The 144,179-nt window shown below is 40.8% G+C and overlaps 4 protein-coding genes and 1 non-coding gene across 10 annotated transcripts in view; 1 reads left to right on the forward strand and 4 right to left on the reverse strand.

Moving 5' to 3' along the window:
* Nucleotides 1-8,083: 8,083 nt before the first annotated feature.
* Nucleotides 8,084-65,993, reverse strand: LOC138959467 (innexin unc-9-like). Of its 4 annotated transcripts, none has more exons than XM_070330973.1 (5): nt 65,725-65,993; nt 19,825-20,005; nt 18,982-19,137; nt 15,425-15,715; nt 8,084-14,537 (listed from the first exon to the last, which is right to left on the reverse strand). In XM_070330973.1, coding segments are annotated over exons 1-5 (1,245 nt in total). In that variant the 5' UTR covers nt 65,727-65,993; the 3' UTR covers nt 8,084-13,922. The 4 variants fall into 4 exon arrangements, with proteins under 4 accessions (XP_070187074.1, XP_070187073.1, XP_070187076.1 ...); XM_070330972.1 differs by lacking the exon at nt 65,725-65,993 and adding an exon at nt 49,111-49,203; XM_070330975.1 differs by lacking the exon at nt 65,725-65,993 and adding an exon at nt 24,087-24,346.
* Nucleotides 65,994-84,534: 18,541 nt separating this feature from the next.
* Nucleotides 84,535-84,607, reverse strand: Trnaa-agc (transfer RNA alanine (anticodon AGC)). The gene has a single exon. It is a non-coding gene; the product is annotated as a tRNA-Ala (tRNA).
* A 4,606-nt stretch (nt 84,608-89,213) lies between these two features.
* LOC138959508 (peroxisomal membrane protein PMP34-like) lies at nt 89,214-108,257 on the reverse strand. 2 transcript variants are annotated; one of them, XM_070331029.1, is made up of 9 exons: nt 107,870-108,257; nt 101,778-101,838; nt 99,964-100,030; nt 98,426-98,577; nt 94,527-94,652; nt 94,078-94,226; nt 93,024-93,122; nt 92,551-92,612; nt 89,214-92,303 (listed from the first exon to the last, which is right to left on the reverse strand). In XM_070331029.1, exons 1-9 carry the CDS (start codon nt 108,002-108,004, stop codon nt 92,153-92,155), a joined length of 1,002 nt encoding a protein of 333 aa, XP_070187130.1. In that variant the 5' UTR covers nt 108,005-108,257; the 3' UTR covers nt 89,214-92,152. The 2 variants fall into 2 exon arrangements, with proteins under 2 accessions (XP_070187130.1, XP_070187129.1); XM_070331028.1 differs by lacking the exon at nt 98,426-98,577 and adding an exon at nt 97,247-97,401 and having other exon boundaries at nt 107,870-108,256.
* An 80-nt stretch (nt 108,258-108,337) lies between these two features.
* LOC138959513 (modulator of smoothened protein-like) lies at nt 108,338-127,716 on the forward strand. Its single transcript, XM_070331037.1, has 3 exons — nt 108,338-108,858; nt 114,667-114,879; nt 115,340-127,716. The coding sequence occupies exons 1-3, from the start codon at nt 108,753-108,755 to the stop codon at nt 115,525-115,527; spliced, it is 507 nt and encodes a 168-aa protein (XP_070187138.1). The 5' UTR covers nt 108,338-108,752; the 3' UTR covers nt 115,528-127,716.
* Nucleotides 127,717-130,900: 3,184 nt separating this feature from the next.
* The window catches only part of LOC138959499 (tRNA-uridine aminocarboxypropyltransferase 1-like), a 17,557-nt gene continuing 4,278 nt past the window's right edge, over nt 130,901-144,179 (reverse strand). For both annotated transcript variants that reach the window (XM_070331017.1, XM_070331016.1), the window contains exons 3-7: nt 139,309-139,473; nt 138,164-138,301; nt 136,907-137,279; nt 134,470-134,610; nt 130,901-133,057 (exon numbers count right to left, since the gene is read on the reverse strand). In XM_070331017.1, coding sequence (XP_070187118.1) covers nt 132,780-133,057; nt 134,470-134,610; nt 136,907-137,279; nt 138,164-138,301; nt 139,309-139,473 — 1,095 coding nt within the window. In that variant the 3' untranslated portion in view covers nt 130,901-132,779. The remainder of the gene's footprint in view (nt 133,058-134,469; nt 134,611-136,906; nt 137,280-138,163; nt 138,302-139,308; nt 139,474-144,179) is intronic.

The following is a 144,179-nucleotide window of genomic DNA, read 5'->3' on the forward strand; positions in this document are numbered from 1 at the left end:
AGGGTTTGTGGAACTGCCAAGCCAGCAAACAGCTAGGATAGGCCTTGCCTTCAAAGTTTATAGCCACTAGATCCAGTGAAACCTGCCTTTCCCTTGCATTGCTGCATCTAGGTGTCACGCAGTTGGTGACATTTCCCCGTCCCGCTGAAGTGCATTGCATGTCACGGGAAAACGTAAGGCCAATTTCAATCGGCATTTATTCTTTGCGGGGTGTCTGGGGGTGGTAGAAATGGTGAAACTTTGGCTGCAGCTGTGTCCCTGTTGTAGGTTGTTTTTATCGTGTTTTTGTGTTTTATTTTGTTAAATATAAAACATAATTTCCAAGCTCATCTTTTGAGGTATTTAAATTCACTTCTGGTACTGGTCACATTAATACATGATTGAACATAAATGTATAAACAAGTATAAACAAGAAATGCATACAAAGACATACACAGCTAGAAAGGGAGACAATGCAGGGATCAGTAAAGAGAAAGGTTGCATTGTTGGTGGTACTGGTGCTCATTACTATGATGCTGGCCATGAAAAAAGACGATGTTCGGGGGAGGGGGGCCGAGGGGGAGGGGGCGAGGGGGGGGGGGGAGTGCTCAGGGTTTTACATTGGCTACGGACACTACTTTAAAAACGCCACTGATCAGTCGAGATAAGCAATGACGGCGTCACAGCGAAGAAGGGGCTCCGGTAGAATGTTATGCAGTGTCCGCTCGAAGCTTGTACTCACTGCCATCATGACCCCTTTCCTCCTGTGATAAGTGGTCACCAATGTTTGCCTCATTGTTTCAAAGAGACGCAACTCCTCTACGTCAATGACAAGCCCGACAGATGTTTTCCTAGTTGTTGTTTTTTTTGTTATTTATTGTTGTTGTTGTTTTGTTGTTGTTGTTGTTGTTGTTGTTGTTTTGGGGGGAATTCGCCTATCAGATGAACAGATATTTTCAAAAGTCTTGTGCTATTTTTCATTATCTTCCTCGGGTCATATAATTATGTGCTAGAATGGTATTCGATATGAACAGCTGTGCCTAGAGCCTGAATTCAAATACATTTTATGTTCAGACACTGCACAGGCACTTCTTTTTTCGAATTTTAATCTTAACTTTGGCCTTATTCTCGTCGCCCAGAAACGAAAAACTTCACGCAGAGGTTTCACATTCTACACGCACCTATCTTATCAGTTCATAGTATGTACTATCTGTCTGAAAGAAGAAGCGTGAGTGTGAATGTGAATACGTACGTGTGAATAGCCACAAAACATGATTATTTAAATGACGATTACTTACTTTTATTTTCTGTTCCGCATGACAAGGACATAATGTTTCTGCTTCTAATTGTGTGCACAGATAGACAGTGACCGAGAAACTTGTTTGGTTAAATGATGAGATAGAGATAAGCACAAATGAAGTCACAGTTATCTAACTATGTAGGTATCTTAGCGCAGGTGTTCAGGAAGGGGTCCGGGTATCCCAAGGATAACTCATTAGATTTAACTGATAAAAGTGAGGCATGCTGCAAGTGGGATGCTGGGCCTGTTTCGTTCGGCGAATCTGAACATTTGGTTATTTTGTTGCTACATGTATTTTGGTTGGCTGCAGTTCCTTTCTTTCTTTCTTTCTCTTTTGTTTTCTTTATTTGATAACCTCAACTTGTCGTTGTGGGATTAAATTTGAGAGTGTGTCTGTCTGCGTGGCTGCGTGTCTGTCTGTCTGTCTCAGTGTCTGACTGTTTGTTTGTCTGCGTGCCTGTCTGTCTGTCTGCCACTTCGACGTCCTGCCTTTTCCTAGGGGAGGGGAGGGGGAGGGAAGTAAACTTTAAAAAAAAAGTATTTTTCTTTCTCACTCTCTTTTTATTTATTTATTTATTTATTTATTACTTTCCTTAAAAATGACAGTTTATAACATTTTAAAAAAAAAGACTTAAGTCCGTCCGTCTGTCTGTCTGTCTGTCTGTCTGTCTGTGTGCCCGTCTGTCTGCTTTTCCCCCCTTGGCTTTTAGGGGTGATTGTGTTTGTTTCATTGTTTTTTTTTATTTAGTTGCTTGCTTGTTTAGTTGTTGTTTTTACTTTCTTTCATATTTGTTGTCTTTCTTTGGCAGCTTATATGGAAATGTCTCAAACTTCTATGCTCTTCACAATATGACTCTTTGTTTACCATATCCTTGCTATATTGTCCACTCACCTGTGAGAGTCTGAGTGGAGAGGGACGGGAAAGCCAAGAAACAGGGAGAGACGCGATCAAAGTCCAGCTTGGTAAATAAAGAAAGGTGGTTTATATACACACCCCTCTCTCTTTCCCCAGACCTTCGCACCTGCACTCAGGTCATCTGCATGACAACACACACGTACACTCAACTTTACCTATACCTGGCTGCTGACCCCACGCTGCCCTCTGTCTGTCTCTCTTTTCCCCAAGCTAGCTGGTGACACCACACTGCCCTCTCTCTCTCTCTGCCTCTCTCTCTCTCTCTCTGAACTCACACACACACACACACACACACACACTCCACTTTACCTACCTGGCGCGCGCGCGCGCAGACATACCTACTTACACAAGGACACGCGCGTGCAGACACACAGACAAACTGTGACATACAGGCACAGAGACACAGAAACACACGCACGCAGAAACACAGATACAGACATAGACACACTGGCGCACACAGACACGCACACAGACACACACACAGACGCCCTGTGTCTCCGTGCATCGGTCTCTCTTTCTTGATTTTCATTTGTTTTTGCAGTCGCTCACCCCTTCGGCAGACATACCTACTTACACAGGGACACATGCATGCATACATACACACAATAACACACGCACAGACAAACATACAGGCACAGAGACAAAGAAACACAGATACAGACACAGACACACAGGCATACGGCACAGACGGACACACACACATACGCGCACGCACATACTCACACACACACACACACACACACACACATACACACACACACGGCATTAACACACACACACACACAGAATCTTATGTGTGATTACTGTGTCTGTTGCGCCCACCCCCCCCCCCCCCCCACCACTCCACCCCGACCCATATCCCCCCGGCTCACCAGGCATCTACTACCACCACTTGGCTCTGTCCCAGTCAATTCGCCATAGTCAGGTGGTGACCCTTTTGTGTCGATGACAAAAACGGTGCTAAAACACTCAGGACTGTTCAACCAATCAAGACTGTACAGATTGAAAAGAATAATAATTTGGCAAGCACATGAGGTAAACACATGACAATCTCACAAAGTATTCTGTGTGTGTGAGTGTGTGTATGTGTGTGTGAGCGTGCGTGCCGTGTGCGCCGCGTGCGTGCGTTTGTGCGTTCATGTGTGTGCGCGCACGTGTCACGTAGTGTGTGTGTGTGTGTGTGTGTGTGTGTGTGTGCGCGTGCGTGCGTGCGTTCATGTGTGTGTGTGTGTGTATGTGTGTGCCTGTGACTGTGTCGGTTTATGTCTGTGTCTGTGTTTAGGCCTGTGTACGTTCTGACCAAAGCTAGTCAAGTTCACATGTTCTCTGATTGTTAAGCTTCTATCAGAGATAACTTTAAATTTGACCACGCGTTATCTCCTCAGACACAGTTACACATCAAATCGTCAATTTTTTGTTTTAAACAAAAGGGAAAAAAATATAGAAAGACACTAATTAGCCTGGAGGGGGAGAAATAGAGAGAGAGAGAGAGAGAGAGAGAGAGAGAGAGCGAGAGAGAGAGAGAGAGAGCGAGAGAGAGAGAGAGAGAGCGCGAGAGAGAGAGAGAGAGAGAGAGAGGGGAGGAGGGGGGGGGGGGGCGAAGGTACACTGACAAAGTAAAAGAAAAAGAAAAGTATTTCGGAGATAAAATCTTTCAAAGATAACACCTGATACTCTGCGTTGCACTACATTTCTTGACACTCCAACCCACGCTTGTCTCCACATGCACTCCACGTACTATTAGTACGAACTGAGATGAGAGGGTAAACGTTGTCGATGTACAATATATAGCAGTATGTAACCTCGTAGTAATGGAATATAGTCTGTCAAAATCAGGTCTTACAGGAAGCGAGTCTTAAAAAGGAGGTATAAATACAACCGTTATTTACACAAACATTTGGAAAACTAGGGTCCTCAACAGGGGGGGGGGGGAGGTTTAAACAAGGGGTCTCAAACGAAGGATGTTGTTTAAACAGGTGCAATGGTCTTAAAATGAAGGTCCTAAGTGGGGCCCGGGTTGCACTGTACCCTTATATGGGCTGTGTATGCAGATCAGTTCGGTGTTAAAGCAAGGCCGAACATGTATTTGCTTATAAACACAGGCTGAACAAAACCGGCGTGTGGAAACACGATGTCTATGTGTGACTAACTTGATTAATCTTTCCTTCCCTGTGCAAACAGCGGCAGTACAGAGTTCTGTTTGTTCTAGGAAAACTTGAACGAGGTTTAACTGTCGGCCAGAAAGCGACATCAACGCATTTTGATAAATGCTCACATGCAGCCTCCTGGCAGAACAGAGAAATGTTGAATTTCATAGCCTTCGAGCTGTACATAAAGATCTCCTTCAAAACAATTCGGCTTGAAAACGATCTTGCACTGAGCCCCATACTTTGTGTGTGTGTACATATACCCTTCAAAAAATAGTTAAGGACCACTTTTTCAAACGCATGCCATAAAGGAATGACAAGGTTAAATGATTTAAATTTTGCTGTATTGTTTTATTGAAGAACTGAGGACTGTCTCCAGAAAATGTCACGTCAAACATACCAGCAAAAACAACGCTAGAGCTTGTTACTCTAGACAACCCTCTGATTTCAAATTCACAACAGTAGTATTTCTTGCGAAGAAAAACGTCAAAATCTTATTTAGGCAGCGATCATTTGTTAATCTCCCGCTAATCAGTAGTGAGATTTCCTACAACGTAAGATGATCTCTCCCCAGACCATCACAGAGCCCCCATCAAACGATGATTTTGTTCTAGAACAGCGCCATCTGCAAAGCGCTCTCTACGACGCCTCCAGACAATAACAATAACAATAACAATAACAGCCCTTTATTGTCCATTAAAATATTACATAAAAATGGAAAATTTCTTCGGCACACCCTGCCTGCCTGTAAACGATTATAACAACAATTGTATAGGACAACACACATAAAACATAAAACATAGGCTCTGATGTTTCCACCAGCAGGATCCAAAAAGAGGCGGGACCCATCTGTAAACAAGAACTGAGCCTTACGATAACGTAACCTGGCAGTCAATGTTGTTTCAGTTGCGGACTGGGCGTATTTCACTGAAGTTAAAAGCGTGTAAGCAGTTTGTAACAATTTGATTCCTGACAACAGTGTGTGGTGGCAGCTCAAGGTCGATGCCTGCTGCCTTTTCAGTAACATTTTTTTTGCTGCATGACATTCATTTGGATGAGGCGATCTTTCATTGTTGTGGTGACTTTAGGCCGACCCATAGACCAAATAGCCTGGACCGCCAACTCGTCACGTGACCCTTCGAGGTTACGACTCTCGACTTTCAGGGGCGCGTGACGTCCGGTTTGAAAGGCCAGCGATTCGAAGACAGTGAAAAGAAAGCACGCTCCAGTTATTTGTGGGGGAGGTGACAATGAACTGGATTTTCCAAAACTCCAAACTAAACTTAACAAAACTCATCGAAAAACATGTTCCATATGCACTTTTGCTGAGTTTATGTTAGCATTTTCAGAACTTACCTCGGCAACTTCGTCCATGTTTACAATCGACACCGGATATGACATCCCCCTGATTTCTGAAAGGCCATGTAAGCGTAGGTTCCTAAATGCGAGTGGCGCTACCTCGTAATAGAGAGAAAGAGCGGAGAGAGAGCTAGTTGGCGGTCCAGGATAAATGGTCTATGGCCGACCATAACATTGTCGTAACTGTACTCTGCCATTCCTTCAGTCCGATGATGTTGAAGTGAGACACGGCAACACTCTGAACCACTTGCCTGGCAGAAACAACATCTTGTAGCCATCAAACTGCCCTTGCCTTATCTAAGTCTCTCCGTGTTCGTGATAGGGGCATGATGTTTCATTGCATTATTTTGTCAGTGTGTCATTTTACAAACATAAATTTGTTAGCACATTTCGTGGGTGGGTTCCTGTTGTAGCACGTGCATTACTGGTTTTTGTCCGGGCATGTCTTGCACCGATTTCATATGACTTTGAAAACTGCCCACTTTGTAAAGAAAACCTCACTTTTTCCGCCTGTTTAGCATGACACAGTGACACTGCCTACCAAAAATGTTCCTAGAACAAGATTCACTGCCCTTTCGTTAATTTAATAAAGTGCCGTTTCATATAAATTGTCAAACCCTTGATTTTTGGCGAATATTTTAAAGATTGTGAACATTTCATGACCGGTCCTTAACTTTTTTTGAAGAGTATATGTACATGTAGATAGGTCTCATACAATTCAGTATTTTTCTTCTTTCACTTTTTGTCAATCTCCTGCATTGTTTTGTGCACACACACATGTAGAAAGGTTTCATGCGACAGAATTTCTTTCTTTCACTATTGTCAGCCCAATGCATTCTTATGTGCAGATTTACATGTGAAAAGGTCGCGTGGCATAAAATTAAAAAAAATTCACTTTTCAATTTTTCAAACCACGTTTATATAGACAGCTTCCTTTGTGCCCAAAACCAGAAAAATCCGCACCAGAACATGGTAAATCTGTCAATAGAAAATGGGAAACGGTTTAGGAGACTTTCCGTAACAGAGGAGTAAAATTATAGCAAAATACTTCTGGGCTTACACTCTCACACACTCACACACACACACACACACACACACACACACACGTACGCACACGCGCACGCACACACACACACACACACACACAGCTTTCGTTGTGCCCACAGCCAGTAAATTGCACCAGAACATGGTAAATCTGTCAATGGAAATGGAATACGGTTTAGGTGCAGGTATTTTTTCCGTTTTTGCTTGTGGTCGTCAGTGCTTTTGCATTTGCTTCAGTTTGCAATTCTCAGTTTTATTGTATGCGCTGGCTTGCTTATTTGATAGATCTTTCTTTATTTGATAGATAAGATGCGTTGCAGACAGACAGGCTTACATACATAAACAGACAGAAAGGGACAAACACAAACACAGCCAGACAGCCAGAAACAAAGACAGTGGTAGATGGCAGAGAAAGAGACCATAGGTCAACCCAGTCAGTACATCTGGTGACAATAAATCAGTCTAGGTTGTGTCTGGATTTCAACGCTCGTGTACAGTGGGGTGTAGTACTGGATCACTGTCTTTTCAAATATACTGTGCGCTGCGTCAAGCTTGTCCTAGCCTCTGCTACTATGTTCAAAACATTAAATCTTCAATCACGCACACACTTAGACTCGGACGCATGCACACACACACGTACGCATGCACACACACACACGCACACACACACACGCGCGCACACATTCATGCAAGCAAAAAGGTACACATGGACACACACATGGTTGTTGTTATACCAGGCTTTGAATGGAATCAAATTAGATCAGACTGAAAGAAAAGATTTACCTGTACAACTTCAAAGGATATGCTTTCGTGACTCAAATTGAATACAAAGATTCTTTATTTCACACGTTTGTTCAAAGTTTCTTCTAGCGATTTGTGTCTGGCAAATTAAGTCTTTTTAAGTACATGGAATGGCACCATGGCGAAACTGGGAACACTTTTTTTAAATGTTGCACACACACAAACACACAAATCTCCAAGAGCTGAACAAACACCACGCTAAAGTGAAATTGTTAAAACCAAACTGGTTGTTGTTATACCAGGCTTTGAATGGAATAAAATTAGATCAGACTGAAAGAAAAGATTTACCTGTACAACTTCAAAGGATATGCTTTCGTGACTCAAATTGAAAAAAAAAGATTCTTTATTTCACATGTTAAATTGCCATTTTTTCACTGTTCAAAGTTTCTTCTAGCGATTTGTGTCTGGCAAATTAAGTCTTTTTAAGTACATGGAATGGCACCATGGCTAAACTGGGAACACTTTCAGTTTTTAAGTGTTGCACACACACAAACACACACACACACATACATAAAACACCTTACATATGTTTAGGTCTATAATTTGATTTTCATTTATTTCAAAATTGGCAAGGCATAAACAACATTCAGATTAGGAAAACAATGCAGCCACAGTGCAACGATATGCACTTCAAAACAGTCAGATCACTCCTGTTACACACTTTTATGACACAAAATTAATATTAATCATTGAAGAAAAAGACTTATTTCACAGGAACAACATGAACAGAATGCATAAATACACACGTTTTGTTTTTAGCACTGTTAACGTATCCCAACAGAAAATGAAACCTAAAAGAGGGTACTTGTTTTTACATCTGCATACTGCATTCATTCCACTTTATAATCGAATAAAATAAATGAAAGAACAAGTTTACTGGCTTTACAGTATATATACTATTTTGTGTCCACAAAAAACTCTAGCGGATCTCAAGTGGATAAAATCATAAGCTTTTGGTGGACGAATCTTCAATGTGCCCTCAAAGCTGCAATGAATCAGTTGGAAATCTCAGTTGTTATGGTGTCCGTCAAGAACAAGAAAATTACCTGGTTTCAACATAGACACATTGAAAAGAAAGGTTAAATGTACAGAAAAAACATTATCTACAATTACACTAGTTTCATGACACACAAAAAAGAAAAGAAATGTACATATATTCGTTGTTTGACCTGCATTTCTATAACCATCCACTCTCAGTCGAGTTTCATGGACATTTTAAAAAGTACAATATTATTTGCATACAAAAATAGGCTTATAGAGCAGAAATATATTTGCAGAAATATTTTGCTCATCACATCTTGCACAACACAAAGTAAGTACATTGTTTATCATTGTGTCCGAGACAATGAGGAAGAAGTCTGTTTAAAAATTGCATAGGATCTTGTAAAAACTTCTTTTTTTGGAAGGCACATGTATCATGCATAAGACACATTTGCAACTGACACTAAAGGCACTACTGAAAAATCACTGTCTTCAATCAAAGTACATGTATGCCACTGGCAAAATTGCAAACAACAGCATCTGACTTCTAATACAAATGGAAAGTTCAATTTCTTGTGGGAAGTTCTGCTTAAGAGAGAACTGCATCATGCAGGAATGCTCAAACAAAGCCAAGGAATGAGAAGTTCAATTGGTCCACGCAGAAAAAATATGAGCTCATAGAAAGCAAGTCAACTTTTCAAAAGAAATCTGGGAATGTCACAGAGTTAACATTGTATTTGTTATTAATTTGTAAAATTAATATTGTGCGTTTTTATGTTGTGGAATACAAGAGCTTATTCAACAGGTTGTTCATGCTGATTCTGATTTTTCAATCAGCACTGAATGAAATTTCAGGAATGAAAACGCATCTTAAGAAGCAAACAAAGCACCTTTTACCAATACATCATTCTCACTGATATAGGATAAAACACAACAATGAAGAAAAGAATCCTGCAAATAAGCTGTTTATCCTCAGCTTGCTTTGGAAGCCAAGAACAATTTGAGGGAAAATACAAAGCAAATCAAATCCTGATAGAAGAAAAAAAAGCAAAAAATCCTCACTGCATACTTTTAGTCACAAAAATGACTGGTTTCTAGATCACCATAATTTTTGACTGTTCTTGTTTTTTTCTAATCTCGTTCATGAACTTTACAAATACTAGCCTTGTATCCATGAAGCTATGACTACTGGTATCATCTCTATACACAATCACAGAACAGGGGCGGGGATATAGCTCAGTTGGTAGCGCGCTGGATTTGTATTCAGTTGGCCGCTGTCAGCGTGAGTTCGATCCCAGGTTCGGCGGAAATTTATTTCACAGAGTCAACTTTGTGTGCAGACTCTCTTCGGTGTCCGAACCTCCCCCCGTGTACACTACATTGGGTGTGCACGTTAAAGATCCCACGATTGACAAAAGGGTCTTTCCTGGCAAAATTGCTTAGGCACAGTTAATAATTGTCTACCTATACCCGTGTGACTTGGAATAATAGGCCGTGAAAGGTAAATATGCGCCGCAATGGCTGCAATCTACTGGCCGTATAAAATTTCATCTCACACGGCATCACTGCAGAGCGCCTAGAACTGTACCCACGGAATATGCGCGATATAAGACTCATTGATTGATTGAAAAAGTGTTCAAGTCCAAACTTAACTACAACTCTAATACACTCTCTGCACACAATAATGACTAGCAATACAGAGCTGTTTGCATGTTTCAGATCCCATCTGTAGGAACGTACTCAGCTAATCATGAAAACTGAAGCAAAGCACTATGAAGTATGATTCAAGTATGAGGACAGATGTGTGATCCCTGTTCATCCATAAAACAGAAAAGCTTCTATGTTCTTTCTTTATTTGGTGTTTAACGTCGTTTTCAACCACGAAGGTTATATCGCGACGGGGAAAGGGGGGGAGATGGGATAGAGCCACTTGTTAATTGTTTCTTGTTCACAAAAGCACTAATCAAAAAATTGCTCCAGGGGCTTGCAACGTAGTACAATATATTACCTTACTGGGAGAATGCAAGTTTCCAGTACAAAGGACTTAACATTTCTTACATACTGCTTGACTAAAATCTTTACAAACATTGACTATATTCTATACAAGAAACACTTAACAAGGGTAAAAGGAGAAACAGAATCCGTTAGTCGCCTCTTACGACATGCTGGGGAGCATCGGGTAAATTCTTCCCCCTTAACCGCGGGGGGTAAAGCTTCTATGTGAGATAAAAGAATGAGCTGACTTTTTATCTTCCAAACGTACCTCTTCCAAAAACACAACCAGTGTGTTTTTGCTTAATCATATGGTCCTTGAATGTTGAATTGTTTTGTACATCTGCAAAGATTAGCTATTTACACCAAGCAAAACAAAGTACAGTACAACCATGAAAGCCCTCGTGACGAACAGAAGTTAACGGAATAACATTCATGATTCAGTATTATAAGCTATACAGCTAATGCCTATGTTATTACTGTTTGAAATGGAAAAAAATGCGCAGCTGAGATAGCAATCGTACTTGCACAAAAAACAAAAAAACGAATAAAAAAACAGAGATCTTCTTTGAAAATCAAGATAGTTTGGAGTTTTGCGAGGTTTTCTTTTCAACAATCAAACACTATTTCACTTTCAATAATGTTACACTTTCATTAAGACATGTTTACTAACATAGTTCAAGGCACTCAACATGAAATGCGTAGACTTGCATAAAGCTTTACGAAATATAGATTTTATCAAAACTGAATGTAAATGATACATCATACATATATATGAGTGATAAACTTTGTGAGCATGGAAAGTGACATTCGATGTGGTTGAAACCCTTGCACATATAATTAAACTGTTCAAAACTGTGGTAAAAAAGACATGAGAAACAAACTTCACTATCATTTTGTTGTGCGTATCAGAGGTCAGCGACCACGGTGGGGGGGAATATATCTGAATCAAGTCTACAGAATCTTGAAACAGCAGCATATGTTATACAAGAAACAGTGCAGCAAATATTCAGTTTGCCATTTTCTGTCAATCAATTAGAACAGCCGGTATGAACAAACCATGTTAGTGATGACATGACAGAGAATCTGATTCTTACTTGACTCTACAACACTTTTAAATGGAAGTTGCTAATAAGGTCACTCTTTTAAGTACAAACAACAAGCGCAGTAAGACGCACTTTCAAAGGACCGAACGGTGGAACAAGATTTCTGGCCTGAGGAAACAAAAGCCTGTGAATGACAAAAAGCATCACAGATGTAACAAACACCACTCTAGCATCACATACTCTGCAGATCCCCACCAACACCAACACCACTGCTTGACTCGCATGTTATTTTGAGAAACACATCTCTCTTCACTCAATGTCTGACTCTGAGCCATGACATCCCCAACCATAATGACAACCTGTACAGGTTTACAACAAAACACATGAATATCCATGACTGACAATGAGAACATATGTAAAGCATGGCATGAGTGAAACATTCTACAAAATGGTAAAGAAATATACACAAAATTTGATCATCAATGTTATGACTCCCACTGATAACATTTTTTTTAACATTCATCCAAAAAGCCTAATAATGGTAAATTAAAAACAGTCAAATTACTTCTGGCAAACATAATCATTCCAATCACGAACAAACTAAAACAGCAGACATACTAGGTCAATCTGTTTCTCACACAACAAAAGAAATAAGATGAAAAATGTTATACAGTCGGAAGCCCAAATGTGCTGTTGTTTGTGGTTTTACCCACAAATAAAATAAGTAAACAAGACAACTTACTTCCTTTCACAAGCATAACCAGCAGTTGATACTTTTGATATTCACTCACACACATAAAGGAAGAATAGGCGACGGCATACATAGCTCTTTTTTTTTTTAGAGTTGTTTGATTGGAAAATCATAATATTTATCAGGACTGGTAGATAAACACACAAATATTCCTTATTCACCTGCCTTTGATTTTTTTCTCAGACTTTCTTCCCTTTTGTTGGGGTGGGAGTGGGGAGGGAGGGGAGGTATGATGACCTTTCCTCTCTGCAATTAACATCCACAAAAATTACAGCACATGCCAGGAAAAGTATCAGCAAGTGTTAGCAAGAGAACACAGGCACAAGTGAATGCATCACTACTAAAATTGTTTTTAAAAAATGAGTTAAACAGTAGGATGGCTTTCTTTATCCTCACTACGTTTATAATTTAGATTAAAGTTGTGTCACCACTGTCTTCTTGTTACGTATTTTTTCATTTAGACTGGTGTTCTAATACTCTGTTGTCCTTTTCCCTCATCTGTACTGCAAGCATGGAATTATTCATTGAGGTCTTCATCCAGAATTCAGTTAGCATTCAAAAGCACTGGTTTCCTAATTCTTGCAACAGAACTTCAAAAGTCCAGATACAGCAATATTCAGCAATCTCCAGATTTGTAGCCCCATGTGAAGTTCCTCATCGCACCAATTGAATCTCATGTTTCAATTTTCTTTCAGTATGTGAAGTTGCTTCCACAGGCCTAATTCTGGCGATTTTCCCCTATATGCACTTACTTGCTTTAGCAGCATGTCTTGAACACAAAAAGCATCCATTCACAACAGAAAAAAAGGATGACTGTAATTAATAATTCCACAAAGGAATGACCATCAAAAGGGAACATCAAATAACACATATTCTACACTCATACGTACGCACGCACACAACTTTTGGTCCCATTACGGCAGAACATTAACAACGGATAAACATACAAAAACATGTTCAATCTGAGCTGGACAAACCCACGCCACAGACACCACTTGTCAGTACAAGGCTTGCTGTTGATGATCATTCCACATATGTACAGTAGTTCTTATTACCATGGAAATCGCATCGATGTGCACAAACATTTTAAGACACACAACCATTCATTGATGTGTGTCTGCAGGTTCTATCTGAAGCTGGCTTACGGGATCACATTCATCTGGCTTGTTGCTTTTTCTTCAAAATCCAGGTATTCCTTTTCTTTATTAAGATTTTCCTTTTTCCCCCCTTTCAAAAATATTTGATGATTTTTTTGTATCTTTTTCTACTTTTTTTTTTTTTTAACTTTTCAAAATCTTTTGTAACCAGGAAAGAAAGATATGAACTCTTTTGAAAAATATGTCAGAATCCTGCTTTTTTTCCACACTTCTTTATATATTTTTTTACAATCTTGTTGTTGCTTTTCCCCTCACTCTTTTTTTTCTGTACAGACAAATTCACTCACAAAAAGGGGCCTTTTCAGAATTGAGGAACATTTCTGAACTTTAAGAAAAATCGTCTCTCACAGAAGACCTTTTCTTCCACACCAAATCTCATGTGTTTTCTTTCATCTCTTTCAAACCTAACTTCCCAGTACGGTCTTCAGCCTTGTACTCCTAGAATGTTTCTAGGTCCCTCCAGTGAGTGCTTCCTTCTCCTTGTCGATGGGTTGGTCTGTTGTGGGTGGAATCTCTTCGTCCGGCTGGGGCTGAGACTTGTTCTTGTACGCCTTCCACATCTCGTTGATCAGGTCGGTGACCACCAGGTCCGTCGAGTTCTTGGAGATGACGCGCATGACGAACACCCCGTCGTCCCTCAGGTACTGCTCGGCGAAGTTCCGGCACAGCTTCTTGTCGAAGCCCGTGTGCAGCTCGTTGTTGATCTTGAGATACTTCTTGATGTAGATGACGCGGTTGCGTTTGACGATGACGCGGTAAAGCCAGGCCACCAGGTTGAGGCAGGTGAGGAAGGCCACCAACACCAGCCAGAACCAGACGAAGATGAAGATCTTCTCGTTGAACAGGTTGATGGGCAGCACACACTGCACGGTCCACGTCTGGATGTTCTGCAGCTGGCGGATGCGGAAGTCGCAGAGCGTGACGCGGGGGAAGCGGGGGGACTCTTTCCAGGCGTCCTCCTGCCCCATCTTGGCCAGCACCTCGAAGCCGTACAGGTTGTAGTCGGTGGACAGGAAGGCGTTGAGGATGAAGAACTGGGCGATCACGTTTGCTGCGTACAGCACCTGCATGACAAAACCACAGAGTTAATACACACACACCTCATTGTCACACTCTACTCACACACTTAAGCTACTGCAGAGTATAATATATTATCCAGTACAGAAAAACCACAGAGTGAATACACACCTCATTTTCACACTCTACTCACTCACTTAAGCTACTGCAGAGTAAAATATATGATTCTTTTTTGTTCTTCTCAGTAACTTCTTCTGATGAATTCAATGCATGCAAGTTTTTGTGTATATAATCATTGATTCCATTTCCATAAAAAAAGAGTGAAGGAGAAGGGGATGAAGGGGGGGGGGGGGGGTCAAAAGAGAGCCCAATGACTCATTTTCAAAGTGATTTTTTTGTGGTTTACCTCATAAGGCCAAAAAGAAAAATATGTCTGTTTCCGGTAACATCGCCAAAAAAAATAGGGTCGGTCGGTCGTTTTTTTTAATTTTTTTAATATTTTTTTTTACCCTTTTCTTGTTTTGTTAACGTCTTTTTACGGTTTTTTAATTTTTTTATAAACGCTTCCTTAGTTTACTTACAATTATTTAGCACATGTTTTTGACCTAGATATATTGAAACTAAATAAAGTATACTTGACTTCATTCATTTTTTTTTGTGTGTGTGTGCGAAAAGCGAAAAAAACCTTTAGGGTCGGCGCTTAAAAATAGGGTCGGTCGGGTTACCGGAAACAGACATATTTTTCTTTTTGGCCTAAGATGTGCAGTTAATTTCTCCTAGTCATTCTTTAAAATGCACGGTTCATGCATACACATGACGGAGAATGTTAGTTTTCAAGTGAGGATAGAATCAAGAAAAGTTAACAAAATATTACCTTTTAGTTCTACAATCATTCACTGCCACTCTATAACAAACAACAAGCACACATATTCACCTTGGTGCTGAGGTAGAAAGCGGTCAGGTAGGTTCCAGCACGCTTGTTGCAGAAGAAGCAGCAGAACCGCGCCATCTTCTGCTTGGCTCTGACCATCATGTTCCAGTGGTACTCGCGGTGCGTCTCCAGCCAGCGGTCAAGGTAGAGGGCGATGTGTTTGATGGTCTTGGATCGGTCTTCCGGGGACCCCATCTGTGTCTTCTCAGCCATGTTCACGACCTTGGCCAGGTTGATGCCAGACCCACCGTTGAACAGCCGCCATACTATGTTGGGGAATTTGAACATAAAAGCCTGAAAAATGCAAACAGGCATTACAGAAACATATCACAAAGGAGGAGAGAAATGGCTAAAAACTAGGATGTATTTACTGTGGCTAACATGCTGCTCTTAAATGATTCACACACAATGTTCAAGAAAAGCGTAAGAAAAAAGGGACACACAGTTTAACTCAAACACTGTAAAAGAAAAAGGCATACAAACAAAACAAAACAAAAAGTGTTTGAGTAGTTCAGAGCTAACAAGATTCACATTTTAAATGCTTAATGCTCAAAAGCTACTTTTACAATGAACAACAATAAACATTTCTTGTTATACTGTCCAAAATTTAAAGAACATAGAACCATTTTATTCAATAGTCTGCCAACTCACGTTCTAGACTGCAAAACACTCTTGTTTGGAAATACTGATTTAACTATATCTTTGAACACGAAAATATTCTCTGTTGTACAAGACTATGTTATGTTAACTAATCGCTTCGGCCGATATTATATTAACTGTGCAATTGATGCAGCCAGGCATTCTCTCTCTCCCTCTCTCTCTCTCTCTCTCTCTCTCTCTCTCTCTCTCTCTCTCTCTCTCTCTCTCTCTCTCTCTCTCTCTCTCTCTCTCTCTCTCTCTCTCTCTCTCTCTCTCTCTCTCTCTCTCTCTCTCTCTCTCTCTCTCTCTCTCTCTCTCTCTCTCTCTCTCTCTCTCTCTCTCTCTCTCTCTCTCTCTCTCTGTCTCTTATTTGTATAAAATATAATGAAAGATCATCAAGATAAGTGTTGAAGCTATCACTTGTTCGCCATGTTTTGCTATCGGAATGTGTATTGATTATCATTTCAAGAACGTGTCCATAAGCAATCTGCTTGTTAACGTTCTTAATGTTGTTATTGTTTGAAACGTGTGTATGAGAAATTGAATAAAACACGCTTAAACCAACAACAATAAACTGATATAACACATCATCAAAAATTTTAGTAATAAATTTTCATTTGATTAATACAACCGAAACTCGGAAAGTGCGAAAATCACCGTGGCCAAAGCCTGGTGTGACTGGTGCCGCATGAACAAAATGGCAATGAGAGAGGATTCAGTATAGGGGACAGGCCTGTCCTTACTATAACCGTCCTCCCTGAGAGTGGCCAGTTCCAGTGTGACCGGAAGAGCAGACCGCGGCAGCGCAAAAGCGTCAACAAGGTTGATAGGCTGTGCGTGCAAGTTGAACCTCCGGTTGAGAGCCGTAAACGAAGATGCTTGCTGATCAGCCTGAGCCAGCCAAGGCTTAGCTGAATCAGGAGCCGGACTGTGTTGGGCCAGCCAAGGCTTAGCGGAATCAGGAGCCGGACTGTGTTGAGCCAACAAGGGCACTGTAACTACCGGAACTCCCGCCTGAGTGCGTGATCTGCCCAAGACCTTCGCCATCTCAAAAGCCACCAACGGAGATTCCCGAAAACGGAAAGGGCATTTAAGCTCCTTGGATCCGTGGAAATCGTTCAGTGCGGAAGGTGGTGGAGCGTACTGACTCTTCGACTCGACCACACCCTCCTTAAAATATCTGGAAGCCGTTGCAGCTGCCAACGCAACAGCGCTTGACAGCTTATACGGCAACCGGAACTCAGTGTCTTCCTCCACGGAGGAAGCACCATCGTCAGCAGCCCCGTCATGCACATCCGTGCAATCCGGAAGCTGACTCCCTTGTGATTGTAGTGTTACGGCACTCGGTTACACCCGTATTGACTGTCATAGTCAAAAGGAGAATCAGCCAGAAGGGATGGCGAACGTGGTATCTCAACCGTACGTAAAGCCTCCTTACTGACTACTTCCTGCCCCCCGGGCAGAAGCGGAAACAGCCACTATTATTCTCTGATATGGTGGGCAGAAACATGTCATCCGTTCGCGTAACAGGGCTCCTACCCTGACCTGACCGACCGTCTAAACGGACCGGACCAGCCCTGGGATCGGAACTTTCACCCCCTAACCGCAAAGCGGGGGGAGCTGCTTTCTCCTGAAACCGCGCTCCACGTTGGCCAGAAAACCCGGCTACTTGTGGAGCAGACATACCTTGAGACAAGACCGGCACACCGGAAGTACGGACACTCGACAATGGGGAGTGAACGTCACCAGCATCCTGCACCGCGTGCACATCAGCATAAGTGACCGTGGCGGAAGGGGAAGGACGCACCCTGGCCAGCGAAGAATCAGACACGCCAGAGGGAAGAGCCCGTAACTCAGCTCTTGTCGACGAAAGTTCAGACGCTAGTGGGCTAACTTGAGAGCTAAGTGAAAGAAGCAAGGAAGCAACATCCGAAGCAACAAAACCCGAACCAGCAGACGAGCTAGTCTCTTTAACAACCTTGTCATCCTTAACGACCTTGTCAGAGGACTTAACCGACGAAGACGCGGTCACCGGCAAATCAATCACAACATCAATACATTTTTAGAAGATGGCTCCAAAACACTAACTACCGCCTGGCCGGAATGTTTCGCTTTCCTAGACGTTTTCCTAGAGGGGGAAGCCTCAGCAGGTACCTGCTTGGGAGGATGCCTCTTCTTGCCGCTGTCGGCCATGACAAAATAAACTCACGAAAAAAATTTCAAGAACATTTTACAAGTACAAATTGAGGCCAAAATGAAGCCAAAACGTGGGAAAAAAAGGAAAGATCTCACCCACAACAGGCTGTAGAGTAGAAGAACATGAAGAACAGACCAAGGGGAAAATGACTAAGTCAAAGACGAAGTCACAAAGGCTGCAAACAGCCGGAGCATAGATAAATGCGACCACCGCGTGTGAACGCTGAGGTTGGAATGAATACAAATGGCGGCGTGTGCGCACGCATACGGAAGGCAGCCTTCATCTCGGTCTGGCCTTGACCTCTTGACGGGTCATGGTCACTCTTTTTTAGAGGCGTCTTCCTTGTTACCAAGGGGACGCGTACAGCGTTACCAGCACTGAACTAGGGTTAATTGCTATATGTGAGTTGGGATAAGATATGTAATTTAATCAAACTCATGTCACTGTCATTTTTCTTACCACCAGAAAAGACCTACGCCGCTTTCCACACACACCTTGTCCACATGTTTCAGACACACCCCTTGCTACTGTCTGGCCTATAATGTCACTAGGTAAAATTTGCCACAATAGAAGCAAGAGTATTCACTTTTTCAAACCCATACAAACCGAACAGAGTTATTTCTAAACATCTTCAATTATCCCCCTCACAGACACAAAAACGTGCGCCCTTTTAACAAGCTAATTAAAGTCACCACTCTGCTGCCTTCTAACCATTATCACTCACCTGGAACAGCAAAATGAGTGGCACCCATTGATAGTATGTCAACTCTTCATTCTCCCTCTTGATGGTTTCAAGAGGGATCTGCTCATCCATGGCTATGTAATATGTGTTCTTGATCCAGCAGTAGCTCTTCGCATAGTCAACATATGCACCCGTAAACTGCACACCAAGCACAAATAAAAGTAGTTAAAATCAAAAGTACTCTAGTCTTTAAAGTCTACGATCTTTGGAGAAAAGAGGGTCAAAATAAGCGCATAAAAAACCCACTTCTATGGCAAAGTATGAACATGTACTGATCTTCTGATAAACCGAAATAGGAGGACTCTAAAAGCATCCCAAAAAAGGGTTAATTCAACCATGTCTATCTCAATGATGACTGCAGATAATAGGAAAGAAGTATGTCTCCAAATCAGGCGTGGGGGGGGGGGGGGGGGGGGGGGGGGGGGTGGGGGGAGTAGAAAGTGATTCTAGAATGTGTGGTTGGTGGGGGAGATTCCTGTGGAGTGAGAAGAATGGACTCAAACTAGGGGCTTTGTTGTTTAATGTATCATGTGTAACATCAGTCCCTTAGTTACAGCCAAACTGCAGCAATACAACCCTTTTGTTGTCAAATTTGTAAAATCATACATTACATGTACTTAGTTAATTGCAGTTATAAATCTACACCTTCAATACCGAGTTTTATTCTGAAACAAAAAGAAAAAAAAATGTACTTTGATGCTCCATCCATCGCTTCAGCATAATGTTACCAAGCATTGGAGTTATTTGGGTAATTTTTTGGGTAATGCTGTTACAATACCGAACAATATTGCATTTAGCTTGCAGACTGTTTGATATGACACCCACCTCTGCTGGACACCAACAGTGTATAGGATCTCCGACAAACTGCCCTGTGGACACGATGATGGCAAACATGGCGAAAATAAACACTGTCCACACATGGTTGAGCCGATCGATCCAGTCATCGTTACTGGCTCCCTGAAGTTTCTTCAGCGACGGAACGCCACTAATCACTGCCCCTAAAGACCTGCACAGCACACAAGTGGTTTTGACATTTAATATCAGTAGAAAAGCTGATACTTGTAGACCGCTGAAAGAGACACCAAAAAAGTGGTACACAAGAATGACGCAAAAGAGTCTTGTGTCTCTGTTAAAAATCCAAAAAAAGGTAGACTGCTAACGTTCCAAAATTCTGAATCAAAACACAAGAATGGTAGGTAATTGGAATGCTTATTATTGACAAAACAATGATCCTAACGTTTTGTTTTGTCAATAATAAACGTTCCAATTACCTACCATTTTTGGGTTTTTTATTCTGTGTCTCTGTTTGTCTGATACTATAATATATAGATAACTAAGATTGGGTGAACATAACTCAACATAACTTTTACCACATGTATTATTCATATCATTATTATCATTATTCCCGTTATTCTAAATAGTTACAAGCACTTGGAATGTGCAACACCAATACAAAACACAACCATATATGACTATGAGTTACACACACACACACACACACACACACACACACACACACACACACACACACACACACACACACACACACCAAATAAAAATATGTCACAAACCACAATCCCGACCCTTTCCCCACACCTTCAGACGCCAGGCAAATTCTCCCCCCACCCCGGTAAGAATCTGGTACGCCTGTGTGGTTTAATCATCCTTTTAACACCCACCCACGCACCCACAGACAGACACAAGCACAGACACAGACACACACACGTATGCGCGGGAAAGAGAAGATAAGCATGTGTCTAGCTTCACACTGAGAACGAAAATAAAAACACATAAGTCTGTTCAACCTCAGCTGGATTTAACTACTTAAAATGAACAGCTACACCTAAACACCTGGTAGCAAATCCATACACTTCAGAACAACAAAGTTAGTAACACACAAACACACACACTCGCACTACGAAACAATGTCAGAACAGTCCAAAACTACTTACATTCAAGATATCCGATACAGGTTTTATCCACAAAACGAACACTCACGTCAACAAGTAAACCACTCTACATCAAACAAAATATACACGAATCAGCCGTTCGTCTGACGAAACAAGTTTCCTGCGGCACACAAGACACATGTATACAACACTGCCCCTCCCTGAATCAAGACTGTAGACTGTCACAACCACTTTCCTTTCAGCAGTACACGTATCTCACTACACTATAAGGGAATCTGTGCAATTAGGGTGCGGATAATAACAGTGGAAAGAGGGGAGTGTAGAAAAATGAGTCTGTCGTGTGTCAACAACCTAACCAGCAAATCCGTGGGACAGGAAGAAACCATCAACCGTCAACAACCTTCGGAAGGTCCTGTTAGCCTACTTACGCGTCCTGATACACGCACTATAAAAATATTATGCATTATTATTATTATTATTATTATTATTATTATTATTATTATTATTATTATTATTATTATTATTACTTGCTTGAGTTCAGTCACAGGTTTTAGATTCATAAGAGAAAATGCTATGCTATCTTGGTTTTTCTGGCCCCAGAATTTAGCGTCTATTTGGGACATGACGTAATTATGTGCAAGGAATAAGCAAACAACTGCTCGAGTCTTTCTTTATTCCACTTAAAAATGTTGCTAGGAGTTAACTTGATCTTTAAAAAGGAAAATTAAGAAGGAAGGACGAGAAGAAAAAGAAAAGAAAAAGAAAAGAAAGAAAAAAGAACAAGAAAAAAGAACAAGAACAAAGAAGGAAAAGAAAGGTATAACAAAAAAATCTAAAGAATGAAGAATCAACAACAAGTTTCTGGGTCCTTTTCATCATGGACAAAACGAAGTATTCACGATACATGTATTAGTTCCTGGAACATTTATTTATAGACAAAACGAAACATTCACAAGCAGGTCGACCTTATGGTGTGTTTAGTGGACGGACATACAAATAATAACGAGACAGTGAAAGGAACTTAGCTTAGTAGGCCTTGACTTCTCAACACCAAGATGGCGAGATTCGAAAGGTATAAGTAATTAATAATACGAACTACAAGAGAAGAAAGGTCTGAAGATCTCTCCCCAAGAAGTTTTAAAAGAGAGGTCGGAAAAGTGTTACTGACTAAGGCAATTAATAATGTGGTTGTGGCATGTACAGCTGGTTGTTTACCTAAACTTATTGCATGTAATGTACCAGATAACTAGCACAGCATGGAGTTTAGCTATTTTCAAAACTGGTTTTCTGACAGACGCGATATTGTTGGGCACTAAATGAGACTCCCTCCTTTCCCCCCCCCCCCCCCCCCCCTCTCGTTAAGTCCAAATAACTCTTACTTTTCGTCATTGAAAAATAAGGTAAAGCAATTTAACGGACTTAAGCGCTTGTGATATAAATAATAATAATAATGGTGATTTCTATAGCGCTTTCGAACACACAAAGCGCTTTACAAAAGCAATAACAACATCATTACCAGAATGACGCCATTGACGGAATAGAACACAATCATAAACACTTTACAACAAAACCAAAAACAAAACATAAATGTTACAAAAATCCAGAGGCTCTTACAGGAACGAACTCTCAGTATACACAACAATTATAATGCACACACACACACACCCACCCACACATGCCCACACACACGCACACACACACACACACACACACACACACACACACACACACACACACACACACACACACACACACACACACACACACAGTAAACATTGTTCATCCGAAAGTGCACATTCACAGGGTCGCGACAACTACATCATCAACATTAACCTTCTAGAATGCTTCTCTGAAGAGGTGAGTCTTGAGATTTGCTTTGAAAGAAGGCAGAGATGGACTGAGACGTAACTGAACGGCGTTGGTTGTTTACAAAGCCTATTACTAGACTACCAGCATAATATATCATGTAGTTTGAGCCTTTTCCAAAATATGCTCTGAATGGCGATGTACTGGAATCCGATTCTGCGTCTGAACAAAAAGTCAGGGGTGAATCTGTACTAAACGGTGTAACTCTACTTCATCATAATAAGTAGCGAAGCATACTGCGACATATTATCTAAATTGTCACATTATTTGCTAGTCGTGCACATTTCCATTGTGGAGCAATGCCCCGCCCCCCCTGTGTGTCTGTCTGTCTGAGTGTCTGTCTGTCTGTCTCTGTCTCTGTCTCTCTCTCTCTCTCTCCCTCCCTTCCCCCATTCTCTATATCAATGATGCCTTCTTTAGTATTTCTGTTGTAGTATTATTTCAGTTTTTTTTCCTTCTTCCTTGTTTGTTTATTGTAAGAAAAGGCACCTTTGTCCTTGTTACATCCTCCAATCATCCCATCCCAATGTTCCCTCCCACTCCCACACCCACACAATACTTGTATCTCTTGTAAGATCTTTGACAAACGGTGCCGCAAGGCATACCATACACGATTCTAGGGGCAATGACACAACTGTTGAGCACAAACATTCTCCTTTTAAACTTCGAGTCCTTGTTGAGAATATCGTATCACTATGTACCAAATCTCGTCTTACTTTCTTGGTATTGATCACATGAAACCGTTCCAGACCTTTCAAAGAAATAGAATACAATGTACTCTAGAGTTCCATACCTAAAAGGAACGTCAATCTTCTTTCTAGTTTCGTCGCACTTAAAAAAAAAACTAAAAAAAAACAGGACTTCGCTTCTTTGACTATTGAGGGCTAACCCTTTACCTGCCATGTCACACTGTGCAAGTGTGCACAATTCACATGTGTATCTATTGCATTTGGACTATACTCGGCAATGTAGAATCAATAGAAGTGAGAAGACATTTACCGTCATACAGTGGAACCCCCCTTTTAAGACCTCTACAAATCGAACAAATCATGTCTTTCAAAAAAAAGGAGGCAGTCTTAAAATTAAGGTACATTTAGTAGAGCTTATGATCAGAAAGTCTGAGAAAGCTAGGTCTTATGGGGGGAGGGGGGGTGGGGAGGGTCTAAAAAAGGAGGAGGCGTTTTCACTGCATAGGATGTTGAATGAACAGGAGGGAGGATTAGAAACTTTTGACTTGCGTGCAATGCCGAAAGAATACACGAGAACAATTGCATTCTCAAATTATGTACGACAGCTCATAGATGTGCTTACATTCTTGAATATTCGCTGTTATACCGGCCCCGTTCTAGAACTTCCGAGAAAAACACTTGAGTAATCCACACTTTTGTACTCCACACTTTCGTACACCACACTTCTGTACTCCAAATAATTTCACACGTTTCGGTGCATAGCTGCAGTCTTCATTTTCTTTTTTCTTTCAAGAATATCAAATTGTATTGTATCAAATGTATCTTCGCAGTCTTAATCTTTTTTCTGGATGTTTATCTGGTCCTTCTTTTTTATATTTAGTCAAGTTTTGACTAAATATTTTAACATCGAGGGGGAATCGAAACGAGGTGTATGTGCGTGTGTGTGTGTCTGTGTGTCTGTGTGTGTGTGTGTGTGTGTGTGTGTGTGTGTGTGTGTGTAGAGCGATTCAGACTAAACTACTGGACCGATCTTTATGAAATTTGACATGAGAGTTCCTGGGTATGAAATCCCCGAACGTTTTTTTCATTTTTTTGATAAATGTCTTTGATGACGTCATATCCGGCTTTTCGTGAAAGTTGAGGCGCCACTGTCACGCCCTCATTTTTCAACCAAATTGGTTGAAATTTTGGTCAAGTAATCTTCGACGAAGCCCGGACTTCGGTATTGCATTTCAGCTTGGTGGCTTAAAAATTAATTAATGACTTTGGTCATTAAAAATCTGAAAATTGTAAAAAAAAAAATTTTTTATAAAACGATCCAAATTTACGTTTATCTTATTCTCCATCATTTGCTGATTCCAAAAACATATAAATATGTTATATTCGGATTACAAACAAGCTCTGAAAATTAAATATATAAAAATTATTATCAAAATTAAATTGTCCAAATCAATTTAAAAACACTTTCATCTTATTCCTTGTCGGTTCCTGATTCCAAAAACATATAGATATATGTTTGGATTAAAAACACGCTCAGAAAGTTAAAACGAAGAGAGGTACAGAAAAGCGTGCTATCCTTCTTAGCGCAACTACTACCCCGCTCTTCTTCTCAATTTCACTGCCTTTGCCATGAGCGGTGGACTGACGATGCTACGAGTATACGGTCTTGCTGAAAAATGGCATTGCGTTCAGTTTCATTCTGTGAGTTCGACAGCTACTTGACTAAAATTAATATTGTATTTTCGCTTTACGCGACTTGTCTTTTCTGTCCTCTCTTTTGGTGACAACATTACTGACACAAACCGAAACACAACAGTTTTCGGTAAACAGCGAACGTCACTACGAAAACAGCTTGGTCCCAAAACTACTACAGCGCAGACTTAAACGAAATGAGTCGACACAACTCAAGCGATAAGAAGCATTGACACTGTCTACATGTACCCACATAATCTAGCAAACAATTCCCGCCCACAAGTTTTCTTGTAGTTCCTTATTCGAACACTCCTACAATCTAGTCCCGCACAGCAGTTTCCTCATGTTATATTATATATGAAGTCTTATATCGCGCGCGTATCTCCAGACTCGGACTCAAGGCGCAGGGATCTATTTATGCCGTGTGAGATGGATTTTTTTTTTTACACAATACATCACGCATTCACATCGACCAGCAGATCGCAGCCATTTCGGCGCATATCCTACTTTTCACGGCCTATTATTCCAAGTCACACGGGTATTTTGGTGGACATTTTTTTAGGGACCTCGGTTTTTCGTCTCATTCGAAAGACTAGCACTTGAACCCACCACCTAGGTTAGGAAAGGGGGGAGAAAATTGCTAACGCCCTGACCCAGGGTCGAACTCGCAACCTCTCGCTTCCGAGCGCAAGTGCGTTACCACTCGGCCACCCAGTTCAGTTTGACGTCATGTCACCATCGCTTGCCCAATCCGACAATATCACACTGTTTACTAACTCTGAGGAGAGAGTGAACTGATGTAAAAATTTGTGTCACCATTTTATCAAATTATATACTGTACAAAAGTAACCATTCAAATTACAAGAGTGGATAAGACTTTAAGAGATGTGGTTGAACAAAATGAGGTCACACTCAATGACTCATTGCAATAATATAATATGTGTCAAAGAGAAACAACATGTTCATTGTTTTGGGGTTCTTTCCACTACTTTCCATATCCAATGCAATGCTGCTCCTCAGGAAAAAATACATATTTTTAAAATCGCCTTGACAACACCCCTTGTAATATAAAGAGTATGGTTAAAAACAAGACGGATTAACATTCAGAGAACTCTAGTTGAAGGATTGTTGAGCCCCCGAGCAATACACCAAAACAATCAGGATGGGGGAGGGAGAGGGAAGATGGGAGGTGGAGGAAGGTACAATCACGCGGAAACAGAGCGTCTCGCCCAAGGCTACTGTGACCCGCATCTGAAACATTATTTTCTTTTTTTTCTTTTGTTACCCTTGCGTTTTTACCTAAGTACATCCACTTGACGGTCTCCAGGTCCCAATACAGCGGCTCACAAAGTAAGAATGTCACACATTCAGTGCATGCCCTTCACACTCAGTGACTGGCAAAACAAACACTATACGCTCGCGTTGGTTCTCTGGAGCATAAAAACATCTCTGAGAGCAGGGACTCAACACACACTTAAATTTAAGCGAATTGAAGAATATTCTTAGCCACTTCATAATGTTGTCTCAATGAGCACATTTATGTAAATTGTGCTCCTTCGTTTTAATTACGATTTCATGGCCATGTACAAAACATCTGGTCTTGAACAGGTCTAAAGGAGATAGTCTTAACATGGTGGCGAATTTACAGATGTTATGAACAGAAAATCCGAGAAAGAAAGTGTGTGGGCAAATGGGCAAGGTCTTGGCATCCACCACACTTAAAGTCTTTCAACAGAAATGATCATGAAGTCTCCTGCATCCGACTCTGAACCTACCCCTTTCTAACCCTCACAGAGAACGCAAGAGAGAACCTGGTAAGATGGAAGTGAGGGGAGTGTGAGGAGACAGACAGGGAAAGACAAGTTTTAGAAAGAGATTAAGAGATGGAAGAAAGGAGAGATAGAAGGGAAGGCAGAGAAAACCCGGGAGGGGAGAGAATAAGATGGACTATAATGGAGAGAGAGAGAGAGAGAGAGAGAGAGAGAGAGAGAGAGAGCGAGAGAGAGACAGAGACAGACAGACAGCGACAGACAGACACACAGACAGACAGATCCAGACACGCAGATAGACAGGCAGACAGACCGAGACAGAGACAGAGAGACTTTGGGATGTTTGGAGTGCGTGTGAGAGACTCGAGAGTGAAAGGCTAAACAAAGTCTTCATAAAAATGCGAGGGTCAGCGTGTCCCCTCCACACACAATGCAGTAGAATGTTGAAAGCCTGCCATGGCGACGTGAAGGAATGGGATGTGACAGTGCAGTGTGCAGTTGACAGTGTCGTTGCCTGCCCCTTCCCCAGCTAGGGTGCAGCCCTAGTTCACTGTTTGCCCAACGCTGCACTGCCTTTCCGGTTGTCTACTGTCAACAACTGGGCCCCTGGACACTAAGCGCTCTGACAGGTCTACATCTAGTCTGGTGTCTGTTTGATCTGGTCTTTTTAGTCCGCCAACTGTCTGGTCTGTCTAGAAGTTTCTTTCTGGCCTTTCTGCTGTTTTTTATTTTAATCTGTCTCTGTCGCCTGCTCGGTCATATGCACTGTGAATAATGCACTATTAAGTGTTACTCAGCAATTATTAGAACATCCGTAATGTCAGTAAACACATCCGCAACACATGCTGTCAACTGATGCCAACTCGTAGGGGGCGGTGATTTGACCCGGATATTTGTCTACAAACGGGAAAGTATCCGCCCACTCTTGGTACAACTCGATACCAGAGGGTTATCTGTTTTATTTACAGTAGCATTGCGTCATTTAAATCCTCTTGTAAAACTAAAGTTCTAAAAACTACCACAGGAGATTTTTTGCAAAAGATCAAGTTTCTGTAAGGATCACCAGCCAAGTATCAAACAAAGAAACGACGTCTACACAACCGGTGCAATGTCAATACAATGGTTCGGGTTTTCCAAACTAAGCTGAATAAGCTGTATTTCAAATGTAAAGGGTAATTTTACTTCTTTTTTTTCAATTACATCACAACCAACATCTACCTCCATTCGCTTTGATTCGATTTGTTGCAACCGAGGAAAGTTCTTTTTGTTATCTCCCTTGCTAGATCAAGTGCTTGATTTTGGGGTCCTGGTATCATGTTCAAACCGTCAACAATGTATCAAACAACGGTAATTTTGATTTTCGTACAATAAATTAATTGTAATACTCGAAGGTTTGAAGCTACCACTTTTCCGCCATAAGTCAAACGATGAGTCATAACTTGCACTGTCATTCTCAATAGGTTGCTGTCCTGTTTACGCTGTATACATACAATTCCTTGAAAAGATCAATCCTGGAATATTTATTTTACATTATACATATGTGTGCATTCATGGCCTGTCAATCAGTGAAAGTCTCTGTCGGTTTGAACCGGAGAGTCTAGTCATTGGCTAGTTATTCTGTCGCATTTTTCTTCACGGAAAAAGAGCCATTGCTAACACATAATTATTATACGAAAACACTACAGCACGCGTACATTCTCCAGAAGACACGCAGGACAATTGCCCCTGTCTGGCATTGTCAACAAACCGACGGAGGTAAAACTGGACAAGGAATGCAACTGTTCCCCCCACCCTGACCAGCGGACTATGACAATATTTTGCATTTGCATTATGTATTATACGGGTGAGGAATTATTACTGTGTCCTACATATGCCAGGTGGTCCGTGTGTCGTGTTTTATATTCAGGAGATCTACATACCCACAACAGAAAGTTGCGTGTGTTATTTATCAACTACACGCATTTATAGCTTTTGTGTCTGCACAAAAAGATACTTCAACTGCAAATAGTTTAAAATACAGAAGATCAGTTTTTATTTACTACACTCACAGGCATATCCGTGTATCTAATAATGTGCAAAACAACGTGGACTAACCAAAACACCAACCCTACCACCCACCGTATGACTGAGTCTTCAGTTGTAAGACTTCTTCCTTCTCAAGAGTTTGCTTTTATTTGAAATGTGTCCTTAAAGGCATAGAAAGCTGATGAATATACACGCTAATTGCTTTACCCAGAGCTGGAGACAGACTAAATTAAGTTCCCTGCAAAATATTGTGGTCTAGGAGCCCTTAAATGTTGAGATATTTGAATTTTTATTTTGATCTAGATGGTCCTATTTATAGATTTGGCAACACATGTAACGTTGATGCAAGGGAGCTAACACCGCGGCTTTGTTGACATCCTCACTTTTTCAGAGGCTAGAACAAGCTGTAATGCATGTATTATGGTCCGCGCATGGTGACATATCGTCATTATATGGTCTTATGGTGCGTTTGACATCGATTGTGGGCAAACTACACTTTGTAAACACGGGAGTGCGTTAGTATGCCTTTAATCAATGTCTGCAATTTACTTCCATTTAAAAATCCTACAATTTTTCGACATAATTCCTCTGTTTTACGACCTAATATGTTTCAAGTTTTTTGTTTATATTACTGTAATTCCACGCTCGCAGAAGCCACACTTTGAGTTGATTTGCCTTTGCCCACAATCTAAATGATTCAATTACCATGCTGATTACAACTACGCGTTTGATTATTTGTTTGTTCAGCTCCTTTCATGTCCCTCGGTCTGTAGCGCAAATGGTGCGTAACCGTATAAGTGACCAACTATAGCTATAGCACCAGCCAGCATTCCAGGTAAGTAAAGGAACAACAATAGTCGCTTGCCTTCAGTCGAAAGTTTGCGGGTCAACTGTAGTGGACCAACCTACGGGAGAAAAAGCCGTGTGTTTTCCTTTCTTGTAGTTAATAATAATAATAATAATGCAAACTTTTATAGCGCTATTCTAGAAAAATGTCTACTCTTAGCGCTTTACAATACATACATCGACCAAGCATACTATACACGCACAGGCAAAGAAACCGACCAAACATAACCAACAAACTATACATGCACAGGCAAAGAAAACGACCAAACATACAATACACGCACAGGCAAAGATAACGACCAAACATAAACAAACATACTATGACCAATCATAACCAACATACTATACGCGCGCAGGCAAAGAGAACAATCAGCACATGTAATAATTACTGACAACTAATGATGCAGGCATACAATGACAATCCAATACACAGCCTAGGCACAAGAACCACATAAGGCTACTGTATAAAAACGTGTCAACAATACTATTTACACACACACAAACAGTGCTGACACAAAGCGCAGAAAATATATATACACGTTATTTTAGGCACTAGGTAGGGGGTGAGGTGGGGCGGGATGGGGTGGGTGGGGAGATGCTGGAGGGAAAATCACTTGCGCTGAAAGAGGTGTGTTTTGAGATTTGTTTTGAATGTAGTGAGAGAATCTGTGTGTCTGAGAGGCAGAGGTAATCTATTCCAGGTCACAGGGGCTTGATAGGCGAAGGACCTCTCGCCACATGTCTTTGTTTGCACTGTGGGGAGTCGGAAGAGTCGAGTGTCGGCGGCGGAGCGAAGCTGACGAGAGGGGGTGTAGAGATTAAGGAGTTCTGAGAAGTATTCTGGGGCAGAACCAGAAACGACGGCAAAAGAAAGAGAGGAGAGTTTGTATTCGATCCTTTTAGTGATAGGCAGCCAGTGTAGAGAGTGAAGAAGGGGTGTGGCGTGTTCATACTTGGAAGATTTGAAGACCAGGCGGGCAGCGTTATTTTGGATCCTTTGAAGTCTATCTAAAAGGTACTTAGGGAGACCGGCCAGAAGAGAATTGCAATAATCTATCTTTGAGAGGACTAGAGAACACACTAACGTTTTGGTTGCATCAGTGGTGAGGTAGTGACGGACTGAACTGATCTTGCGCAGCTCTAGATAGGCGGACTTGCAGATGTTAGAGATGTGTTTTTGGAAAGAGAGAGTTGGATCGAGAGTGACGCCAAGGCTGCGGACAGACGGAGAGAAAGAGATAGGTAGTTCGTTGACAGTGAGAGAGGCAGGAAGAGAAGGGTGATTGAGAAATTTCTTGGGACAGGCCAGCATAACTTCGGTTTTGTCACTATTTAACTGGAGTTTGTTTAAAGACATCCAATCACTGAGGTCCGCAATGCAATCCTGTGTCCGAGATACCAGAACGTCAACTTCAGCAAGAGGGGCAGACTGATGAAGCTGTGTATCATCAGCGAAACTCTCGTGCGACAACGCATGGCGACTGATAACATCGGACACAGGGGAGGCATATAGAACGAAAAGTATGGGGCCAAGCACGGACCCTTGCGGGACACCGTACTGGAGAGCTGAAGGTTGAGATTTGATGCCGTTGACACAAACGGTCTGCGTCCGGTTAGTAAGGTACGAACGAACCCAGGAAAGGGCCAGATCATGAACACCAAAGGAGTGCTGAAGCCTGTGGAGCAGAATTTCGTGGTCTATCGTATCAAATGCGCTAGACAAGTCCAGTAGTGTTAGAATGGAGACCTGATTTTCGTCAAAGCCAAGAAGGATGTCGTTTACAATCTTCAGAAGTGCTGTCTCAGTACTATGGTTTTTCCTGTATGCAGACTGATGGGTGTTGAGAAGGTGGTTTTGCTCTAGATGAGTGAGAAGTTGTGAAAGGACAATTTTTTCAGTGATTTTTGAAAGGAATGACAAGTTCGAAACGGGCCTAAAGTTTTTCAAGGAATTCTTGTCAAGTGAAGGTTTTTTGATGAGGGGCCTAACTATTGCAGGTTTGAATTCATCTGGGAATGAGCCGGAAGTCAGAGAGTCGTTGATGACGTGAGTGAGATATGGAAGAAGGTCATCAATACAATCACACAGCAGAGAGGACGGAATGGGGTCAAGCTCGCACGTTTTCGGACTAGCGCCTAAACACACCTTTTTTACAAACTCGCTGGTGACAGGCTCAAAACGCTGCAGAGCTGGACCACAATACATCCTATCGGCAACCGGTGAAGGCGGGACAACAGCAGAATCAAGCTTCTCGCGAATAAGCGCGATCTTCGCAGTGAAAAAGTTATCGAAAGTGACAATCTGACGGGTCACGTTGTGTTCAAAGAGCGAGAAGTAATAATTATAGATAATCCTCTGTGTTGTGGGACTGGCTCTACGAATGTTCCGGCTTTGTACAACGTTTGATTGGCTTCTATGTGTGACATCTACTACTACTACAACTGCTATGTACATATAGCGCTTGGCCGTTTCAAGGTGTCCGACGTTCTGGCACAAGGAAAAGGGGCAACAGCATCGACAATAGCGCTCACCCATCTCTCTGTCACTGTCTCTCTCTCCCCCCCCCCCCCCCCATCCCGGCCCTCCTACCTTCGGTAGGTTTTTCCCGCTTAAACGTGACGTTCTTCCATTTCACAATGCATACAAAGTAGAAACAGGAAGAGGATATGCGGCCTGCAGGCCTGATACACTATTAACTTCATCAAGCTCAAAGCACACTAGCAGGAAAGACAGACACTGACACTGAAATACTAAACTTCTTTTTTAATTACAAGAAAAGTTGTACGACAAGCAATAAAACTAACGACACTGAAGACGCGACATGAGTGTTAAATACTTTAAGCCCCACAACCTCTCGCCCCAACCCATCTCAAATCGAAGATCAACCATCAAACCTTATAATCTTTCAAATTAGGAAAACAAAATTGGCCTGAAATTCAGATGTCCCAAAAGTATTCCATTCTCGTTAGTATTTGGTTTTGGTTTTGTCTTTTTTTCTATTTCTGATCCACTTCTGGGATATGAAAAACTCCGGAAATTCAATAGGAAATAAGTATTTAAATCAGAATAGTTGGATTTCCGGATGCGAAGTATCATGGACGAAAGTTTAAAGCCTGCCGGCAATCTCGTGCGTTCATTTCACATTTGTTTTCGCACGAAACCCGTCCGTAACTTCCCTTGCAGCGGTTTGGTCCGTAACATAACAGATTTTCATGTGGCCAATTTTTCACATTCAAAATTACTTTTAAAAATCAGTTCGTCTGGGACTCTTTTCCTTATTATTTAATTTCCTGAAGTGGCTAGAAATGGGAATGCCCCCCCCCCCCCCTTTTTTCTCTTCTTTCTCTCTCCTATTAGAAGAAAAATATGTAGATTAAGGTAGAAGGGTTTTTTACAAGTGTATTTCTTTTAGCTTCTAACCTAAGGGGATTTTAAAACGATCAGAGAAAGATACAGATAGACAGAGACAAAGAGAGAGAGAGAGGGTGTGTGTACGTGAATGTGGGACACACATGCCTCCAGACTGACTCAACATTTCACCACTTTATCATTACCTTCAAAACCTCAACTTGCTGCACTACACGAAGTACAGAGTTTCTGTTTAAAGTATCCTGACCTCTAAGCAACACATATAAACCAAACGACAGTTCATTATGTACACAGCAGGTCATACACGCCATAACTTCAACCAAGTGTCATTTCTCAAGTATTTTGTCAGTGATGTCTATCTCGGGACAGTGAAGTTTTAACCCTATACCTAGCTCACGACAACTCAGTGAGTTTGAGGTCATGACCGCAGTTTTCCTCCAAATTAATTAATTTTACCCTCCGCCATGTTGACATAAACTGCCTCCTGACACCTGTGTTGAACGAAGGTGACCGTGTGTAATTACAGGTGGAGGCAATGGTATATAGGCGTACCTGCGAACACAGTCATGTCACTTGGGTACGCCGAACTGAGACATCGAGTGAAAGCTGAACATTCCTAGACCTTATTGCTAAAAACAAACCTATACGTGTGGAATGGATATTTATAACTAATATACAATGTCAAGTTTTGGGGGTTTGTTTGTTTGTTTGCTTGATGCTTTCCTTCGTTCTTTCTTTTTTTTGCAAGGTTTATTCGGGAAAGCGGGGAAACAAACAGAATGCATGGAGTGAAAAAGGAGCATAGATGGCAATGGGATTGGTCTATTCTATTCTACTACTGTACTTGTTAGTCTATTTTGCTTTCTACTCCCTTTAATATAAGCCTTGCATCATCTCCCAATAACCGCCTCTTTTCTCTCTCTTTCTCCAAGAAACCTTTAAATACTTCCCCTCTAACCGCCTCTTGTCATCTTTACTGGCAGTTAAATCCCATCAACGCGAAGACGACAATACATCAAACGTCGTGAGACGTGCAATCACCTTCCTCAATACTGTGCCATATATTAAAACAACAAAAATCTTAAAAATCTACCTCTGCCCCCAAACCAGAGAAATGAATATATAGAAGGATAGCAGGTTTTCCACAACATTTTAATAGTCACATCAGAAAGTCAAGCCCATTGGAATTTTTTTTTCCTTCACAAAAATCCCCACACCACGTCTGTAACAGACAATGGAAAGCAAGACGCCTTCAGAACAGCACAGACACCACCAAATGCAATTGGACCCATAAACACAGATCAAGGTTAGATGTGGCCATCAAATTCAGTAGCTAGAGAAGTCGTGCCTGTCTGTGGAAAGGAAGGTGGTCGGGGTGTCAAGTAAAGGGGGCAGAAACCCCTCACCCACCCCTCTCCCGGTGGGAAACAAAATACCTGCTGCTGACGTCATGACAGGAAATAACAAAACTCAGCGAATTATTTGTTTCTCATTACCTCCAGACAGTGGTCACATAAAACGTATCAAAGCGCCGTCACATAAAACATTTATTGCAGGCTGGGGCTGTGCATTATTTAAAGCCTTTGGAGAAGCCAAGGACGAGTCGAGCTGGTAACATTATCGTGCAGAAAAAGATGCAAGCTTCCATCTTATGCAGTCACACACAGAAGGTACCTCCTCGGGATTAGAACTCTAGCTTAAAAATCGTACTTCTACCTGCAACCCAAGTGAATGTACCTCCCCTTGCCCTCTCCGTATGTCTGTCTGTCTCTCTCTCATTCCTTTGCTACACCCACGCACACACGCTCACACACACTACAACCATCCTCCCGCCCTCCAAGCGCACACACACAACCAGTACCTCCCCCCCCCCCCCCCACCCACACACACATAGAGCTCAACCAAACAAAATGAAGACAACTGTTTTTCCCTGGTCTTTGTCACGGGCTTTGCTACTTTGGTGTCCGCCAGAGGACGCTACACGGTCAGTCATCCATTCCCCACGACACGAACATCACGACGTAGTACAACTACTAAAGAAACTTAGCAGGCAAAGCAACTTCAGGATGTGAGACAGAATGTAATTGGGGGAATTACTCAAAACAACTTTGACATTACTGAGACGAGGACTGGCATACTTCGCTTTTTGAACTTTCCCTTCTTTGTAGGACAATGACCTGAATGCGATGTACTGACGATGTACATGTTTTTACGTATATTAAGCAGTAAAGATCTCTCTTTCCCGCTCTCTCTCTGCATGTGTGCGTGCGTGCGTGTGTGTATGTCTACGTGTACGTACGTACGTACGTGTATGGGTGCAGAAGTGAAATTTCGCCACAGCGTGTCAACTTTATGTAATAAGCCGTATATGTGCAGGGAGAAATAATTACACAACCACACAGAGAAAACTGCGTAACGTATGTTAGCAATGTAAACTGGAACGACAAATTAGGACCGTGTCAACTTGAACTCCACATAATGGCATTGGCAATCACATTCATATCAACAACCCGAACTTGAAGCATGACAATAATTAGCTAAACGGACCCAATTATCGGAGTAATTTGCTGTTGTTCGCGATGTTAGGTCACACCAAAAGCAATGAATCAAACCCCATGTTGGACAACTGACTTGCTCCACACCCCCTCAACCTGGTTAAAACGTGTGTAAACGCAGATGTTTGCCAACCTGACACTAACCACAGTGTTTGTCAACCTACAGTGGAAACAAAACGGTGCGGAGCGTGTCAGGTATGTGGGAAATTAGCTTCGAGAATCAAAGGAATTAAATTCTATACACAAGGTGTCTCAGTGGACTACAACAGACAGCTTGGGGAAATTCGCAAAAGAAGAATAACACCATGCCAATTCCATCCCGAAAATCACTCAACACTTACAAATAGCTCTTATACCGAAAGCAAATGAAGAATTCGTATCTCACTGCAAGGAAATTCAAAGTACTTCTCGCACAGAATTCTGACGTGACCACAAAATTTCAATATTTATGTTTCGAAAACGGGCGGGACAACAGGTGCGAACAAACGTCTGAGCCAGGGCCCGGGAGGAGGGGCGCAGCTTAATATTAGTCCCGCTAGCTAGGTAACGGGACCTGTGGTCTCGACAAACCGTTGCCTCCCCCCCTCCCCCCCTCGCTCCCTCCCCCCTCCCCCTCCCTTGTCACCCGCCCAGGTAAACTGTGGGTCCCAAATGTGACGTTACATCCAACGGGGCAACCCATCACAGTGAGAGAACCAGACAAACACTAAAACGGTGCAAGGTGGTGCAACACTGCCACCTTCTTTCACCTCTATCAGCATAATGTTTTCTGTGTTACTCAGTGCATGGTTCAGACGGCTTTTCACTGTGCGTCTCTCTGACCCAGTGTACTGTACACACGTATGTAATTTGGTTAATTAAGGCTGCTTGAATGAGCAAACAAAGTTAGCTGTAAAATTAGACTGTGTAAGGTTTTGAATGAAGGGGTAGGTACGTAAAAGGTTTCTCCGTCACCCACGCCTTTTTCATCAGTCCGCACACAGCGACACAGGCAAGTACAGAGGTGTGGGGGTGGGAGGGGGTGTTTAGAGTCAGAATCATCAGAGATATCTACGAGGTCAAATGGATTACAAATATGTCAAGTCGTCCAAGAAAATGGCACGTAACCTTCAAACCTCATTTCGTAAGGTTTAAGACAGAGTCCTTCCCGTGAAAACAGTCCAGCTCACGATCTCAAATCTGCCCCGGCTATACCATGGGAGGAGGTCATCCATCCACTTAGTTGGATAACACACCTGAGCATTCTCATTTGTTGTGTCCTGTGCAGCGTTGGAATTTCAGATTAATTAATTTCTCAACCTCGTAGCTGTTAAAGAAATTAATTGATTTAAAAAATCCGAACCTGCCCATAAAGCAATCATGCTGTTAAATGTTGGTATGGGTTCAAGTGGTGGGATTGCCTAATCCAATGTAAACATACGCGAGATGGTGAGCCACTCCGTTTACAGTTACACGAAAAGAAACGTGCCTTTACACTGCGCAACAACAGAAAACAGAAAACAGAAAGAGCTAGATGACTAACATTGCGTGTCGTAAAAGTTTATCAACGTAGCCACCAGAGTAGCGTTAATCTGGTGCACCTACGCAAAAAAAGTTCAACGATTACGAAGGGACCACTTGAGGTTTTGACCTGGAAATCTGGTGGCCCCTTTACCTAGGGGTTCGCCCATGCGTGACAATCTCGACACTCTTGGTTGCACACTGTAACCTTGATTGCAACAATAATAGAGCTATTTAAAGAACAAAATGTTGCTTGTTTGACGGCTTAGCATGCCCACTTCTACTAGGACCATATTTTGCCCGAGGAAAATGCAATGCAGAAAAGGGGTGGAGTAGAGGAAAATGCAATGCAGAAAAGGGGGAGGAGTTGAGGAAAATGCAATGCAGAAAAGGGGTGGAGTTGAGGAAAATGCAATGCAGAAAAGGGGTGGAGTTGAGGAAAATGCAATGCAGAAAAGGGGGAGGAGTTGAGGAAAATGCAATGCAGAAAAGGGATGGAGTTGAGGAAAATGCAATGCAGACAAGGGGTGGAGTTGAGGAAAATGCAATGCAGACAAGGGGTGGAGTTGAGGAAAATGCAATGCAGAAAAGGGGTGGAGTTGAGGAAAATGCAATGCAGACAAGGGGTGGAGTAGAGGAAAATGCAATGCAGAAAAGGGGTGGAGTTGAGGAAAATGCAATGCAGAAAAGGGATGGAGTTGAGGAAAATGCAATGCAGAAAAGGGGGAGGAGTTGAGGAAAATGCAATGCAGAACAAGAAGGGCAAAGCCCATACGACTCACATGCTTTACACATTTTCCTACCAAAATACATGTGACCTTGACCCAAGGTCAAGGTCATCCAAGGTCATGCAACACAAAGCTGTTAATTCAAGACATAGGAAGTACAATGGTGCTTATTGGCTCTTTCTACCATGAGATATGGTCACTTTTAGTGGTTCACTACCTTATTTTGGTCACATTTCATAAGGGTCAAAGTGACCTTGACCTTGATCATATGTGACCAAATGTGTCTCATGATGAAAGCATAACATGTGCCCCACATAATTTTTAAGTTTGAAACAGTTATCTTCCATAGTTCAGGGTCAAAGTCACTTCAAAATATGTATACAATCCAACTTTGAAGAGCTCCTGTGACCTTGACCTTGAAGCAAGGTAAACCAAACTGGTATCAAAAGATGGGGCTTACTTTGCCCTATATATCATATATAGGTGAGGTATTCAATCTCAAAAACTTCAGAGAAAATGGGAAAAATTTAAAAAATAGCTGTTTTTTAGGCAACATTTATGGCCCCTGCGACCTTGACCTTGAAGCAAGGTCAAGATGCTATGTATGTTTTTTGGGGCCTTGTCATCATACACCATCTTGCCAAATTTGGTACTGATAGACTGAATAGTGTCCAAGAAATATCCAACGTTAAAGTTTTCCGGACGGACGTCCGGACGGACGGACGGACGGACGACTCGGGTGAGTACATAGACTCACTTTTGCTTCGCATGTGAGTCAAAAAGGGGAGGAGTTGAGGAAAATGCAATGCAGACAAGGGGTGGAGTTGAGGAAAATGCAATGCAGACAAGGGGTGGAGTTGAGGAAAATGCAATGCAGAAAAGGGGTGGAGTTGAGGAAAATGCAATGCAGAAAAGGGATGGAGTTGAGAAAAATGCAATGCAGAAAAGGGGTGGAGTTGAGGAAAATGCAATGCAGACAAGGGGTGGAGTTGAGGAAAATGCAATGCAGAAAAGGGGTGGAGTTGAGAAAAATGCAATGCAGAAAAGGGATGGAGTTGAGGAAAATGCAATGCAGAAAAGGGATGGAGTTGAGTAAAATGCAATGCAGACAAGGGGTGGAGTTGAGGAAAATGCAATGCAGAAAAGGGATGGAGTTGAGGAAAATGCAATGCAGAAAAGGGGTTGAGTTGAAGAAAATGCAATGCAGAAAAGGGGTGGAGTTGAGGAAAATGCAATGCAGAAAAGGGGTGGAGTTGAGGAAAAAAAAGGTAGTAGAGGGCAAAATATCGTATGTTGGAAAAAACAAAACAACTCGGATGACGACTCAACCACCCACTCTCCTACAGGTCTGTATTTCAAACAAACACCCAGCTAAACAGAGACGTGAGCTGCTGCCAACTTTAGAGCAGAGTAATACACCTGTATGACGTGTAATACTTATCGTGTTCACATGACTAGTTCCAACTTATAGTATACCCATAGAATAATACTGGGGTCAAACCCGGGCAGCTAAGACCGACATACATGTAATAGTTACAGAATTCTACCTATAAATTATGAATGCAATCTGTCCTGCGCACTTGGAAGCTCTTTACAATAATCCGCAATGGTGACACTTTCCTGTACAGATTGTGTCACAACGTGCATGTGGAAAAATGTCGGTTACACATTTTGGCAATGGCATACATGTTTCCCAGTTCTGTACCCTCTTGGTAGCCTGTTTCATATTCTATTAGCATCCCCAACTTGTAACTTCTTAAGATTTAATACCTGAATAGATCTTGCTCACATGTAATCCTTTAACTCTTAGAAACAAAAAATGTCTGTTATCAACGTGTTTGATATGATCTTTAACCTAACAGTGAATTTAAGACCTACATGCACAGCTTCTTTTTGAGAGGGACTAACTCCTCTATGCTGCCACAGAAGTCTACAACGACGCTGCATACCACTGCATAGCTTCCCTAACTTGTTTTTCCATTGTGTCTGTAATATTTCGTCATATGAGTCGATCACGGTTTTCATTTAATGGCTGGTGACTATGACACTTGTTAATGAGTGGGAGTGTGTATGCGCGTGGTGTGCACGAGGATGTATGCACGTGAGTGATATTTGTAAATGTGTATTATTATAATATCATCTTTGTATTTATATTATTGAAATTGTTATATCTCGATGTACAGCGCTAAGAGCATAGTTAAATTTGTGAAGCGGCGCTATATAAGCTATCTTTATTATTATTATTATTATTACGTGCTTGTGTGACAGATAAGTTTTGCCTCGGAAATGATTGACACTAAACTTCCAAAGGGCAAAAGTCGCATGTAGCCATTGCCCTTAGATTCTCTCTGTCTCTGTCTCTGTCTCTGTCTCTGTCTCTGTCTCTCTCTCTCTCTCCGTGTCTCTGTCTATATCTTTCTCTCTCTGTCCGTCTGTCTGTCTGTCTCTCTCCCTCCCTTTCTCTCTCTTTCTCGCTCTCTCTTTCTCGCTCTCTCTCTCTCTCTCTCTCTCTCTCTCTCTAAAAAGTTGACCCGCAACCCATATGTTTGTAGTCATTGTTAAACAATGGTTAATTCACTTGATATCCTAAGCTGGTATCAAATTCGAATGTTCTCAGGCGATAAAACGATATTGCACTGTCAATGTACACATTAAAAACGTTGATCTGTTATTGAAGCTACACTTATTGCATAAGAGAGAGAGAGAGAGAGAGAGAGAGAGAGAGAGAGAGAGAGAGAGAGAGAGAGAGAGAGAGAGAGAGAAATTATGACATTATCATGTTACAGTACAATTAATGCAAAAGTCTGCCTATCTAGTGTCACGATCGTGCCTGTCACTCAAAGCCTCTGCATTCATACACATATTTCAACCGTGTAAGGCAAAGAAAACATTTCGAATAATCCAGTGCATTTCCCGCTGAACAAGAACGCCTTCGTTGTGAGAAATAGTGTACGGAATGCTAAACATCTGGGGTCCATTTCCTTTTTAATTGCTAACTCAGTAACTGCAGTTCATAGAACATACCACGAAACGTTGTTTGCGGCAAACTGAAGATATGCGATTTCCGTTCATTTAACATGTTCTCTCCCATACAACATAAACATTGCATGCAACAAATTGATATGAGATTTCTATTCACATGTATACCCGCTTCTCCTCCATTAAGCTTTGGCTCTTCACACAAAGTGTGACACAAATCGACCATGAAATGCTGAAAGTTACCTCCTAGCAGCAACAACAATCATTTGCCTGAAAAGATTAGGCGTGAGCTTGTATTGAGCTCAAATCAAATGTTACAATTGCGAATATAAAGAAGGTGTTGGTTAATTGATATTGAGCTTATACTAAATCTAATACATCCGAATAATAAAGTATACTGGGCGTTACCTTAAGTTGAGCGTAGCACAAGGTGCGTAGTCCTCAACATAAGAACCAGAATTAGAAGAAGAGGCCGAGGAAGAGCTTGTTTGTTTCTTTATTCTTGTTGTGTCAAGTGAAAGTATGTTCTTATTCCACGTGCAAGCCTGGACAGGTGTGTGGCAGTTAACTTGATAGTGAACACGGGAAGGCCGGATACTTTTGATAGTAAACACGGGAAAGCCGGATACTTTAACTTTTCATAATTCAAGCAAATACGCCCGGCTAACGGGTCTGTATAAAGCCTGGACAGGTTTGTAGCAGTTAACGTGATAGTGAACACGGAAAGGGCGGATACTTTTAACTTTTCATAATTCAAGCAAATACGCCCGGCTAAATGGTCTGTATAAAGCCTGGACAGGTTTGTAGCAGTTAACTTGATAGTGAACACGGGAAGGGCGGATACTTTTAACTTTTCATAATTCAAGCAAATACGCCCGGCTAAAGTGTCTGTATGAAGCCTGGACAGGTTTGTGGCAGTTAACTTGATAGTGAACACGGGAAGGGCGGATACTTTTAACTTTTCATAATTCAAGCAAATACGCCCGGCTAACGGGTCTGTATAAAGCCTGGACAGGTTTGTAGCAGTTAACGTGATAGTGAACACGGAAAGGGCGGATACTTTTAACTTTTCATAATTCAAGCAAATACGCCCGGCTAACGGGTCTGTATAAAGCCTGGACAGGTTTGTAGCAGTTAACTTGATAGTGAACACGGGAAGGGCGGATACTTTTAACTTTTCATAATTCAAGCAAATACGCCCGGCTAAAGTGTCTGTATGAAGCCTGGACAGGTTTGTGGCAGTTAACTTGATAGTGAACACGGGAAGGGCGGATACTTTTAACTTTTCATAATTCAAGCAAATACGCCCGGCTAAAGGGTCTGTATGAAGCTTCGACAGGTTTGTGGCAGTTAACTTGATAGTGAATACGGGAAGGTCGGATACTTTTAAATTTTCATAATTCAAGCAAATACGCCCGGCTAAAGGGTCTGTATGAAGCTTCGACAGGTTTGTGGCAGTTAACTTGATAGTGAATACGGGAAGGGCGGATACTTTTAACTTTTCATAATTCAAGCAAATAAGCCCGGCAAAAGGGTCTGTATAAAGCCTGGACAGGTGTGTGGCAGTTAACTTGATAGTGAACACGGGAAGGCCGGATACTTTTAACTTTTCATAATTCAAGCAAATAAGCCCGGCTAAAGGGTCTGTGTAAAGCCTGGACAGGTGTGTGGCAGTTAACTTGATAGTGAACACGGGAAGGCCGGATACTTTTGATAGTGAACACGGGAAGGGCGGATACTTTTAACTTTTCTTAATTCAAGCAAATAAGCCCGGCAAAAGGGTCTGTATAAAGCCTGGACAGGTGTGTGGCAGTTAACTTGATAGTGAACACGGGAAGGGCGGATACTTTTAACTTTTCATAATTCAAGCAAATACGCCCGGCTAAAGGGTCTGTATGAAGCTTCGACAGGTTTGTGGCAGTTAACTTGATAGTGAATACGGGAAGGTCGGATACTTTTAAATTTTCATAATTCAAGCAAATACGCCCGGCTAAAGGGTCTGTATAAAGCCTGGACAGGTGTGTGGCAGTTAACTTGATAGTGAACACGGGAAGGCCGGATACTTTTGATAGTGAACACGGGAAGGGCGGATACTTTTAACTTTTCATAATTCAAGCAAATACGCCCGGCTAAAGGGTCTGTATAAAGCCTGGACAGGTGTGTGGCAGTTAACTTGATAGTGAACACGGGAAGGCCGGATACTTTTAACTTTTCATAATTCAAGCAAGTAAGCCCGGCTAAAGGGTCTGTATAAAGCCTGGACAGGTGTGTGGCAGTTAACTTGATAGTGAACACAGGAAGGCCGGATACTTTTAACTTTTCATAATTCAAGCAAATAAGCCCGGCTAAAGGGTCTGTATAAAGCTTCGACAGGTTTGTGGCAGTTAACTTGATAGTGAATACGGGAAGTGCAGATACTTTTAACTTTTCTTAATTCAAGCAAATAAGCCCGGCTAAAGGGTCTGTATAAAGCCTGGACAGGTGTGTGGCAGTTAACTTGATAGTGAACACGGGAAGGCCGGATACTTTTAACTTTTCATAATTCAAGCAAATAAGCCCGGCTAAAGGGTCTGTATAAAGCCTGGACAGGTGTGTTGGACAGGTGTGTGGCAGTTAACTTGATAGTGCACACGGGAAGGGCGGATACTTTTAACTTTTCTTAATTCAAGCAAATAAGCCCGGCTAAAGGGTCTGTACAAAGCCTGGACAGGTGTGTGGCAGTTAACTTGATAGTGAACACGGGAAGGGCGGATACTTTTAACTTTTCATAATTCAAGCAAATAAGCCCGGCTAAAGGGTCTGTATAATTACTCAAGTCTATTAGAATGTAAACACTTGACACGTTCGAACCATTACGGTCACACACTGCTCATTATATAATAACGGACACTTATACCGAGATCTCGGTCAAGTTAAACACACGCTCTTTCACGTGACTGTCAAAACTACAATTAAAGGAAACGATCGCCTGATGTCGCCGCAAGGCTGTACAACGAGGACTATGAACTGTCTCACTCCACTGAATGGTTTCACAACAGTTACTTTTAACTTCAGTTTTACAGGACTTAATGTCTCCAAATAGTTATTTCTTATATTTCCTGGATAGATTGCTAGTGCCATATGTGCGCGTGCATGCCTACGCGTGAGAGCGAGAGAGAGAGAGACGTAAGACATTTTATTGATTAAACACACAAGGTTCATTTCAACGGGGTGTGGGGATGGGGGGGGGGGTCAGTAATACATGCCGTGTGTTTGTATTTATGGACAATCACCCGGTTTTATCTCTTTCTCTCTAACATATACTCACACGAACGCACGCACGCTCTCACTCTCTCTCTCTTAAACCCAGACATATCCAGCGCATGAATTAACATGGGTAGGTTCTCTCTCTCTCTCTCTCTCTCTCTCTCTCTCTCTCTCTCTCTCTCTCTCTCTCTCTCTCTCTCTCTCTCTCTCTCTCTCTCTCTCTCTCTCTCTCTCTCTCTCTCTCTCTCTCTCTCTCTCTCTCTCTCTCTCTCTCTCTCTCTCTCTCTCTCTCTCTCTCTCTCTCTCTCTCTCTCTCTCTCTCTCTCTCTCTCTCTCTCTCTCTCTCTCTCTCTCTCTCTCTCTCTCTCTCTCTCTCTCTCTCTCTCTCTCTCTCTCTCTCTCTCTCTCTCTCTCTCTCTCTCTCTCTCTCTCTCTCTCTCTCTCTCTCTCTCTCTCTCTCTCTCTCTCTCTCTCTCTCTCTCTCTCTCTCTCTCTCTCTCTCACTCTCTCTCTCTCTCTCTCTCTCTCTCTCTCTCTCTCTGAAGAGGCCATGTCGTACTCCAAGAGGATAACGGGCACTTTTCCGTGACCAGTTCAGAAGGGAAAATCTGCGTGACGCCAATATCCTGTGATTGTACTTTAATACCACAAACGCGGCCATCGATTTCTTTCTTTCTTTCTTTATTTGGTGTTTAACGTCGTTTTCAACCGTTCAAGGTTATATCGCGACGGGGAAAGGGGGTGGATGGGATAGAGCCACTTGTTAATTGTTTCTTGTTCACAAAAGCACTAATCAAAAAATTGCTCCAGGGGCTTGCAACGTAGTACAATATATGACCTTACTGGGAGAATGCAAGTTTCCAGTACAAAGGACTTAACATTTCTTACATACTGCTTGACTAAAATCTTTACAAAAATTGACTATGTTCTATACAAGAAACACTTAACAAGGGTAAAAGGAGAAACAGAATCCGTTAGTCGCCTCTTACGACATGCTGGGGAGCATCGGGTAAATTCTTCCCCCTAACCCGCGGGGGGTCGGCCATCGATTCTTTCAGCCACTTTCTGACATTGTTGAAGAACGACTACTTGTGACAGTCGAAACGACGCCTCGTCCACGCATTGTCACAGCAAACGACCGATACCGGCGAGCCCTCCACCTCGGACAACAATTGGCTTCTTTAGCTGCAGAAAACAACTTTGATTTCCAAGAGAAATTGAGCGTGTTAGATTCTGTTGTAAAAATGTGGGGATCTGGAAAACATGTAGCGGTTGTGGAACTAATGTATGATATGACAGTCGCCCCAAACCCACCACCACCACCAACAACACCACAGTCTGACGAGGATGGTTCATCCGCACCAAGGCCTACGACGTCTCACGAGGATGGTTCATTCGCACCAAGGCCCACGACGTCTCACGAGGATGGTTCATTTGCACCAAGGCCTACGACGTCTCAAGAGGATGGTTCAGTCGCACCAAGGCCTACGACGTCTCATGTAGCGGTTGTGGAACTAGTGTAAGATATGACAGCCGCCCCAAACCCACTACCACCAACAACAACACCACAGTCTGACGAGGAGGGTTCATTCGCACCAAGGCCTACGACGTCTGACGAGGAGGGTTCATCCGCAACAAGGCCTACGTCGACGTCTCTTGATAATGTGACGTTACCACCAAAATCCCGGAAGAGAGGCAAACCAAAAGGAAAAGTAGTAAATGCTATTGGACTGCCTAGCCGGAAAAAATGCAAGGTTGACAAACCGGTTCCCTTTTTAAAGAAGTCCTCGGTGGATCGAGACTGACAAATTCTGAGCTACTTTGTCGGTGAGGCAGACACAATCCGTGTCCTGAAAGGCGAACTTCTTTCAGAGGAATCCGTTGAGCAGGTACCTTCGGCAGTACCCACAGCAGTACTGGACGTGAACATATCCATCATGAAAGTTCGGCGATATTTCGACACGGACGGTTGGACAGCCGTCCAACACGTCTACTCGGCTGTACGGTCTTCTCTCCGTACTGTGTGTGCACTATGTGACGATGACTTGTTGAATATTCAATCTATTTCATGTGATTCATGTCTCAGATCCCTCTATCTGCAATGCGCTGGAAAACGCTCAAGACCAAAAACCAAGTTCTGGTTCTGCAGGAAATGAATGACACACACACACACACACACACACACACACACACACACACACACACACACACACACACACACACACACACACACACACACACACACACACACACACACACACAAAGAGTCAGCGACAATGATCATAGAGAGAGAGATGTGACGATGACTTGTATATTCAACGTCCGTATATTCAATCTAGTTCATGTGATTCATGACACACACATAGACAGAGAGTCAGCGAGAATGATCATAGAGAGTCAATAACCAGTATTTAATTCCTTGCATAGAGATCATCGGATATTTGCCAGTTAAATTAGTGTATTTGGTGTTTTAAGAGAGAGTGAGAGAGAGAGAGAGAGAGAGAGAGAGAGAGAGAGAGAGAGAGAGAGAGAGAGAGAGAGAGAGAGAAAATATGGCTTTTATTCGTGTATTAGACAAGGTTGTAATTGCATTTGAAGTTTGCACATCAGAAATACAAATATTGAAGATTACTTGTGTATTGCCTTTGTGAGATGGAGAATCTGACTAGACGTTTCACTTTACTAGCTTCAGCAGCGTCCAACCGGCAAAATAGCCACTACCGTAACATATCGTTATTTTGCCGGTACCGGCAAAATAGCCTTTGCGTAAAAAGAAAGAGAAAGACATAGGGGGGGGGGGGGGGGGGGGGGGGGGGGGGTTAGGGGGAAGAATTTACCCGATGCTCCCCAGCATGTCGTAATAGGCGACGAACGGATTCTGTTTCTCCTTTTACCCTTGTTAAGTGTTTCTTGTATAGAATATAGTCAATGTTTGTAAAGATTTTAGGCAAGCAGTATGTAAGAAATGTTAAGTCCTTTGTACTGGAAACTTGCATTCTCCCAGTAAGGTCATATATTGTACTACGTTGCAAGCCCCTGGAGCAATTTTTTGATTAGTGCTTTTGTGAACAAGAAACAATTAACAAGTGGCTCTATCCCATCTCCCCCCTTTCCCCGTCGCGATATAACCTTGAACGGTTGAAAACGACGTTGAACACCAAATAAAGAAAAAGACCCCAGACAATGGTACTCGTACCGAGCGCTTGCTAACGTTCGCGAGCGATACGACAAAACTATGCGTTGCCTAGAAAACGTTTGCAAACGTTCTGTTACGGTCTGCCTAAGCAACGCACCTCAGGTCTGGCGATTCGTACACACGCTGACCGCTGACCTGAGACCCCCTGCCCTCAGACAATTGTGAAACTAGATCCGCTGGCCTCGACACACCTCAATGAGTTCTTGCATCACTGGTTTCACTTCAATGTCCTGCAAAGCTGGCCAGACATCTGGGACCAACTACACTATTTCGTCTGACCACTGACCTATTTACCAACAGACGCGAGACTGAATATTATTACTAGTAAGCTTACGGGTTGTTTATTTTTTTAGCCTGAATTTGGGGGGAATGACCGGAAGCGGAGATATTATTTTATTTAACACTAACATGTTTCTACGCGAATAGGAGTAACATTACGCGTGCGCGTGGCATAATCGTACCTGTGGTGATAGAAGTGAATAGGACACACTTGGAACCGACCAAAAAGTGTCCTTATAAAACTGTTGTCGCCTCTCCACGGATAGGTTTTAGTCCAGCCAAGAGAACAATGGGCAATAGAAGACATCGTTTGAAAAGTGCCGTTTCACTACAGGTATACTCCAGTTTAAAGACCAATGGACAACAAAAATGGCCTTTATTTATAAAGGCATCATATTAAACATATTGCTTTTATTCGCCTTTTGAAAACTGCTGTTATAATTCTAAAGGAAACAAACAAGCCTGTCATAAAAAACTGGACTCGTCTTAAACCCGTCCCAGAAATCCCCTGTTATGCGTTTGGGGTGATACACCATGAGTCGAGCAGACGGTGTGATCCGATGACACTATGACACTTTCTCTGTGAAATGTGTAATCAATTGCTTCGTTTGAGGTAAAAAAAAAAAATATTAAAAAATAAGTGTTAGCGATAAAAAGGAGAACAAGAAGAGCAAACGCTCGATCGAGTCACTTTCGCAGTTCTGAATATTATATGAGGCATCAGATGGACAGGAAGAAATTGCTATTCACAACACAATGAGTCACGTTCACATAAAATTTGAGCCCGGTCACTTTTATAGTTTCCGAGAAAAGCCCAACGTTAAGTTGTGTGTTGCCGAACAGAAAAGGCTAGTTATCTCCCTTGTTTTTCTGATAACGTTCGTAAAAGGCTACAGATGTAAATACTTTGATGTAAAGAATAATCCTACAAAGTTTCAATCACATCCGATGAACTTTGTCAAAGATATAAAATGTCTAATTTTTCCTTTGACGCTGACCTGTGACCTTGAAAAAGGTCAAAGGTCAACGAAACCATCGTTAAAGTGTAGAGGTCATTGGAGGTCACGACTAAACAAAATATGAGCCCGATCGCTTTGATAGTTTCCGAGAAAAGTCCAACGTTAAGGTGGTGTCTACGGACGGCCGGCCGGACGGCCGGCCGGACAGACTAACACTGACCGATTACATAGAGTCACTTTTTCTCAAGTGACTCAAAAACTGTTCCTGAACTTGACATTTGTGTATAAACGCTAGCTAAAGCTGTGTAAAATCCCAGCGAACTGTGCACGTACCACTGTTGCTTTTCGTGTTCGTGTACACCTTTCAAGCTAATCTCTTGTTCACAAAACGGTCCATAGTTTGCATTTCACATGTAAATTAGACACATCATCTTTTACAAAAATATTTAAATTATAACAAATGTATCCAATTCTCTCTCAGCAAAATGGGTAAGAAACTTACTTCTTCTTTTCGTCTTCTCCCATTCTGATATCCCACGACCCGCTCCCTCACCGAGTCTGGATAATTCTACTACGCAACTAGTCAACCTTGTGACCAAAAACTAACCAATGAAAAATATCGTCTTTTTTCTTTCCTAAATTTCCGATAAGACTTCATTTGTCTGTAAATGATAGGGGTATTGCAAAAGGCAAGAATGGCAGTAATCTGTTAAACAGTTCGCACACATAGGAGTGCTCAGAATGACACTTGATATCACGGAAAAACCCAACCCTCAAGCGAGAACAACCATTTTTCTCAGAACACACGTCAACGTGCCCTAAATTTCAGTTCAGACTATATTAACGTTCAAAAGAAAATCACCATTTGCCTCTTTGCTCTGAAAAATGTCTAAATAGGTAGGATCTCATCTCAGTATAACCCCCCCCCCCCCCCCCCCCCCTAAACAGCATCAAAACCTGTTTTTTCCGCCACCTGACATGAACGACAACTACAATGTATCGCATGACATTACACCATCGTTATGCAAGATATCTAACAAACTAAGTTGTCTTTGGATGGGAAAAAATCCTTTCTAACAAATGTAATAATTTTTTTTTTTAAAGTGCATGTTCTTTGTCAAATTCTTAAATGGAACTCGGGATGCCAATTTGATTTTAAGGGTGCCTGCGGACTTCGGCCCCATGAATTCACATAACCTCATGAAACATCTGGACATAAATGCATACGCGAGAGCAATAAATTAATGACCTTTCTGGCGATTTAATTGATTTTTACAGTACACTGCATCACAGCAATTTCGACGTACAACACAAACGTTGAGTTTCTTTTGATGAGAAGTATTACTCAACACAGGCTGTTTTGCCTTGTTGGGCGTCTTTTCTTCACGTGATGTTCTCTGTCACATACGATGTACACGTTGGGGGGTAGCCATGATGCAAAGGAAAACGGTTTTTGTCACAGAATCTGGCTTCTCCTCACGAATCCGAAGAACTGTTTCAACAAAACAGGGACGGGCCTGTCGCGACTGTAGGGCCATGAAAACTGCAAGTATTACGTTAAACGTCTCTTGTTCGACTGCATATCAATATTCCGGATTGTCATGGTCGAAACTGACTGAAGCTTTTGACTCTCCGGCGAAATAAGACTTACATTTGTTGTTGTTGTTGTTGTTGTTGTTTGAAGGTGTGTGCTGTTATTTATTTTTGGCTCACGTAAGAGTAGCCTATGCGATGCTAACTTTTGTCTGTGCGTGCGTGCGTGCGTGCGTGCGTGCGTGCGCGTGTGCGTGTATGTATGTATGTATGTATGTATGTATGTATGTATGTATGTATGTATGTATGTATGTATGTATGTATGTATGTATGTATGTATGTATGTATGTATGTATGTATGTATGTATGTATGTATGTATGTATGTATGTATGTATGTATGTTCCCGCAGTGGGGCACTGCGGTTATGAAATTAAAGGCCCCTTCTGTTTTTGGAACCGCAGGAGCTTTCTAGTTTGCTGTTAGGTAGATTTTTGGTTCCTCTTTCCTGTCATGCTCTCTTTTTCTTCATGAATTCTTTTCTTTTTTCTGCCTTCTTGCTCATTCACCTGTATTTTTTCCAAAAATCTCTTCTCTTGCCGCTTGTCTCGCGATTCATGTATAGTTTAATCTGTTAGTGTTCTGATGTAAGTCCAGCAGTAGATAGGTTAAGCCTATTTTAACATACTGGAAACTGGTAATCTTCCAGTAGGTATTAATTTAGTTTTACTAAAGCCTGCTGGGACACAAGTAATGGGTTAGTGCATTTGTAAACAGGAATCGCTTGACAAGTGGCCCCCTTCATCCCCCCCTTCCTCGTCCTGATATGGCTCTGCGTAGTCGGCTGGACGTTAAGCAACAAATAAACAAACAAACAAACATGTATGTATGTATGTATGTATGTATGTATGTATGTATGTATGTATGTATGTATGTATGTATGTATGTATGTATGTATGTATGTATGTATGTATGTATGTATGTATGTATGTATGTATGTATGTATGTATGTATGTATGTATGTATGTATGTATGTATGTATGTATGTATGTATGTATGTATGTATGTATGTATGTATGTATGTATGTATGTATGTATGTATGTATGTATGTATGTATGTCTGTGGTAGAAACTTTAACATTTGAAGACGTCACATTATGGCGTAAGAGGGTTAGACGTCAAGCGAAGGAATTCCTGAAAGTCTCGGTCATTGTTATTTTGAGCGGGCCGAGACTAGTTGGCAGTCGTGTCCCTGTAAGTAGGCTTGCAGACAAACAGATCTAGATCTAGTGTCTCGCTTTCTTGCACAGTGTCACCTATGCTTACTGTGTGTGTGTGTGTATGTGTGACGGAGTGATTGAGTTTGTGTTACTGTTTGTCGATTTCTTACGTGAGCCTTGAAGGCTTCGCCTCTTGTTTTATTATTCTTTTTTGTTTGGGGGGGGGGGGGGGAGAGGGCGGCTGGTGTTGGCATGACAATCCTCAAGAGCAATAATGCAAACATTAAAGCCCATAGACGCTGTGACAAAAATGTTGTTATTCCATTTCTGTCAATGCTGACATTATTGTGTTGTATAGGCGAACAAAATTAGCTCAGGATCTTGCATTTAAACATGAAACAAACCATAATTATGCAAAGCTAAGACGTCACAGCATTGATTCTAGGAAATAAAAACAAGTAAAGAGAAATGCCGATCAAAGTAAATGTCTACACAGCACGAATTCTTTCCATGACTTCTACCGAGTAAACTTGGTTGCTTCTACCACAAAATGTACCGAACACGATCTACACGGTCAATTCAGTACCGTGTAGACAAAGCAAAGTCGAGTCTGTTCTACCGATCAGGTCAGCCATATGCACAGCGTGCATACTGAGGTGTCAAATAGTCTTGCTTGCTCTCATTACAACCATGGCATATTAGGTTATAATGTTTCTGGACACCAGACCAAAAAGTTAAACTGACGATGAACACACTCAAAAACGGACTGAAAATGATTTAAAATCTTCTTTGGTGAAACTGGTGTTGCAGCAAACTTAGAGAAATTCATGAACAACCACATCAAGGACATAACGCAACGTCATCGTTTTCCGCTAAAATGACCCCTGTCCAACTCATACTGCACGGACACCGGCAAACCTGACATGTATGATTAAGTTTTCTACTTTGAGGTGAAGAAAAACAAGTCGCGTAAGGCGAAAATACAATATTTAGTCAAGTAGCTGTCGAACTCACAGAATGAAACTGAACGCAGCAAGACCGTATACTCGTAGCATCGTCACTCCACCGCCCGTGGCAAAGGCAGTGCCCGTGGAATTGACAAGAAGAGCGGGGTATTCGTTGCGCTAAGAAGGATAGCACGCTTTTCTGTACCTCTCTTCGTTTTAACTTTCTGAGCGTGTTTTTAATCCAAACATATCATATCTATATATTTTTGGAATCAGGAACCGACAAGGAATACGATGAAAGTGTTTTTAAATTGATTTCGAAAAAAAAAATTTGATAATAATTTTTATATATTTAATTTTCAGAGCTTGTTTTTAATCCAAATATAACATATTGATATGTTTTTGGAATCAGCAAATGATGGAGAATAAGATAAACGTAAATTTGGATCGTTTTATAAATTTTTAATTTTTTTTACAATTTTCAGATTTTTAATGACCAAAGTCATTAATTAATTTTTAAGCCACCAAGCTGAAATGCAATACCGAACCCCGGGCTTCGTCGAAGAGTACTTGACCAAAATTTCAACCAATTTGGTTGAAAAATGAGGGCGTGACAGTGCCGCCTCAACTTTCACGAAAAGCCGGATATGACGTCATCAAAGACATTTATCAAAAAAATGAAAAAAACGTTCGGGGATTTCATACCCAGGAACTCTCATGTCAAATTTCATAAAGATCGGTCCAGTAGTTTAGTCTGAATCGCTCTACACACACACACACACAGACACACACACAGACACACACACGCACACACGCACATACACCACGACCCTCGTTTCGATTCCCCCTCGATGTTAAAATATTTAGTCAAAACTTGACTAAATATAAAAAGTAAGCAAATCCGGTTAAATAGATTGTGCGGGCTTGTGGACTTGAAACGCTTAACTCATTAAGAAAGCAAAACACGTTCACGGTTTGTGCGAGGTCAATTTTCCTTCAAATCTTTTTTCATTATATCATAAATATCTAAGCTACATTGACAGTAACAAAAAATATACACTGCCATACTTTCTTTCTTTCTTTATTTGGTGTTTAACGTCGTTTTCAACCACGAAGGGTTATATCGCGACGGGGAAAGGGGGAAGATGGGATAGAGCCACTTGTTTCTTGTTCACAAAAGGCTAAAAGCACTAATCAAAAATTTGCTCCAGGGGCTTGCAACGTAGAACAATATATTACCTTACTGGGAGAATGCAAGTTTCCAGTACAAAGGACTTAACATTTCTTACATACTGCTTGACTAAAATCTTTACAAAAATGGACTATATTCTATACAAGAAACACTAAAACAAGGATAAAAGGAGAAACAGAATCCGTTAGTCGCCTCTTACGACATGCTGGGGAGCATCGGGTAAATTCTTCCCCCTAACCCAACTTTTTTCATATTTCGCAGCAATCGTGCTTTCTTCGTCGCCATCACCAAGTGATTTGCCTCGTTGTGAGCCCGTTGCATAGACCAATCCAGAGCGACTTTTCTCTGAGCGAGCTACAGGGGCGGACGAGGGGGGGTGCACAGGGTGCACGTGCACAGGGTGCACGTGCACCCCCCCCCCTCCAGCAAAAAAAAAAAAAATTTGGAAAGCTGATTCTATGACCATTTATAAGTTCATATGGCACCAGATGGCACCATTTTGCTTCTTTGAGCCAAACATTTTTTTCCGGGGGAGCATGCCCCCGGACCCCCCTAGCAAATTCGGGCGCTTCGCGCCCATCACATTCACTTTCGATTCAAATTGCACCCCCCCTTACAAAGCAACTGATCCGCCCCTGAGCTATTGTGATTCTGAGCAACGCATGGCAGCACCACACCGCATAGACAGGATACGCGAGCGAAATAGTACACAATTTCGACCCCGGATGTCGGTAATTTTAATGACGTCACATCCGGTTTGAGAAATAACGATGTGGTTTAACCGTTTTGCACTGTGGCCTCTTCAAACCTTTGTGTTTTAATTACAGCCCCAGCAGTTGTTGCACAGTTCTTAACAGAACATACCAAACGTTCTCGCGGATGGTTCCAGCAACAACAAGTCGCGTAAGGCGAAAATACAATATTTAGTCAAGTAGCTGTCGAACTCACAGAATGAAACTGAACGCAATGCCATTTTTCAGCAAGACCGTATACTCGTAGCATCGTCAGTCCACCGCTCATGGCAAAGGCAGTGAAATTGACAAGAAGAGCGGGGTAGTAGTTGCGCTAAGAAGGATAGCACGCTTTTCTGTACCTCTCTTCGTTTTAACTTTCTGAGCGTGTTTTTAATCCAAACATATCATATCTATATGTTTTTGGAATCAGGAACCGACAAGGAATAAGATGAAAGTGTTTTTAAATTGATTTGGACAATTTAATTTTGATAATAATTTTTATATTTATTTATTTATTTATTTATTTGTTGCTTAACGTCCAGCCGACTACGCAGAGCCATATCAGGACGAGGAAGGGGGGGATGAAGGGGGCCACTTGTCAAGCGATTCCTGTTTACAAATGCACTAACCCATTACTTGTGTCCCAGCAGGCTTTAGTAAAACTAAATTAATACCTACTGGAAGATTACCAGTTTCCAGTATGTTAAAATAGGCTTAACCTATCTACTGCTGGACTTACATCAGAACACTAACAGATTAAACTATACATGAATCGCGAGACAAGCGGCAAGAGAAGAGATTTTTGGAAAAAATACAGGTGAATGAGCAAGAAGGCAGAAAAAAGAAAAGAATTCATGAAGAAAAAGAGAGCATGACAGGAAAGAGGAACCAAAAATCTACCTAACAGCAAACTAGAAAGCTCCAGCGGTTCCAAAAACAGGAGGGGCCTTTAATTTCATAACCGCAGTGCCCCACTGCGAAATTTTTTTATATATTTAATTTTCAGAGCTTGTTTTTAATCCGAATATAACATATTTATGTTTTTGGAATCAGCAAATGATGGAAAATAAGATAAACGTAAATTTGGATCGTTTTATAAAAGAAATATTTTTTTTACAATTTTCAGATTTTTAATGACAAAAGTCATTAATTAATTTTTAAGCCACCAAGCTGAAATGCAATACCGAAGTCCGGGCTTCGTCGAAGATTACTTGACCAAAATTTCAACCAATTTGGTTGAAAAATGAGGGCGTGACAGTGCCGCCTCAACTTTCACGAAAAGCCGGATATGACGTCATCAAAGACATTTATCAAAAAAATGAAAAAAAACGTATGGGGATATCAATCCCAGGAACTCTCATGTCAAATTTCATAAAGATCGGTCCAGTAGTTTGGTCTGAATCGCTCTACACGCACGCACGCACACACACACACACACACACACACACACACACACATACACCACGACCCTCGTTTCGATTCCCCCTCGATGTTAAAATATTTAGTCAAAACTTGACTAAATATAAAAACTAAACGTAGAAGGGCAAGTTTCTTTCAGTGATGAGAAGTGACTGATGTGATCGAATCCGTGGCTATCAGTTGACACAGAACTCGTTGCATTGTGAGAATTCGAGGCGGTAGTTTTCAAGGTTTGATAGTAAGATTCTTGTGCAGAAATCGATCTAGGCCCTGGAAGGATCGGTCGCAAGTCGCAACAAAGAAGAGGGCGTGATGTGGAGTTGAGAAAGATTAAGACAAAGAGTGTAAAAGAATCCGTCAGGCAACTGGTCGTAACTTGGAGGTTGCCGTTAAAGGCATATGTACTCGATGACTATACACGCTAATTGCTTTACCAACAGCTGGAGACATGCTAAATTAAGTTCCCTGCAAAATATTGTGGTCTAGGACCCCTTCAATGTTGAGATATGTTAATTTTCATTTTGATCTGGATCGTCTTATTTATAGATTTGGCAACACATGTAACGTTGATGCAAGGGAGCTAACACCGCGGCTTTGTTGACATCCTCACTTTTTCAGAGGCTAGAACAAGCTGTAATGCATGTATTATGGTCCGCGCATGGTGACATATCGTCATTATATGGTCTTATGGTGCGTTTGACTTCGATTATGGGCAAACTACACTTTGTAAACACGGGAGCGCGTACATATGCCTTTAAGGCGATGTGTGGCACTAAAATTAAACTTGGAGAATACATGGAATAACCTAGTTTTCTTGGTAGTTATTGAAGTGACTTATAACAATGAATGAATTTTTTTTAAATAATAATGGACACAGATCGCCGTTGCTATGGAAACAGCCGCCATATTGGATTTCTAGGAAACGGTTTTACAGCGACATCATACATCAGAAATGCATGATAGTTCGCACAAAGATACACATGACTTTTATCTACAATCACATAGAACGATATTTTTACTTAAGACTACAGTTGAATTTATATCAATTTGTGTAATAAGGATCAATGAATTTCTAACCGCATATTCATTAATCGTTATTTCAAAAATTAATATAAATTCAACTGTAGACTTTTCTCAAACAATCATTCTATACGATTGTAGATAAAAGGCATGTGTATCTTTGTGCCAAATATTTAGCATTTCTGATGTATGATGTTGCTGTAAAACCGTTTCCTAGAAATCCGATATGGCGATGTTTAAGCCAGTTTCCATAGCAACGGCAGTCTATGTCCTGTAGTATTCACATATTTTTCATTTCTTTTCATAAGTCACTTTAAAAAGTTTAATAACTACCCAGAAAACCAAGTTATTCCATGTATTCTCCAAGTTTAATTTTGTTGATTTTAGTGCCTCACATCGAGGTTTCACTGTACTGCAAAAGGGACCTAATGTGGTATCTCTGTTTGTGCACTTATTTAGAATACTTTGCAAGCAAAACAAGCACTTATCCATTTCCATTTGTTTTACTTCGCAACAGCTGTCCCCCTACCCCCCCCCCCCCCCCCAACATTTTTTTTAAATAATAATTTACCACTCACAGAAAATAATCCAAAATACAGTATTTATTTGTTTTCTCCCTCCAACAATAAGAATCTCTGATGGCAAGTCCCTGTATAGAAACAAAAGCATATACCTTCTTCTTGTCGTTCGCTGAAAGCATACCTTTAAGAAAGCTTAGCCAAACATATTGTGTTTATCACTTTATGGTAGTTAGCCTAAAGCAATAAAGATTGGTGAGTCAGAAAAAAAAGCCATTGGCTTACATACATGTGTTTTCTTTCTTAATTCCAATGTCACTTTCATTTTATTTTGACACCCCCCCCCCCCCCCCCCCCACGTAGAAAAAGGTTTATCTTCAAGGCCAGTGAGAAAAACCAAGGTCCACTATGTTTTCTTTTGATAAACACAAACATTTTTTCACTCCAATGAAAGTGTGTCTTTTTGTTTTATTGCAATACAAATATTAATCAGTTAAATCTGTAATTTTATCAGTCTAGTCAGCAGTGGTGTCTTTCCATGTAAGAGTGCATGAATGGGAAACAGCTAGTACTACTAGTACATGTACTGTTGCAGTAGCACTACTAACAAGAAGGGCAAAGCCCATACGACTCACATGCTTTACACATTTTTCCTACCAAAATACATGTGACCTTGACCCAAGGTCAAGTTCATCCAAGGTCTTGCAACACAAAGCTGTTAATTCAAGACCTAGGAAGTACAATGGTGCTTATTGGCTCTTTCTACCATGAGATATGGTCACTTTTAGTGGTTCACTACCTTATTTTGGTCACATTTCATAAGGGTCAAAGTGACCTTGACCTTGATCATATGTGACCAAATGTGTCTCATGATGAAAGCATAACATGTGCCCCACATAATTTTTAAGTTTGAAACAGTTATCTTCCATAGTTCAGGGTCAAGGTCACTTCAAAATATGTATACAATCCAACTTTGAAGAGCTCCTGTGACCTTGACCTTGAAGCAAGGTAAACCAAACTGGTATCAAAAGATGGGGCTTACTTTGCCCTATATATCATATATAGGTGAGGTATTGAATCTCAAAAACTTCAGAGAAAATGTGAAAAATGTGAAAAATAGCTGTTTTTTAGGCAACATTTATGGCCCCTGCGACCTTGACCTTGAAGCAAGGTCAAGATGCTATGTATGTTTTTTGGGGCCTTGTCATCATACACCATCTTGCCAAATTTGGTACTGATAGACTGAATAGTGTCCAAGAAATATCCAACGTTAAAGTTTTCCGGACGGACGGACGACTCGGGTGAGTACATAGACTCACTTTTGCTTCGCATGTGAGTCAAAAATGAGAGGATTTCAAAATTTAAGAATTTAACCATCCCATAAGAAGAAGTCTGAAAATTGCACTTGAAATGACTTTGTCCCAGCGTCAGTCACACACACACATTCATACAGCACACATTTACACCACAAAGTCTTAATAATTAACAAAGGCAACCACTGGTACCTTCAACAGCTTATATTTAGAATGTGAATATTTACGGTAATATTAAATAATATTTCTGTCCATTTTCATTGTTTTTGTTCTATCTTTCATTCAGACGGATTGATCATGGAATACTTTTTGATTTGTAAAAATTAAAACACACAGGCCAGGTAATGCTGTTAGAACAATCATTAATTCTGTTAGTGTTGTAAAGATAATCCCTCTACACGTTACAGACAATGTTGTTTTCTAATTTAACCACTTTTGTTGGTAAAACCACAAGACAGTCTTTCATAAACAGACAATGTCACATGAACTAGCAAACACCTTATTCTCTAGTCTATCTCTTTCTTACTCACACAAACTGTACACATTTTTTTTTATCATAGTCTTCATGACAGTTGTAATCATTGATGCATACAAATTGATATATTATGGTGTGGATTGAAGGACTAAGTATTTGACTTGAGCATGATTCTAATTTCTTGTCTAGTTTCATTCTTAGTGTTTTATCACACAGATGTAAGACAGGTGAAGCCACTGAATGATCAGGCGACAGGAGAGATTATTTTGGGAACTACAACATTGGTTATAAAAAAAACCGTCAAGTCTTTCATGAACATACATAGTGTCTCATTCATGCACTATAGTGTAGTAATCTCTCAAATCGTATTCTCTCTCTTGCACACATATAATCTAATTCTGTACACATTCTTATCACGAACAGTCTTCATAAAATCATTAACCATTGATGTGGTTTCTTGTATGACTGTGGACATTTAAACATCATTCTCATAGTCTATTTTATTTCTTTGTGTTTTAAATTTAAATTTAAACTTTTATATTTTGAACAGGTGGTCCACTGGCTGAAGGATCGCACAATGAGAAAGACCAATGGAATACTTTTGGAGTTGTGAAGATGAAACACACAGACCAGGGAATGCTAATACTATTACTATTCTATAGCAAAGGTCAATCCTCAATCCTATCATTAGTGCCGACATTGTTAAGATGTTGCTCTTCCCTTACACCCCATCCCTTACAGTTACAGTGATCAGTCTTTTCACCACTGTTGTTACATTTAGTCAAATTTTGAATAAAAATGTTTTAACTTAGATGGGGAATCAATCAAGGCGAGGATGGTGGTGTGTGTGTTTGTGTAGAGCTATTCAGAGAAAACTACTGGATCATAAAATTTTACATGAAAGTTCCTGAGAATGATGTCCCCCAGATGCTTTTTTTTCTTCCTTTTTTGGGATAAAAATGTCTTTGATGACGTCATATCCGTCTTTTTGTGAAAGTTGATGCGGCACTATCGCACCCTCATTTTTCAATCAAATTGATTGAAATTTTGGTCATAAAATCTTTGACGAAGCCCAGATTACGGCATTGTATTTCAGCTTGGAAGCTTTAAAATTAGTTAATATGTTTGGTCATTAAAAATCTGACAATTGTAATTAAATTTAAATTTTGAATAAATGACCCAAAAATGATTTGGTCTTGTTTTTTATCAATTGCTAATTTCAAAAACATATAGATATAATAATGTTACATTTCGATCCTTTCTTTCTTTCTTTATTTGGTGTTTAACGTCGTTTTCAACCGTTCAAGGTTATATCGTGACGGGGAAAGGGAGGAGATGGGATAGAACCACTTGTTAATTGTTTCTTTTTCACAAAAGCACTAATCAAAAAATTGCTCCAGGGGCTTGCAACGTAGTACAATATATATATATGACCTTACTGGGAGAATGCAAGTTTCCAGTACAAAGAACTTAACATTTCTTACATACTGCTTGACTAAAATCTTTACAAACATTGACTATATTCTATACAAGAAACACTTAACAAGGGTAAAAGGAGAAACAGAATCCGTTAGTCGCCTCTTACGACATGCTGGGGAGCATCGGGTAAATTCTTCCCCCTAACCCGCGGGGGGCTACGTTTGGATTAAAAACATGCTCAGAAAGTTGAAAAGAATAGAAAAAAGCGTGCTATACTGTGAAGCGCTATGTGTTATACTGGCTTGTAACTTTCTGCACGTTTATTTCGTGCATCATTGCATGTGTTCAAAGCTTTCTTGGCGCATGCTCGCTGTGGACAAAGCTATCATTTTGGGGTGAGAAAAAATGCAGTCTGTTAATTTTAATCTGTTCTGTAAGTGTGAGTTCAACAAATTTACTATATATGGCCTTAAGTCTGAAATGGTGTCCACAGCTGAAATAGCTGAGCAACCTTGGCTCTAACCTGATTTGTACATCAAAGAAAAATAAAATCCTTGTAAAGATTAATGAGACTTATAAAAAAAAAGTATGAAGTACACACCTAGAGAAACATTGTGTGCTCAGTTGTTGTTTTTAATGAAAATGTCGCCATTATCTGAAGTCAGCAGCACTACATTTTGGCCATTTTTTGTGACATGACCTTACAGCATATTGAAACATGGTCTACTCTGTCATATTTATGGGACAGAATGTCATGAATGACTTTTCACTGAGCCAGTAAAACTCAAATGTACCTTTGACAAAGCAAAGTTTTTGAATTTTGTCAGTGAGCCTGCAGAAAATGGGGAGACAAAATTTCACAGAAAGTTCATAACTATTTCCGTAAGACTTCATTTTTGTTCACTGATCAGCTCTAAATAATAATTAAAGATTGAAACCTGATATATTTTTGTAAAAAAGTATTTTACAGTATGTTTTGCAGAGGTATAAAACATAAAAAGGGTTGTTTGACTTGTTTTTGCATGTTGAAAAGTAGTTTGAAGTTTACGTGCAGATTTTCTTGTGAAAAAAGAGTTATGAACTTTCCAACCTTTTGCCTTATAAAAAGAGTAAATTGACTGGTTGGGGAACACCTAGCTTTGTAATGCATTTGGATCCACTAGCAGCAGTCACACTGAAAGTTTGCATCAAGTTCATTCATTGGTGTTTGAGTAATTGAGAAATAAAAAAATTCTTGTGAGAAAGTTATGAACTTTCCTACCATCTTCACTGAGAGTGTTTTTTGTCCTTAAATGCTAGCCATGAAAGTTAAGGTTGTAGTGGAACAGCAATTTTGCATATAAAAGTACATTAGATTTAGATACTAAGCAATTTTTGTCACTAAAGTCGAGCAGTATGCTTTAGTTAGCCATTTTCTCTGTGTCTTGCGCACTATTTTTATGTGAGAGTTACTAACTCATGTCAAAACCCAAAATATATGTTACATATATTTTGGGTTTTGACATGAGTTAGTAACTCTCACATAAAAATAGTGCGCAAGACACAGAGAAAATGGCTAACTAAAGCATACTGCTCGACTTTAGTGACAAAAATTGCTTAGTATCTAAATCTAATGTACTTTTATATGCAAAATTGCTGTTCCACTACAACCTTAACTTTCATGGCTAGCATTTAAGGACAAAAAACACTCTCAGTGGAGATGGTAGGAAAGTTCATAACTTTCTCACAAGAATTTTTTATTTCTCAATTACTCAAACACCAATGAATGAACTTGATGCAAACTTTCAGTGTGACTGCTGCTAGTGGATCCAAATGCATTACAAAGTTAGGTGTTCCCCAACCAGTCAATTTACTCTTTTTATAAGGCAAAAGGTTGGAAAGTTCATAACTCTTTTTTCACAAGAAAATCTGCACGTAAACTTCAAACTACTTTTCAACATGCAAAAACAAGTCAAACAACCCTTTTTATGTTTTATACCTCTGCAAAACATACTGTAAAATACTTTTTTACAAAAATATATCAGGTTTCAATCTTTAATTATTATTTAGAGCTGATCAGTGAACAAAAATGAAGTCTTACGGAAATAGTTATGAACTTTCTGTGAAATTTTGTCTCCCCATTTTCTGCAGGCTCACTGACAAAATTCAAAAACTTTGCTTTGTCAAAGGTACATTTGAGTTTTACTGGCTCAGTGAAAAGTCATTCATGACATTCTGTCCCATAAATATGACAGAGTAGACCATGTTTCAATATGCTGTAAGGTCATGTCACAAAAAATGGCCAAAATGTAGTGCTGCTGACTTCAGATAATGGCGACATTTTCATTAAAAACAACAACTGAGCACACAATGTTTCTCTAGGTGTGTACTTCATACTTTTTTTTATAAGTCTCATTAATCTTTACAAGGATTTTATTTTTCTTTGATGTACAAATCAGGTTAGAGCCAAGGTTGCACAGCTATTTCAGCTGTGGACACCATTTCAGACTTAAGGCCATATATAGTAAATTTGTTGAACTCACACTTACAGAACAGATTAAAATTAACAGACTGCATTTTTTCTCACCCCAAAATGATAGCTTTGTCCACAGCGAGTAATGTAAAATGACTATTTTCAGTTTCCAAATTACACTGTACCATGATTTTCATCACAAAAAGAATCTACTGGCTGCTGACTGTTTCTTTCTGAAGTACTTAGCCGTTTTGTCATGAAGTTCATAACTTCACATAACTCAAGCTCATTTTTCAAGGGCGTGTTTAAAATAATGCCTTGTTAATAGCAAAAGAGTACATTTGACTTTATCTGGACATTTTGTAAGAAGTTTTCTGAATATCAACCCTCAAAATTACATTTTGATAATTCCAGCATGAATCTGGGTTGACTGCACGGTGTACATAACTTCACATCAACTGACCCTCAGCCCCACGGTGTGAAGTTATGAACACATGCCATGAGTATGATTTATACAAAATTAATTTACTACACTAAATCACTACCTCAAATGATGTGCTGCTCTTCTCCAGAGTAGGCTGTTACAGTTTGATGTCATTTTTATTTTAATTTACCAGCAGATTTTAGTACGTAGCTTTTCAGTTAAATAAATGATGTGAAGTTATGAACACACAGTCAGCTGACATAAACACTAACTTAAATAATGATTTCGGTAACAGTTTTCATGACTGAGTTTGGTTAAGTAAATCATTAAGTAACAAAACCTTGTTTAGAATTATTTGCAAGAGACTTTAGTTAGTTATTTTAGTATAAATGTGTGATTGATGTGAAGTTATGAACTTTCACAAGTTTCAAACAATTTGTTTTATTTTGGCAATTAAAATCTGATTTTGTAATATAAGTGCAGCTTTAGCCTATACTATAACTCTGTGTTCTCAGTTTGTCATTGTTTTGCAAATATATTATACAGTAACTGTACTAGAGACCAACATAACAAAAATTCTTGTGAAGTTATGCGCACGCTCACATTTTATGATTTTTGTTATCGTTTGCTTTCACAAATGTTTTACCTTTATTACTTAGTTGTATGTTGATTACAAAGAGTAGCTGGAGAGAAAATAAGATGACATATGCACTTTCTTACTTTGGTTTGAATTAGCCATAGTTTGTGATGTCACGGTGTGAAGTTATGAACTCCTAGGACATTCTAAAAATACTTTCAGTTTCTGCCAACTCTTTGAGTCAGACAAACATTTTGGTGTATTGAAATCCTTTTGATGGTACTTTTCAAGCACATTTTGCACAAAAACAGCAAAATTGTAGATTTAATGATAACTTATGCCAATATTTGCTGTGAAAAAATTGTGACAATATTAATTTCTATAAATAATACAGATAACCAAAAAATCTTCTCCACACTTCATCTTCAAATATTACCTTCATGTTCCAGCTCACTTTTTTCAGATTAAAAAACAAAACAAATTGTTTCCTGCCTGTATAAATTAAATTTATTTTACCAATAAAAGTAAATTATGTGAAGTTATGAACTTCCCATTAATGGAGTTCACATCTGCATCATGCGTGGCCAAAACAAGTTTAACTTGCTTGAAATGCAAAGTAATTTGCTGTGGCAATTTGCTCAGATGTCTAAAACAGACCCAATACATAGCAACAATGATTTAACAAGTCTAAATTTTGTGACGGTGTGAAGTTATGAACTCCTGCAAACTTTTAAACCTGAATCTGTGAAGTGATCAAACATGAGTTTTCTTAAATCATAGCTGTTCCTTGCATATTTATGCTCTAAAATACATCTCTATTTTCAAAACAAAGAAAATGTTCATTTTTAAAATTGATTTTGTATGTCACAAAAATGGACACCTATTCTGACTTTGGGCCATATAGTAAATTTGCTTCATGCAACTTGTTAATAACTAAAATCACAAGAAAGTCTTGGTTTTGGGTGTCTTAATTACTCTTAGTGGGTACCGCTCTCACTTAGTACATTTTTTTACAACTAAAATGCATACACCTCATTCTCTTTCAGTGTTACTCTCTGTCACCCACACAATTAATGAATGCATTGTAAGCATGTAAATTACAAAACAAAGACTAATTTCACATCAAAAAGAAGCCACTTTTCCTAAATGTGGTCAGTCAGTGAACATAACTCAAACAAAAGACAGCAGCTATGTATACCTTAATGTGCAAGTTTTAACAAACACAAGATACAGAGACACAGACAAGACTTTTTCATTTAACTAGGTTAATAGAATGAGCAGTGACATGTTTTGTTGTTCTTCTTTACAGCTGGCCATCGCCCTCAAGAGGGACTAATCTACATAATAGCTGCAGTGAGACAAAGAGAGATGGCGATACTGACAGAACAGAAAAATTCGACTGAAAAGCTTCATCACAAAAGGACTATCGAGTTTTTGAATACCTTTCAGTTTTATACAGCTGATTCCCATAATTCATATGTCAGATTGTTACGAACATAAACATGCATACATATATATATATATATCGATGAAATACCAGACCATAATGAAAATTACGTCTATTGTTCCCGAGGAATAGCACACTGACACACACACACACACGCATGTATACACAATGACACCAACACAACCACAAACAAATTTAAGCACAACGTACAAAACTCATGAATATAAATAAATCCAAACAACACTGTCTAGTCTAACCGAGACTACGCTATGTACTCCTAACTGTGAGAACGGAAAGCATAGCCATAGACCGCCATTTAGGCTAGCCCTCTTTCTACCACTACCTGCTCCTCGAGCGACGTCGAGTTCGGTTTAAATGTCACACACAAAGACAAGAAATAAACAGCACACATATAAAACATGACTTACATTCCGGGTCGTCCGCCTTTTCCTCCTCTTAACTCCTCAAAAACGTTTGGTGGAAAACTGTCGAAAGTTGGTAAAACTTTTACTTTCTTGTGACCCACTTGCTCGACCAGCCCAGTCACATATTATTTCCCTTCGTACGCGGACTGTCGTCCTCGCCGATATAGCCGAAAACGAGGCACACTTGAATAGAGTAGAGCCCACGCAGCAAGATTCGTTCACTCCGGCTGTGTTATTCCTTCGTTTTCTGTCGAATCTGCACAAGAAAATACGACAGTCTGTTAAACACACTGAGCGAAAAAATATGTTCGTGTCAAACTTTATTTCATAATAAAAGTAAATTGCGGGTACACAGAAAAATGAAACGAAATGCTGTCCCCATTGCGTCACATGTTTTTTAGAAGGGAAGGGGAGGAGTGCAGGGAATCCCGGTGCCTTTTTAAGGCAGTCTCTGTCGTCTGTCAAATCTTATTAAATCCATCAAATTGATCTCGGAAAAATGTTCTAAATGGAAATTAAGCTGTTAAATAACAGAGATAAGCGCTGCTGTTAGTCTACCATTCAAGCATCGTTTGGGAAAAAAAAACTATGATTGAGCTAGCTTGTAAAGTTAAATTCCCCCAAGCCCCCTGCTGAATAAGTGTTACGTCCCACGCACTATACGCATGGGCGTGGTTTAACAATAGGCATTTTGCAATCCGTACAATTATTTCACCTGCGCTCTGGTCTATCTATGTCCCCTGAGTTAATCTTGTTTTCTACTCCAGTCCTTATTTAGTTTTTTTCTTCTTTCTTTCTTTTTATATTTAGTCAAGTTTTGACTAAATATTTTAACATCGAGGGGGAATCGAAACGAGGGTCGTGGTGTATGTGTGTGTGTGTGTGTGTGTGTGTGCGTGCGTGCGTGCGTGCGTGCGTGTAGAGCGATTCAGACCAAACTACTAGGCCGATCTTTATGAAATTTTACATGAGAGTTCCTGGGATTGATATCCCCGAACGTTTTTCTCCTTTTTTCGATAAATGTCTTTGATGACGTCATATCCGGCTTTTCGTGAAAGTTGAGGCGGCACTGTCACGCCCTCATTTTTCAACCAAATTGGTTCAAATTTTGGTCAAGTAATCTTCGACGAAGGCCGGACTTCGGTATTGCATTTCAGCTTGGTGGCTTAAAAATTAATTAATGACTTTGGTCATTAAAAATCTGAAAATTGTAAAAAAAAATAAAAATTTATAAAACGATCCAAATTTACGTTTATCTTATTTTCCATCATTTGCTGATTCCAAAAACATATAAATATGTTATATTTGAATTAAAAACAAGCTCTGAAAATTAAATATATAAAAATTATTATCAAAATTAAATTTTCCAAATCAATTTAAAAACACTTTCATCTTATTCCTTGTCGGTTCCTGATTCCAAAAACATATAGATATGATATGTTTGGATTAAAAACACGCTCAGAAAGTTAAAACGAAGAGAGGTATAGAAAAGCGTGCTATCCTTCTCAGCGCAACTACTAAACCGCTCTTCTTGTCAATTTCACTGCCTGAACGGTGGACTGACGATGCTATGAGTATACGGTCTTGCTGAAAAATTGCATTGCGTTCAGTTTCATTCTGTGAGTTCGACAGCTACTTGACTAAATATTGTATTTTCGCCTTACGCGACTTGTTTATTTATTAGATTGTTTGTTTACTTTCAGTACAGAATGACCGACTGATTGACTGTCTGACTCCCAGTGTCTCAATTCATGTCCTCACGAAACGCATGGAATATCGTTTATAAAACTTACGATGTATGTGTAAACCCCCCCCCCCCCCCTCTTTCTCTCTCTCTCTCTCTCTCTCTCTCTCTCTCTCTCTCTCTCTCTCTCTCTCTCTCTCGCTCTCTCTCTCTCTCTCTCTCTCTCTCTCGTCGCTCTCTCTCTCTGTCTCTGTCTCTCTCTCTCTGTCTCTCTCTCTCTCTCTCTCTCTCTCTCTCTCTCTCTCTCTCTCTCTCTTTTCGTGTATAAGCTCAAGTTATCTATGCGCGTATGTGTGTCTTCCCGACGATCTGTGTTAGTGTCAACGTGTACGGTACTTATGGGTCAGTTCTCTCTCTCTCTCTCTCTCTCTCTCTCTCTCTCTCTCTCTCTCTCTCTCTCTCTCTCTCTCTCTCTCTCTCTCTCTCTCTCTCTTTTCGTGTATAAGCTCAAGTTATCTATGCGCGTATGTGTGTCTTCCCGACGATCTGTGTTAGTGTCAACGTGTACGGTACTTATGGGTCAGTTCTCTCTCTCTCTCTCTCTCTCTCTCTCTCTCTCTCTCTCTCTCTCTCTCTCTCTCTCTCTCTCTCTCTCTCTCTCTCTCGCTCTCTCTCTCGCTCTCTCTCTCTCTCTCTCTCTCTCTCTCTCTCTCTCTCTCTCTCTCTCTCTCTCTCTCTCTCTCTCCCCCTCTCTCTCTCTCTCTCTCTCTCTCCCTCTCTCTCTCTCTCACTCTCTCTCTCTGTCTAGTCTCACACCGGTTCTTCACGTTATCTGCGTGTCTTTTCCTCCCTTCGAATGTTTCGCTGCCGAATGATTAGCATTGCTCCACCTTCCCACTTAGATATCACCAGACCTTCCATCGTTCCCAACCCGGCTCTATCAATCCCACCTACCTCCCGCTCACCCTTCAGGTGAACGACATAATCAAGTGAAATTTGTTTGGACATCATACCTTGACCTGTGTCAAGGTCAATACCCCTCCAAGGTCCGCACATCGATCACCTCAGCCAGCTGTCAAGTAATGAGTAATGACATGCTGGAAAGATTTTCCCGATGAGTTAGCTTGACGCGTCTTATAACCATGCTGAGAAGATGGATTTTACACATGAATAGCTGTAAATTTTTTGCCTGCGGGTAATATAACTCAATATTGCTATTTCATATGTTACGTGGAGTTCCATTGGTCAATTGGGCAAAACTGAGCTCAGTGCAAAAGTGATATCGACGACATTTCCGTCGATATCAGTTTTGATATCGACGACCTCTTTATTGCTTCCCCACTTCAAAAACAAAAACACCTAAATTTAAAAACAAACAAATATATATGAAAATGTAATTATCCCAGAATTTTGTTGAGCAAGTGACTAAAGACTTTTTGAAAGGAAAGACATAAAATACTGAAAAGTACAAGAAAAGAGTGAACAAAAAGAAATAATAATCAGAGGGAGGGATATGGAAGAGCCAAAACTGAGCTGAGACAAATACTTTTGTAATTTCTTCACAGTAAATACAAAATGTCCAGAGAATTAGCAATATATCTAACATTGACTGACTGTGTGATGATATCTTCTGCTATTGGTCTGTTTTGACAGTGATATCAAAATCTCGACCTCCGGTCTCGATTTTGATATCACTGTCTCAACAGACCATAGCAGAAGATATCATCATACAGTCCGTCAATATTGGGTAGTAGAGATCAGAATGAGAGTAGTTTTTAGAAAGCAGCTACATAAACAGTGCGGGGATGTAGCTCAGTGGGTAGCGCGCTGGATTTGTATCCAGTTGGCCGCTGTCCCCACGTTCGGCGAGAGATTTATTTCTCAGAGTCAACTTTGTGTGCAGACTCTCCTCGGTGTCCGAACACCCCCGTGTGTACACGCAAGCACAAGACCAAGTGCGCACGAAAAAGATCCTGTAATCCATGTCAGAGTTCGGTGGGTTATAGAAACACGAAAATACCCAGCATGCTTCCTCCGAAAGCGGCGTATGGCTGCCTAAATGGCGGGGTAAAAACGGTCATACACGTAAAAGCCGTGGGAGTTTCAGCCCATGAACGAACAAACAAAGCTACATAAACGAATAAGACCTTGAATTCTTCAGCAGTAACCCGATTGCAAGTGTGTCCGAATTTGAATCACACTTACAAGTTACAGTACCTAACATCGATTGTAAGCAGCCTTCTAATAAAGTGAAGAGGCTGCATGCACTGTGCACGGGCGTGTGTTTATGCGTGCTCGGTGTAGACCTACACATATTTAAATCCGATTTGTTATCTGCATGTTTTGTTGGTGCTCGATTATCTACAAGAAGCCTCAGTACAAAAAATTAAACAAATAAAAATGCAAAGCAAAAACGAACAAACAATGAATAATCAATCTAGGGGTAAAAGGCAGGACGACTCTTCATCTCACTAAACACGATGATCATGTCTTTTTATTAACCTTTTTTTTTTTAACTCATGGTAAGATAACAAAATCACGTGTTTACCTCTTATCTTAGAAAGTACATATATACGCCTACACACTATACTAAACGAATCCATTTTCTCTTTACAAACAACAGGAATATTACAACACGAAAAACGGCAACACGAACTGATCAGTGTTTGACCAACTTCACTTCAAAATAAAGCGTACTGATTTCAAAGCATTTCGAGTCAAAGACAGTGTCCGATACGCTCAGTAAATCCTGTCAACCAGAGATACTGTAGCAAGCTACAGATTTCTGTGTCAACCAATGTTCCACATTGCATGCCAATTTCAAACAAACGCATTCCCAGGGCCATTATTTAGTGTTTAAATATTCCAAAACTAATGCTAAACCTTCTAAAGTGCAATAATATCCGCACACAAATATATAAAGCACGCCCTCAAAACAAATGGTTTCAAATAGCAGTAGGCTACTTGCATGCGAACAAACTGAAGACTCTGAATGCTCTGAATCTATGCTTGGAGTGGATTTAAAACCATAGCCGCACAATACTCATTATAGTATGCAAACAGTTTCAGTCTCTATATTGCTGGACAAGATGTCCCATGCCTCCTGTGCTTTGAGTCCTTCAATTTTGTTCGCTAAGTTGAGAGATGCAAACTTAGTTTTCATCGAGTCATAGTCCCCCCTGGCATAGGCGAACTTCCCCTCAGACCCATGGTCTATCTTACTGGCATAACATATGTACTCAAACATTAAACAATGGTGATGGCTTTTACCTAAAGGCGCATGATGTTTTAGATTCGCAACCATGCCTTCCTCATTCGTTAACACCAAGTCAATAAGAGTAGGTTGCTGATCACCTCGACAATGAGTAGGGTCCACAACATGCTGATATAAGAAAGTGTCTCTGATCGTGTCCAAGAACACAGTGGTTTTATGTAGAACTGCGTTAGACGGTGACGTGCCTTCGCTCCAGTTCACTTCAGGATAATTAAAGTCTCCAGTCACTAGCACATGAGTTCTATTCGTTTTCTGCGGTGTTTTTATGGTCATTTAAAAAGGATGTTCACAAACAAACATATTTTTTCGTTCAGTTACTTTTTGCAGCAGTCAGCCGGACAGAACAGACAGTATGTTAATACAAACGTGATATAAACACAGCCGACAGCAGCCACTATTACGCGAACTTCCTTGTGACACTCCCTAGTGGCTCTTTTCCCGCGCGCTGGCGGCCGGTGTAACACGAAATATTTACTCCACGAAAAATTTACTCCGGAGTAAATATTTCGTACGAAATTCTTACTCCGAGTACACTTTTCGTACGAGAAAAGAACTCCCCAAGGCACGAAAAAATTACTCCCTCCACGAAATTTTTACTCCACATTTTTTTTACTTCCAGTAAAAATCTTGTACGCAAAAATGGGATGAGGGCGAAGAGATAATGCCAATAAGTGATCTCGCGCACACGAATGTCGCACTACCCTCCTTCCACCACCAAGACTAACAGGGGACAAGGGAGTAAAAATTTCGTACACCTGGCATGGCCGGGAAGTTAAATTGCTCGTGTTGGGGTGAAGTAATTTATTCGTTATTTATTCGTCAGGGGAGTAACATTTTTGTACGAAATGTTTACTCGGAACTCACCTGTCTTGGGGAGTAATTTTCTCGTGCAATGGGGGAGTGCTTTTTTCGTAAAGGGAGTAACTTTTTCGTACGAAATGTCACTTACTCCGGAGTAAAAATCTCGTGGGAGTAATTTTCTCGTGTTACACCGGTCTCACTTTCGCACCGCAGCGCAAAGAAGGATGAAGCGTCTCTGTGTACTCTGCAGTCTCTGATTCAACACAAGTTGTTGTCATCAACCTTCAACGCATTTCCGGCAGCAACACAAAACTTCTTAACATTCTGTGAGAAAACAAAATGGTACGGAAATCAACCTTACTTTTAACCCCCATGTCTAACAGTTACGAACAGTACGTGCCAAAACTTAACATTTCAACGACAAAATTCACTCTACATACCAAAAACCAGGGCCAGGTCACATGCTGCAAATTGTTTTACACGATCTACATTTGAAAGAGGCCCTCAGACTTTTCCAAGAGACTACACTGTGGAGATAACGCTGTGTGTTGACAGTTGAAAGTGGACAGCAGGGCCGGACCCAGGGGGGGGGGGGGGGGTTTCCAGGGGTTCCGGAACCCCACCCCTGGAAAAAGCATGTACCTTGCTTTGAGTGGTTTTTTACTTTTTTTTTTTTTAAATAAATTTTGTGTGTGTCTCTAACAAATTTTATTCAATGTGAAATCCGATGAGAAAAAGGTACCCCCCCCCCCCCCACCACTTCGCTGATTTGCCCCCCCCCCCCAAAAAAAAAAAAGGAGGAACCCCCCCCCCCTAACAACTCATTTGGTCCGGCCCTGGACAGTTGAGACATTGAAAGCGTACTGTCTGTTGACTATCCGCAGGGCTTGTATGTTCAAAATAAATATATGTAGCCTACGAGCGTAAACGTACATGAACGCATGGACCGTGTAAACTGTCCAACAACACATACTCGACTTTGTTCTTCCCGAAAGTAGGAGATTACTTAAGAACTTCTCAGGAATTACTTAATATTTCCTGTTCCTGTATAAAACTAAACGACAACGAACATTTTATGACTGGTTTATAGGTTGTTTTTTCTTCTGAGTTGAACAGTTTTTGAAAAATCTTTATTTTATATTCATGCATGTATATTTGTCCTTTCAAACTCTCAGTGTTGCTTCAGGACAATGCATAAATGTTTTTATTTCCCAGCCTGATTCTCTGACTTCCACAATTCAAACAACACTGGTGGAGCTCTCATTACAGTTGTCTTATATTGTTTTGTTTTTCTTTTTTTTCTTTTTTTCTGTGTTTTTATTTGTTTTGATTCCTATCAAAAAGTTTGCTATCAGAAAGTTTGTTTGTTTGTTTGTTTGTTTGCTTAACGCCCAGCCGACCACGAAGGGCCATACTCAGGGCGGTGCTGCTTTGACATATAACGTGCGCCACACACAAGACAGAAGTCGCAGCACAGACTTCATGTCTCACCCAGTCACATTATTCTGACACTGGACCAACCAGTCCTAGCACTAACCCCATAATGCCAGACGCCAGGCGGAGCAGCCACTAGACTGCCAATTTTAAAGTCTTAGGTATGACCCGGCCGGGGTTCGAACCCACGACCTCCCGATCACAGGGCGGACGCCTTACCACTAGGCCACCGTGCCGGTCTATCAGAAAGTATGGTGACTTGAATCTCATTATGTCTGAAAACTGCACCTATATCCTCGTATTCTCTGTGACATAAATCTGAAACTGATAGTGTTATCTGTACCAGGAATTCCTCAAGCTCATCGCATTGTCCGGTCTACTCCTCTTCACATGCTGAGTGATAAGCCTGTAAGTTTGACAGGGTGTTCGCTTTCCTTCCATTCGCTCTTCGGGGTTTCGCACTGCTTTGTCTGGGTACATAGACACGGTAAACATGTCTACGTGGCGTTGCTAGGAAAAGTTGTTGGAAAGTAATAATGTCATTTATCAGTTTGGTTAGCATGAGTACAGGCGCGTGCATCATGTGTATTTGTGTTAAATTTCGAGTGAATTAAAATTCCTAACGAAACATCCTCATTCTGCACAGAGGTGGGGTTTTGGGGTGTTTTTGGGTGGTTCGTTTTTTTTGTTTTTTTGTTGTTGTTTTTTTGTGTGTTTTTTTGTTTGTTGGGGGGGTGGGGTGTTGCGTCCCTAAATGGAAAGGTGCACTTAGCGTACCCGAAAGCCTGAACGGATCCTGAATAGTCTTAGTCTTAATTAAAAGAAATATCTATTTAACTTGGTAAAGTAGTATAGGGGCCTAATTGTGGCATGAAAGACCACAAACATTTGAAACCAGCCGTTCACTAGTAAAAGACTGTCAAGATGTAGAGAACTAAAACGCATATATATCTTTTGAGTCCCATCCCCCCCTCCTACCCCCCCCCCCCCTCCTACATCTTTCCAACCAGCGTATCACACTACATTGCATACAATTTTGTCAAAAAAGGAAAGTCATGCATTTCGTTGTGTCTGATACCTGTGGCAGAAGTGTCATTGCTTGGAAAGCTTAAAGTTAAAAAAGGGGTCCCTATTTAAAGATTAAACTAATAGTTATCGCAGATGAGTCTTTGTTTTCATATTCATAATTATCTATATGTACCAAAGTTATCACACACACACACACACACACACACACACACACACACACACACACACACACACACACACACACGACACATGGTTTTTTTTCTCATAAATCTGGGCCCAGTCAATCAATCAAACAAATTATGAATACATACACCTGTACATATATACAATTGCGCCTATATAATTGATATGTATTTACACTGAAGTGCATAGGCTCCATTTTATTTTTACTTACAGACCTATATACTCACGTCTTTTTACTTCTTGGTCTGTGTTTTATTCATCATGGTAAGAACAACTGTGAGCAAGCAGATGAAAATCTAGTGTGTCGGTGACGCTTATACTTCACGGTCACAACAGGATACAGATATGAGCATGTCGAAGGAACGGCTAAATTCGGTCACGGAAGCGATGAAGAAGAGTGTAGTAAATAGTTTCCATGTTTTCACTTATTTTCCCCGTTCCCAACTTCAAAGCTTATCGCCGTTTTTCAGCGGTGCCCGTCATTTGCCAGTCCAACAACAACACACAACTCTCAATCTCAGCCCTGGTTTCCGGTCCGTCTTTCTTATCCTCCTTTTCCCCCCCCCCCCCCCCCCCCCCCCCCCCCCCCCCCGCCCTCCCACACACACAAAATCACAACAACAACCAAGAAAAAGACACACAAAAGCAGACGAAGAAGAAGATATAAAGAAACAAACAAAGCGGATATTGTTGCCGCTCTGATGCTGAACATAACCATCCACAGCAAAATTTACAATGTGGGCTCCACAAAAACAATTTTATTTGTTCTCGTGGCTGAACGAAGAGTCCCACCTCAAATTAGAAATTAGTCGTCATGCACACCCGCTGGGGGTGGGTGGGGAATCAACCATCATAAAAACATCTTCCTGTGTCTTAAAGCCAAGAACATTTTGTTCGTATCATTTTGGGTGTACTAAAGCAGCGACTATGTCAAAAGTGCGTATCTAGTTGTACAGTAGTGTCATTCCAATTAAAAGAATAACAAAACCGTCATTGAAACTTCAAGAGTCCTACAAAATGTGATCTTTATCAGGCAAAGGCCCGCCAGATATAATCATTCGGTCTTTCCCCATACAAATGTCATTTTCACAACCCAGCGGTCTGTAAACAAAATTGTTCAATTCAAGCAGTCTAATCCGTCCTGTTTAGCAGTATCTCAATACGTTCTGACCACGGAGTCTAATCAGTATTTCTGTAGCTATACTGAAAATGGGGGAGATCATGTCCTGAATTCTTTTACAAGGACTCTGAAGGGCTTCGTGGGACGCTGGCAAATCCTCATCACAAACGTCAACGCCACTCACCTTTCTCTTCTCCCATAATATATTATACACTCCTACAATGAACTGGACTAATAGTGAAGTTAATGGGGTCAAGATCGTCCACTTTATCATCATCTTTGAGCACAGAGGTAACATTTTTAATGAGTCTTTCGAGCTTTTGATCGGGATTAATAATATATTTTCTGCAGCTTCAGTGTTTTGAAGCAGAAAAACACCACAGTGTATTCCATTTTTAGCTTGGATAATTCTGAGAAGAGTTCTGTTATTAAACCAGCTACCGAAACTGACAGACTGATATTGGTCTATTTAGCCGTTAAAGTTAAAGGCGGACACTTCAAGATTATGCGTAAAAACAACGCAATTCACCGAGTATGACAATCGTTCATTCATTCGACAGCACCTTCTTATTGTTTCAAATGTGTCAGATTAGTCCCACATCATAGTTTCTCTCGTCCATTTTTGCGCTTACGTTCCTCCATATATTTGATCTTAAATTCCACACTGACTCAGAGGTTCTTTCCCCTGTTCATCATTGTGGACTTCAACAGCGAAGGCACAGCCGCGTGACGAATCTGACTACTTCAGCATTAGTACCTTGATTTCTATGGCTCTGGGGGGGTTACTGGGTGGAAACCAGCACAGGACTACACAAATCTGAGCTACTTATACTGGGATGGAAGGAAGGAAAGCTTTTTAAAGAGACGAAGGCGCGGGGAGTATGGTTTAGGGAGTGAAACGCTGGAAAAAGTCACCCAGGGGACAATACTCTGTCGTGACCCTTTTTAATAAAAAGAATTACCAAGGTGATGACCTCAGAGGCTAGCTGGAAATGTATCTCGAGGATGACTGATGACACTACACAAACCGTCCCCTTTGTACCCAAATGAATTCCACGTCAAGTTTAAGTTCACTGTGTACAGTTTTATCATTTGCAATGAATGCAGCGTACATGCATAATGATATAAACTTCTCTATTATTAGCGCTCGGCTTGAAGGCAAATAACTGCTCGTGCAAACGTGATCAAAGAAACAAAGGGAAGCACGTGCTCTAAATAAAGACAACAACAGTAAGTTATGCGAAACCAGTCTACTGGCACAGGAAAGAATAACGAGAATTGAAACGACCGCCACTCTCTCTCACTGTCTCAACTTTCATATGTTTCTTATTTACACTTTTACGGTGGTTCACGTCAACTGTAGCTTGGATGTTGGTCATCTTTCTCCTCTCTATATACGATTTCTTCTGGTTTGTTTCATCTTTATTGTACTAATTTTTAGTACTGTCCGTCTGTCTGCCTGTTTTACATGTCTTTGCTCTTAAAGCCATTTGTCAATCGCCATGTCTGACAAGCCATCGAATAAACCATCGAATAAACAACGACGGGCGTGGTGGTAAGACGTCGGCCTTCTAATCGGGAGGTCGTGAGTTCGAATCCCGGTTGCTGCCGCCTGGTGGGTTAAGAGTGGAGATTTTTCCGATCTCCCAGGTCAACTTATGTGCAGACCTGCTAGTGTCTTAACCCCCTTCGTGTGTGTTGTTCGTCCGTCGATTCGACGAGGACCACTCTAGTCATCCGGGGGTTGCTGGGGCTGGCTATTTCTGTGTGTGCGTAGATGGCTGACAAGGCCGATCCTGGCACGGAAGGTTCGGACACAAAAGGGACAAGGGACGAGTGGGACGTCTCCAGGAGGGTTGATGGCACGGGCTTTTCGGGTCTGTCTCATCAATTCAGCGGCGGTGGTTCTGCTGGCCTCGCACATCTTGGCGCCGTTGTGGATGGGGGAGCGCCAGGTGGCACGATCCAGTGCAGATTTCTCCCACGTGTCAGGGTTGATGGAAAACGCTTTCAGTGAGGCTTTGAGAGTGTCTTTGAAGCGTTTCTTCTGTCCTCCGTGGGACCGCTGGCCCTGTTGCAGCTCGCCATAGAACAGTCTTTTGGGCAGTCTTTCGTCTGGCATACGGGCTACGTGCCCAGCCCAGCGAAGCTAGGACTGCATCTGGATGGTAGTGATGCTGGGGAGATCTGCTCTGGCTAGCACTTCTGTATCTGGGACTTTGTCCTGCCACTTTATGCCCTTCGTGTGTAGGCCTACACGCAAGCACAAGGCCAATTGCGCACGGAAAAGATCCTGTAATCCATGTCGGAGTTCGGTGGGTTATGGAAACACAAATATACCCAGCATGCCTACTCAACGAAAGCGGAGTGAACCGAATGGGCAAACCGAGCTCGCACGTAACCAGATTATTCTGGAACGCTGAAGAAGAAGAAGAATAAACCAAAACCCCTCCAACACTTGTTTTGCCTCAAGTCACTGGTATTTTTCCATAATGGCTTTCGACCTTTACGTCACGTGTGTTTTAGAACCCTGACTGAGACACTTGAACTGAGAAAATGTAAGACCTGGGGGATGTGGGCATCTAGACAAGGGAAACAGAGATAAGGAATAGAGTTATGCGAACATCCTTTACATGAAAACTGGAAGGTCCGCCAAAAGGGGAAAATAAAAAGGGGGAAGTGGTGGCGGGCATTTCGGGGTAACTAAAACCATGTCCGGGTTGCATCACCTCTCAATACCCACACCCCTATCCCCCAAGAAGAAAGTAACATGTAGTCATATTCTTCTTTGTTCTTTTTATATTTAGTCAAGTTTTGACTAAATATTTTAACATCGAGGGGGAATCGAAACGAGGGTCGTGGTGTATGTGCGTGTGTGTGTGTGTCTGTGTGTCTGTGTGTCTGTGTGTGTGTGTGTGTAGAGCGATTCAGACTAAACTACTGGACCGATCTTTATGAAATTTGACATGAGAGTTCCTGGGTATGAAATCCCCGAACGTTTTTTTCATTTTTTTGATAAATGTCTTTGATGACGTCATATCCGGCTTTTCGTGAAAGTTGAGGCGGCACTGTCACGCCCTCATTTTTCAACCAAATTGGTTGAAATTTTGGTCAAGTAATCTTCGACGAAGCCCGGGGTTCGGTATTGCATTTCAGCTTGGTGGCTTAAAAATTAATTAATGACTTTGGTCATTAAAAATCTGAAAATTGTAAAAAAAAAATAAAAATTTATAAAACGATCCAAATTTACGTTTATCTTATTCTCCATCATTTGCTGATTCCAAAAACATATAAATATGTTATATTCGGATTAAAAACAAGCTCTGAAAATTAAATATATAAAAATTATTATCACATTTTTTTTTTCGAAATCAATTTAAAAACACTTTCATCTTATTCCTTGTCGGTTCCTGATTCCAAAAATATATAGATATGATATGTTTGGATTAAAAACACGCTCAGAAAGTTAAAACAAAGAGAGGTACAGAAAAGCGTCCTATCCTTCTCAGCGCAACGAATACCCCGCTCTTCTTGTCAATTCCACGTGTTCTGTGAGTTCGACAGCTACTTGACTAAATATTGTATTTTCGCCTTACGCGACTTGTTTTTCTTTCAGGCAAGCGGGGGCCCGGTAGCTCAGTTGGTAGAGCACTGAACTTGTGATCGGAAGGTCGCAGGTTCGAATTCGGGCCGGGACGGACATGGGTCAACTTTATGTGCAGACCCAGAGACGGAAGCCAAGTCCCACCCCAGTGTCCCCACAATGGCACGTAAAAGACCTTGGTCATTCTGCCATAAGTACAGATGGCTGATACCACCTAAACACGCATACACTTGTGTATCTCGTCAAAAGCCGCGAGGGCGTAAAACTCGAATCATATAACCCATATCTTGTCCTTGAAAGAGGCGAAATATTTAGCCTGTAGGACATAAAGCATTCTCTCTTTCCTTTTATCAGGCAAGCTGTATAATAGAAGACACGTGCACGCATTCTACTGGCAAAAGAAAGGAAGGAAAAGAGTAAGAAAAGCTTTTCAGATGTTTAAAGAACTTTAATGAGTTGCATGACTGCAACCTCTTTTGCGTGTCGCCTAGCAACCACATGCTAATGAACGTCATAAGTGGCAGGTAGAGATTATCCGGCAAGTACAAGAGCATGAAACACTACAAAGAGAAATGCACATTGCGGAGAAAGAAATCTCTCAGCGGAAACAGAGCTACAAACACGTGAATTTGCATTGAACGAAATCTGCAATTTCAGTTGTGTCAGTCGCAACGATTTTGTTGTTGTTGTTCAAAGAGAAAAACAAGAAATACGCCCCCCCAAACCCCCCCCAAACCCCCGGGGAGGGGGGGGGGAGAGAAAGAGAGAGAGAGAGAGACTCAGACTCAGACTCAGACTCAGAACTTTATTACAAAAGGATAAAGGTTTTAGGCAAAGCCTATTCTTCCAACCTGTCCTTTATACAACACATAAAGACAGACGAACATAACAAATAAAAATTCAATCATATAAGATATAGAAATACATTGTATGAATTGCAATGAGAGAGAGAGAGAGAGAGAGAGAGAGAGAGAGAGAGAGAGAGAGAGAGAGAGAGAGAGAGACTGTGTGTGTGTGTGTATTTGTCACAGAGAGAGAGAGAGTGTGTGTGTGCGTGCGACTGCGCGCGTGAGTGCGTGCGTGTGTGTGTGTGTGTTCTTCAACTATATTCCAGTATGAATACAGTGTCGTTGTTGTTGTTATAGTTATTGTGTTGTTGTTGTTGTTTTGTTTTTTTAATTATATGTTGTACTTTTCATCAAATTGAGTATTCTACGTCTTCAACTGTTTGCTCTGTAACTTCAGTTTTGACGGAATTACAATTTAAGCAAATTCTCAACTGATATATAATATGCGTTCCGGGGTAACTTAGCACATATTTATTTTAATCGTGCGTTTCAACTTGAACACTCAAAAATAATACGCAATTTCAAAGGAGTAAGACTGACACGAAAGGAAAGACTGAAGAACCCGAGACAGGTCGGAAGCTTCCGTGCCGCATGTGTGTTGCAATACAGGTAACTGTTTCGTCATTGAAGGGACACAACTCGAGCCAATACCTTTTTTGCTTAAACCGACTATATAGTGTCCCATTACAAAATAAGCTGGTAAGTGAGAAATCAGTGTTTGTGTGTGTGTGTGTGTGTGTGTGTGTGTGAGACTCGTAGAAAGAGAGAGAGAGAGAGAGAGGGGTGGGGTGGGCATTTTATAACCGGCGTTTGTAACAGTCAACAAGGCCTGGAATTGACCGACTGAACAACATAAAAACTGTTGAACTGCGTATTCGTTGTATCCATGGAGGTCTGTTTTGCAAATTCAACAACATTCGGTACTTTTGTACTGAAAGAAAATATTAATATTCAGACATTGCAAACGGTCCACCATTATTTCCTTTTGCACCATGCACAAACGTCAATAACATACGTGGATCGGGATTATTAGAAATTTAACTAACTTCATTTTCAATAGAGTTTAAGCTAAACAGTTAATAAGATTTTTGTATACTGGCACAACTGTTCAAATCTCAACGATTTGTGCTTTTCTTATTGTCAGTTCGTTTCCAAAGAACTCGCTTTGAACTTCTTCCGTCACAAAAACTGCCGACACACGCACGCAACCACAGATGAGGCAACATTCTGAGGGGTCCTAGAAACATCGGAGACGGTGGAAGAGAACTCAATTCTTACAATCTTTGATGAAAAAAGCGGAACTTAACACGCATCCTGTTTCGTCTGAAAACGGTCAGAAGCTGCACAGAAACAGGATCAGCAAAATAGCGATTTTTTCATCAAAGACACTCCCGTCATTACCACGTCAGTGGTTCCAGACGGGAACCACGAAGGGAACAGTGGCAGTACCCTCCCCCTTTCCATCGTCTGCTCAGCAGTTCTTTGTCTTCTTCATGCCCGCCCCCTCACCCTTGCCCTTCGCAATTTACAATTTAATCAATCCCCACTGAGGCGCATCTCTCTCGTCTCGTGCACTCGTGACTGATTCGAGTCAACGTTCGCTTTTGTTACCGAGACTGACTGACAAAAGCATTCTGTGAATCTCGAAGTGAAGCTGGTGGCCATCTCGTGAAATTAGGTCAGTGATGCGGAAAACACAACAGAACACGTTCCTGACACTTGTGACAATACGTTTTACATCCTGCGAAAAGAAGCAACATTGTATAAATAAACCCTGTTAAAAGACAAACAATTGCAAAGTCTTAGATGTAATACTTTATACTTTCTCAAAGAGAAAAGTTGACAAGAGTTGACCAAAACTTCAAGTGTTTACTACTCACATGCTGGGCTGGAACAGTGGCACGACGGAGAATCAGAGCGTGAGAATGGTGTGAGTCTTGTGTGTGCGTGTGCATGCAGTTGAAGAGTTCACGTGTTATCGCGGCAGCACAGTCTGAAGTCTGGCAGTGCCAGTGGTGTCGCTCGGCCGCCTGTCCCAGGGGGAGGGGGGTGGGGGTGGGGGGGTAGTGTGGTTTGGGCGCCGTGGTTTCAGATTTCTTTCTCTTTACTCAAGCGCTGCTGTAGCTTCTCTCTCTCTCTTTCTTGGTCTCTTTTTAAAGGTGGTGTCACGATTTCATCTTTCGCCTGTGTACATATTTCCCCCTCGACATATACTCAAGACTGAAATGTTGTTTCCTGGTAAAATTAAGAAGTGAAATTATTTATGGACGAAAAGCATGTGAAGAAAATTGGTGGTAAAATTTAATAGATTTCACCCCCAAAATCGATTTCTTCGAAAACGTGTACTGAGTGGTTACGTCCCTTGAGTAAGAAGGAAAACATTTTAGGATGAATCAAATTTCTAAGTTAAATAAAACAAATTGGTTGGACAAATTTGGCCCCATGAATGTAAGGTACACAAGGTCGCTCATCAGTACTATCGAAGGGTGGTTTTTTTTGTTCAGTGTAGAGTTTATACTAGATCAACGAGGCCTAGAAGCGAAATATCAACACGGCGAAAGATGAAAACGTCACAGTGGTCGTCTACATTTTTGTGTTTTTTTCAATAATCTTATGGTTAGATTTCGCTAAAAAGTTATGTCAGATGATGAATGAACCATGGGGAAAAAAGTTATAGAAAAAAAATATATGTAAAAAAAGATTTTATTTTTGGGTAGCGTGACTCACGCTTCCAATATTTTGTTTTCTGTTTGCTGAGAACATGTGCTTTGCCTAAAAATACTGACCATTCAAATTCATGTCACTATGCTTATAGCCACGCCCAAACAAGTGCAGCAACAGTTTGACACTGGAGCGCTGTCCACGCTTTTTTTTAAACGCACGAAATGCACGGGATTTGAGAGGAGTTTTGCGCTTGGCATTTTCCAAATAAGGATATCCTACTATGAGTACTACGCTGGAATACTACAATGAATTTTCAAACGGCTACACTGGCTTCGTCTTTCCTGATTGAAAGGGGGTGTATTGTTGATAATTGTAGATAATAGACTCTGCATTTTAATGGTCAAATGGCGATTTCGGTATAAAAATGTAGACAAGGACCTTTAAAGTATCACACTCATCTATCGAATAACTTAATTTTATTTATTTTTGTTTTTTTCTTCCGAGTGAAGATCATTTCCTGGTCGGGTTATGACTGAACAGAAAAGTGGACTAATTTCAGTCTGGTATTGGGATTTCAGTAAAAAATAAATTAGTTCTGTTAATCAGCGAAGTTTATTTCCATATATATATTGCAGAAATGTTTGTCATAATCAAGCGAAACGGTGACGTCAACTGAACGCTTCACCTCGGACATAATACCCTAAATTTTTAGTTTTGACCAACAAGAAAAAAAGCGATGTAAAGCGATGAAAAATTAACAAGTCTCGCAAGGCGAAATTACTACATATTGTCAAGCTGTTTGTGTTGAAATTACAGAATGAAACTGAACGCACTGCATTTTTTTTAACCGAGACAATACAGGTTCGTGAAGTCCCCGCGGCAGTTTTTCCCAAAGTGAAATTGACGAGGCAGAGTAGTAAGCAGAAAAGCGTGCTTTTCTGTATTCTTTTTAACTTTCTGAGCTTGTTTTGAATAAAACATATATCTATATGTTTTTGGAATCAGGAAATGATAACGCATAAGATGAAACCAATTTTGGATCGATTTCTTACATTTTAATCGTAGTACTAATTAACCTATTTTCGTTAATTGTGATCACATTTTAAGAGTAAACATAACATATGTATATATTTTTTAGATTCAGAATTTGATGAAGAATACGATGCAATTAATTTTAAATCTGTTTGCGACAATTTCATTTTAATGAGAAATTTAATGAGCAAACTCATTAATTAATTTTTAAGCCTCCATGCTGAAATGCAATACCAAAGTCCGGGCTTTGTCGAAGATTACTTGACCAAAATTTCAACCAATTTGGTTCAAAAATGAGGGCGTGACAGTGCTGCCTCAAGTTTCACTAAATGCCGGATATGACGTCATCGAAGACATTTATCGGACAAAAGAAAAAATGGTCTGGGGATATCATACCCAGGAACTCTCATGTGAAGTTTGATGAAGATCGGTCCAGAAGTTTTCTCGGAACTGATCTATACACACACACACACACACACACACACACATACACCACGACCCTCGTCTCGATTCCCCCATCTATGTTAAAACATTTAGTCAAAACTTGACTAAATGTAAAAATGGAAACAGTGGAAGGGTGCAGTGAATTTGAGTCATGTTCTCCTTTAAAATCACATTAATAAATTTTAAAAAAATTAAAACAAGTTATGTCAAGCAATATCAAAACATTTGGTCTTTCTGTCAGTCTGAAACTAAAAGATCAACACTGAATTTTAATGAACAACTTAATCAATTAATTTTTAAGCTTCCAAATGATATGTAATCCCATAATTCATACCGGATCAGAGATTGTTTGACCAAAAATTCTAATCAATTTGATTGAAAAATAACTTTTTTTAACAGCAGGATATGGCGTTGTCGAAAACATTTATATATATATAATAAAAAATAAAAAATTAAAATTAAAAGCATTTGGGGATATCATTTGGAAAATTTCATAAATCTGTTTTCTTTGAATTGCCAGAAACGACACACACAAACCAACCTCTTTTTGATTCCCAGCAAGTTAAAATCATTGCAACTTTCATGGAATGGACTACATATTGACAGTAAACATTAAAGAATTCATATAAAAAAAATTAAATGAAGACAACTAAAACAAACTGCATTAAGAAAAAAAGAAAGGCAACGGAAAAATATTGGAGATGCAGGGTATCGATCCCCGTACCTCTCACATGCTAAGCGAGCGCTCTACCATCTGAGCTACATCCCCATCTGGCAAATGAGGCAAACTAGAAACACATATTTCTACGACACATCACATTTGATTCTCCGTCGTTTGTATTATCGTGTTTGTGTCTTGTTAGTACAAGTTGATAGTCACAATTTGCTTTGATTGTTTTCAGATTAGTTCAGCAATGAGCGTCCCTCAAAATCGACGGCACACAAGTTCCCGCTAAACTCTCGGCTTAAATCTCCCGCGTGAAATGAAAACGAAAGTTGAGCCGGTGGTCCGTCCACAGGCGGAAGGTATCGTCCACTGGACTACAACTATCACAGAAAGTCTTTCTGTGATAGTAGTAGTCCAGTGGACGATACCTTCCGCCTGTGGTCCGTCTGAAGCTGATGTGGTCGATTACTGTGGTCACTATGCCTGTCAGGCGCGTCAGACAGTAAAATCCCACAAACTCAGAGAAAACACGCAGTTTAGTTTCCTTCCGAGGCTCTTGGACTCGTCCGTACTTACTTGATCGTGGACGAGAAGGGTGTGTAGTAGTAGTACTACCGGCGTCGGTACATGAGTACAAGTAGGGACTTGAACAAATTTATATAACATAAGCCTCAGGCCTCGCCGCTTTTTATGCTTCCCATCTCATTTTGCAGATATGTCAGTTGTACATGTATCTCTTGTGTGCATGTGAAGGGCGTTCATGTGTCCATGCACCAGATATCTCTTCTGTTAGAAGATGGGGATGTAGCTCAGATGGTAGAGCCGGTGTAACACGAAATTTTTACTCCACGAAAAATTTACTCCGGAGTAAATATTTCGTACGAAATTCTTACTCCGAGTACACTTTTCGTACGAGAAAAGAACTCCCCAAGACACGAAAAAATTACTCCCTCCACGAAATTTTTACTCCCCATTTTTTTCACTTCCAGTAAAAATCTCGTACGCAAAAATGGGATGCGGACGAAGGGATAATGCCAATACTAAGTGATCTCGCGCACACGAATGTCGCGCTACCCTCCTTCCACCCCTTCCACCACCAAGACTAACAGGGGACAAGGGAGTAAACATTTCGAACACCTGGCATGGGAAGTTAAATTGCATGTGTTTGGGTGAAGTAATTTATTCGTTATTTATTCGTCAGGGCATAGATGTGTATCTATGGTCAGGGGAGTAACATTTTTGTACGAAATGTTTATTCGGAACTCACCGTCTTGGGGAGTAATTTTCTCGTGTAATGGGGGAGTGCTTTTTTCGTAAAGGGAGTAACTTTTTCGTACGAAAGGAAATGTTTACTCCGGAGTAAAAATCTCGTGGGAGTAATTTTCTCGTGTTAGCATGTGAGAAGTACGGGGATCAATACCCTGCATCTCCAATTTTTCTCATTGAGTTGAATAAAATTAATATTACAAAACGTTGTTTCTATTAGGGCTGTACCTTTATGGAACTCACTTGCAGATGTTGTGAAACATGCACCGAATATTAACACTTTCAAGAACTGGACAAACAAAAGAAGCCAAACAGGGCTATCTGGGGTTAAAATTGCGCAATCTGTGTTGTTTTCTCCCTCTTTTTTGGGGGAAGCAATTTTAACTTTTTATGTTACCATTGTTTGGCATGAAAATAACAATTTAATATTATGCAACGGCTTTTAAAAACAAATGGGCTGGGGGGTCGGCTTGAGCCTCCAAAGCCCCCCCTATAGCTCGTCTGGCCGGGGTCGGCCCGCTATTGCGCGGGCCGCTATTGCGCGGAGCCGCTATTGCGCGAATCTTTAGGGTTAGGGTTAGGATTAGGGTTAGGGTTAGATTCGCGCAATAGCGGACCCGCGCAATAGCGGCCCAGCCCCGTCCGGCCCTGTGAGATGGGACTCTTAAAAAGCAGCGAGGCTAAAGGAACATAATTCTCAGTCCCTACTAGCTACTATTACTACTATATAAGGTTTTATGAAATATGCACATTGTGCTGTGGAAGGACACTGGTGCTTATGTGTATGGATTAGTCTATATATATATATAAGCCACAAATTCTGCCCCATGGTGGGTTTTGGCAAGCAGAAGTACAATGGAACACCACATTTGAAGACCCTCTTCCCCATAATAAGACTTTGCGGTTGTTGTTATTTTCTTTATTTTCACTTTTTTTACATTTAGTCAGGTTTCGACAAAATGTTTTCGAAACAAGGGTGGTGATGTATGTGTGTGTGTATGAATGTGACAGTGTGTGTGTGTTTAACGATTCCACAGAAAACTACTGGACTGATCTTCATGGAACTTTATATGAGAGTTCCTGCAAATGATATCCCCAGGATTTTATTTTCATTTATCGAGAAATGTTTTTATGACGTCATATAATTATCTGGCTTTTTGTGAAAGTTGAGGCGGTGCACTATCACACCCTAATTTGTCCATCAAATTTATGGAAAGTTTTGCTCTAGCAATCTTTGACGAGCCTGGACTATGGCATTGCATTTAGCTTGGAAGCTTAAAAATTAATTTAATAATTAATTAATCTCAAAATTCTAATTAAGATTATAGTACACGTAATCGATCCAAAATTTATATCATTTTATTCTTTAACATTTCCTGATTCAAAAAACATATTGATATGTTATTTTTGGATTAAAAACAAGCTTAGAAAGTTAAAAAGAATACTGGCTTGTCACTTCAAGCGATTTTCTACGTTTTCCATATCAGTGTGTCAGCGCTTTCAGTCTCTGTCCCAGGGTATCAGTCTGTTGTTAACCTCTGTAAATTTAACCTCTATTTCAAGGCTCGATCTCTCCTTTTCAAAAACTGAATTTCTCAGATTTTTGGATACATCTGATAAGGAGTGTTCCTTTGCTAGTGTTACTAAAGTCTAAACATTAAAGGCACAGTAATCCTCCCGTAAACCATCACAGATAATGTCAGGCTTTTACACACAGTACAAACACGCTTCCATTTGAACGCTCACCGAACGGAACATCCTAGGTGCCCTACGTAAAAAGCGAGCAATTTTCAAAGAATTAATTTTGCGGATTGTCTCCTCACACAATCGGACCGTGGTGCGTTTTGGCGCTAGACCTAACTTTTAAAATCTAAATGATAAATTGACAGCTTGTTACACAAACATTCGTAAATCATAAAAGAATTCTTTTTTCATCAAGACAAGATCAGTACAATTCGAAGTTTTGAAAGTTTGAAAAAAGAAAAGCCCGGAAGCAGGGTCACGCAAGGTCGTGGTTCTCGTAGCAGACGACGGTTTATGCCTATTGCCAGTTCCTCTGAACAGTCAAAAGCCATTGCTAGAGTTCTTGTGAACCACAGCCGTTTGTTTCGTGCATAGTCAGACGTACATAATAACGTGCTATTGCAGATAAGCTCACAGCGAATTACAAACTGACGACAACATTGTGAAAAAGGGAAACTGGATCACACGGGTTCACGATGGCTCAGGAGTAAGATAACCCAGGCAAAAAGAAATTCTTTGAAAATTTTCTTGCTCTTTACGGAGGGCACCTAGGATGTTCTCAAGCGGTGAGTGTTTAAATGAAAGGGTGTTTGTACTGTGTGTAAAAGCCTAACAGTATCTGTGATGGTTTACGGGAGGCTTACTGTGCCTTTTTAACAGTGATAACTATTGACAAGGATCAAGTTTCAGGTACTGTATACGTTTCCGGCATTCAAAAAAAAGAAACACATTTTTAGTCTAGGGTAGAAAAAGCGTGAAGGTTCTGCTTTATGCAGCCTGATGGAAAATGTCTTTGAATGATGATCAGGAAGAAGAGATCTACTGTGACACTGTGCCATGTGGACAGAAAGGATGGTGACGTGAAGATATGTTTGGAACTAGCCCACTAGATTACAAGTTACATAGCTCTAAATAGAACATGTACGATGAAAATATATATAGTAATGATTTTAATGTCAGATGCGCCAAAATGAGTTGGTTCAATGCCTTCGGAGTCCCTGTCACGATCAGGTAAATGTATTGTGCCGATTAACAGGAAGAGAATCTGTCAAGGCCGATACGAATGTTTGACTTCGGACGGTAAAAAGAAGATTCTTTGACTTATAATAGTATTTGGTGTTTTAGTGAGATTCGCCTGAGGGTAATTAAGGCGGTGACTGATTTTCAGATGTGGCGTTCTTGGCGGAGGCCTTGACAATTTAAGGTGCAAACCTAAGTCAATGTATCCCCTGTTGATAGTCAGAAAGACACAATAAGCACTGTACGCTCCTCTGCTCTAGTAAACATGGGCTTGACAGGTCCCTGATGGTCCCTATCAGATGTAAACATGGGCTTGACAGGTCCCTGAACAATGTATGTCTGTGGTCCCCAGATAATATAGTAGTTTGTTTTTTTCCAGAGGATGAGACAGAATAGAGATGTGGGCAGCAAAGTGGAGAGGACTTATTTATGCTGTAAGCCAGTCGGCAGATTTCACCGGTTTGTCTTGGCTATGTTTTGCCTGTATGTCTTGTCCGTCTACTTGAGCGACGAATAAACCGCATCATTTCTGGTCAAAAGTTATGAACGTGGAATGTATCTGTGTGAGAGTGTAACATGTACATGTACCACATATACCATTGCAGATTTAACAAGCTGTCCCATGCATGTGCTTAAAACCATTGCAAACCACATTTTTAAAAACACACACAAAACCCAATTTCAGTCTTTGGTTGTTGTTTTTGTCTTTTAATTTCCATTCTCTTTTCAAGTGAGATCTGACAACCTGTCACACATCTACAGCTACATCTATTAAAATTAATTGCTGTTAAATAAAATCACCCATCATACGTATTAACAGACAATTAGTACTTAGCTTTTTACCCTTTCCTTTGTAAGTCAAAGGTTTTTTGGGTGGCCATTTATTTTTTTAACTTACTAAGGTGTAAAACAAGATTTTTTTAAAATTCATTAGGACATTGGTAAAAGCATTATATTTTATATGAATGAGTTACTTATTAAAATACTAATGTGAATTGTACAAGCATTTTAATTTCAAAATCAAGGATGACTCAAATTTTGATAAAAGGCTAAATTCTCAATTGTATAAAATAACATTACTTTCAGCAAACTATGTGACAATAAAAAAGACCTTATGCAATCAAAAAGACATCATATAATAGCATTTGATTTTCTGGAATGCCACATCACATTAAAATCAAGCATAAAGCCAAAATACAGTACCTGAGATCTTTCTACGGAGATTATGCACTGACAATGTGGAAATAAAACACAAGCAGAATACAATGTTTTCTATAAAAACTTGTTTGTTCACACACACACACACACACACACACACACAGTTGCACAAGCACAATCAATGTATCAAGTATCAGCATCTGAACTGTCAAGCAAACTTAACATCATCAAAAAGGTTTCAAAAATGAAATAACAACAAAACAGAATTTTTGTTTGTTTGTTTATTTGTTGCTTAACGTCCAGCCGACTACGCAGAGCCATATCAGGACGAGGAAGGGGGGGATGAAGGGGGCCACTTGTCAAGCGATTCCTGTTTACAAATGCACTAACCCATTACTTGTGTCCCAGCAGGCTTTAGTAAAACTAAATTAATACCTACTGGAAGATTACCAGTTTCCAGTATGTTAAAATAGGCTTAACCTATCTACTGCTGGACTTACATCAGAACACTAACAGATTAAACTATACATGAATCGCGAGACAAGCGGCAAGAGAAGAGATTTTTGGAAAAAATACAGGTGAATGAGCAAGAAGGCAGAAAAAAGAAAAGAATTCATGAAGAAAAAGAGAGCATGACAGGAAAGAGGAACCAAAAATCTACCTAACAGCAAACTAGAAAGCTCCTGCGGTTCCAAAAACAGGAGGGGCTTTTAATTTCATAACCGCAGTGCCCCACTGCGGGAAACAAAACAGAATTAAAAACTTGCAACCTTAGGGAAAAAAATGGATTTCAAAACAGTTTGAACACTACAACTTTTTATGTTATCATTCTCAGGTTCATTATCTATGTATGCCCCACAAACATTAAACCTTCATCCAAGGGATGTGTTCTCCAGTGCTAAAGAAGAATTATCTGTGGTTAGATTGCTCCTTGTCCTTATTAAAAGTAAACAAACACCATAAGCAAAAAATAAACATACCAAAATTAGTTCTAAAATAATACTGATGGCTTTTGATAAGCGCTCAAGAATACAAGATAAAAGGAATGAAGAGAAAAACCCACTACATGCAATAACCCGATGAATGAATGCAAATGAAATATAAATTAAGATTGTAGACGTAAGTTTCAAATACACAACCAAGTCATTGGACACACACCCACTGAATCAAACAGCAACAGCTTAGGTGCTTGGTACCATAGAAGACACTGCACCAGATTAATTGCATTATTATTGTTATAACATAATATAACACCATGTACAAAACACAAAATAATTGTTTTCTAATGATAAAGATGTACCTGCCATAACACAAATACAAGACTTCCACTATCTTAGGAATATTCAAGCTGCAAAATTTATTATCTTGATCAAAAACATACATTTTGTTTTACTGAAAGTGTTCTCAAGCCAAACAGCTCTCACAAACACAAACTAACAAGAAGAGCAAACGCTCGATCGAGTCACTTTCGCAGTTCTGAATATTATATGAGGCATCAGATGGACAGGAAGAAATTGCTATTCACAACACAATGAGTCACGTTCACATAAAATTTGAGCCCGGTCACTTTTATAGTTTCCGAGAAAAGCCCAACGTTAAGTTGTGTGTTGCCGAACAGAAAAGGCTAGTTATCTCCCTTGTTTTTCTGATAACGTTCGTAAAAGGCTACAGATGTAAATACTTTGATGTAAAGAATAATCCTACAAAGTTTCAATCACATCCGATGAACTTTGTCAAAGATATAAAATGTCTAATTTTTCCTTTGACGCTGACCTGTGACCTTGAAAAAGGTCAAAGGTCAACGAAACCATCGTTAAAGTGTAGAGGTCATTGGAGGTCACGACTAAACAAAATATGAGCCCGATCGCTTTGATAGTTTCCGAGAAAAGTCCAACGTTAAGGTGGTGTCTACGGACGGCCGGCCAGACGGCCGGCCGGCCGGACGGCCGGCCGGACAGACTAACACTGACCGATTACATAGAGTCACTTTTTCTCAAGTGACTCAAAAATACTAAAGCTAAAACTTAAATAATTCAACTGATTTTGCAGTCTAGCAAGAACATCAAACAGTATTGTTAGTACAGTATTATAGGCAATATATCAACTGATTCCTGTAGCAATCTACAGGTCAAGATTGCTGGTCAGTATTACAGGCAATATATCTACTGATGAATGTAGCAATCTGTTGATGTGAAGATTCAACTTGGGACTGTAGCATTCTGTCCATCAGCAATATTGAAGAAGAGTTGCAAAATGTGTCTTTGCTTCAAATCCATCACAGCTGATCAGTCGAATAGCCAGTCAATGTGTTGGACAAAAGCAGACATGCGCAACTTCTCTTTCAAAGCCTGGAAGGATTACTGAAAACACGTTTCTCATTTACTCGAAGGATGATTGACTAAATTCAAGTATGTCAACCAGAAAGCAGAAGAAGGTGTGGCCATGGAGGGAAACTGTCAATCATTTCTTGTGAGGAGGGGCCTGGAGGCCCATTAACCTGAAGATGACTGCAGCAATCTTCTCGTATGCTACGAACATGAGAGCTGCTGTCAACACAGTCTGGAACAGTTTTGCCTCCATCCCTTTGTATAGCGCTCCAACCCCTTGATGTCTGGAATCAAAGACAGAGCATGTTTACAACAACAACAAACGTTTGACTAGTAATAAGGAATTCTGTCGATTTGTTTTTTATGAACCTGTTAACTTAGAGGCATCATTCAAGTCAACCCCTATAAATAGGCTTTAGTTTTACAGTAACAGTGTTATAAGCTATTTATTAGCAAATTTAAGGTTTGGTAATATAAAAATAACTGTCAGAATAAGCCACATCAAAAATAACACAGCAACATCATACTCACTTGACAAGATACATAATGTTCTGCAGCAAGGACTGGGCTTTTTCTGCTTTCGCTAGACCAGCCTGCAAAAAATACAGCACATGTAATGTTACAGCGTCACATGTTATCATTCTGTGTTTATGAATAATTTACACTTACTGGTACAAAACCTTCTCACAAATTCAGTGCTCTCTGCTATGCACCTGGGGCAAATACTGTTGAAACTGCTTTGTTAATTTGCGACTGCCACACCTGGCATGACATGTTAGTATTATCACACTGAGCTTAGTCCTGCATGACTAGAGACAGTGACAGCTAGGGTTGAGCTACAAAGGATAATATGGAGCAAACATAATCAGTTCAGAAGAAAAACCACAAAAATTCCCTGAGAAAAAAAGACACAAAAAATATCAATCTGGTACTGAGAAAAATGGACAACAAAGCGGAATCAAACGACATAACAAAGCAACATGTGATGCAAGAAATCCACTTACCCGAAGGCGACTCTGCACAACCTGCAAGGGGTAGGTTACAACTGTGGCACCAGCCTTGGCAATGGCTCCAATGATAAAGTATAGCATCCCACTCAGCTCCTGCAGAGTAAAATATTTATGAAACTTATTATCTTATACATGTATCAGTGAATAACAATTTCATCTGCTCTTACTCCTTTCTAAGTTATCCTTACAAGTTGAAATGTATGGGCACCTACGTCACCGCTCTTCATTTAAACACCGCACTCATTTTTCACATCGGTACATGAGCATGTGAACAAAATGTACACTTTCAAGAAGCCATGTACACAACAACCTCAACATTCTTGCATTTTCCCTGCCAGCAGAAAATAGATATGCCAAAAGCTGCCACTCTCTGAATACACACACACACACACACACTTAAATTATACCATATATCATGCACCATAACCTCATATTCAAGCATGGGAAGATATATAGTCAGTAATCAAAAACACAAGTTTAGTTAATTATTGTAACATTTAATAGAATACATTATCCTAAATGCGTGTGGAAAACTACCCATCTTTCACACATGTGTGTACTATGTAAATAGGCAAATAGCTCCCTCATTTGTTTGGAACTGACTACATTATGTTCAAATTTAACTGATTCAAGTGAAGGGGTTTGAAGTTCGAAAGTTGGTGAATTGATCAGGAGCGAAAGAACTGTCAGGAGGAACTGTCAGGAAGTTTGCAGTAGATTACACAGAAGTACAGAATGTGGGATAAACAGAATACTAAACATTCACAAAACATTTACATAATTTGTGAACACTTAGTATTGTATTTTCCTAAATGTTCCATAATTTAAGCTTTCTCAGTGTAAATTTAAAAAAAATTTTTTTTTAAAGGTTATTGTTAGTTTTGGAATGTTAAAAATCTCTCTCTTTCAAATATTGTTTATCTTTTTATATCAGCAGTATTTTTAGCCTTTTGCTCACTATATGTATGAACGTAACTGTTGTGGATTTATTTCAGTTCGTTCTTTATTTGTTCGTGCATTTACAGACAAGGCATGAAGCAGCACCAACCGCCGTGTGATAAGCTCGTTGAAAGTATCTCTTGAGAGCCTCGTAGACCATGAACTGTATGGCTGGGTTGGCCGCCAGCATGAGAGAAGGGGCGGTGCCGTTCCACAGTGACCAGAAACCTTCATCCTGGATGATCTTCTCCAGGCAATCTGCACACATACAATAAGAATACCAACTTTTTTTTAACAGAATACACCCATGCATGATGCACTAGCAGAGAATATGTTACCAAGCGTTCAAACTGAAAAAACGCCATGGGAGACATAAGGCGTACAGTCCAGGAGACAAGATGATCATCACCACATACATTTACATGAACACGCACGCATGCACACATACGTGCACACATAAACACACACTCCTCTTTCCCATCTTGTGCAGATCATTTTTTTTAAAGGTGTTCTACTTTCATAATCTGATAAACAATGATACAGATGAAATGCACATACCTCTGATGCCCTCATATTTCCTGTCCGATGCCTTGTCGTAGGCCTTGGTGTGTAGTTTGGCACCCTGCAACTTGAGCCGTGTGTTGGCTACCCAAAGGGGTGTGGTCACCAACACATTCACAACTCCTGCAACACAAAAAGCATACAGTTCTTTAAGAATGCAAAAAACACTCAAACATTTACCATTAAACATTATTTTTCCAATTTACCAGAACATATAAACATTTACCACCCTAAAGTTTAATGGGGTTTTTTTTAAATCAAAGGTATTTTTTGAGGGCTCTCTCTTTCATGTAAGTCCCACCAGATGGAGCAATACAGTGATACCTGCAATGAAAGGACACCTTTGGGACCATCAAACAGTGTCCCTACATTCAGACCTGTTTACCCCCATAAGTGTTTTGGAGTAATGCTCAGCCCCAAAAATAGTAATCCTGGCACAAAAATAGTAATCATCCAGCATTCGTCGCCAATTACAACGCACACGACAACTGTGTCTGCGAAACGCAATCATGCACATGTATCCATCATTCACAAACAAAACACATCAGTCAGTTTTTGTAGTCATCATAATTTCAAAGAAGATCACATCAAAAGCACATGCATCACTGATTCTTTTTCTTTTGCTCGTAGTAGGCCTTTTTCAGTGTGTCAAGCGCTTCTCTACTGTACTTGCGCTTGCCGAATGAGTGAGGGCGAGACTTCACCACTAGAAGGCTCTCCAGCGTCTCATCAGACAGACATGATCTCTGGTTAGTCCTGTGCTTTTTCACCCCATTTTGCCATTGAAAAAAACAATGCCAAACATGTGAATTAATAATAAAAATAAAAATATTTTTTTTTTACTTTTTTTATTTATTTATGGAAATTGTAGTCTTGACACGGATAGCGGAATGGCGTATTTTTTTCAGAAAATCGTAATACATTACGCCAAAATCGTAAGGGTAAACAGGTCTGTACATTGCAGGTGGCCTGTCATGACAGGTATATTTTGGTAGAGATAATAGTCACATGGACCTCAGAATGTGTCCTTTTAAGGGAGGTGTCCTCTCATCAGAGGGGCCTCTCATTGCAGGTACCACTGTACATATATTTCCTTCTATCTGGGCAGTGTTGGAAGTGTGCATACCAAGCCTCGCAAAAACAGGAAAAATATTGGAAACACACACACACATTCATTCTGTATTACTGAATCATCTAAAATTTAATGGGCAATATACTCCTGGCTGTTTTTAATGTGTTGATCATAAACGTAAGTAGCCAAAGAGTTGTGAGAGAAACAAAGAACTGTAGCTAATAGCTTAAACAGTACATGTGATTAAAAATCTAAATTCAATAGCTAAAATAGTAATGATAAAAACTTAATAATGATGATCCAAACTGATCAATGAACACCATCATTTCCCATTGTCATGATGTAGCAGATGGTATGAATGGTAATGAGTATCAAGGCAGTAATAGAAGAAATCATGCATTACCAAACACCCGCACCTCAACCAAACTTTCATGCAAAAAGCTAACTTGAATTTACAGCAATAACAGGGTTCTTGAATCCCATTACCTGTACTACGGCTGCAAACGACAAACTAACAAAATTGATAAATAAAACAAAAAACAATCAAGCCAACAAAAACAAAACATCTTTCAATCAACAAAACTTACATTTATCTTACTAAACAAACAATAAATAAATGTGGGAGAGAGCTTTTGTAACACAATACTGTTGAACCTGATTATGATAATGACCACCCATGGGACCCACCAAAAGTAGTCGTAATAGACAGGTTGTCACAATAGAAAGGTGAAAACAACTAATCGGGTTCATTTGGAATGGTCGTACATGTACTGGGCAGGTGATCTTAATCGAGAGGTGGTCACAAGGACAGGTTAGACTGCTTTGCAGTTTGAATATTTTCAACTTGTATCCGTCAAAGCTGACTAGAATGTCATGTCTGTTGAGAGAATACTAGAGGTCTTACATTAGTAATTCAGAATTAAAGTTTTTAAATTATGAAAGCCTTTACAATTAAACAAAGGGAATAAATAAGGAAATACAAAGATAAAAACATAAACTAACTAAATAAACAAACACTGAAACAGCAAAGAGAATGGTAATTACTAATGAAAAAAACTTCACAAAGAAGTAAAACAAAATCTGTCTGTACATAACATACAATACAATGTCATGTACTTGTGACACTGATAGGATGGGTGTAGGATCAGGAAAGGTGTGAAGTGCTCAGTGCTCAAGACTGAGGGGGAAGCTGAGGTCCAACATTAAAATCACAACCAGACGCCAAAAACTTGCTTAACAAAACAGAAAGGAAAGCCTATGAGCTTAAAAACACTGGGAATGCCAAGGAACAATCAAGTTATACAAAATGGTTTGGGCTTTAAAAACAAAATACACACCAGAACCAAATCTTGACCGACAAGATGTGTGCAGATTTTTTTTTTTTTTAATGGGTAGCACCAAAAGACCATTATTTAATGAAACAAAACAAACAGGGTGTTAAAAACCAAACCAAATCGTGAGTAGCAGGTCTAGATAGATTTCAAACAAAACGGTTGGTATAAAGAATTTCAAATTCAAAACGTCAAGAGCAAGAATGCCAAAAAAGAAGACCACAAAGTATCATAGAAAACAAAGTTACAGGAGGGTAAACTTTATATGCACAGAGGTATTTGAGCAAAAGGAATTAAAAAATTAATGACAGTACCTGCGATGTACGCTATGACAAGGTCGGTGAGAGGGTCAGGAGAGAGGTCAGGGGTGAGAAGGCTAGACCGAAGGCCATGATAAGTGTAGAAATAGACAAAACTGGACATCAACATGGTGAAGGCCATGGAAAGCCAGCCCCGATAAAGACCCAAACTACGAACAGAAAAAAAACAGCGACAAATAAATAGCGGAAGTCTGTAATGAAAATACCAAATGTTAGAGTTATGCTTGAGTCACAGATTGTTAAGCTCGAGTCACAAATCCTGTGAGAAAATTTAGCTGGGTTACTATTGTACAGTTCAAACAAAAATAAAAGTCAGGATTAAGGAAAGCAAAATCAACACAACAAAAGCCACATCAACTTGTATGCACCACATGCACAGTTTATGCTGGAGGTGTCACAATGAGTATAACTTTACTTTGACAGTGGGAGGGAGGGGTGTGAGACAAGAGAAATGTGACAACTGACAAACAATTGTGAGGGCTTATTCTTCAAGACTTTGTTGGCACTTCTTTTTGTCCGTTTTCAAAATGTGCTTTTCACATAATGTGCAAAAAAAACCACATTTCTTGCGCTATATATATTTTTTTAAATACTACATGTGTATCTCCAGATTTGATATCAATCTACTGATTTTGTTTTACACTTTATAACACTCTCTTCGTTAGTGAACAAGCATTAGTCACTCTCATTACGAAATTCCAGCTGCACACACATCATGAAAGCGGTCTCTATTCTTTCCTGACAGTGACACTCTGCTTTTGAAAAGTGAAACTAGCCTTTTGTAAATACATCAACATGTAATGTGCATCCGTCAACACACAATGCAAACTACTTCACAGGAAACCTCAAAGAAAAATATTTCAGAGATTTCTCCAAAATCTCCATTTGCAAATATGTTCTGTGTAACTATGTGAGCCAAAAGTGCAAGTCTGCTTCCTTGACTAACTGGACCAGCATTAGCTATAAAAAAAATTTTTTAAATGGAAACAAAACCACTAACAAATCAATAAAATGAAATGCTTTGGTGTTCAAATATGTATAATTCTACACAAAGAAACAAATCAGTCTTTCTTTGAGGTACATGTACTGGTATGCAAAATAGTGAAACAAGAACACGCAACGTTAACACAACCAAAAAAAGCACCCCCTTCGCTGGGCAGATTTTAAATGCACCTGAGACAAACGCAAGAGAAAGATCAGTCAGCGGAGAGGATTTTGTGCCCCGAATAAACTTCAGCTTCAGACTGTTAAAGGTGTAAAAGTAGACAAAATTGGAGCAACACAACGCCGTTACCACCGGGAACCAGCCACGATACAGTTCAGCTCTGAAAAGACCCAAACCAAACTCATTTAGCAAAGCTGCAAATGACAAAACAGCACAGCATTTTTTTTAACTGTAAAGTAGATTGGTAGTACATGTAGATGTCATGACATGCTTCTAAACTTCTCAACATTCAGTTTATTGGGGATACTGCTCAAATTTTTACAAAGTCTGCTTTTAAAAATGGAATGAACTTCTCTAACTGAAAATTGGACACTATCTTGTCATAGGTCAACAAACTTTCCTTATTTGATTCTTGTGGTACAGACACAAATCCCAATGAAGTTTGTGTTGGCTTTTGAGTTTACATATTAATAAGTCTATAAGTACAACCACACTTGTTTAACATTACAAACACTGGAAAATGGTGGTAGCATGTCATCCAATGCACACAATACACATGTACATAAAATCTGTCTGTTAAAGCGGCAATCAGATTTCTATGTCAGTCTCTGGACATTTTAATAAGAATATATTATAAAAAGTCGCATATATGGCGAAATTACTACATTTAGTCAATCTGTCAAACTCACAGAATGAAACTGAATGCACTGCATTTTTTCACCAAGACCGTTTAGCATCATCAGTCCCCCACACGTGAAAAAGGCAGTGAAATCGACAAGTCAGTATAGCGCTGTAGCAGTTGCGCTCAGCAGGATATCACGCTTTTCTGTATCTGTATTTGTTTTAACTTTGTGAGCGTGTTTTTAATCCAAACAAAACATATCTACATCTTTTTGGAATCAGGAACTGACAAGGAATAAGATGAAATTGGTTTAAATCGATTTCTGACATTTAATTTTTATTATAGCTTTCATATTTTCAATTTTCAGAGCTTGTTTTCAATCCCAATATAACATATTTATATGTTTGGGGAATCAAGAAATAATGAAGACTAAGATTAAATTATTTTTGGATCGTTTTTTTTTAATCACAATTTGTAATGACCAAACTCATTAATTAATTTGTAAGCCTCCAAGCTGAAATGCAATACCAAAGTCCGGCCTTCATTGAAGACTGCTTGAATAGAATTTCAATCAATTTGGTGCTGCCTCAACTTTCACAAAAAGCCGGATATGACATCATCAAAGACATTTATTAAACAAATGAAAAAATTCATCTAGTGATAATATACTCAGATGAAGTTTCATGAAGATCGGTCCAGTAGTTTTCTCGGAATCGCTTTACACACACACACATAGTACACCACTACCGTCATCTGATTCCCAGTCAATGTTAAAACATTCAGTCAAAACTTGACTAAATGTTAAGACACTAGTACGTGTGTTGTCTAAACTGTAAAAATAAGAATTACAGTTTATAAAACAAAATACACCTCAAGGAATACCAAAACTAAAAGTAAAAGCTGGAAATTATTTCTGATACTCACATTCCCTCTTCCCTTATAATATCAGCCAAAATCTCATGGGCATGTTTTGCTCTTCTGTGGTCATCAACTGTAGACAGAAATTAAGACATGTCTAGTTAAGTTCCCACATACTATCAGGGGCTCACATCCATGAGAGGTGGCATAGGACAAATGTCTTGGACAATGCAAAAGTGATAGGACATTTGTCCTGAACAAAAATAAATCAATAGGACTTTTTTTTTAGTTACCGTACTTTCCGGGTCATAAGGCCCGACTTTTTTCCTCAGTTTGACCCCTGCTTAACAAGCGCCTAATCCGTGTATGAAATACGAAAAAAATCAAAGAGACCGCCTGAGTACCAGTCAAACAACTTGTGATAATGCATGTTTCAGCTACTATAGGTACTACCCTGGCAAAGTTTCCTCTCAAGACATCAAAGAGACCGCCCCATAGGTTAAACTCGGTCACTGACCCCGGTCACTGACCCCGGTGCAGGAAGTGTTTCCTCTCTCAGATCTATGACAGGGGAAGCACCTCTCATAGCAAAAACTGGGTCATTGACCCCTGGGAAGAAGGTCAGTGTCTAAACAAGGCAACCCAGCTATCACAATGGACCTGCCTTTGATCTCACAGCACACACAGAGCACACATATTTCCACTCTGTATTCTTCCTTTGATGTGCGGCTTATTTTCATTCTTCGACCCTTTGTTACCGGTATACTTTTTTAATTTTGGTGCGCCCTATCGGCCCCCTGCGCCCAATGGGTGACTGGATTACAATTTTGTTTAAAAAGAAGGGGGTGCGCCTTATGCGCTGTAGCACCTTGTAACCCGGAAAATACGGTATGTTGCTTTTTCAGAGAGAAAAAACACGAAGGGAGGCAACTTTCAACCAGCTTGGAACATTCAGAGTTGCAACCCTTGGAAGCTCTTCTCTATAAAAAATTTTAAAAAACACACACAAAGTCTCCCCAAGTTTTGTCTGCTTGGAGAGACACATGCTTTGCAAAACATCGATAAAATAGCAAATCAAACTACTGTAAATTGGAAAGTACTGACAATGTCCGGATCCAATAAAAGCATAATCAGACAATGACCACTTAGTGACAAAAACAATTGGACATATGTCTTCTTGCATGAAAAATGTATAGGACATTTGCAAAAAATATCTGTGTATGTCCGATGTCTGACGTGGATGTGAGCCCCTGTACTATGTGCTTACCACCCAGCAGTAATGGCAGCGCTGGCCAAAAGAATCATAGTCTGCTGAGCAGATTCACAAAAGAAATAGCTGCACGATTTTTATGATGAAACCTATGTGATAACTAATATGGCTCCATTAACAGACATAGATATGACACAACATATAAACAGATATATCACAAATGCTCACAAAATTAGCACTATCATGATCAGCCATACAGGTGTACAGTGCGACATGTATAAGTTTTAGTGATGACATGGTTAATCCACCCTTGAACCAAGCGCTCACCAAATTGTGCGTCGCTGCGTGTTACAGAGTTAATTTAACTGATGTAAAGTTAGATTTACTCAGTAAATTTGCATTTATATATGACAAATTATGCTTTTGTGAAAGTCTCACAGAACTTCCAAACGTCCTCCTTGTCTTGGAACCCTCTAAAATTCTGCTGAGGGGAGCTTTGGACCTCAAATATTAAAATCGGGGGTCCGGGGATCCTCTAGGCAGAGCATGTGGGGAACCGAGCAATTACAGTTTAGAGCACTTGGATTGAATTTGAGAAACATGGACACACTACAAAAAAACATACAGAGGAAAGAACATCAACTCCACGAAGTTCTAATCAATTATTTACCTTGAAGCCTTGTACGAACAGTGTCAAGTGGGTAGAACACTGTTATTGCAACCACACTTCCCTGAAACAAGAGAAAAATAATTAAGGGTTCATAAGGTTAAAAATGTGATAAGATGATCATACTCCAGAAGAAAAAGACAATTTCTTCAACCAATTAAGCTGTACATCACTGTCATCAGTCACTTTTTGCTATTGGTGACAGAGAAGAGGAATTGAGGCTGAAATTGACATACTAAACAAGATCAAAATATTAAATTGTGTGTGCATTGACCCACAGCACTGAGAAATGTAAAACCATAAAAAAAAGATAAGCACACATGTGTCAGTGGGAAAAATATTGCATACACATATATATATATATTACAAACGCTTTCGAATTTATTCATTTTCAAACCAATAGGAGCGAAGAAAATAACGACACAAAACACATTTGTGAAACATACCAGTAATTTTGACTTTAAAAAAATCATAACCATTGAAACTCAGAAGGTTATTCTCTTGCACCACAGTTATAAATTACGCAGTGGCTACAGTTACGGCGTCCGTAACTCTTCTCGCCTGTTCTACAGTTACGTGTCGCCACAAAGAATTTCACTGCCAGAGTGCGCACTCTTCTTACTGTTTGACTGGGTTTGGGCTGAATAAGATGGCCATTTTAAAGTGTGGGACAAGTGAGTTCGGACGTGTCCAGCAGTTCATTAGCAGTGTTTTATGCGTTTGTATCCGTATGCAGGCCGGTGTACTTCGGTCACGGAGACCGGACTTCACAGCGAAGCAGTACTGACAGTAGGAAGTACGTTCGAGTCTTTTGATCGTTTGCAAAAAACTATCTCGGTTTTTGAGAAGAACGCTTCGTCCAGCGCGCTATATAGGTTCGGTCATCGCGAACTCTACAGAAACAGCAAAAACGAGCCCCCCAAAAGACTCAATTTCTTACCAATAAACAATGAAAGCAATCCGTCACAGACTCCTCCTTTTGCATCATTATTCCATGATAACACATGACCAAGTCACCATTGGACACTGGGGCCACAAAACGACACACCAGCATGCCAACACAGACACACACACATCAGGATACACACACTCGCGCGCAAGCAAATAAATTAAGCTTTCATCGGTGATTCTTCTTCTTCTTCTGCGTTCGTGGGCTGAAACTCTCACGTACACTCGTGTTTTTTGCACGAGTGGAATTTTACGTGTATGACCGTTTTTTAACCCGACATTTAGGCAGCCATACGCCGTTTTCGGAGGAAGCATGCTGGGTATTTTCGTGTTTCTATAACCCACCGAACTCTGACATGGATTACAGGATCTTTTTCGTGCGCACTTGGTCTTGTGCTTGCGTGTACACACGGGGGTGTTCGGACACCGAGGAGAGTCGGCACACAAAGTTGACTCTGAGAAATAAATCTCTCGCCGAACGTGGGGACGAACTCACGCTGACAGCGGCCAACTGGATACAAATCCAGCGCGCTACTGACTGAGCTACATCCCCGCCCCTCATCGGTGATAAAACAGAAGATTATCTTTTTTCTTTTGAGAACCATGTTGAAATCATAAACGAAAAACAGCCACGTGTTCTGTGTTCTCGTGCATTAGAGTTTACTCCTTTCAATAATCATTGCTCTCCTTCGTAAATCCTCACACAAACACCAAAATAAAGCCATGAACGTTGCAGATGTAAATTATGATTTTAAACAAACATGGTAACAATTCGATCTAAGCAACATATTTCCTTTATTTCTGATGATGTTTTCTGGGTTTATTTGAGATTTTCAGAGAAAAAGTTATCGTGTGGTGAGTGCTCTCATCAATCAATCAAGACAGAAAAACAATACAAGTACAACTACTATGAAATAGTATTGTGCCGTAATTATAGTATAGTACCTTTCTTTCTTTCTTTGTTTGCTTAACGCCCAGCCGACCACGAAGGGTCATATCAGGGCGGTGCTGCTTTGACATATAACGTGCGCCACACACAAGACAGAAGTCGCAGCACAGGCTTCATGTCTCACCCAGTCACATTATTCTGACACCGGACCAACCAGTCCTAGCACTAATCCCATAATGCCAGACGCCAGGCGGAGCAGCCACTAGATTGCCAATTTTAAAGTCTTAGGTATGACCCGGCCGGGGTTCGAACCCACGACCTCCCGATCACGAGGCGGACGCCTTACCACTAGGCCACCGTGCCGGTGCAGGATAGTACCTAAAACAAAGCTTATTTTGTGAGGGGAAAAAAGTCTGTGTTTTATTACTTTTAAATAATGCTTTAAGTTTAAGTTTAAAGATTTCAAAATTTAAGCAGTAGGTCTGGGAAGCTTGCTGACTGCAATACCAAGGAATCAAAATCTCCCCTTTCCCTAGAATTTTTAGTAAAAAAGTTAGAAGTATAGAAAAATGGTTAATCGATTCCATGCTATTTAGATCTAGATTCCAGTAGTTGGGTAAGAGAGAGAACAACACAAGGGATAGATTCACACAGCAAGAGTAAGTTTTGAGTCTAAGCACAACAAAATTCCTTTCACCGTTTAACATGAATCATTGAATGTTAATCGTTATGGTAATTAAAATGACCTCCTTCAGAAAGGCCACCAAGGGTATCACAGAAGACGACCCCAGACTCATCAGCAAGATTGCAATAAGAAAAGATATGACACCGGGCGAAAGACAAGAGGAGCAGGCTCTTTTTTTAGAATGAAAAGAGAGAAAGGCCCAGTCACTACAGGAAAACGACACACATGCCATCTGGATCAGAAGGAAGGGCAAAGTGGTGAACATCGGGAGGTACCCGCTGGTCCAGACGGACAGCGAGGAAGAAGCGCTCAAAGAACGTTGAAGAAGAGGAAGAAGAATGTAAATAGTTTTAAACGTGATCCAAACTGCGGAAAAAAAAAGACTTTGATGTACATACTCAGGCCAACTGCACTTGTATATATAGTAACGTTGACACCCTGAATACCAAGCGAGCTGAGCTTGCTGCCCTTGTGGAGATCCACAAACCCTCGATCATTGGTATTACGGAAATCAAACCGAAGAACGCTCGGTACAGTTTGCAGGAGTGTGAACTAGCAATACCAGACTACGAAATGTTTCATAATTTGGAAACCGGATCAAGAGGAATATGTCTGTATATACACAGCAGCCTGAAACCCTCCCCTGTAGACACTATAGACAGTGATTTTGAAGAACACATGCTAGCAGAATGCAAAAGAGACAACCTGCCCTCACTGCTTGTGGGGCTGGTCTACCGAAGCCCAAACTCCAGCAAAGACAACAACGAGAAGCTGAACTCCCTACTAGTGAAGGCTGCACAACTGAAACACTACGAGCTGCTGATTATGGGAGACTTCAACTACCCAGAGATAGATTGGGACTCGAGCACCAGCGAAGCAGGACCATCACACCCAGCAACCTCTTTCGTCAAAGCAACAAAGGATGCATTTCTGGTACAGCACCAAAAAGAGCCCACAAGGTTTCGCCCAGGGCAGAAGGCCAACATAGTGGACCTGGTTTTGACCAGCGAGGAAGGCACAGTGGAAGAAATCAGCACCACGCCAAGTATGGGCAAGAGCGATCACTTCACCCTCATCATCGACCTGAGCATGAACATGAAGAAGCCCACAGCACGCACTTCTTTCAACTACGCAAAAATGGATGCGGACGTCCTGACTAGGGAACTGGGAGCGATCGACTGGAAGAGAGAGGGAAAGGGACTGAAGGTGGAAGAATACTGGACCCTGCTGAAAGGCAAGATCTCCAGTGCAGTTGAGAAGGCAGTACCGAAACGCAACACACAAGGCAGTCGCAGGCAGAAGTGGATGGATGGTGGCACGCTGACCTCAGTACGAACCAAGCACAAACTGTTCCGACGATGGCTACAGACGAAGAGTGGGGAGGACTACACGGCCTATGTAAGAGCAAGGAATCGGGCATCGGCAGCCTGCAGGAGAGCAAAAAAGAAGCTGGAGAAAACTGTCGCAAAGAGCGCCAAGACCAACCCCAAGGCATTCTGGTCATACGTGAAGTCCAAGACCTCGACAAGATCGGGCGTGGGCGACCTAAAGAAAGAGGACGGAAATCGAGCCACAGCAGACCAGGACAAGGCAGAGCTGCTCAACACTTTTTTTCAGAGTGTATTCACCAATGAAGATGACGGCCCACTACCACAGCCTCCAACCTACAACTACGGAGAAGCACTCGTTGACTTCGACATCAAGGATGAGGAGGTGAAGAAGAAGCTCCAGGGTCTGAAGACGAACAAAGCGGGTGGACCGGATGGCATCAGCCCCTTGGTACTCTCGACGGCTGCAGACTCACTAGCACACCCAGTAGCGAAACTCTTCCGTCGCTCTCTGGCAGCCGAACAAGTACCAGGCGACTGGAAACGAGCTACGGTGACTCCTATCTTTAAGAAAGGCAGTCGCCTGACCCCAGGCAACTACAGACCGGTGAGCCTGACCTGTATCCTGTGCAAAGTGATGGAGGGTCTAGTGAGGGAGAGAGTCATGAAGCACCTGGCAGAGAATAACCTTATCCACAAAGAGCAACACGGTTTCGTCGCAGGTCGGTCATGCGTGACTCAACTCCTGGATGTTTTGGATGCCTGGACTGAGGTTCTTGACGATGGCGGGAGTGTGGACATCATTTACACTGATTTCATGAAAGCGTTCGATTCGGTGCCTCACAAACGTCTGCTGTCGAAAGTTGCGGCCCACGGAATCCAAGGAAAGGTCCTAAGATGGGTGGAGTCATTCCTCACGGACAGAACCCAGTGCGTAGTGGTCAACGAAGCATCCTCACAGCAAGCTAAAGTTACTAGCGGCGTGCCGCAAGGCAGCGTTTGCGGGCCTCTACTCTTCGTCATCTACATCAACGACCTGCCGGAGGTGTGTTCCTGTCCTGTCCGCCTATTCGCCGACGATACGAAGGTCTACACTCGCAGCGACACAGAGGGGGGGCCAGAGGCACTACAGCATGACCTGGACAGTCTACACCAGTGGTCGGACAACTGGCTGCTCCGCTTCCACCCAGATAAGTGCCACGCCTTGAAGCTCGGCAACAAGAAGTCCGAGGCAAAGTACTTTATGAAGGGGAAGAGGGGAGGGGTGGATGTCAACATTGAGCTACAGGAGAGTGAGGTGGAGAAAGACTTGGGTGTGCACGTCGACAACAGACTGAGCTTCAAAGAACAGGTCAGCATAGTCTCTGGAAAGGCCAACCAGATCGTGGGCGTCATCAGGAGAACTTTTGACTACCTGACGGAGGAAATGTTCATCCAACTATACAAGAGTCTGGTCCGACCCAAGCTGGAATACGGGCACTCAGTGTGGCAGCCACACAACAAGACGCTATGTGCTGAAGTGGAGAACGTACAACGCAGAGCGACCAAACTCATTCCAGGTCTGAAAGACGAGCCCTACTGTGAGAGGCTGAAAGCTCTGAAACTTCCAAGCCTGGAACACCGTCGCCTGCGGGGCGACATGATAGACACCTTCAAGTATGTGCATGGCATGTACGAAGCGGACAGACCCCACTTTGAGCCCATCAGCAGTAGAGACACTAGAGGCCACTCTCTGAAACTCGGCAAAGACCACTGTAGACTGAACGTACGAAGCAATTACTTCTCCCAGCGAGTAGTGAACACCTGGAACAGTTTGCCTGAAGAGGCAGTAACAGCGCCATCAGTCAACAGCTTTAAGACCAGGATAGACAACTTCTGGCGCCACAGTACTTCTATACACAACCCTACCTGCCTCGTCTAGATTGTAGAACAGCCCGCCACGCATGCTACAGTCTAGTAATAGGACCTATGTAAAGGCTACACAGCCTACCACATAGTAAACTTCAAGTTCAAGTTCAAGTTTTAAGAATGATTACAAGAGCAATTTAAAAGTTCTGCAAATTCAAAGCCTTGCATTGCACTTGCAGAACTTTGAAAAACGTCCCTGAACGATAAAGTTCAAAATAACCCCAGCCCTTTAGCAATTCACAGTAAAGTTACTAAAAGTACACGTCATCTGGGTTCACTACAACATTGGACGTTCTTACTTTTCAACTGCTACTCCAGAAAATAATCTGAAACTTACCACAGCTCCTGACACAGCGTGGACTAGATTGGAATACGAGAAAATTGACGGTGCCATTTTTTCACTTCCAGACTGAGCGCTGGTGAGAAGGGCTGCCACTTTCATCGCCCCGGAGCTTCCAATTCCCCCAAACATCGTCGTTACTTTAATGTCAGTCCTCAGAAACGGCTGATCACTGTTGTCCAGTGCGACAGCTGCAGTTGCGATCTGTTCGACTGCCAATGCTCTGGTTCTGAATCAATGGGGAGAATTTCCGGCTTTCCCGGAATACTGCTAAATGAAAACTGCTTCAAACGTATTGCTACTACGTCATATCTGAAGACCAATAGTAGGGTTTTTTCCTAAATCCGGGATAACACAACAGTTCCTGGACGGACAGTAATCATGTTTGACCAAGCACCGGAAGAGTCGCGGACGATGCGTTTGGTTTGAGAACTTTGCAGTATGTGGATTCCGGTACATTTGAGAACTGTTTTGACAGTGGCCCAACAAATACAACAAGTTCGTCTTGTTTTTGTTCATCAGACGCAAACTTCTCAGAACTGAGTTTTTTTAACTTTGCCTTAGGATCAAACCATTGACTTCGTTAACTTTCTGGTTCAGCGATTACTGTGTAAAGCTGCAGTAAAATCCGTAAAATGTAGAACCTTGCGCGATAACACTAACAGTTGTAACAGTTACTCAAAAATCAATAAATATCTGGCTCATTAAAACAGAAGAATGAGGACGCACGTTTTTAGACCGAAAACAGAAACAACTGAAATGTTGCTGTACCTGAACTTCTCACAATTGCAGTGCTGCTTGGATAGTTGATCTGTGAATCTGATCTGATTCTGAGTTTGTAATCTGGTGCCAATCCATTTTTTGCAGTCTTTTGTTGAGCATGGATAAACTCATTGCCTTGTCAGGAATTTTGTTCTTCACAGCAGACATCTTTGCTATTGGCAGTCTGGCAAACCCTGACTGGATCGTCACCAATGGTGAAGCCGGTAAGTCAATTAAAGGGGCAACGAAATGTTTTATAATATTTGTTATCTTCTAAGTTCTATAAAAAATGTTATAAGATAAGATAAAGATATTAAGATAAAATTGCAGATGTCTAAGGCCGCGAGGCCTATATCTGATCTTTTGACCAGTACTATTGACTATCCTAACTTTGAGATGGCCTAGTGCAACGATCTTTTGATCGTGCCTTATTGTCTAGACTTTTCTTCCGGTGGCGTATGGGCTGGGAGTGGCATGTGTGGCTTTCGTGGCAAACACTGGGTGGTTAACCCTAGCACAGTACATGTGGTCCTTGAACACACTGTCAATTCTGTTCTTGAAACTGTTTAATGACGGCGCCTCCACAGTTGACTTGTCCAGGGCATTCCAAGTGTCTACAACTCTGTTTGTGAAGAAGTGCTGTCTCAAGCTGGTTTTACATGGTTATATCGCCTTGTTTGAAATGCACAAACACAAATATTTACTTCTCTTTGTAATCATGCTGCTGTATAACAGTATATGGTGTAAACATTGATAATGTATTCTCAAAAACTGAAACAGCTACATTGTATAAGCAAATATAATTATGATGCCATCAGTGCAATCACAGCAAACCCCGCCAGCGTAGCAGTACTACTACTAGCACCATCAGCGCCAGGTGGATCACCAACTCGGTCTGCCCAATCTACCTACTAGTATCAGACAGTAGAGTGTTTTTAGCCAGCTTTTTAAACCGGAACTCCAACTGAAACCATGAGCTGGTGGACTAGCTGTCCATACAAAATCAGCAGTGAACAGTACAAGAACTTTTAAAGAAACTGTAGAGCAAGGAAAGTGGGGCAAAAACTTTTAACATCACTATGCCCATAAATAGAGGTAATTTTCTCACACTTTCCGTTGCGACGATAGCCAATAGAGTAAAGGTATCTAATTCCGACCGATTTTTGGGGTACCTAAATACGACCGATTTTCCCAGTCACATCAAAGACGATGTGCGTACGTCACCACAACAGAAGGAATGCCATTCATACTCGGGCCAGTCATGAACAGGTTGATGACGCGACTTTACGGACCAATCGTTTTGTCACAAGAGTTGATTTGCGTCATCGGCTCCGCGGCGCGAAAATTTGCCTTGTGTTGTCTGCTTTGCCAGATCCCCCGCAGAGCGAAACTGCAACTTTGTAGCGAAAAAGTACGTCATACGTTTCTTACAAAAAGGTCATAAAACTTGATGAACAGAGTTCTGTTTGATTGAAATAGATGTTACTAAGTGTTTTTGGAAGTGTATTTTGATAGTTCGGACTAAGTCTTCTGGCACTTTTTAATCGAAAAGGAGAAAATCTTATCAGTCGGATTTAGATACCCAGTTTTTGAGTGGGTATCTAAATCCGACCACCTCGCAGAGAATGCAAAACGCTGTATAAAATCCCATTAAAATCATTCATTGTTTACATTTATGACTCTTGAAAAATCGTATGAACACGGAAAGGTATCAGATTGTGTGTTTGAGCCTGTGCCAAAACGTGGTCAGCAAGAAGATACCTACCTTTCAAGAATAATTTCTCTTTATGAAAGCAGCAAGTTACTAATAGCACCACTCTTTCTTAAAGTAAACCCTTCAGAGAGATAGTACAGATAATTTCATCAGTTTTTATCAATTGGAAGGTCTTGAAAAGGTTATTAGAATGCCCCAAAATATCAAAATCCGACACTTTTGAAGTGGGACATTTGACACATAGCTACTTCATTGTTTTGTAAGAGCATGTATGCTCATTGGAAATTAAATTTCTTGATTGTATTTCTATGAGTGTATAATGAGGATTTGCTCAAATGAGTTTTCACCAAAAACATGTTTGAATTTTTCAGAAAAATTTGAGTTTTAAAAGTGGCGTGTCAACTGTAACGGATCATGTCCTAAATTTCTCAAATTTAAGACTGCAATTTTCTTATTTAATTATATATTTGAGAGCTGTCAGTACATTAACATCAAGAAAAAAGCCTTTACATTGAAGCCTCATGACAAAAGAAAAACTCAGATGTCATATCTACACTCTTATTTTTGAAATGTCAAATATTTTATAATACTGTGTCTTTTTGTTACGATTGACCATTTCCTGATAAAATTCACAATTTGTTTCCTCTCTTTTGAATTACAGTTTAAAATGATAGCTTTTATTCACACCTGCTTGAACAAAACTTAGTTGAAGGGCATATATGTAGTTATTTTAGGCTACAAAATAAAATATTTGTACTGTGTCCTCTTTACAGAACAGTTACAATTGACATACTGTGTCTTCAGCAGGCTGTTACGATTGACACAAAAAAGTCTAAAAATCACCCAAAGCAGCATGTGTCTTGCTTCTACTTTTGCACAGTTCCTGTGGTTGGTATTCTTTATGATAATTGAGAAAGATTTCAATGTGGTGTCTTAATGTCTTGTCGCAGCAGTTATTCATTGTTCGGAACATTTTTAATGTCCCCCGGGACATGTTACAGTTGACACACAAAAATTGAAAACTCCTCCTGTGTAGGTTCCTCTTAGCTCATTTTGTATTCAAACAATAAGTATGAATTACTTATCACTAATTTTGTCCAAAATTACATTTTTTTTTTAAATAAGTAAACAATATGCATTGAAACAAAATGTCATGTCTTGTTACGAGTGACACACAAATATGAGTATTTTAGTTTTGTTTGTTTGTTCGTTCATGGGCTGAAACTCCCACGGCTTTTACGTGTATGATCGTTTTTACCCCGCCACTTAGGCAGCCATACGCCGCTTTCGGAGTCGGCACACAAAGTTGACTCTGAGAAATAAATCTCTCGCCGAACGTGGGGACGAACTCACGCTGACAGCGGCCAACTGGATACAAATCCAGCGCGCTACCGACTGAGCTACATCCCCGCCCGAGTATTTTAGTAATCAGAATAGAAATCCAACTAAGTTTAGATACCAAAACATTTACAATGCCATAAATACAACATACCTTCTTAAACTTTTGCTCTGAAACTATTTTTACGTTTGTGAGAAGAAAATGTTGACTTGTTAGGTGTCAATCGTAACGGAAGACACAATGGTTATGCCATTTTTTTTAGTCCAGCCGTCTCAGCTATGTGAGCAATAGCAATATATATCCTTAGCTTACAATGCATGTATGTATACAAATGTGATTTTGAGCCATTTAACACTTTTTATGAACAAAATAATAAGCATAGTACTGTGTCCTGCGTTACAGTTGACACACATAAATATCAAGCTTTGTCGTGGCATTATCAAAAAGGTATGCTACAAGTTATCTTTTAACTGTCAAAAGCAGAATCTTAAAACAGTCTAAATGACTTTATTAAATTTGCAAAGCTCTGTTTGCATTCTGAATTTTGCATGTGAATGTCCCATTTTAAGGATCACCTTTTGGCACAGGCTCATTTATTATGTCCAGTCAATCTTGTTTTGATAAAATTAAAGCCGCAACCACTCCATCCACTTCATGACAGTTGCGCGCGCTCTTGTCTTCCTAAGGCAAAAAAAAAAAAATTGTCTGTTTCTGGTCACCCGACCGACCCTAAATTTCGGCGCCGACCCTAAACTTTTTTTTTCCAAACTCAAAGTTTTTTTGGGTTTTTTTTTGTGGTAAAGGACAGGGTGAGAAAATGAACAACAAAAACGTGTGAAAACGAAAGTCCGCTGACGATTTGTAAATGTGTTGAGTGTCTTGTCTCTATGTATAGTGAATCCAGTCTCTTTGCGCGATTTTTAAAGTTAGTTTTATTGGTCTACATTTGGGGTAAAAAAATAAAAAAAAAATTTAAAAAAAAAACCAATCCCGACCTACCGACCCTATTTTTTTTAGCCATGTTACCAGAAACAGACAATTTTTTTTTTTTTGCCTAAACTGATGAATCGACACCAACATCGTAAGTGCGTGGATGGGTGCTTGTCAGTGTTTGCGAGCATGTAAGCCTCGGTAAGCTTAATAGTAATAGAGTGTTTCGCTCAACGAGTCACGAAGTTGTGTGTTTGTGTGTGTTTTGTGTGTGTTTGCGTGTGTGTTAGTGTGTGTGTGCCCACGCTGCGTGTAAGAGAAAATTGACAGAATCGTATTTAGCCTTTATCACATGACCTAGATTCATTGTATAGATAGATCTAGGAACAAGCAATATTTGTTGGGATGATAGAAAAAGGACAGAAGAGATTTGATATTCACAAACACCTCATCCTGGACGATCATTACTCCAACTACACGATCAAAACAAGCCGGAGAGAAACATTACGTTTACTGTCATTTAGTTCCGAGTAGATTTCGGTCGGATTTAGATACCCCCCGGTCGGATTTAGGTTCCCACACCTACCTCCAATGTTTCCCGACAAACGCTTCTTTAATAACGGAAAGTAACGACACGGGCACCTATTTAAAACAAGAATTGCGTACGGAAAACGCTGGTCTTACCAGACAAGACATATTTGCTAAACTTTACGATTTAGAGCCTTGAGAATAAAACAATGATCTCAATCGGTCGGAATTAGATACCCTTACCCTACTGGCTCCTGCAACGTACCCTTACCAGATCCAGATCCAGATTAAAATTTCCTGCATGTGTGCCAAGTGAATCGGTTCTTCAACTTATTCAGTTATTGAGTTAACGTTAACATTAACACACTTATTTTGATGCACTTCTTCTTTTTCTTCTTCTTCTTCATACTGAGCTAATCCCTGTAGAGGGCAACTATCCTCATGTGTTGGTGCGCCTAAGGTCCCTAATGTGAAACTTAAGATGAAGTGGACAGTGTACCTATAGATCTATGAAAATAAAAACAAGGGTTAAATGATTTTTGGTGAATTCACATTCATCTCATGGAAATACAGTGGAACCCCTCTCTAAGACCCCCCTCTCTAAGGACTACCCCGCCACAACGACCCTTTTTTTTTAACCGATGTGTTTCCTTATATAGTTGTCACCAGTGTAGCGACCACCCTGCTCTAACGTCTAAGGACCGACCTAACAGCTTGTACAACGACTTTGTCAGACAAAGCCAAGACTCTCAGTCAGCGTAACGCATCACTGACAAACCGGTTATAACCAGTTATAACCGTCTCGCGTAAGCAAAGGCACTAAACCGCTGAGAGGTGTGATGGTTGGGTGGGCTGAGTAAACATCACAAACCAATCATCGAGATCAAAGGCAGGTCCATTGTGATAGCTGGGTGGCCTTGTTTATGGACACCTTCTTCCCAGGGGTCATTGACCCAGTTTTAGCTATGAGAGGTGGTTCCCCTTTCATATCTGAGAGAGGAAACACTTCCTGCACCCGGGTCAGTGACCGAGTTTAACCTATGGGGAGTTTAACCTATGGCGCGGTCTCTTTGATGTCTTGAGAGGAAACTTGGCCAGGGTACTGAGATCTGAGGGTAGTACATGCACCAGAACTGGTGGACACCATCGACAATGTCAAACATGAAATCGAAGCAGTTTGCTTGAGGAAACGGTCGTCAGCAACTCAAACTTCTCTGTTTTCTTTTTTTAAGAAAATCTGAGGTGACTTTCTTTGTGGCCCCCTGACCCCGCCCCCTCCCTCTGTAAGGACCCCCCTCCATAAGGACCGATTTTTGTCAACATTTTCAAGGTCGCTAGAGAGGGGTTCCACTGTAGTAGAAATAACTTCAATACGGTGCATAGAGCATTTTATGAAGAGCATGATTGCAAGAAAGTTTTTTTGAAACTATCAGTTTCACCCTTGCAATTCAGGACGGACTTCACTGTTAGTGTTTCATATAAGATATATATTATAAATCTCTTCCTTTACTGCGATTGCAGGAAACATGCGCCTTGGCCTGACTCAGCACTGTCAGATCATTCACCGGCGACCAGAGATCTGCACTTGGCCACAGTTGCCCGCAGAATGGACGCTGGCCTTCCTGTGTATTGTGGGGGGCATCATTTGTCTGACCACAACCTGCATTCTGCTTCTGCTGTCTCATTGGTACCGTCGCGCTACCAAATATGTCAGATGGGTTGCCCTTTTTGCAAGTGAGTGACAGCTTGAAACGTTTTTGATACTGGTTGGAGAGTTTGTTTTATGGTTGGTTTGAGGATGGATGGGAAGGTCAGTGGGTGTTTGTGTGTGGCGAATGGGTTCATTAGCTTTTGGGTGCATGTTTACCTGAAGGACGGACTGAAACAGTTAATGTGTGTTGTTGTTTTTCTCATGGCATTCTGTGATATAACATTCAACAGAGGTAGTTTGTTCATTGATGCACTGTCTTTAATTTTATCAGTTTCTTGATTTGCCTGAGCTATCTTTTGTTTGTTCTATGTCTGCAACTGGCTTTGTTTGGATTCTTTTTTTCAAGTGTTATTAAATGATTAGATCATTACTTTTGTATTAATAACATGATTCCTGCTCTTACACCTTGATCTGTTATAATTCAAAGAATGGGTGCAATGTAATTATGTACATTATTTTAATGCATTGTTTGCTTCTTTTCAGTGACACTGTTTTGCCTGGCAGCAGTGGTGTTCCCCATTGGTTTCCACGTGGCGGCTATTGGAGGTCAGCCATACAAGTTGCCGCACCACACGCAAGTCGGCTCCGCCTACGTTCTTTTCATCATGGCCATCTTCTTCACCGTCATCTCTGAACTCTTCTCCAGCCGTGTGTGTCTTCCTGTTCTATGATGGCAATCAATATGTTTAGCTTCTCTGCCAAACAGCTTTACTTCTGCCGGTCTTTGAATTCTAGTTCTTGTCAGGACTGTGGTCTGGTCTTAGAAGTTAGATCTGAATACAGCAGATTTTCCAGTCAGAATAATTATATTTGTGCATAATCAAAATCTGTCAGGATGACCTGAAATGAATTAACCCACATGCACTGAATTTACACAGGCTGTGAGGATGAACTAAAAAATACAGTAAATTCACAAGACAGTAAATATGCTGAATGTGTACACACTCTCACGATGCACTAAAGTTACAGTGACTTCACGGGGCAGGAGGCATTGTGATATTAGGCACATGTTTTGTGTTTCCAATAAGGTACATCATTCTGGGGAAAGATGTTGATCCAAGCTGTCAACGAGCTTGCATGTTTACACAAAATCACCAGACAATTACATGTGTGGAGACTTCTTGATCTGTGTTGCAAAGTGAGCCTTTGAGAAGACACAAACCTGACTGAAAACAAAAAGAAAAATTGATGTGTCACGCTGTAGCGGTCAGACAATATTGTGCACTTGGTTTTTTCACTGGATAGTGGATGAGCAGCACATGGAGAACAAATCAATATATCTATATATATTCCACCATTTTACCAGAAGCTGTCTTAGTCGTCACTGAAGGTGTGTCACAAACCTCACTCCTCCTTTTTTGATCACATTCTGCTGCCAACTGTTAAGTGTAAGGGCTTCTACTTTCATGCACGTTTGTGTGCATGAATAATAACCAATCACACAAAAAAAGGGACTTATATATGTACTCATACTCACGAAGACTGGCAAAAATCTAAAGACTGAGAACTACATGTACACAGTGTAAACCAAGTGTCACTGCGAGACGAAAGCAATACATCTTGCAGTGCAAACGGTTGCCTGCTTGTGCCAAGTAAATGTGACTGTGATGGATTCTGTATGTAAAGTATTTAGTCTGTTTTTGGGTAAATAATGTTTACCTTTATATGTTTCACTGAAGCAGATGCTGTTGGTGATGATCATGTTTGCTGGGGCGGGGATGTAGCTCAGTCGGTAGCGCGCTGGATTTGTATCCAGTTGGCCGCTGTCAGCGTGAGTTCGTCCCCACGTTCGGCGAGAGATTTATTTCTCAGTCAACTTTGTGTGCAGACTCTCCTCGGTGTCCGAACACCCCCCGTGTGTACACGCAAGCACAAGACCAAGTGCGCACGAAAAAGATCCTGTAATCCATGTCAGAGTTCAGTGTGTTATAGAAACATGAAAATACCCAGCATGCTTCCTCCGAAAACGGCGTATGACTGCCTAAATGGCGGGGTAAAAAACGGTCATACACGTAAAATTCCACTCGTGCAAAAAACACGAGTGTACATGGGAGTTTCAGCCCACGAACGCAGAAGAAGAAGAAAAAGAAGAATCATGTTTGCTGCCACAGATCTGTCCAGGCCTGTACATAGAATGAGAGCACCCTTCCACTTGGACACATACCAAAAGTCAACAGTCTGGCGGCTTTCTCTACAGAGTAGTATTTTTTTTCTGAATTAATTTAGCAGATTGACGAAGGTGTCACTTCCGACAATAATTCAACTTCCTTCCCCTTTTTGCGGGTTTCCCCTCCATTTTCTTTCAAACCCTGTTCGTTCCGTGTTGCGTCTGCTTTTTGTTGTCTTTTGTGTTCTTTTCCTGATGAAGCTTTCAGAAGCGAAAATTCATAATCGTCTTGTGTCGTCTTTGTATCGGTGAGTACAGTAATCCTTTGTTTTTTTAACTTTGTTCATCTTACCACAGTCACTTTGTTGTTAAGATTTTTTTTTTTTTAATAATTCAACAACAAAATTCTGCACAAGACGCACACAGGTTGTTGGTAGTTGACATACATGTGTTTAAGTTCAAAGATGCTGGTATCCTGTGTGAAAACCCTGGGCAGATCTGTTGTGGTGAACCTGATTGCTTACATGAGAACAAATGTACCTGTAATATTTGTGTGCGTGTGTGTGTGTTTTTTCAGAACACATTTTACAAACAAACTTTTGAATTCAAAACAAATGTTCTGGACAAGATTGCAGTACAAAGTACATTTACGCTGTTGGGCATTTACAACCAATATTTTGACTTCAAAACAAATGTTCGGGACAAGATTGCAGTAGAGGCTGATGGGCATTTGTCAAAAGTTAGGGCTATGTAGCACTATGTATGCATACTATTGTTAACCAGCTAATATGAAAGAGAAATGTAAATAGTATTTCATACATTACCATTTCTTTCTGACTGTCCATTGTTCACACATGCTGTAAAATTACATTGTAAATGATTCAACTATTTTAAAACAGTGAATACATTTTACATTATTTCACTTCATTTTATTGGAGAATTGGGATAACATAAATAGTAAGAGGTCAGATTCAGGGACTGGACCACTGAGGTCATGTTCGGTTTTGTACAAGAGAATAGTTGGTTGTTGTTGTTTGTTTTTTTGTTTTTTTCTACGTCCTTTTTATGTCCTTTCAACCGACATGTATTTGGCTATTCAGGACTAATTCAATTTTGTTTCCTTTCTCAGTTTACATTGAAGAAGAGAAAAAGAAAATGGCAGCACAAAGTCTTCACTGGCTGAGAATTTATTCTTGACTTTTGGAGTTTCACTAATGCCACATTTTGTTTAATTTCTCCTGGATCAAGTTGTCTTTTTACATTTAGTTAAGTTTTGACTAAATGTTTTAACATAGAGGGGGAATCGAGACGAGGGTCGTGGTGTATGTGTGTCTGTCTGTCTGTCTGTCTGTGCGTGTGTGTGTGTAGAGCGATTCAGACCATACTACTGAACCGATCTTTATGAAATTTTACATGAGAGTTCCTGGGAATGATATCCCCGGACGTTTTTTTCTGTTTTTCGATAAATACCTTTGATGACGTCATATCCGGCTTTTTGTAAAAGTTGAGGCGGCACTGTCACACCCTCATTTTTCAATCAAATTGATTGAAATTTTGGCCAAGCAATTTTCGACGAAGGCCGGACTTCGGTATTGCATTTCAGCTTGGTGGCTTAAAAATTAATTTATGACTTTGGTCATTAAAAATCTGAAAATTGTAAAAAAAAAAAAAGTTTTATAAAACGATCCAAATTTACGTTCATCTTATTCTTCATCATTTTCTGATTCCAAAAACATATAAATATGTTATATTTGGATTAAAAACAAGCTCTGAAAATTAAAAATATAAAAATTATGATCAAAATAAAATTTTTGAAATCAATTTAAAAACACCCCCCGCGGGTTAGGGGGAAGAATTTAGCCGATGCTCCCCAGCATGTCGTAAGAGGCGACTAACGGATTCTGTTTCTCCTTTTTCCCTTGTTAAGTGTTTCTTGTATAGAATATAGTCAATGTTTGTAAAGATTTTAGTCAAGCAGTATGTAAGAAATGTTAAGTCCTTTGTACTGGAAACTTGCATTCTCCCAGTAAGGTAATAATTATATTGTACTACGTTGCAAGCCCCTGGAGCAATTTTTTTATTAGTGCTTTTGTGAACAAGAAACAATTAACAAGTGGCTCTATCCCATCTCCCCCCCTTTCCCCGTCGCGATATAACCTTCGTGGTTGAAAACGACGTTAAACACCAAATAAAGAAAAGAAAGAATTTAAAAACACTTTCATCTTATTCCTTGTCGGTTCCTGATTCCAAAAACATATAGATATGATATGTTTGGATTAAAAACACGCTCAGAAAGTTCAAACGAAGAGAGGTACAGAAAAGCGTGCTATCCTTCTCAGCGCAACTACTACCCCGCTCTTCTTGTCAATTTCACTGCCTTTACCACGAGCGGTGGACAGACGATGCTACGAGTATACGGTCTTGCTGAAAAATTGCCTTGCGTTCAGTTTCATTCTGTGAGTTCGACAGCTTGACTAAATGTTGTATTTTCGCCTTACGCGACTTGTTTTCTCATATTGTCAGACATTGTGTTCCATTCATTTCAGCTGGTTGATACACTGATGATCAACTATAGTTGTCAGTTTTGATGCCTATCTTTTGTTGTTGGACCATGAAGCATAAAGGTTTATTTAAATTAAACCTGACAGTTGATATATTAGTAATTGTTTTTATTGGAATTGTATATATATATATATATACTAGAGGAATACCCGGCTTCGCAGACCGTTTGGCAGACCCTTGATTTTTTACCCCCGACGCGAGACAGAGTATGCAGCGTGGCGGTTCGCCGGCTTAGAGCACGTGTTGAAAATTTTCATCCACCAGTTTGTGCCCGGGGTCCACCTGAATATGCCCACCAAATTTGATGCAGAATATTTACGATGGGAGGGGTAGTATATATTAGTGGCAATATTTTGAAGATGGGAGGAATTGTGTACACGAATTGCAATACTTAGATGTACTACCTGTGCAGAAAAGCGCTGCTTTCGTGTGGCGGAAGTAAAAGAAGTGAAGAAGTAGAGCCGAACAAAAAAGTTTTTATTTTCGTACTTCGTATCGCGAAACAGAGTATTTATTCACCGCGGTTCACCGCAACGCAAACACACACACACACCACACCACACCACACCACACCACACACACACACACACACACACACACACACACACACAGAGAGAGAAGCCGTATATATATATATATAGATATATACGGAGATAGATGACAGTGGCTATAAATAGATTCGACCTTTGCACTTTTACAGTGAGGACAACAGGTGCAAGGAAAGCGTTGTGGACAGTGACCTTCTAAAAATAGTAACGGGAATATCTGAAGCTGCTTGTCATACGGTAGCATTCTGATCAGTCATCGCTCAACGGCTATCGCCAGTTATCTCAGAGAATGAGCCGTACTCATTTTGACCTAAGTTCAGGATGATACCGTAGCTGTGATCGAAAGATCAAACTTTCTCATTCAGTATTCTTGCAAATACAGTACGTGATTGACGCCACACGAAGGAAGGGAGATAAACGCGCAAAACACTGGAGAAGATAAGGAAGAGTTACTGGGAATGGATCTGAATGAATGAACAGAAAAACCAAAATCGGTTTACCGCGCCGCGCTTAGAGCACGTGTTCAAAATTTTCATCGACCAGATTGTGTCCGGGGTCTACCTGAATATGCCCACCAAATTTGAAGCAGATCCATCGAGAACTTTGGCCATGCATCGCGAACAGACAGACAGACACACACAAGCCGTATAAAGATATAGATATATATCCCATGACCTCCCTTCTTTGTCTCTGTTACTTCAGTATGGGTATATATGTTGTATTTTTATAGCTCAATAAATACATCATGGACTCCAAAAAATATATGATAGTGCAGATTCCGATTTGGGCAAAGGACTACTTTCCTCCCGACCTTTGACCTCGCGCCGAACAATGTGACACATTTGTATGAAGTTCTAAAATCGTATTGCACGGCTCAGAAAACCATATCAGTTGCACGCAAAAATGAATCTCAGAACTGATCTGATGTATGAGATGCAATAAGCAAAAGTTTCTTTCATTATGAAAGCAATGCAGGTCGAAAAAAACGAACATTCAACTTACAAGATAACCAGATGCTAGCGAACCAAAACAAAAACACGAGTACCCTCCCCTTGCATCGTTAGCAGACGACTTTTGAGAATCTGTCGGTAGTGTGTTTTGGTGTGCGCCTTCAGCTATCAAACATCGGCTGTTTCACGTGTTTTGCGAGCAAGTCTACTCTTTTGCCTGGCTCTGCAGTAAGTCCACATATTTTTCCGTAATCCAGTCATATTCCTTCAAAATGCAATCAATCGGCGGTGACAGACGTGTCGGTCGCGTTTTCCTCTCACCCATACCAGTTTAAGTTCATCCATGCAAACACACTCGCAAAACAGTTTATCACGTAGATACATTTCAAATAGGGAGCAAATGGTTAAATCTAAACCTACATATTTGTTCCCTAAGATTTGCTTCTCTGTCAATAAGCCTAATTACACACGTTCGAGAAAAACAACGTGGAATCAATTCTGAATCGAGTAAGCCAAATGGGTCCCAAACCCGTTTCGCCCGTTCTGCCGACCTGAAACGCAAAACAAAAGAATTGTGCGCTTCAACTAAATTAATTTCTATTCGACTTCATTACTTTCTTGCAACTTATGAACCTTTACTTAAAGCTTTTAAATGGTCTGAAAGTAGTGTTACCGCGTACTTATCGATGCACTCATTCGTTTTATTTTTTCAGCGACGGTCACTTAGTTTAAGGTTGCAAAAGGGCTAAGTCTCGCTGGCAACAGTTTTACCCTGCACAGATCGCAACAGTGCCGCTAGTAGTCTACACTTTGTGTTTGATGGTAGAATGGGATATACAGATTACAACACTCGTGGTTTTTTATATGGCTTGTATTTCAGTCAAGACCCAGCGGGAATATCAATCGAGAGCCACTCGCCAGAGGCTCGTGTCTCCCGATGATATTCATCCGCTGGGTCTTGACTGAAATACAAGCCATATAAAAAACCACTCGTGTTGTAACCTATACATATTCAACACTTAAGCTTTAAGAATTCAAGAATCACTGATCTTAGTTACCTTTCATCCTAATGTGGTCTTTAAAGTTGGAAAGTTAAGTGTCAGTTTGCCAAAGACATTGTTCGGATATATAACGCTGGATATCATTGGTTTGGGAAGTTTTGTGTTTACTTGGATACACTGAGACACACACAAAAAACATGGAACAGTGGAGTCAAGTGATCGACTGACATCCCAGTGAAAATAAGCTCCAATCTGTGTTTTCAGCACTTTCCGCTCAATACTACACTCTTTTCTTACAAAAGTATGCTCATCAGAGCTGACTATTCAATGCCGATAAGATTGGGCGCCTCAGTGCGCAGTTCGCTAACCAAAATGTGTAGATTGACACAGCTCGCTAGTGTTTGGCCTACAAGGTCAAAATGTTTTGGTTTGCCTCAGTATTTACAAAGAATTGCAACTCTTCCATAACCATAAAAACATGACAGAGTTATTTCAGGAATCCGTCTATTGAGACAGAATATAGTTTAAAAAACGACTGCTCTAGATCTGATCCGAGTGTGGGTTTGCATAAAATGTACATGTACCGGTACTGTTGTTTAAATACATGTACATGTATAACTATTAGTTTGACGCTATCTTTGTTTAAGTTTGAAAATTGTTAAACTTGAACTAGACTTTTGAAATGATCTGTGATAAGGAATTATATACTACTTGTTTATATAACATAACTGAAGTAACTGGAGGTGTCTTTTCTGGTCTTGGTACTTCCTTTGTACAATTCCATTACAAGAAAAGCCAGGCTTTCCTCTTGCATGTACAGACTGGAACAAATGTACAATTATATATATATATATCTGTCAGTATGTCTGTGACTTTGAAATGGTTGTGTTTTATAGTTATCTTTTTATCAACATCAGGGGTTCTTTTTTCAAAGTGTTTGATTTGAGCATGTCATTATGAGTACGTTGAAGTCAAAAACCTGTTTTTGTTAAAAATCAAACCACATTTTTTGCTCAAAATGCAATCTGCGTCATTTTTGACTCACATGCGAAGCAAAAGTGAGTCTATGTACTCACCCGAGTCGTCCGTCTGTCCGTCCGTCCGTCCGTCCGGAAAACTTTAACGTTGGATATTTCTTGGACACTATTCAGTCTATCAGTACCAAATTTGGCAAGATGGTGTATGATGACAAGGCCCCCAAAAACATACATAGCATCTTGACCTTGCTTCAAGGTCAAGGTCGCAGGGGCCATAAATGTTGTCTAAAAAACAGCTATTTTTCACATTTTTCCCATTTTCTCTGAAGTTTTTGAGATTCAATACCTCACCTATATATGATATATAGGGCAATGTAAGCCCCATCTTTTGATACCAGTTTGGTTTACCTTGCTTCAAGGTCAAGGTCACAGGAGCTCTTCAAAGTTGGATTGTATACATATTTTGAAGTGACCTTGACCCTGAACTATGGAAGATAACTGTTTCAAACTTAAAAATTATGTGGGGCACATGTTATACTTTCATCATGAGACACATTTGGTCACATATGATCAAGGTCAAGGTCACTTTGACCCTTATGAAATGTGACCAAAATAAGGTAGTGAACCACTAAAAGTGACCATATCTCATGGTAGAAAGAGCCAATAAGCACCATTGTACTTCCTATGTCTTGAATTAACAGCTTTGTGTTGCATGACCTTGGATGACCTTGACCTTGGGTCAAGGTCACATGTATTTTGGTAGGAAAAAAGTGTAAAGCAGTTCTTAGTGTATGATGTCATTGCTAGGTTTAGTTATTTGACCTTGACCCTGAATGTAAAGGTCAAGGTCAAGCATGTGAGTCGTATGAGCTTTGCCCTTCTTGTTTATTTTATTTTTTATTTGCCTGTTGTTACCACTTAAAAAAACAAAAGCAGAAACATTCCAGGGTTATTTGTACACAAGTGGAGTACACGGTAGGGTATATTCATCACCGGAAAGGAATGTGTATTTAGGCATGGGAATTGTCCGCCAAACGGCAGATTTCCGCCGATTTTTTTTTTGTTCCGCCGAAAAAGCAAAAGTGTCCGCCGAAAAAATAAAGGGGGGAGGCACACAAAAAAAGCACCGGTTACTTTTGCCTTTGCGCAAAAGTCCGCAAAAACTTTCCGTACTTTGTTCACGCACTGCTACCGCCCGCCTCAGTTACTTGAACTTTTATGTTTGAAAGTAAACCAGATTGCACAGATTGTGTTACAAGTTACATTTTCCTGTTTGTCTCAACAGATCAATTTTTTTAACAAATTTAAACCATATAATACATGTATATTTTTTTTTTTCAAAACAGCAAAAATTGGTACTAAAAACTCTGATTCTAAAAATAGAATTTAAAGGACCATAACAGGCTCTTTTTAAGGTTAGATAAAGCAGTTGGGGTTGATTTAATGATATAGGTAAGCATCTACAGATGCAAAAACCGATCAGTAAATCTCAGGTTTTGTGTTGCATCAGTCTAATTTTACACAAAATGCATGCTCAAAAAGCAACCAAATTCGTCTCCTACGCGAGACTTCAAATTCCCCGCGGCGGCAAGCCCTTGGCTGTGACGTCACAAGGGGGAGCCAGAAGCAAAAGTAGCAACGCTCGGTGTGCGTCTTTGCTGCAGCTGTGGATGCGCGCGTGCTCCCGACATCATGCCGAGAGAGTGTGCTGCTGCCGAATGTTCGGAGTTGCAAAAAAAAGACTCAGGCTTGAGTTTTTATTTGTTTCTATCCGACTGGGTAACAACTACAACGACGACAATAACACTGACAACAACTCGAAAACCAAGAACAACTACAATGTCAACAACAACAGCTTTACACTGGAACACAATTGATTTGACACGTTACAACCTTGATTTCATCTACAACGCCGACAACAACAACATCAACTTAAATTCGAGAACATAATTATACGTCTTCAACAACATAGCCAACAACAAATCCGATAAAACTTCAACTACAATCACAACAGTGATCATGGGCTGCCTAATCTATTTGTTGAGTCTGGCAGACATTTTACTTCCACCCTTGAGAGAGAATGTTTTTTCCTCGTACACTTTGTGCCTCAAACCTGACTAAGAGAATACAATTCTACATTAATCCCCGATTATCAACCCAAATAGGTGGGACACTTCCGTCTCAACTCGGACGCCGCTGTAAGAACGATCTCCAGTAACAGACGCTGATAACGATACAGCTATCTGCTCGCTCCTAAGCCACTCCCCCAGCCTGTATGTCTACACACTGGCACCAATTAAACCCCCAACTGAGCTGTTAACCCGTGGTTTGTAAAAATGTAAAACTATTGTACAAATTACGTCAAACCTAAATCCGTGATTTGTAAAAAAAAAAAAAAGTAAAAAAATTCTCTATTCAGCCTATTGTCCCATCGCTGGGAAATTCGGATCGCTTCTTCCCAGTGGAAAGCTAGCAGCAACAGAGTCGCGCTACCCCTAAGTCAAGGGATCCATAAGATTTGTTTTTCTTTCTTTTTCCATTTCGTTATTTTCCTTCATCGCTGGCGAATTCGGATCGCTTCCTCTCAGTGAAAAGTTAGCAGCAACAGAGTCGCGCTTGTGGTCCAAGTTGTGAAAATTTCCAAGTTGTGGAATGTGTCCAAGTTGTGGTATGTGTCCAAGTTGTGGTATGTGTCCAATATGTGCAATGTTGTGGTATATATCCAAGATGTGGAATGTGTCCAAGTTGTAGTATGGTATGTGTCCAAGATGTGGAATGTGTTCAAGATGTGGTATGTGTCCAAGATGTGGAATGTGTCCAAGATGTGGTATGTGTCCAAGTTGTGGTATGTGTCCAAGATGTGGTAATGTGTCTAAGTTATGGTATGTGTCCAATATGACGTATGTGTCCAAGTTGTGGTATGTGTCCAAGTTGTGGTATGTGTTCAAGATGTGGTATGTGTCCAAGATGTGGTATGTGTCCAAGCTATGGTAATGTGTCCAAGTTATGGTATGTGTCCAAGTTGTGGTATGCATATAAGATGTGGTCTGTGTCCAAGTTGTGGTATGTGTCCAAGATGTGGTATGTGTCCAAGATGTGGTATGTGACCAAGTTGTGGTATGTGACCAAGTTGTGGTATGTGTCAAAGATGTGATAATATCGTCATGATCCGAATTTCCCAGCGACGGGACAATCTAGTAATGATATGGAGAAAGAAAACAAAATCAACAGAGTCGCGCTACCCCAAAATTCAAGGGATTTTGTTTTTGTGCCTTGACTTTTGGGATGACAAGAAGATATCGGGAACATTAACGTGATTTGTAAAAAAAATGATTACAAATCACGGGGCGCGCAGACCCTTGATTTTAACTCCCAGGCTCAAAACTGTAAGGTTCAGCAGCTAAAGTTGCTTCTATGAATACGGCTTCTGACATCATCAAAAATTTTACCCAGAATTCACCACTTCCGTACTCTCGCGGACGTTCGGGATACAATGGCCGCCAGATCGGAACGCGAAAACGCTTCGCTTCAGCCACAAAATTCGTCAGATTATGGCCTAAACGATTCCGAAGTAAACTAAACCCTGTAAGGGAAGGTGAGAAAACAATTTCCTACGGCATGCATATGTCTGGTTAACCTAAGTCACGCCAAAACGCAAATAAACGCGTTTTTGACTCCAAAAATAGCCTGATGGGGTCCTTTAATGGCAAACTTGGAGCTCAGATGACACCAGATTGCACCATCTGGGTTCTTTGGAGACATTTTTTTCCGGGGGGACATGCCCCCGGACCCCCCTAGTAAGGCTAGGCGCTTCGCGCCGTCGACTTGACGCTTCGCGTCTTCAGTTATAAATTTTCAGCCTTTTTTACAATTTTCAATTCCCATGCCTGGTATTATTTAACAATTTATTATGTTATACATGGATTCATTTGGCACTGTGACTGTGAAGGCAGTTTAAGGAGCATGTTGATGGGGTTTTTGTTTGTTTGTTCTAATTCTTTTCATTTTACCCACAAGCATTAATCTGTGTCTAGTCATTGTATAAATGCAGGTGTTAGTGCCAGTTGGAGGGGATTACATAGTGACCCCAACTGATTTGATCTTAAAACAAGTCTCAGGCACTAATTACGCTCATGGGTGATTGTGTGTGCGAGTGTGTGGGTATGTATGTGTGTGCGTGTGCCAGCATATATGTAGCTGCACATGTGTTTGGTTATGTGCAACCTGCAAGCGTAAGTGTGACTGTGTGCACAGGTGCATATGTGTATGTATTAGTGTGCTTGCATTTGTATGCTTGTGGGTGTGCAGCTGGTTTTGGTACTAAGTATAGAGATTGTATTTTCATCCAAAAATTGTGCATCTTAGTACATGTACTCTTAAAGTCTTAGGTAAGTGAGTGATGCCAGGCCAAACAAAAAGCAGTCACTGGCCATAGAAAAGTGTTAGTGTAACAGTGAATACTTTAGACTGCCATTGTATTTATTATTGGTATCTTAATCATTGGTGTTTGTGTTACTCTCGTGAATTGTTTTTCCTTACATTGGTGCAACGACCAACAAAGGAGAGAAATAAGGAAAGCTTTTTCAATGTTATTTCCTTCTTTTTGTGTGTGTTAATTTGCACTTATGTTGATGTGTTGTTACCTCTGTGCAAAGTTCTGAATTTTACACTTGTATAACTACAACGTCAAAGTCAATAAAAGTGCGAGAATCGTTTTTCATTTTATTTGGTGTTACCCCCCGCGGGTTAGGGGGAAGAATTTACCCGATGCTCCCCAGCATGTCGTAAGAGGCGACTAACTGATTCTGTTTCTCCTTTTACCCTTGTTAAGTGTTTCTTGTATAGAATATAGTCAATTTTTGTAAAGATTTTAGTCAAGCAGTATGTAAGAAATGTTAAGTCCTTTGTACTGGAAACTTGCATTCTCCCAGTAAGGTAATATATTGTACTACATTGCAAGCCCCTGGAGCAAATTTTTGATTAGTGTTTTTGTGAACAAGAAACAATTGACAAGTGGCTCTATCCCATCTCCCCCCTTTCCCCGTCGCGATATAACCTTGAATGGTTGAAAACGACGTTAAACACCAAATAAAGAAAGAAAGAAAGTTTATTTGGTGTTGTTGCATGGTTTCAAATATATATACATTTTCACAATCATTGGCTTCATAGGAACGGATTATTAAAATGCCCCAGAGTAAAAGACCAACAAAAACATTGTGTCACAAATAACATGTCTTAAAGGCACAGTAAGACTCCCGTAAACCATCACAGATACGGTCAGGCTTTTTCACACAGTACAAACACCCTTTCATTTAAACACTCACCTATTGAGAACATCCTAGGTGCCCTCCGTAAAGAGCGAACAATTTTCAAAGGATTTATTTTTGCGTGGTTTATCTTACCCCTGAGTCATCGTGAACCCGTGTGATCCAGTTTCCCCTTTTCACAATGTAGTCGTCAGTTAGTCATTTGAATGCGACTCGATGTGAGCTTATCTACAATAGCACGTTTTTATGCACGAAACAAACGGCTGTGGTTCACAAGAACTCTAGCGATGGCTTTTGACTGTTGAAAGGAACCGCGATATGCATAAACCGTCGTCTGCTACGACCCTTGCGTGACCCTGCTTCCGGGCTTTTCTTTTTTCAAACTTTCACAACTTCAAATTGTACTGATCTTGTCTTGATGAAAAAAGAATTCTTTTATGATTAAAGAATGTTTGTGTAACAAGCTGTCAATTTATTATTTTGATTTTAAAAGTTAGGTCTAGCGCAAAAACGCACCACGGCCCAAAAACATTCTGATAATCATCGATCCACGGCTATGGACAGATTACATTGATAGAATGAGACCCGAAGGGAAGTAACTCATTTTTGACCTGAGTTCAGGATGGGTCCAAAAAGTTCGAGATAATCTGCAAAATTAATTCTTTAAAAATTGCTCGCTCTTTACGTAGGGCACCTAGGATGTTCCCGTTTGGTGAGCGTTCAAATGGAAGGGTGTTTGTACTGTGTGTAAAAGCCTGACAGTATCTGTGATGGTTTACGGGAGGCTTACTGTCCGGGCGTGATTTCCGGTATTGAATATTCATAACAGCCGTCCAGCACCAAAACGAGGCGCCATTGTTGTAGAGGACCAAGTCCGCGAAAATAAATTCTTTGAAAATTTCTCACGCTCGACAGAAAGCAGCCAGTATGTTGCCGTTCAGTGAGCGTTCAAATGGAAGTATGCTTGTACTGTATGTAGACGCTCGGAGAGCTCTGTGATGGTTTACGGGAGGCTTACTGTGCCTTTAACTATGAACACTATAAAGAAAAGTAAAGAACTCCGCTAAAAAAACTGACCTGAAAATAACCAGAAAAAATTGTGAAGTAATTTTGAATTAAACAAACAGTGAGTCATTTCTAAAGTAAACCAAGAGAACTGGAAATGGTACAGACACATTTTAGTTTTAAATATTTACATACATAAGGATGTAGATCTACAAGATAGTTTATTGCTGGCGAGAGACTGGAATCTGTTTTGGTGACAGTCGTTTACTGAATGAGAAAGACATCACTTTAGTCATGTCATTAATCTAGTATTTATACTGAAACAAGAATAACCACAAGCATCTCATTAAATATATGTTGAACAAAAGCATTTAAAATTCAAGTATGTCGCTCATGAGACAGTTAACATTCGCTTTTCCACACCAAAAGAAAAAGCTAAGTTGTCACATTCTGTCCATGAACAGCTTGTGCATTTAAAAAGAAAAGAACTGTTGCTTTCACAAAGCTGATTCTGTTGAGGTAGAAGAAATAAACCGTTGTTAAGAATAGATTTACTCATTTATTCAAAGCTGGAGGTGTGTTTTGAAAGCTCCGCTAATTCTGTGCCGTCAGTAGAATTTTGTTTTAAATGTACGAGACTGTACAATGAATGTGGATGCTATTCTATGTAACTTATTTACAATCTATTATTAGGTCAAAAGGAAAACAGAAACCAATCTTTCAATCAGTCAGTAACACAGTACAATCCAGTCAAACAGTGACAAAAGCAACTCATTCATGACTTGATATGATGCATAAAAAACACTGCAAGAAGAGTAAAATAATGACAAACCAATTCAATTCTAAGATTAAATACCCCAAAACTTCATTCATTTCATCCTTTCCCTCTTGTGACCACTTATACCCCATGAATATTTGGTTTTCCAACATTTCTTTCCAAACTTTCAAGCTATCTTTTTTTTTATGGCATTTCGCTGACTCACAGTCTCAAACATTCAGCAAAAACCTTCTTAGTTTGAGATGGCATAATATACAACAACCACCAACAAAGCAAAAATGTAATTCCTTTCCCATTAGTTGCAAGCCCAAGTAAATCAAAAGACAAAAGAATTCTGGTGTTTTATCATTAGATGCCATAATAAGCCTGCAGTAGATGTATTTTAACCCAGTGATTTAAAATCACAAGGTAAGTGCATGGGGACAAGACAAAGAACGCATTCAATTTGCTTTATTTCTTTTGTCATCTTACTCGGGGCGGGGATGTAGCTCAGTCGGTAGCGCGCTGGATTTGTATCCAGTTGGCCGCTGTCAGCGTGAGTTCGTCCCCACGTTCGGCGAGAGATTTATTTCTCAGGGTCAACTTTGTGTGCAGAGTCTCCTCGGTGTCCGAACACCCCCGTGTGTACACGCAAGCACAAGACCAAGTGCGCACGAAAAAGATCCTGTAATCCATGTCAGAGTTCGGTGGGTTATAGAAACACGAAAATACCCAGCATGCTTCCTCCGAAAACGGCATATGGTTGCCTAAATGGCGGGGTAAAAAACGGTCATACACGTAAAATTCCACTCGTTCAAAAAACACGAGTGTACGTGGGAGTTTCAGCCCACGAACGCAGAAGAAGAAGAAGTCATCTTACTGCTTACAGCAGTACTAGTAACATAAAGGTTATATATGTATTGATACCAAGATCTTAAATCCATCATGTAGAGACGCATACCACTCTATCACAATGCCATCCAATTATCAAACAATTAGGGAAAAAAATTATAAAACTACTCAAAAACACACACACAACAGTAAATCATTGCATATTGATGCGGGGGGAAAATGCCATTGTGAATTCCGTCCATGTAAGAGGTTGGCAGGAGGTGTGGATAAGGTAGGTAGGACTATAGCAGCACATGTTGGGGACCATTATCCCACCCATACTGGACTCCATAGCAGCTATCTCATATCATGCACAGTAACACCATCTGCTCGTGAGAATGAGCCTACATTTAATTTTCAGCAAAGGAAGTGCCTAAATCAATCTCTGTTTACAACAGGGTAAGACCATATGGTGCAGAATGGGGTTTTTTTTCAACATAAAAAATAAAGTTTAAAAGTCTCATAGCTACAAAGACACCTATTCACTCTAAACAGCCTTTATTACAGTGGAGTCCAGCTATAACGAACCTGGGTATAACGAAATCCCTCTTTTAACAAACTGCCATTGATTTCCCGGCAGACAGCCTTCTATTTCTTACTTGTTACTTTCCGGCTACATCGAACCTTTTGAACTCATTTGCATAACGAACCCCTCTTTTAACAAACACCTTTTCATCGCCCCAGAGCCGTTTTGTCTCTAAAAGTCACAAGGCTACAACGAACTGATGTCAATAATTGTCTCCAAAGACAAAAATACACAAAAATACACAAACACAAGTGCACATCGCGTGATGAGCGAACTCTGAACAAGCTAACAGCGGGAGGTGCACGGAACAGATCGAACCAAAACCGAAAGTTGTGGTGACGTCATGACATTTTGCGATGTACGTCAGCGAAGCTCGTGCACATGTGGTCTGCCTTGCTAAAAACAATGGGTGACGAACATGGTTTCGAAATCAGGAACTGGTTTTTTGTTTTCTCCGATCCGTGACCGAGTGACGCGATATAGAACCACGCGTTTGTTTGAATCAATACTCTCCTCAGGCAGTGAAGTCTCCTAAATTGCTCAACACTGTGGACAGTCCGGAGTGCAGTTATGTCCCGTGAATGAGCGAGTCAAAGTTTTAGCGTGAAAACTGACGCTTTTCATGCACCTCCCGCTGTTAGTTTGCCTCTCTCTATGGATTATATTATGAAGCTGTTGAAAACATGCAGAGATTGTACTCTCCAAGGAAAGATCAATGGGACGATCATTTGAAGGTGATTGGGAAAACTTGTCTTGAGGCCATTTAGGGTTGAAAACTCAACAGCGAATTACTGATATAACGAACTAAAATGTATCTCCCTTGAGATTCGTTGTACCCGGACTCCACTGTATTTGTTGTATCTCACATTCTCAGGATTTTGGTTCAATAGAAAATTGGTTGTTACTGTTCATGGAATAAGTCAGCTCCTTGAAAGATTCTAAATGCCACATGAAAAGGGCAACAAAATGTCATGTCTGTTCCACTTCTAGGCATTAATGATCAGTTTATGGTATGAAACACTGAGAAAGCAGTGGTGAAAAATTACAAGTGTTAAAAAATACAGGCAGTCATTAACTGTTCACAAAGAGATCTATTTGTTCTCAACAACCAAAACCAGCAGCGATGGAGGTAACAAACAGAAGAAAAGTAGTTCATCAGCATGGGTCATGCATGTGGAACATGTCTTTTCTGCCATGAAGTCTCTTTTTCTTCAGCCAAGTATATCAGAAATATGTGCTAAACTGTCGTTCAGACCTGACTGGTTCAATTTTGGAGGGGGGGGGGGGGGGGGGGGGGGAGTCACAACATGTTTTGCAAACCCTGAAACCAATTCACATGATGTCTGTAACATCATGAACCTCAATTTTTCTCTGGTAGGCTTTCAGTCCCTTGCCTCCTTGGTACTTGTCTCGAATCTTGCGGTAGAAGTAGACGAAGAAGAAGAGAAGGTTGTCGTACTCGTTGAGGTATGTAGCGCCCAGCACATCCTCATGGTACTCTCGCACGAAATGGTAGATGGCTTCAATGGTGGACAGAAAGGTCGTAGGGAGACCCTCCTGGCACCGCCAAAACTGAGTCTCATGGCTGTGCATTTGCACTCGACGCAGATCTGGAAAAAATTGGCAGAAAGGCTGAAAACTTCCGCAGCAACAAGACAGCTGCAGTGTTGTTAGGTATTTTGATCTGGATGGTGTTGACTGCACAAGCCAATTATGGCTGTTGTCAGACTGTACAACAGCTACTCTCTGAGAAAAACAATCCTGCCATCCGAAATGCAATGCAGACCTGTTTACCCTAAACCTGAGGCAAGAGTACTTTTTCAAAAAGTTAAGTGTATTTTTCAAAAAGTTGGTGTACTTTGCAAGCAAAGCCATATGGGCTAGGCAAAACGTACGTGGGCCGTGGGTGCAAACGTGTTTGTGTAAGAATAGCATGTCTTGTGACTGACTTACTTGACTTATTCCTGTAGACTCCCTGTGGAGCATAGGGCCACAACATGTCTTGTGAACATCTTCAGAATTTAACTCCTTCCGATACAACAGGGATAAAACAATTTTATTTACCTGTCAGTTTATAACATTATAACCAGTGTCTTCCAAGCAGATTGATAATGAAAAGATGAAGTTCGTGAAATAACATCTGCGGTTGACAGTGGCAAGTTCATTTTTACAATCATCTCAGAAAACATTGCTTCAGCACGGACTACAGCCTTTTCTTCTGGCAGGATTTGCTTTGCGGTAATGAACTTAATAATTCCTTGGCAGCTTTCAGCGGATTTCTTTGCAGCAACCTTGTCCATGTGAGTTTTGGAACTGCAGTGTCATTCGATGTCATATTTCCCAGCATGGACAACGGAGAAATCTGATTTACAATACTTGCAGTGTGCATGACTTTTTCCCATAGTAGACTCCACAATTCCTGGCTCTTTCTTATATATTTCTCCAAGAAAATCTGCTGCTTCTGCTGTTTAGACTTGGTACAGTCATCCGAAACTGTCACATTTTACCGCTTCATTTTGCCACGATTGTCCAGACGATCGCACGTGCCAACAACTGAACAAGGTTTCCACAGCTGAAGACTCGCTGTCATAGTTATCTCCCTTAGACCGAAACCGGTATCAGTTGTACCATCCCGTAATCAGCACACCAACACCGGAAAACGTATTCTAGACTTTTTCTTATGCGTATTTTGTGCGTGTGTCGCGTATTTGCGTACTGATAATAATTTGGCGTACAAAATACGCCCAAATCGTACTGGTAAACAGGTCTGGCAATGTATTTTTAAGTTTAACTAATTCATCCATCAAGTATATTTTTGTGCAGTGAATCACCATCACTTTTAGCATCCACAAAAGAAATAAAGAATTTAGTCCAAAGATCATAAAGAAAAATGAGCATAACATTTACAAGTTGATTCTATCGAGTTTTCAGAAAATATCTATAAAACGCTGACCGCCCTTCAAAATGGAGTGACAAACACATTTTGATGAAAACACACACACACACACACACACGATGGTACCTTTCAATCGTTCATCAGTGATGATGTTTTTGGTTTGATTCCAGGTGCAGTCGATGAAGACAGCGCGCTCAAATGGAGGGGTGACAATCCTCATGCGTTTTACGTCCACCAGATCCTCCTGGCTCTCAGCCATACGCTTACCTGCAAATCCCATTACTGTATTCAAATGAACAAATAGCGAACGACGAAGAAGAAGAAGAAGAAGAAATGAACAAATGAATGCAGAACGAAGAAAATATGTAAGAAAGGAGAAAATGAAACATAAAAGAAAGACAAATCAATACAACAAACCACACACACACTATACTGTGATACAGAGGCTAACTTGCATGGTAAGATCGTGTCATGGTGTAAAGGAGGGCATCTCTACAAACTAAAAGAAACTGATCAATTTTGAAACAAATTTTGGATGAACAATAATAAACGCACACTCCCCCTCTAAAATTATTTTACAGCAAATGCACTGGCTGTTTTAAGTACCCGAAAAGCTGTACATCCCTCATCAATATTTCTAATGCATCCTTCTTCTTCTTCTTCTTTGTTCATGGGCTGAAACTACCACGTTCACTCACGTTTTTGCATGCATATTAGGAGGCCGATTCTTACCACTATGCCACTGCGCCCATCCTAATGTATCCAATCCTCATTTTATAGGTGTTGATATATATCTATGGCTTTAGCCAAGAAAGTTCTACTGCAAAATGATCACCCTCTTCCCCTGGCCATCCAACTATCACAACATATACCACGCATCTCTTCAAAACACACTAGTCACTCTTCTTCTTCTTCCGTATTAATGGGCTGCGACACTCATAGTCATAGGCACATGTGGGCTGTAATGCGTATGGATGTTCCCAACCAACCCCCCCCCCCCCCCCCCCCCCCCCCCCCCCATCATTTTTGCAGTCATACTCCAATTCCGAGGGAAGCATGCTGGAAGATTTCACGTTTCTTTTAACCCATCAAACTCCGACATAGATTACAGGATCATTTTCATGTGTACTTCGTCTTCCGCTTGCATGTACACACGAAGGGAGATAAGACACTACCAGGTCTGCACATAAGTTGACCTGGGAGATCAGAAAAATGTCGACCTTTAACCCACCAGTCGCGGTCGGATTACAAACCCCGAATCTTCCACATGGAAGGCTGACGTCCTTACCACTCACTAGGCTATTCGCCCGTCTACCAGAGTTATTAAATTCCTGGCGCCGGCACAGTTTGCGTCCAGTGAACATGTTATTTCATTTCATTTTTACATTTAGTCAAGTTTTGACTAAATGTTTTAACATAGAGGTGGAATCGAGACGAGGGTCGTGGTGTACGTGTGTCTGTGTGTGTGTGTGTGTGTGAGTGTGTCTGTGCGTGTGTATGTGTAGAGCGATTCAGAGTAAACTACTGGACCGATCTTTATGAAATTTTACATGAGAGTTCCTGGGTATGATATCCCCAGACATATTTTTCATTTTTTCGATAAATGTCTTTTATGACGTCATATCCGGCTTTTTGTAAAAGTTGAGGCGGCACTGTCACACCTTCATTTTTCAATCAAATTGATTGAAATTTTGGCCAAGCAATCTTCGACGAAGGCCGGACTTCAGTGTTGCATTTCAGCATGGAGGCTTAAAAATTAATTGATGACTTTGGTCATTAAAAATCCGAAAATTGTAATTAAAATTATTTTTTTATAAAACGATCCAAAAGTACTTTTATTTTATTCTTCATCATGTTCTGATTCAAAAAACATATAAATATGTTATATTCGGATTAAAAACAAGCTCTGAAAATTAAAAATATAAAAATTATGATTAAAAATAAATTTCCGAAATCGTTTTAAAAACAATTTCATCTTATTCCTTGTCGGTTCCTGATTCCAAAAACATATAGATATGATATGTTTGGATTAAAAACACGCTCAGAAAGTTAAAACGAAGAGAGGTACAGTAAAGAAACAGGCTCGTCACTTTCACTGCCTTTTGCACTAGCGGCGGACTACGGTCATTGTGAAAAAATGCAGTGCGTTCAGTTTCATTCTGCGAGTTCCACAGCTTGACTAAATCAAAATGTAGTAATTTCGCCTTACGCGACTTGTTTATTATCCCATTGCTGGGAAACCTGTGTTGCTTCCTCCCAGCGGAAAGGCAGCAGGCTACTCAAGAATGTGCATGTTTAAGTGTCATCAGCCACCTGTACTTCCAGCCAAGGTCTTTTACATGCTACTGTGATGACACAGGGGTGAGACATGGATTCTTTCTCTTAGGCATCATATCAACTCGACCCCTCCCAGCCTGGATTCCAACCTGTGATTTGAGGATCACAAGTCAAGTGCTCTACCAACTGACCTACCATCCCCCCTGTACTACTGGCTACACCCATTTCTAAACTCCACAGACTCATCAGATCTCACATCAAACGCCTGTCAGCATGCAATACCTACCCGAGTTGTTCAAATCCTGTGGCTGGCAGAGAACCGTCTGCAGGTAGGAGTAAGTGCTGGTAGGCTGCACGTTGGCACTGGGCCCTGCTTGGGGGTAGTAGGCGTTGGTCCAGATGGTCTGCAGGTCAGCATACGTGGAGGAGGTGGAGATGTCTGTGTAACCACTGGAGTGTAACTGATCTGGACGAGGCGTGTGCAGACCACTTTCAGTTGTGGCCGAGGAGGTGTTGTTGATCATGGTGTTGACGGGGTCGTTGTCTGCGCTGCTGGTACCCGGTGGCATTGTCATGATGCTGCTTTGATTGCTGCTGTTATAGCTGAGTGCCAGATCTCGCAGTGTGCGCGCCTCTTTGCAGGGAAACACCAAGACCACCTATCACAAGACAAGAACAGTTTTAATTCACTGACTCTGCCAACAGTTTTACTGCTGTTATAGCTGAGTGCCAGATCTCGCAGTGTGCGCGCCTCTTTGCAGGGAAACACCAAGACCACTTATCACAAGACAAGAACAGTTTTAATTCACTGACTCTGCCAACAGTTTTACTGCTGTTATAGCTGAGTGCCAGATCTCGCAGTGTGCGCGCCTCTTTGCAGGGAAACACCAAGACCACCTATCACAAGACAAGAACAGTTTTAATTCACTGACTCTGCCAACAGTTTTACTGCTGTTATAGCTGAGTGCCAGATCTTGCAGTGTGCGCGCCTCTTTGCAGGGAAACACCAAGACCACTTATCACAAGACAAGAACAGTTTTAATTCACTGACTCTGCCAACAGTTTTACTGCTGTTATAGCTGAGTGCCAGATCTCGCAGTGTGCGCGCCTCTTTGGAGGGAAACACCAAGACCACCTATCACAAGACAAGAACAGTTTTAATTCACTGACTCTGCAAACAGTTTTACTCTCCATAAGTAACCACACCCAACCCAACCCCCGCCATTGCCTTTTTATGATGTGTTTCTACATTGATTTGCTTTCTTGTTTGATTCCTGGTTTTTGTAAATCAGAAGTATTTTCACCTCACACCGCACAGACATAGTGACAATTTAGACAGTACATCAAAGCCTTGCATGAGTGGTGCATCAAAGTCAATATCATTAACAGCACCAACACATCTTCTTACAGAAACAAGTTACATGAAATCTCCAGTAAAGATACCATTACAACTTAGCCAACTTTTTGGCCTCACTTTCAAAATTGGATCTTAATTAAACGCCTGGAACTTGAGCATAATTATAAATGCCCAACAGCTACTCACCTTTTCTCTGTCATAATCTGGGATGCAGGGAAAGGTGTAGACAGTAACATCTTCTGGGGCCATTACAACAGCATGTGGACATGTGCTCTTTCCATCAGATTCGCTCTGGTGTTTGATGATGTCAATCTTTATTGGAAGCTGCAAATGAAATATGCACAGGATAAATAAATCTTCAGAAGCAAACAAAATATGTGCTCTCCTCACCTGAATTGCATTGGGGTTAGATTATGTTGGCCTCTCAGGTTATGTGAAAGCTTTGAACAAAATACATCCAGCATATAAGCTTTGATATGGCACAGTGGAAATATGATTATGACTTTTCTTGCAAATTCAGAACTTTATCCCACAGGGTTAGACAGTATAAGATGTTTGGTGGGATGCTGTCAGATCAGTTTTTTTGTTGGTCCTCGGGAAGCATATTGTCTTCTGTTTCATCTTTATCGACCGAGGCGACAAGGCTCAGGTTGACTGAAATGTAACAGAAGCTGATATGCTCCCTGAGGACCAACACAAATTTGCTGGTCTGACAAGAAGCGACAAAACATCTTTTTTGTCATCATTTTTGCAGTGCAAAAGTACGCACAATCATTAACAGGGAGCTTATGTTGTGAACGTAATTTTTTTTAATTCAATTCAGGGCCCAATGCCCGTGAGAAGTTCAAGCGATCACCTCATACTTGTATGTCACGACAAACGTTAACTTTGCGTTGCTTTTCTTAGTCTAAAAATGATCACATTCACAGCTGTCATCATCTACATGTGTGTGAGTTCAGTAAGTTTTTAGCATGTGCCTTTTCTTTTAAGTGTTTTAAGACTTTTTATTGCGCAATTTGTGATGGCACAGCTAAGTTGCAAATTCACCATTAGTCGTCGCGGTAGTGAGTCTTTACAATCGTTGTCATCGGACACATGAATCCAAAGCCGCGATGGTTATTTTTATGGCTGATTATGCTTGCTCATATGATGTCACTGTGAATAATGTATAACAGTTTTTCAGCTTACTGATTAACAATAACAGACTCTTTGAGTCTTCCAGCTGTTGTAAAGTGATTCTAATGCTGCAAGATACTGAAGGGTGTCTTGTTTCTACAGTGTCAATTTGTTTCTTAGTTAAATACAGAACTTCCTTAATTATATTCACTGACCTTAACTCTTGGAAGCTTGTCCTGAATCTGTGGGTTGGGCGTGCAGCAAGTATAGCAGAAAAACTTGCGTGACTTGAGGCAGTTCTTGCACTTGTGCCTGGACTCTGTTGTGTCCAGAAATGCTGGATCATCAATGGCCAAGTCAGGAAATGGATCTTCAACCATCTGCATCAATAACAACAACAAATTTAAAATGGTATTCATCAGAAAAGTAAAAATAATACAATCGAAAATTTTAGTAATAAATTTTCATTTGATTAACCTTTTAACTACCAAGTTTATTGTTCTGTAGAATCCCTCAGCTCCCAAGTTATTTTGAGCAGAGACGGTCAAAAACGGGTATGCGTGTTTAAATTATTATTACTCAGTTTCTCTTTGTCAGATTGATAAAAAAAAATTGGTATGTTATTGGATAGGGATCAAACTTCAAAGAGTGTGTGTTCTTCTTCTTGGTGGTATGTATGTCGCAGTGTTATCATGATTTATGTACCTGTTTACCTGTCAATAAAGTTGAAACAATTACGCTTACTTGTTGCTCCGGTATATCATCCGTTTCGCTGTCACTTGTTGATATTCATTGAACAATCAAAGTAGGTCAGATCAGCAGTGTTCACAGAAATGCTGATGTCGAAGCCAGAATCTTCTAATTGATGTCTATTTTCGTGGAGATAATCAAGCATAGTCATGAAATCAGGATCACTGTCATCTGAATCCATGTCGGCACCAAGCGCCCAAAAGATTTGGTGAAAAAAGATCGATTGTAACTCTCACAGAGATCGAAAGCACATGGGGAAAAAACAAGGCGGAAGTGAGACAATCCCACAATGCATTTGCAACCGTCTTATTACTACTGCTCGCGCACAACAACCGCAAACAACCGAAACAGACGCTACACCGGCGAGGGGCGGTATCGGGCGGTATGGGAATAGCGGCAATGGCGGAAGACGGGCGGTATCGGGCGGTATGGTAGTTAAAAGGTTAATATACTTACCCAACTCACGTATAGCATATAGCAATTTACTTCAGTTTAGTGCTAGAACGCTGTACTACGCATCACCTTGGTAACAAGGGAGGCAACTCTAAAAAAAAGAACGACCCTGACCTATAAACAGGATATAGGCCAGACCGAGGCTGCCTTCCTACTTGCGCGCGCATACACTGCGCGGCCATATTGAATCATTCCCACTGAAGCGGATAAACCCCTTCTTTTTTTTCGAGAAAATCTTAATAGCGGGGTAGGAGGGAGGGAATTAACGATGTGAGTTGGGTAAGTATATTAATGAAATGAAAATTTATTACTACAATTTTCTATTAAATTACATATCTTATCCCAACTCACATAGCAGATTGCTAATGCAGGTGGTGGGATGCTCACTCTATGAGCTAGGCAATAATTGGCCCTGCTGCTACCATTGCTGGTAGCGCATTGGAACCGTCCTGTCACGCGCTGGAAATGTCGCGCGCTGGAAATGTCGCGCAGGTAGAGGTTGATAAAGACGCCCTCCGATCTCCAGTAGGCGGAGTCAAGGACTTCAGATAATCTTCCCGATTTTAGCACCAACTTAGATATGTCCTTATCTACCTTTGTGTTCAAATACGATAAGAGTAGCTTTTGCTTGTGATCTTAAACCCCTTGTGTGAGACAGGAAAGAGCATAGTGATCTAACTGGTCAGATTCATAAGACTGGGTCGCCTGCGGCGAGAATCCTATGAAGAGGAAGAACTTAGACCATCGGAGATGGTTGTCCTGGCTTCTGATTCTTGGCTAAGAAGTCTGGCCAGAAACAGAGTGAGATACAGCGTCTCTATTGAAAACTACGTCTCCCTGTAAGCCGAAGAGTGCGTCAATCTCGCTACCTCTGCGTGCTGTCGCTAGAAGTAAAAGGCAGAGCGTTTCGCGCGTCAGGTTTATGAAGGCTAGCGGACTGTAGCAGTTCGAAACCAGTGGAGCATAGAAACTCCTGTACCAAAAGACTCGGACTTATGAACCCTATCTAGCCTATGGTCTCTCTGTGAAGAGAGACCCGTAATCTTATAATGCGAGCTAAGTAAGTCACACTGATAAGATTTGGGGGAAACATTGCCTAATTCGGGTAAGGCCTAGGATTAGGTCCATGTTCTATCTCGCACAGCGTGGACGGAGCCCAAGAGAGAACTGTCCAAGTTATGAACACGCCCCCCCTCTTTTCCTTTCCGCCTTGTCTCAAAAGACTTATGAGTGAGGAGGAAGGCCCCGTTTGCGAGAGTGTGACAGAATGTCACTGGTCTTTTTCAAAGAAAAGGATGAAGTTCTAAGAGGTAATCAAGCTCCAGAGAAGACAACCGTTGTCCTCAATGACTACGGGAGTGGCATCAGTGAGAACTATATATACCCCTGTCCCTACGTGGTGGCTTGAAAGAAAGAGGGCGAACTCCTGTTAAACCGGACGTGTAGCCCTCGCGGGAGCGAAGTACTGCTGAAGTTGTGTTTGAGTAAACAACAGTACAATAGCTGAAGCCGTAAGGCCGCAGCTTGAAAGTTAAAAAGATTGCCGGACTGGCCCGTGTTCAAAACAGTCACCCATCCCGGTAGTAACCGGGCCCAATGCTGCTTAACCTCGGTGGTCGGAACGAGACCGTGTTACAGCCTTTTGCTGTAAAACGAGAAAGTCTATGCCATGGCTGCAAGGAGGCGGGTATACTTTCCCTGTTGCAAAAGCAGGGGTGAAAAGTCGGGAGTATTGAAAACCTGATTGCCTGTTAGTTCTGTGTTAATCCAGCCCGCAATTGGGGAAGACACGTGCGGGTATCAGTAACCTGATCCGCTCTCAGACCATGCTCCTACCGATACCCATCCCGAGGGAGGGGTGCGTGAGTGTCTTATGAGTTTTCAGTTTCCCGATGACTGTATGGTTAGAGGCATTACGTGGAGCTAGTTCTGAAACCTTGAGAAGATATCTTCAAGGGAAGAGAACTGGCTTAGGGATAGAGGTGGCCTCTGTTTTGCCAAGGTTTCGTTAACTGGTACTTCAAGTGCTGGAAACCTGAAGTTGGATACCCGCTGAGGGTAAAGGTAAGTTGTACCCTCTTTCTGCCTTTGTGCGGAAGTGACTCAGCCTATATTGTCGCTAGAAAAGCGTGCAGAGAGATCTGAGTATGTATCCGAAGCTGAATCCCTGAAACTGGAGTTCCGTGATTCAGCCTTCTTTGAGCTTAATCCAGAGGAAAAGAGGGGTAGACGCGGTAGAGCCAGAAGCCTATACCATACTGTGACAAGTGTGACGTCGGTTCGATTGCTTAGCCGAGAAGGGTTGATATTTTGACTGGGCGTAAAACTGAGTACTATTCTGCAATGTAGGAGAGGACCCCCTAGCACATTGCAAATTTGTGCAAAATCCAGGGGCCGCCGCTGGTAAGACTACAGTAAGAGTGTAGCTTGTTAACTCGTGGGAGAAAAGGACCCTGAGGGGCGTGAAGTTGAATCCCTGAACCACAAGGAATGTGTTTCTATCTGTTATTGCCAAAAACATAAGTGTTCACTATCTTTTGCGTATGGGAAAAAAATCCCCAATGCTAAAAGCTTCTGTGCCGAACATAAGGGTCCCCACATGATGGTGTCCTTAGTTCTTTCCATAACCTCTTGAAGTAAAACGCTGAAACTTCCGAAGTTAATTGAGTCCTTCGTGTTGCCCGGCGATAGTCGCTGAAGTGCGACTGAAGCCATTTAACCTTAAACGAAGAGGCTTGTACGTTTGAAGCTAGCCATAAGCTGTCAGGGGCCTAGTCGAAAGTAAGAAGTAGCGACCGCTTTAGGCGGAATGCCGCTACCAGAAGGGGTAGGCTTCGCCCGAAATGTTCCGTCTGATAGGTTAAGGACAGTGGCTCGGTAAACCGAAAAGTTTTTGAGTCAGAATGTGCACCAGTTAGTTGGCCATGTTCTGGAGAGCTGATGGAAAACCAGAGCTTATGACTCTATGAGAATGCCAGCGATTCCGTAAACCGGAAAAGCTGTGTTTGCTTTAATAGCTTGACCTGTTTTCCGCCGCTTAGGCGAAAATTGGTGGCACTTAGCAGCTTCATCCGAGAAGGCGGAAATGGAGAGGTATGCAACTTCACCATAAGTGGAAGTACATACTCCCAATGCTGCCTAAGCCAGAGGGTACCTGAAACCCTATGTGTGCTTGCCTAGCTTCTCCATTATCTTGCCTAGTTGGAGGTAGTGGGTGGAAAGCTAAAGCAGTTTCCGGTTTCTTGCCGGAAGATGGGGAGGTATGCAACGTATCGTAGACGTGCGAACACTCCCCTGCTGAACACAAAAAGCAGTGAGTGCCGGAGTAGCTCCGCCTCTTACTTGCCACCTTAAGCCAAGCAACGGCTGACCAAGCAAGGAACCCTCTATGAAAGGAGAAGACTAAAGTGACTCGATGGTGACTTTATCTTGGATCCTAGACCCAGAGAGAAAGAAGACCCAGCCCGCGTGCACAGAGTGTGCAAAGAGACGCGCTGAGAGGCTCATCTGCTCAGCAGAAACTTTAGCCAAAGTGGCTAGCAGCGTAGTGACGTCCTTCTCCCCCGCGTCACAACGAAACTCGAAGGGGTCGAGAGCAGAGGAGATAAAAGCGAGAGAGATCTTTGCAAATTTTCGAAAGAGTAATCGGAAGAGTAGCACGCGGGAGGGCAAGTGTCGATGAGGTTGTACGAGTGGCTGTTGAAAGTAAACTTCCTGCAGGCACCCAGAGAGAGAGAGGAGTGGGATGCTTCACATGAGCAAGCCACGGTTTGACTGAGTCCGGCGCCGTACTGTGTGCTGTCAGTAGGTGCGTTGACTTGCAGTCGGTTTTGCTCAGAAACTTGGCCATATATGAGGCAACAGAGGGAGATTCGCAGAACGA

The sequence above is a fragment of the Littorina saxatilis genome, linkage group LG2, assembly GCF_037325665.1.
Source record: "Littorina saxatilis isolate snail1 linkage group LG2, US_GU_Lsax_2.0, whole genome shotgun sequence".
Taxonomy (NCBI): Eukaryota; Metazoa; Mollusca; class Gastropoda; order Littorinimorpha; family Littorinidae; genus Littorina; species Littorina saxatilis.

What these genes read in the sequence shown, in the direction of transcription:
- LOC138959467 (XM_070330972.1), bottom strand. Translation starts at nt 49,133, where the DNA reads ATGGGAGAAGACGAAAAGAAGAA. An exon ending in ACTGTTGGTGTCCAGCAGAG is followed by an intron (nt 19,138 to 19,824) that starts GTGGGTGTCATA and finishes CTTGGTGTGCAG; the next exon opens with TTTACGGGTGCATATGTTGA. An exon ending in CACTCATTTTGCTGTTCCAG is followed by an intron (nt 15,716 to 18,981) that starts GTGAGTGATAAT and finishes TGCATTTTTCAG; the next exon opens with GCTTTTATGTTCAAATTCCC.
- LOC138959508 (XM_070331028.1), bottom strand. Translation starts at nt 108,004, where the DNA reads ATGTTTGGGGGAATTGGAAGCTCCGGGGCGATGAAAGTGGCAGCCCTT. An exon ending in ACGCTGTGTCAGGAGCTGTG is followed by an intron (nt 101,839 to 107,869) that starts GTAAGTTTCAGA and finishes CTCTTGTTTCAG; the next exon opens with GGAAGTGTGGTTGCAATAAC. An exon ending in AACGAGCTTATCACACGGCG is followed by an intron (nt 93,123 to 94,077) that starts GTTGGTGCTGCT and finishes TTTACTCTGCAG; the next exon opens with GAGCTGAGTGGGATGCTATA.
- LOC138959513 (XM_070331037.1), top strand. Translation starts at nt 108,753, where the DNA reads ATGGATAAACTCATTGCCTTGTCAGGAATTTTGTTCTTCACAGCAGAC. An exon ending in CGTCACCAATGGTGAAGCCG is followed by an intron (nt 108,859 to 114,666) that starts GTAAGTCAATTA and finishes CTGCGATTGCAG; the next exon opens with GAAACATGCGCCTTGGCCTG. An exon ending in ATGGGTTGCCCTTTTTGCAA is followed by an intron (nt 114,880 to 115,339) that starts GTGAGTGACAGC and finishes GCTTCTTTTCAG; the next exon opens with TGACACTGTTTTGCCTGGCA.